The sequence below is a fragment of the Phyllobates terribilis genome, unplaced genomic scaffold (genome assembly GCF_046119375.1).
Source record: "Phyllobates terribilis strain yellow unplaced genomic scaffold, ASM4611937v1 Scaffold_11__3_contigs__length_659146591, whole genome shotgun sequence".
NCBI classification, from domain to species: domain Eukaryota; kingdom Metazoa; phylum Chordata; class Amphibia; order Anura; family Dendrobatidae; genus Phyllobates; species Phyllobates terribilis.
In genome coordinates, this window is record NW_027362771.1 from 487774167 (window position 1) to 487915825 (window position 141659).

The 141659-nt window shown below is 44.3% G+C and overlaps 1 protein-coding gene across 2 annotated transcripts; it reads left to right on the plus strand.

Annotated features, from left to right (window-relative positions):
- The first annotated feature begins 33250 nt into the window (after nt 1–33250).
- Nucleotides 33251–105275, plus strand: FRMD5 (FERM domain containing 5). Of its 2 annotated transcripts, XM_073653509.1 has the most exons (14): nt 33251–33446; nt 61542–61646; nt 66658–66700; nt 76268–76346; nt 87730–87827; nt 88406–88529; nt 89573–89660; nt 89768–89856; nt 93945–94008; nt 95012–95103; nt 95543–95617; nt 97040–97108; nt 97203–97309; nt 103796–105275. In XM_073653509.1, the coding sequence occupies exons 1-14, from the start codon at nt 33342–33344 to the stop codon at nt 104341–104343; spliced, it is 1686 nt and encodes a 561-aa protein (XP_073509610.1). In that variant the 5' UTR covers nt 33251–33341; the 3' UTR covers nt 104344–105275. The 2 variants fall into 2 exon arrangements, with proteins under 2 accessions (XP_073509610.1, XP_073509611.1); XM_073653510.1 differs by lacking the exons at nt 33251–33446; nt 61542–61646; nt 66658–66700; ... (1 more) ...; nt 87730–87827; nt 89768–89856 and having other exon boundaries at nt 88407–88529.
- The last annotated feature ends 36384 nt before the right edge of the window (nt 105276–141659 follow it).

A 141659-nucleotide genomic window follows, 5' to 3' on the forward strand; every position in this document is an offset into this window, starting at 1 on the left:
TGTATGTTATAGCGTGTGTAATCCGAGTATGCAATATTTTCCTCACATGCATGGCGTATGCCATCTTATGCAATGCGTTTTTAACATAATCTTTTTCATGCTGTAAATAATCTATGTAAATCAAAGCTAATTTACAAAACTAATAAAGCAAATACTCCTCTACATTACTAACAGCAGGGCTTGATGACAGCTGTGATTTTTGACAACCCCCAACTACCATTACCCCGATTTCCACCGCACCAGGGCAATCAGGAAGATCCTGGCAAATGCGCCAATTCTGGGGCGGCTGAGATCTGGTATTTTTAGACTGGGAATGGCCCAATAACCAGGGACCTTCCCAGCCTGATAATATAAAGCTGCAGCTATCTGCTTTTCCTTTGCTGGTTATCAAAAATAGGGGAGACCCCACATCATTTTTTTAGATTATTTATTAGATTAAACAAAGCTAAACACTCTTTAGTTCCACATGAAAGGCACTAAAGGGTCCAAGTTTATTATATGTAGGGGGCTTGTGACATTATATATCTACAGGATATTTATCCATTTGTCTATGATCTAAAAAGGCATGCAGCACTCCAAAGGTTTTTGTTGAAAAAATATGGACTTTATTAGTAACTGAAACGTCGCCACACCGGTCTAATAAAGTCCATTTTTTTTCAACAAAAACCTTTGGAGTGCTGCATGCCTTTTTAATATCATATTACTGATACAAATGGATATTTGTTTGGGGGCCTTGCACCCGAGACTCTGAATGTATGGTGCTGTTCCAATCTTGTTTGCTATATCTATCTGTCTATCTATATCTATATATCTATTGTATTTTGACGGTTCTAGCTGTGAATTAACTGTACTCGGCTGATGAAACTTCATGGTTCCTTTGAGATGTGTGTGTAAAAATTGGAGGCATACGCATGGTCCATGTGCTGTCTGATTTTTTTCTCATATCCATAGACTTGCATTGGCGAGTCCCGTCCGATATATACGCGGCCATACGCAGCATTCTGCGACTTCTTCCTCAGTCCCATTAGAGCTGAGGAAAAACTCGCAGATGAGAGCTGACTCATTGAATAACTTTGGTGCGAGTGCAATGCGATGTTTTCTCGCATTGCACTCGTCCGATTTATATGCCAGTGTGAGCAAGCCCTTAGGGCAAGTGTAGACGGCCATAGATTCTCTCATCTGAGAGAATTGGGTCAATTATACAAATGACAGTCTGGTTAAACTCTGATCAGAGTGTGAGCATAGTGTGCTCTGATTCTCTCACATGAGGACAAGATAGGGGGGAAAAAATTCTCCATCTTCTCCATTCTGTCATTCCCGGAAATCAAACTGAACTCAGATTTCATTCGAGTGCAGTCTAATGGTTTCCACGCACTCATTGACTTCCATGGCTCAGTGCGATCAGAATATCTGATCAAACTGGGGCATGCCGCGATTTTTTGCCTGGGTTATCTCGGTCCGAGGAAAAAATCTGACACAGCCCCATAGAATAACATTGGTCCGTGTATGGCGCCCCTGAGGATTCAGTCGCCACAGAGGTACTGCACCTCACCCAGAGATGTGGTATCTCCTTCTCTCAGGTAAGGAGGGAGTGCTGCCCGGAACCCCAACACCTGCATTCAACACTACACTGCTCCAGGCCGGCTGGAGGGGCAACAAGCATGTGGGCAGCTGCTGAGCCCAGACCCTGGCTGGAGTGGGGAGAACCAAAGGCAGGGGGAACCAGTAGTGGGTGTGGGTGGAGGAAGCAGTTTAGTGGAGCACCATGGTAGTAGGTATATAATGGGAAGCCATTTTAGTAGAGCGGGAGTTGAGTTGAGTTCAGAAGGACAGTCAGGGAGCAGATGCTCTTTAGGAGCTCTGCTCCAGAAGTAGGGTCTAGTCCTAGAGGCCCAGGTCGGGAGCAGAGGAGTAAGCTCCGTTCTAAGAAGGGATCCTAGGGGGTACGGCGAGTGCAGGACGGCACCCATACGCCCCGCATCTGTCAGAAGACAGAGGGATCGTAGGCCGCAAGAACGGGACCGGCCCCTGGTCCAGCCGTGTTACTCCAGGTCTCGGCTGGGAAAACCGGAGGCTTCTGGCTTATATAGTCAGTTGCCGAAGCCTCATTCTAATCCCCGTGAGGGTCAAGCACGTCTGTGAACTTCGACGGCCAGGAGGGACTTCAGAGCACACGAGCGAGATTGAGAATGGGAAGCGCAGGGCAGGAGGGAGAAAGACCAGCGTGAAGACGGTCTAGCTAGGAACACAAGAAAGTGGGGTTCTGTCAGGTACTCCTAATATACCTGAGGAAGTGCTGAACCCCTGCCTGGTGAACGCAGCGCGACGTGGGAGGCCGACAACATAGGCCCGGCTGTCGAGTACCCCGCGGCCCCGGGGGCGCGTCACATGTGTAATACATCGGAGCGCAGGGCAGAGGCCCTCCAGTGCGCTGGGCATGGGTTGGATCCTCTGTGGTCTCTGTCACATGGTTGGTGGTAGTAGTGCCTGATGCCTGGCGCTGCAGAGGCACAATAGTTAGGACACACGGCTGTGGGTATGCGGGGATTAAACGCCGTTTCTTACGGTTCCCCCTGATATGTGCGTGATGTAAATGCAGAGAGAGACGGGAGAGTCAGGAGGCAGATGAAACTTTACAAACAGATGGAACTTTGACTTGTAAACACAGCAAAGAAGGATCCCAGCCATAGATGGTACAACATAACATGTGCAGATGACAAGGTTCCTCAGACTGGCGTTTAGTGACAGATTCAGGAAACAGCAGATATGAGGTGTGATAAACAGCAAGTGTGAACATAGCCTATTATGTTCTCCAAAGTGACAGGATGGAGTCTACTTCTATAGTCCTGCCCATCGTTATTGGCACCCATGAAGTTTAAGTACATAATGTGGAATATCTCCTGGAAAAAGTGAATCCAGTGAAACAGTTTTTTTTGTATAGAGCACTCGTGTTAACCCCTTAACGGCTGCCGATACGCCTTTTCACTGCGGCAGTTAAGTGTGCCCGCGGTTACAATGATTTCTTTCTTTCTTTTTCTGATATACATGTCAAAGGAGAGAGAAATGATGCCCCCTGAGACCACATGATACCTCCGACATTGCCTGGATCTCCTGATCTGTCCCCCGGGCCTCCTTCATCTTCCTGGAAAAAAGAAATGGCGGAAGCATGCGCAGTGCACCCGCCGAGATCTGCCGATACCCGGCAACAATAGGGAATTTTCCCTATTGGTTCCTTTTGATCACTGTAATAGACCCTATCACAGTGATCAAAAGCAAAAAAACAGTGAATCAAATCCCCCTTTGTCAGCCCCTTAGTTAGATAAAAATGATAAAATATTTTTTTTCCATTCTCAGTTAGGATTAGGGTTATGTTGGAGATAGAGTTGGGGTTAGGGTTGGGCTAGGATTAGGGTTGTGTTCGGGTTGGGATTTTTTCAAAAGTAAAGAAAAAAATTATGACAATGTGACGACTAGTGCTGAAAGCAAGTGCTCATTACTTGAGTTTGAGTTTGCATCGGGTGCTCGGGTATGCACCAAGTATCACAGGTGATCGAGTGACATGCTCGAGTTCCCACCCCATAAGTTTTTGTCGGCTGTTATACTGCAAGAAAAAAACACTCGAAGATTGCCTGCTATACACGAGCGATCCCCGCATGTTTTTTTTTGGGTGTCTAACAGCTGCAAAACGTGCGGGGTGAAGACTCGAGCATGTCACTCGAGCATCCGCGATACAGGGTGCATACCCGAGCACCCGATGCAAACTAAAGTAGTGAGCACTTGTGCTCAATACTAATGACGACTTATTCAATATATTATCAAATTCTGTGTTGTACCTGTGGGTTCAAAATGTTCACTATTCCCCTTGATAAAATCCTTAAGGGATATAGTTTTAAAAATGGGGTCACTTGTGGATGATTTCCACTGTTTAGGCGCATCATGGGCTCCCCAAACGCGACATGGCGCCCGCTCTCGATTCCAGACAATTGTGTTCAAAAAATCACACTGTGCTCCTTCCCTTCTGAGCCCTGCCGTGCGCCCAAACTGTGTTTTTTCCCCACATATGGGGTATCGGCATATGCAGGAGAAATTGCACAACAATTTTTGGGGTCCATTTTCTCTTGTTGCCCTTGCAAAAATTAAAAAATTGGGGTCTGAATTAAATTTTTTGTGAAAAAGCTAAATGTTCATTTTTTCCTTCCACATTGTTTCAGTTCCTGTGAAGCACGAGAAGGGTTAATAAACTTCTTGACTGTGGTTTTGAGCACCTTGAGGGATGCAGTTTTTAGAATGGTGTCACTTTTGGGTATTTTCTGTCATATAGACCCCTCAAAGTCACTTCAAATGTAATGTGGTCCCTAAAAAAAAATGGTTTTGTAAATTTAGTTGGAAAAATGAGAAATGTTGAAGAAAGTTTTTGGAAAACATTAAAAAAGAAAACATAAATAAAAAAATATACAAATAGCCTCTTCAGAGAGAAAGAGGACATCAACTATAGTGCCAGCTAGTGGTGGTAGCAATCTTAAGGGCTCGCTCACACTAGCGGAGAGCATCCGATGATTGTCTCATGCGAGAGAATAGGATGCTATAGCAAATGACCCTTGGCTCAAACTCTACTGCGACCGTGAGCTGAGGGTTATTTTACTGCGATCTGACTCTTTCTCATGCCATACGGCCATCAGTACGGCATCCGATTTTTACTGATACATTACAATTCTGTAGCATAGGAATCTGTAAATGGTCCCGTAAAAGATTAATAGCTGCTGAGTAAAAAACGGATTGTATACGGACAGCACGCGGATGACAAGTGAGAAAAAATCATCCCACTCTCCTGGATGAAAATGGGACCAATTTTTCTTATATGCAAGTATGAGCGAACCCTACATCTGAGAAAAAATACGCAGCTCTGCACTGCCTCATTGAATAACATTAGTCCGAGTGCAATCCAATTCTCTATCAGATTGCACTCCTTCGATTTATACGCCTTAGCCCCTTCACAACCTTGGGACTTTCCGTTTTTTCTTCCCCTTCTTCTCAGAGCCATAACTTTTTTATTTTTCCGTCAATACGACCGTATGAGGGGTTTTTTTTGGCAGGACGAGTTGTATTTTTGAATGACACCATTGATTTTTCCAATACGCTATATGGTAAACGGAAAAAAAAATGCGATGAAATTGCAAAAAAAGTGCAATTCCACAATTGTTTTTTGGATTTTTTATTTACTATGTTCACTAAATGCTAAAACTCACCAGGCAATATGATTCTCCATTACAAGTTTGCAGATACAAAACATGTATGGGTTCTTTTTTATTTAAGTGGTGAAAAATTTTTTTTTTTTAATTAAAGCTTTCATAGGTATATTTGGGGTACACTTTTATTTTTAATACCTTTTTGAGAGGTAGATGAATGAAAAACACAATTTTTAAAAGAAAGACAAATTGAACATAATTGGTAATGCTGCATCTGTAAGGCTGTGTGCCCACGATGAGCTTTTGGTGAGTTTTTGACGCTGCATGTTTTCATCGCGTCAAAAATGCAGTGTCTTAAATTTACTGCAAATTGGATGGGATGTATAGAAATCTCACGCCCACAGCGCTTTATTTTTGCTCAGCATAAACTGACCTGCGGTGCATGTTTCAAATCCGCAGCATGTCAATTTCTCTTGTGGATACGCTGAGTTTTTGTGTACGGATTTTTCCCATAGACTTGCATTAGATGCAGAAATTCCACAGGTAAAGAACGTGCATGTGTTTTTAGTGCGTTCCCGTGACGGAAACACATCAAAAACGCATGTAATCTGCACTTGACTATAGCAATACAGTTTTGTCAAAGCCAAATACCAGGAAGTATTCAAAACAAAGCTGCTTTATTTAAAACATGACATACCAACAAGAGACGCAGCGTCAAAAACGCGATAAAAATGCAAGTATCCTAATTTTCTTAATAGGTGCAGAAAATGTAGAGCATCAAAAATTCACAAAAAGCTCATTGTGGAACATAGCCTTAGGGGGTAAAAGCAAGACAAGTTTGCAAAAAAATACAGCTTCTTTCCAGGGCTGTGGAGTCGGAGTTGGAGTCATGGAGTCGGAGTCGATGTCATGGAAATTGAGGAGTCAGAGTAGGACGTTTGGCTTACTGACTCCATAGCCCTGCTTCTTTCACTTTTGGTGGATTTACACCTCGCTATCCTAGTAGAACCTTTGATGCATACCCAGCAGGTGATGGCTGAGTATTACAGCCAGGACCTGCCGCTAACCATCCCGGGTGGAGCGGTGCTCTGCCTGTGATTATTAGCCTGTTAAATGCCGCTCTCAATCTCTTAGAGTGATATTTAACACAGATTGGCATGCGTGCGCGTCATTCTCTCCGCCCATTGGCGTGTCTGTGACGTGCTGTTGCATCGCTGTATATAGCACAAGTGATCGAACAATCACATCGTCAAGTCCCCTAAGGGGACTAACAATAACAGTGAAAAGTAAAGAAAAACATTAAAAAAAAGCTTAAAAGTTCAAATCACCTCCTTTTCCCCCATTGAAAATAAAGATATTAAAAAGAATTTAAAACATATACAAATGTGGTATCTCCACGTTCAAAAAAGTCCAACGTATAAAAATATGAGAACAATTAGCCCTATCCAATCGGAAAACACCGTAAAAAAAAAAAATCAAGAACGCCAAAATTAAGTTTTTTTTTTGTTGCTGCAATTCCACAAAAAATGCTGTAACAAGGGATAAAAAAGTCACATCTATCCCAAAATGGTACCAATAAAAACAATCTCACTCTGCAAAAAATAAGCCCTCACACAGCTCCATCGGCCCAAAAATGAAAATGTTACGGGTCTCAGAAAATGACGACACAACCCTAAAAAATTTTTTTTGCAAACATCTCATTTTTTTTCACAACTAAAACAATAATAAAACTGGACATGCTTGGTAGCGTCGTAATTGTATTGGTGAGAAGAAGCATTTTGCAAGATCGTTTTTACCACAAAATGCACACCGTAAAAACAATTCCCAAAAAACAATGTCAAAATTGCATTTTTTTCCATGAGTTCACCGCACTTGGAATCCTTTTCCCTTTTTCCAGTGCACTAGTACAACTCGTCCAGCAAAAAAAAACAAGCCCTCATATGTCTATGTGGACTGAAAAATAAAAGAGTTATGGCTCTGGGAAGAAGAGGAGGAAAATACGGAAACGCAAAAACGGAAATTGGTCGCGGCCTGAAGGGGTTAATCAATTTAAAAAGCACAGCGACACGTGGCCACCAAGGTTCTCAGCCGCATCCCGTAAGTCTGGCCATACACTTAAAGGGGTTATCCACTGGCTAGGTGATAACTTGTTGATTGTGGGGGTCCAACCGCTTGGACCTGCACTGATCGGCAGAACAGGACACTTTTATTTGTAGCGGCAGAACGCATGAATGACCTGCGCCCCATGCATTCCCTATTGGGCTGCACTCTTCTTTTTCCTTAGAGAATGAATGGAGCGGTGGTCAGGTATTCAACCTGCCACACCTTTTTGTAATGGGAATAAAAGTTCCCCATCCGTGATAAAAATTCCCAAATCTGCCGATCGGTGTTGGCTTTGGTGGTGGGACATCCACCGGTCATCATGTTATCACCTAAACAGCAGATGGGTGATAATTTGTTTTAAATGCACAACACCTTTAAGTGTAAGTGGTTCGTACACTTTAAGAGCTGAACATTTGTAAGAGATGTGCGTCTGTGGTCTGAGAACTATACGATGTATTCCCTTTAGGCAAGTTATAAGCTGAAGATTCCTTTTATATCACGCTGTCGACAAAAATGTTCTGCGCGCTCTGGCTGTCTATGGAGCAGGCTGTCCCTTCCCGGTGATGTGCAGACTCATTGATTTGACTGGTGGGGTTCTTGATGTCACCTTGTCCTTGAAGCATGTGCTGTCACACTGGATGTTACTGTGGAAATGTGAGGACAAGTGTAAAGTAGGACAATAGCATTACAACATCGGTCCCGGCTGTACCCAACGATCTTCTAGCTGAACGAGACTCTTCGCTTTTCCCAGAAGGCACCTGGAATATGCAAATTGCCCTCTTCAAGCTTCAATCCCTGGTTTGGCGATGCTTTCCAAGCAGCTGGTCCCGGCTGTACCCAACGATCTTCTAGCTGAAGGAGACTCTTCGCTTTTCCCAGAAGGCACCTGGAATATGCAAATTGCCCTCTTCAAGCTTCAATCCCTGGTTTGGAGATGCTTTCCAAGCAGCTGGTCCCGGCTGTACCCAACGATCTTCTAGCTGAACGAGACTCTTCGCTTTTCCCAGAAGGCACCTGGAATATGCAAATTGCCCTCTTCAAGCTTCAATCCCTGGTTTGGCGATGCTTTCCCAGCAGCTGGTCCCGGCTGTACCCAACGATCTTCTAGCTGAAGGAGACTCTTCGCTTTTCCCAGAAGGCACCTGGAATATGCAAATTGCCCTCTTCAAGCTTCAATCCCTGCTTTGGCGATGCTTTCCAAGCAGCTGGTCCCGGCTGTACCCAACGATCTTCTAGCTGAAGGAGACTCTTCGCTTTTCCCAGAAGGCACCTGGAATATGCAAATTGCCCTCTTCAAGCTTCAATCCCTGGTTTGGCGATGCTTTCCAAGCAGCTGGTCCCGGCTGTACCCAACGATCTTCTAGCTGAAGGAGACTCTTCGCTTTTCCCAGAAGGCACCTGGAATATGCAAATTGCCCTCTTCAAGCTTCAATCCCTGGTTTGGCGATGCTTTCCCAGCAGCTGGTCCCGGCTGTACCCAACGATCTTCTAGCTGAACGAGACTCTTCGCTTTTCCCAGAAGGCACCTGGAATATGCAAATTGCCCTCTTCAAGCTTCAATCCCTGCTTTGGCGATGCTTTCCAAGCAGCTGGTCCCGGCTGTACCCAACGATCTTCTAGCTGAAGGAGACTCTTCGCTTTTCCCAGAAGGCACCTGGAATATGCAAATTGCCCTCTTCAAGCTTCAATCCCTGGTTTGGCGATGCTTTCCAAGCAGCTGGTCCCGGCTGTACCCAACGATCTTCTAGCTGAAGGAGACTCTTCGCTTTTCCCAGAAGGCACCTGGAATATGCAAATTGCCCTCTTCAAGCTTCAATCCCTGGTTTGGCGATGCTTTCCAAGCAGCTGGTCCCAGCTGTACCCAATGATCTTCTAGCTGAAGGAGACTCTTCACTTTTCCCAGAAGGCACCTGGAATATGCAAATTGCCCTCTTCAAGCTTCAATCCCTGGTTTGGCGATGCTTTCCAAGCAGCTGGTCCCGGCTGTACCCAACGATCTTCTAGCTGAAGGAGACTCTTCGCTTTTCCCAGAAGGCACCTGGAATATGCAAATTGCCCTCTTCAAGCTTCAATCCCTTAAAGAAAACTAAATAAACATATATCTAAAAAGAGTATTGGATATTTTAAGAAAATTTTAATAGGTTAGAGTAGGGCCCGGCCAGAAGAGTCTACCTTATCGTGGTGGCGGCTTTAAAAATCTTTTAAAGCTGATGGCTATGTATGTGGCGCCGTCACATGGCCGAACGTCAGGAGAACGTGGTGGCAGCGACGTGGACGAGCGCCAGGATTCTGCAGGGATCGCATGGGGGTAAGTATAACAAGTTTTATTTTTTTAAAATACAATTAATTAACCAGGAGTTGGGGGTATCAGAGATGCACATGGGGGGGATGAGAGATGCACTTGGGGGGGATTAGAGATGCGCATGGGGGGGGGGTGAGAGATGCACATGGGGGGGTGAGAGATGCACATGGGGGGGTGAGAGATGCACATGGGGGGGATGAGAGATGCACATGGGGTGGATGAGAGATGCACATGGGGGGGATGAGAGATGCACATGGGGGGGATGAGAGATGCACATGGGGGGGGTGAGAGATGCACATGGGGGGGATGAGAGATGCACATGGGGGGATGTGAGATGCACATGGGAGGGATGAGAGATGCACATGGGGGGATGAGAGATGCACATGGGAGGGATGAGAGATGCACATGGGGGGGATGAGAGATGCACATGGGGGGATGAGAGATGCACATGGGGGAGATGAGAGATGCACATGGGGGGGATGAGAGATGCACATGGGGGGGGATGAGAGATGCACGGGGGGGATGAGAGATGCACGGGGGGATGAGAGATGCACGGGGGGGTGAGAGATGCACGGGGGGAATGAGAGATGCACGGGGGGGTGAGCTGCACATGGGATGAGAGATGCACGGGGAGGATGAGAGATGCATGGGGGGATGAGAGATGCACGGGGGGGTGAGAGATGCACGGGGGGGTGAGAGATGCACGGGGGGGTGAGAGATGCACGGGGGGATGAGAGATGCACGGGGGGGTGAGAGATGCACGGGGGGATGAGAGATGCACGGGGGGGATGAGAGATGCACGGGGGGGATGAGAGATGCACGGGGGTGGATGAGAGATGCACGGGGGGGATGAGAGATGCACGGGGGGGATGAGAGATGCACGGGGGGGATGAAAGATGCACGGGGGGGTGAGCTGCACATGGGATGAGAGCTGCACATGGGGGGGATGAGAGCTGCACATGGGGGGGTTATGTTTACATAACTTTGTTGCCTTATGAAGGGCAGGGGGGGCCCCCAAAAATTTCTTGCACAGGGGCCCACTACAGTCTGTGTCCGCCCCTGCCTTTTCTCTGATTGTTCCTCACCTGGTTTTGGCTCCTGAGAAAAAATACTGACGGAATACTGACCAAATACTGACAGTGAGGCAGTGGCCTAAGTCTCTTTTCTTAAAATTACTTATATTGGAATTGATGCACCGCCCCATATAGTAAGACAGTAGCGCACACAGACAGAAGAGGCTCCCCATACAAGAACAGTATATGGGCCCTCTGCAGTCCAATATCTCATCATAAAGCAATATTCCGCCTGCTTTGGAGATGGAAATGGGCCCACTAACCAATGATATGTCTGCCCCTGTAGTGTGAGCCGGCCAAGCTGTAGAGCGGTCGCATGGACCGGAAGAGAGGAGGCGAGGAGGGCTGGAAGACTGCGATAGATAGGTATTTCAATAATCTACATTCAGGGTTAAGGGAAAAATGTACTGAGATCTGTTCTTTAATGTGAGGACAATATACAAGTTGGCAATTCTTGATTTACAAAAAGTCATGTCCCATGATATTTAAAATGAAAGAAACAAAAAAAATGTTCCTTTAAAACGTGAGCATCTCTGCTATGTGGCTAAATAGGTCAGACGGACCACGCATAGCTCCGCTGAGCACAGCTGAAGGGTCCTGTGCCTGTGAAAGACCAGGGGGCACAGCAGGAGTGTGGAGGGAACTGTGACGACCACTGAGACAGATTGTTGGAGATGACTACATGCTGCTGAAGGTTCCACCATTAATGACTGTTACTGAAGGTATCCGCCATGTGTGATATGGCTTTCTTCCTGGAGAAGAGGGTTTTACACTTAGTCAATCACACTTTGTATGATCATAAGGTTATATTCACACTAAGCGTTCTTGCTGCATTTTTCTTTGCAGGCAAAACCTGTTCTCTAGGCAGTAAAAATGCTGCATTTAAAATGTCCATTTTGTATGTTTTTGTTGGACTTTTTTTTTTGCAGTGTTTTTTTTTTTTCACAGATCACATGTATGCTTTGTCTACAGTGTATGTTTAATAAAGTTAGTTTTATTCACTAAAAATGCATCAAAGAAAGCCACGAAAACACAGCAAAACGTTTGCTGCTTTTTTTTGCAATATTTTTTCACATTTTCATTGCTTTCGATGTGTGAAAAACTGCATCAAAAATGCTGAAAGAGTTAACATGTTGCAGATTTAAAGAACGCTGCAGTTCTCAAATTTAGTCAAAAAAAAAAAAAAACAAGCGCGTGCATGAGATTTCTGAAGTCGCATAGCTTTTTGCTGGTACTGTAAAAAGTAGCTTTTAATTTGAAAAAAAAAAAAAAACTGCAAAAACGCTACATGTGAACATGGTCTAAGACTGACTGTGATTACGTGCCCTTATTGTGAGAGATTTTAAATATTTTGTCCTGTAGCTGACTTGCTTCAATGTAGCGAAATTCATAGTAAACTTGTTCAGTTTGCTTGTATCTGAATTCTATGTCCAATTCTTATGATTCCATGTGGCAGGGCCTAATAGTCTGGAGTCACACAATCATATAAAAAATCGCTCAGATCTTCAGCCCGAGAGTTGTCCGAGTGAAATTTGTATGTTATAGCGTGTGTAATCCGAGTATGCAATATTTTCCTCACATGCATGGCGTATGCCATCTTATGCAATGCGTTTTTAACATAATCTTTTTCATGCTGTAAATAATCTATGTAAATCAAAGCTAATTTACAAAACTAATAAAGCAAATACTCCTCTACATTACTAACAGCAGGGCTTGATGACAGCTGTGATTTTTGACAACCCCCAACTACCATTACCCCGATTTCCACCGCACCAGGGCAATCAGGAAGATCCTGGCAAATGCGCCAATTCTGGGGCGGCTGAGATCTGGTATTTTTAGACTGGGAATGGCCCAATAACCAGGGACCTTCCCAGCCTGATAATATAAAGCTGCAGCTATCTGCTTTTCCTTTGCTGGTTATCAAAAATAGGGGAGACCCCACATCATTTTTTTAGATTATTTATTAGATTAAACAAAGCTAAACACTCTTTAGTTCCACATGAAAGGCACTAAAGGGTCCAAGTTTATTATATGTAGGGGGCTTGTGACATTATATATCTACAGGATATTTATCCATTTGTCTATGATCTAAAAAGGCATGCAGCACTCCAAAGGTTTTTGTTGAAAAAATATGGACTTTATTAGTAACTGAAACGTCGCCACACCGGTCTAATAAAGTCCATTTTTTTTCAACAAAAACCTTTGGAGTGCTGCATGCCTTTTTAATATCATATTACTGATACAAATGGATATTTGTTTGGGGGCCTTGCACCCGAGACTCTGAATGTATGGTGCTGTTCCAATCTTGTTTGCTATATCTATCTGTCTATCTATATCTATATATCTATTGTATTTTGACGGTTCTAGCTGTGAATTAACTGTACTCGGCTGATGAAACTTCATGGTTCCTTTGAGATGTGTGTGTAAAAATTGGAGGCATACGCATGGTCCATGTGCTGTCTGATTTTTTTCTCATATCCATAGACTTGCATTGGCGAGTCCCGTCCGATATATACGCGGCCATACGCAGCATTCTGCGACTTCTTCCTCAGTCCCATTAGAGCTGAGGAAAAACTCGCAGATGAGAGCTGACTCATTGAATAACTTTGGTGCGAGTGCAATGCGATGTTTTCTCGCATTGCACTCGTCCGATTTATATGCCAGTGTGAGCAAGCCCTTAGGGCAAGTGTAGACGGCCATAGATTCTCTCATCTGAGAGAATTGGGTCAATTATACAAATGACAGTCTGGTTAAACTCTGATCAGAGTGTGAGCATAGTGTGCTCTGATTCTCTCACATGAGGACAAGATAGGGGGGAAAAAATTCTCCATCTTCTCCATTCTGTCATTCCCGGAAATCAAACTGAACTCAGATTTCATTCGAGTGCAGTCTAATGGTTTCCACGCACTCATTGACTTCCATGGCTCAGTGCGATCAGAATATCTGATCAAACTGGGGCATGCCGCGATTTTTTGCCTGGGTTATCTCGGTCCGAGGAAAAAATCTGACACAGCCCCATAGAATAACATTGGTCCGTGTATGGCGCCCCTGAGGATTCAGTCGCCACAGAGGTACTGCACCTCACCCAGAGATGTGGTATCTCCTTCTCTCAGGTAAGGAGGGAGTGCTGCCCGGAACCCCAACACCTGCATTCAACACTACACTGCTCCAGGCCGGCTGGAGGGGCAACAAGCATGTGGGCAGCTGCTGAGCCCAGACCCTGGCTGGAGTGGGGAGAACCAAAGGCAGGGGGAACCAGTAGTGGGTGTGGGTGGAGGAAGCAGTTTAGTGGAGCACCATGGTAGTAGGTATATAATGGGAAGCCATTTTAGTAGAGCGGGAGTTGAGTTGAGTTCAGAAGGACAGTCAGGGAGCAGATGCTCTTTAGGAGCTCTGCTCCAGAAGTAGGGCCTAGTCCTAGAGGCCCAGGTCGGGAGCAGAGGAGTAAGCTCCGTTCTAAGAAGGGATCCTAGGGGGTACGGCGAGTGCAGGACGGCACCCATACGCCCCGCATCTGTCAGAAGACAGAGGGATCGTAGGCCGCAAGAACGGGACCGGCCCCTGGTCCAGCCGTGTTACTCCAGGTCTCGGCTGGGAAAACCGGAGGCTTCTGGCTTATATAGTCAGTTGCCGAAGCCTCATTCTAATCCCCGTGAGGGTCAAGCACGTCTGTGAACTTCGACGGCCAGGAGGGACTTCAGAGCACACGAGCGAGATTGAGAATGGGAAGCGCAGGGCAGGAGGGAGAAAGACCAGCGTGAAGACGGTCTAGCTAGGAACACAAGAAAGTGGGGTTCTGTCAGGTACTCCTAATATACCTGAGGAAGTGCTGAACCCCTGCCTGGTGAACGCAGCGCGACGTGGGAGGCCGACAACATAGGCCCGGCTGTCGAGTACCCCGCGGCCCCGGGGGCGCGTCACATGTGTAATACATCGGAGCGCAGGGCAGAGGCCCTCCAGTGCGCTGGGCATGGGTTGGATCCTCTGTGGTCTCTGTCACATGGTTGGTGGTAGTAGTGCCTGATGCCTGGCGCTGCAGAGGCACAATAGTTAGGACACACGGCTGTGGGTATGCGGGGATTAAACGCCGTTTCTTACGGTTCCCCCTGATATGTGCGTGATGTAAATGCAGAGAGAGACGGGAGAGTCAGGAGGCAGATGAAACTTTACAAACAGATGGAACTTTGACTTGTAAACACAGCAAAGAAGGATCCCAGCCATAGATGGTACAACATAACATGTGCAGATGACAAGGTTCCTCAGACTGGCGTTTAGTGACAGATTCAGGAAACAGCAGATATGAGGTGTGATAAACAGCAAGTGTGAACATAGCCTATTATGTTCTCCAAAGTGACAGGATGGAGTCTACTTCTATAGTCCTGCCCATCGTTATTGGCACCCATGAAGTTTAAGTACATAATGTGGAATATCTCCTGGAAAAAGTGAATCCAGTGAAACAGTTTTTTTTGTATAGAGCACTCGTGTTAACCCCTTAACGGCTGCCGATACGCCTTTTCACTGCGGCAGTTAAGTGTGCCCGCGGTTACAATGATTTCTTTCTTTCTTTTTCTGATATACATGTCAAAGGAGAGAGAAATGATGCCCCCTGAGACCACATGATACCTCCGACATTGCCTGGATCTCCTGATCTGTCCCCCGGGCCTCCTTCATCTTCCTGGAAAAAAGAAATGGCGGAAGCATGCGCAGTGCACCCGCCGAGATCTGCCGATACCCGGCAACAATAGGGAATTTTCCCTATTGGTTCCTTTTGATCACTGTAATAGACCCTATCACAGTGATCAAAAGCAAAAAAACAGTGAATCAAATCCCCCTTTGTCAGCCCCTTAGTTAGATAAAAATGATAAAATATTTTTTTTCCATTCTCAGTTAGGATTAGGGTTATGTTGGAGATAGAGTTGGGGTTAGGGTTGGGCTAGGATTAGGGTTGTGTTCGGGTTGGGATTTTTTCAAAAGTAAAGAAAAAAATTATGACAATGTGACGACTAGTGCTGAAAGCAAGTGCTCATTACTTGAGTTTGAGTTTGCATCGGGTGCTCGGGTATGCACCAAGTATCACAGGTGATCGAGTGACATGCTCGAGTTCCCACCCCATAAGTTTTTGTCGGCTGTTATACTGCAAGAAAAAAACACTCGAAGATTGCCTGCTATACACGAGCGATCCCCGCATGTTTTTTTTTGGGTGTCTAACAGCTGCAAAACGTGCGGGGTGAAGACTCGAGCATGTCACTCGAGCATCCGCGATACAGGGTGCATACCCGAGCACCCGATGCAAACTAAAGTAGTGAGCACTTGTGCTCAATACTAATGACGACTTATTCAATATATTATCAAATTCTGTGTTGTACCTGTGGGTTCAAAATGTTCACTATTCCCCTTGATAAAATCCTTAAGGGATATAGTTTTAAAAATGGGGTCACTTGTGGATGATTTCCACTGTTTAGGCGCATCATGGGCTCCCCAAACGCGACATGGCGCCCGCTCTCGATTCCAGACAATTGTGTTCAAAAAATCACACTGTGCTCCTTCCCTTCTGAGCCCTGCCGTGCGCCCAAACTGTGTTTTTTCCCCACATATGGGGTATCGGCATATGCAGGAGAAATTGCACAACAATTTTTGGGGTCCATTTTCTCTTGTTGCCCTTGCAAAAATTAAAAAATTGGGGTCTGAATTAAATTTTTTGTGAAAAAGCTAAATGTTCATTTTTTCCTTCCACATTGTTTCAGTTCCTGTGAAGCACGAGAAGGGTTAATAAACTTCTTGACTGTGGTTTTGAGCACCTTGAGGGATGCAGTTTTTAGAATGGTGTCACTTTTGGGTATTTTCTGTCATATAGACCCCTCAAAGTCACTTCAAATGTAATGTGGTCCCTAAAAAAAAATGGTTTTGTAAATTTAGTTGGAAAAATGAGAAATGTTGAAGAAAGTTTTTGGAAAACATTAAAAAAGAAAACATAAATAAAAAAATATACAAATAGCCTCTTCAGAGAGAAAGAGGACATCAACTATAGTGCCAGCTAGTGGTGGTAGCAATCTTAAGGGCTCGCTCACACTAGCGGAGAGCATCCGATGATTGTCTCATGCGAGAGAATAGGATGCTATAGCAAATGACCCTTGGCTCAAACTCTACTGCGACCGTGAGCTGAGGGTTATTTTACTGCGATCTGACTCTTTCTCATGCCATACGGCCATCAGTACGGCATCCGATTTTTACTGATACATTACAATTCTGTAGCATAGGAATCTGTAAATGGTCCCGTAAAAGATTAATAGCTGCTGAGTAAAAAACGGATTGTATACGGACAGCACGCGGATGACAAGTGAGAAAAAATCATCCCACTCTCCTGGATGAAAATGGGACCAATTTTTCTTATATGCAAGTATGAGCGAACCCTACATCTGAGAAAAAATACGCAGCTCTGCACTGCCTCATTGAATAACATTAGTCCGAGTGCAATCCAATTCTCTATCAGATTGCACTCCTTCGATTTATACGCCTTAGCCCCTTCACAACCTTGGGACTTTCCGTTTTTTCTTCCCCTTCTTCTCAGAGCCATAACTTTTTTATTTTTCCGTCAATACGACCGTATGAGGGGTTTTTTTTGGCAGGACGAGTTGTATTTTTGAATGACACCATTGATTTTTCCAATACGCTATATGGTAAACGGAAAAAAAAATGCGATGAAATTGCAAAAAAAGTGCAATTCCACAATTGTTTTTTGGATTTTTTATTTACTATGTTCACTAAATGCTAAAACTCACCAGGCAATATGATTCTCCATTACAAGTTTGCAGATACAAAACATGTATGGGTTCTTTTTTATTTAAGTGGTGAAAAATTTTTTTTTTTTAATTAAAGCTTTCATAGGTATATTTGGGGTACACTTTTATTTTTAATACCTTTTTGAGAGGTAGATGAATGAAAAACACAATTTTTAAAAGAAAGACAAATTGAACATAATTGGTAATGCTGCATCTGTAAGGCTGTGTGCCCACGATGAGCTTTTGGTGAGTTTTTGACGCTGCATGTTTTCATCGCGTCAAAAATGCAGTGTCTTAAATTTACTGCAAATTGGATGGGATGTATAGAAATCTCACGCCCACAGCGCTTTATTTTTGCTCAGCATAAACTGACCTGCGGTGCATGTTTCAAATCCGCAGCATGTCAATTTCTCTTGTGGATACGCTGAGTTTTTGTGTACGGATTTTTCCCATAGACTTGCATTAGATGCAGAAATTCCACAGGTAAAGAACGTGCATGTGTTTTTAGTGCGTTCCCGTGACGGAAACACATCAAAAACGCATGTAATCTGCACTTGACTATAGCAATACAGTTTTGTCAAAGCCAAATACCAGGAAGTATTCAAAACAAAGCTGCTTTATTTAAAACATGACATACCAACAAGAGACGCAGCGTCAAAAACGCGATAAAAATGCAAGTATCCTAATTTTCTTAATAGGTGCAGAAAATGTAGAGCATCAAAAATTCACAAAAAGCTCATTGTGGAACATAGCCTTAGGGGGTAAAAGCAAGACAAGTTTGCAAAAAAATACAGCTTCTTTCCAGGGCTGTGGAGTCGGAGTTGGAGTCATGGAGTCGGAGTCGATGTCATGGAAATTGAGGAGTCAGAGTAGGACGTTTGGCTTACTGACTCCATAGCCCTGCTTCTTTCACTTTTGGTGGATTTACACCTCGCTATCCTAGTAGAACCTTTGATGCATACCCAGCAGGTGATGGCTGAGTATTACAGCCAGGACCTGCCGCTAACCATCCCGGGTGGAGCGGTGCTCTGCCTGTGATTATTAGCCTGTTAAATGCCGCTCTCAATCTCTTAGAGTGATATTTAACACAGATTGGCATGCGTGCGCGTCATTCTCTCCGCCCATTGGCGTGTCTGTGACGTGCTGTTGCATCGCTGTATATAGCACAAGTGATCGAACAATCACATCGTCAAGTCCCCTAAGGGGACTAACAATAACAGTGAAAAGTAAAGAAAAACATTAAAAAAAAGCTTAAAAGTTCAAATCACCTCCTTTTCCCCCATTGAAAATAAAGATATTAAAAAGAATTTAAAACATATACAAATGTGGTATCTCCACGTTCAAAAAAGTCCAACGTATAAAAATATGAGAACAATTAGCCCTATCCAATCGGAAAACACCGTAAAAAAAAAAAATCAAGAACGCCAAAATTAAGTTTTTTTTTTGTTGCTGCAATTCCACAAAAAATGCTGTAACAAGGGATAAAAAAGTCACATCTATCCCAAAATGGTACCAATAAAAACAATCTCACTCTGCAAAAAATAAGCCCTCACACAGCTCCATCGGCCCAAAAATGAAAATGTTACGGGTCTCAGAAAATGACGACACAACCCTAAAAAATTTTTTTTGCAAACATCTCATTTTTTTTCACAACTAAAACAATAATAAAACTGGACATGCTTGGTAGCGTCGTAATTGTATTGGTGAGAAGAAGCATTTTGCAAGATCGTTTTTACCACAAAATGCACACCGTAAAAACAATTCCCAAAAAACAATGTCAAAATTGCATTTTTTTCCATGAGTTCACCGCACTTGGAATCCTTTTCCCTTTTTCCAGTGCACTAGTACAACTCGTCCAGCAAAAAAAAACAAGCCCTCATATGTCTATGTGGACTGAAAAATAAAAGAGTTATGGCTCTGGGAAGAAGAGGAGGAAAATACGGAAACGCAAAAACGGAAATTGGTCGCGGCCTGAAGGGGTTAATCAATTTAAAAAGCACAGCGACACGTGGCCACCAAGGTTCTCAGCCGCATCCCGTAAGTCTGGCCATACACTTAAAGGGGTTATCCACTGGCTAGGTGATAACTTGTTGATTGTGGGGGTCCAACCGCTTGGACCTGCACTGATCGGCAGAACAGGACACTTTTATTTGTAGCGGCAGAATGCATGAATGACCTGCGCCCCATGCATTCCCTATTGGGCTGCACTCTTCTTTTTCCTTAGAGAATGAATGGAGCGGTGGTCAGGTAATTCAACCTGCCACACCTTTTTGTAATGGGAATAAAAGTTCCCCATCCGTGATAAAAATTCCCAAATCTGCCGATCGGTGTTGGCTTTGGTGGTGGGACATCCACCGGTCATCATGTTATCACCTAAACAGCAGATGGGTGATAATTTGTTTTAAATGCACAACACCTTTAAGTGTAAGTGGTTCGTACACTTTAAGAGCTGAACATTTGTAAGAGATGTGCGTCTGTGGTCTGAGAACTATACGATGTATTCCCTTTAGGCAAGTTATAAGCTGAAGATTCCTTTTATATCACGCTGTCGACAAAAATGTTCTGCGCGCTCTGGCTGTCTATGGAGCAGGCTGTCCCTTCCCGGTGATGTGCAGACTCATTGATTTGACTGGTGGGGTTCTTGATGTCACCTTGTCCTTGAAGCATGTGCTGTCACACTGGATGTTACTGTGGAAATGTGAGGACAAGTGTAAAGTAGGACAATAGCATTACAACATCGGCAGAATCATGGGGTGATGACTCTTGAAACCAATCCTTCTCTAGTCTTTTTTTTTTTCTACTGTGACCATAGAATCATATTTAATCCTTCCATCAAAATGGCCATAAAAGGGCTTCTTCTTTATACGTGATAAGTAATATTAGTTCTTTTTTGTTGTTCCTTTGATTATGACATGACATCTTCACTTCATTCTGTGGGACAGTACACATATAGCGATGACAAAGTTATATAGATTTTTTGTTTTGCTACTTTTACACAACAAAATCCCTTTAAAAATATTTGTGTGGCCATGTTCTCAGAAACATAACTTTTGTATTTTTCAATGGAGCTGTATGAGGGCTTTTTTTTTTAATTAAAGTTTTCATTGGAACATTTCGGGTACATTTTTATTTTATTTTTAATACATTTTTGGGAGGTGGATGAATAAAAAACGCCATTTTTACGGTGTTCACTGACTGGATTAAAGAGAGCCTGTCATGTCAAAAAATTATGTTAACTTGCAGATATGGCAGATCAGTGCTGAGTCGGCTGTCAGTCAGTGCCGGGCGCGGTCATGTACTGAGTGGTGACTAAAGCCGTGCCGGCCACTCCTTTATGTCTGAAAGCCCAAGGCTGCTGGGAGAAAAAAAGTCCATTTCCTCCCGGTAGCGGTGCTCTCAGTGTGACTTTTAGTACCTGGCCTTTGATAACGCTATTAACCGCACATGTGCAGGTTATTAACGTTTGGGGACATGCCAGGTTCCCTTTAAATAAAATTATATTTTTATAGGCCAGGTTGTTATTGACGAGGCGATACCAATTGTTATAGACTTAGTAGGGCACATGAACCTGGTTAAGTCCAATTGCTCATAAAATACACTACAATACTTCTGTATTGAGAAACTATAGAAATGAGCCGGAATATATGTTGATCTAAGTGCAATGTAGGTGCACATTCACACTATGGCCATTTAACCCCTTAACTACCTTGGACGTATAGGTATAGGATCGAGGAATCGCGATCCACCCGCGGCTGTTAACATGTTAAATGCTGCTGTCAAATTCAGACAGCGACATTTAACATGGCCGCGCGGAAGCGCGTCACATCCACGCCCATCAGTGCACCCATCACATGTTTGGTATCGCTGCGTTCAGAATCTCCCAGTCAATATAAAAACAGAATTAATCCGATCGGTAAATGGCGTAACAAGAAAAAAAAGCAAAACGCCTGAATTACGTTTTTTTTGGTTGCCGCAACATTGCAATAAGATGCAATAACAGGTGATCAAAACATCGTATGTATCTGAAAATGGTATCAATAAAAACGTCAACTTGGCGTACAAAAAATAAGCCCTCACTTAGCCCCAGATCCCAAAAAATGGAGGCGCTATGGGTCTCGGAAAATGGCGCCAATTTTTTTTTTGTTTTACAAACTTTGGATTTTTTTTCACTACTTACAGTATATAAAACAGGACCTATACATGTTTGATATCTACAAACTCATAATGACCTGGAGAATCATAATGGCAGGTCAGTTTTAGCATTTAGTGAACATGGTAAAAAAACCAAACATTTGTGGAATTGCACTTTTTTGCAATTTCACTGCACTTGAAATTTGTTTCCTGTTTTCCAGTACACAATATGGTAAAATCAATGGTGTCATTCAAAATTACAACTCGTCCCAACAAAAAAGAAGCCCTCACATGGCCAAAATGACAGAAAAATAAAAAAGTTATGGCTCTGGGAAGAAAGGGATCAAAAAACGAAAACACAAAAACGGAAAAACCCAAGGTGGTGAAGGGGTTAACAGACAAAACCTAAGCTAAAAACAAAATGAGCAAATTCCCTGTAATAAGTAAGTGAATAGTAATGCTACATGTAAATAACATAGGGTACTTAACACTTTTTTTGATAAAAAAGTATAAACGCCATCTCATCACGACAAGGTGTACATAGTCATAATTAGTGATGAGCGAGCACTAAAATGCTCGGGTGCTCGATGTTCGGGTCGAGCACATTGGAATACTCGGGTGCTCGACCTGAGCAACGAGCCCAATGTAATTCTATGAGAAACTTGAGCATTTTTCAAGCGGCTCCCCCCGGCGGTCTGCAGAGGGCCTAAAAATTGCCCAAATCGATGGGAACAGTGCTCAAATGACATGGGACAGCATGGGGAAGACCCCTGGAAGCATTTCTGACTCCCAGGTCACTTCTGTCAACAACGTTGTCAGAGGTATTACGCCACTTTTACTGACTCACAATAAAACATACCAAAATGAAACCAAAATGGATTTTCCTGGGAAATATGTTAAGGAACATCCTTTCCAGGGTAATGACTTGTATATAAAGCAAAATAAATAACCAAAAACAAAAATACTCCTCCACACCTTGGGCTATGTTCACGCATAGCGTTTTTGATGCGTTTTTTCACTTTTGCATTGCTTTCAACCGTGACAAATACATTCACCAGGAAATGTCATTTTAACATTTTACAACCTTATCTGGCCATGTGGTGTGTGAGATATCATCAGACACATTGTGTTTCATTTATGAAGGAGGGACTCTGAAAGTCACAAAGCCTATTTTTATAGGGCCATCAGGCGGCCTTTACTATTCTTAAAGGGCCAGCAGTCGGCCCTCACTATTCTTAGAGAGCCATCAGCCAGCTATGTTTTATTGTGACCATTACTAAAGAGTGGGTCTCCTATACTGTTATTGTGTATGTAGTGAGTGCCAGGGCTGCCCAAAATTTGGACGCACCCCAATACCACTTAGAAATTTTGGATGCACCCCAATACCCCTTTGAAGAGACTTAGAGGAGGGGCTCCTGAAAACAATGTTCCCATTATTAGGAAGTAGGTCTCCCATAGTGTTGACCTATGCAATGAATGCAAGGATTGCCAAAAATTTGGAGGCACTCCAATGCCCCTTGGAAGAGACGGGGAGGAGGGCCTCATAAAAAAATGTTCCCATTAGAAAGGAGCGGGCCTCCTATACTTGTAATGCCCATGCACTAAGTGTATGGGCTGACAAACATTTACCCCTGGGGGGTATACATGAACATACTTTATAAATTATTTTTTACAGGCATCATAAACACCCTTTAAAAAAATTATATGTGTGTTGCATCACGGACCACGGTCACCCTGGTGATATGGTGGTGGAGGATGAGGAGAAGGAGGAGGACAAGAGCAAATAGCAAAAGTCAGGAAGCATATACCCATGTCTGGGTGTGAAAAGGTGCATGGGAATACACCTCCCAAGAAAAAAACACTGGATTTGAGTTTATGTTACGCTGCTATATCATTGTATAAGAGTCAGCATTTTCAGTTGACAGGCGGATGCGCTAATCAGTTATAATTCCACCAACGGCACTAAAAACCCGCTCTGATAAAACGCTGGTGGCAGGGCAGGCCAGGACCTCCAAGGCATAGAGAGCCAGTTCATTCCACGTATCCAGCTTGGATACCCAATAATTATAAGGCACAGAGGAATCACGGAGGACGTTGGTACGGTCGGCAAGGTACTACCTCAGCATCTTCCCAAACTTTGCACTCCTTGTGAGAGTACCCCACGCCTCTGGGCCTGTGCGATGCGAGGGGCTTAGAAAACTCTCACAGAACCTTGACAGTGTTCCCCTGCCTCTGCTGGATTGAAGTTGTGTCTCTTTCGCCTGTACTCCTTGGTTGTCCAACGAACTGTGACCTCTGCCGCCAGCGTTTTCAGATGGGAATTTTTTTAATAGTTCCGCAACAAGGGCCTTCTGGTACTGCCCCATTTTGGTAGACCTGTCCGCCTCAGGAATAAGAGATATAAAGTTCTCCTTGTAGCGTGGGTCTAGAATTGTCACCAACCAGTAATGACTGTCACCCAAAATTTTGAGAACGTGAGGGTCATGGGAAAGGCAGCGTAACATAAACTCAGCCATGCATGCCAGACTACTAACAGGCAAGACTTCCGTGTCCTCACTAAGAGGATGACTGACCATGCTCTCCTCCTCCTCCTCCTCTCTTTCGTCTGGCCATCTACACTGAACAGATGGTATGACAGCTGTGCAGGTAGTATCGTCTATAGTGCATGTAACTAGCTCATGTCCTTCCTCCTCCTCCTCCTCCTTTCTCATGGTCACCCAATCCACGTTGGGATGAGATGAGGGTGGGCTCGGTGTAATCACCCTGTATGGTTCCTTGCTCCATCTCATCGTGCTCCGCCTGCAATGCATCCTCTTTAATTGAGAGCAGAGAGCGTTTCAGAAGACAGAGAAGCGGGATGGTGACGCAAATTATGGCGCCATTGCCGCTCACCATCTTGGTGGAGTCCTCAAAGTTTTGGAGGATGGTACATATGTCTGACATCCATGTCCACTCCAGAGGTCTTGTTGATGCTGGTACTCAACAACTGCCCTCTTCTGCTCACAAATCCTTCCCAACATCTGCAGTGTAGAGTTCCAATGCGTGGGGACATCACACACCAGTCTGTAAGCCGGAAGCTGGAAACGCTGCTGAAACATGGCAAGGGCGGTGGAAGTTGTAGGTGACTTTCTAAAATGGGCACACAGGCGGCATACTTTAACAAACAGATCCGGCAGCTCCGGGTAGGATTTGAGAAACCGCTGAACCACGAGGTTAAGCGCATGGGCCAGGCATCATACGTGTGTGAGCTTGCCTCGCCTCAGAGCCGCCACCAGGTTCCGGCCATTGTCACACACGACCATGCCTGGCTGTAGGTTCAGCGGTGTGAGCCACAGAGCTGCCTGCTCTTTTAGAGCTGTCCACAACTCTTCAGCATTGTGCGGTTTGTCTCCTAAGCATATTAGCTTCAGCACAGCCTGTTGCCGCTTGGAGGAGGCAGTGCTGCAGTGCTTCCAGCTTGTGACTGATGTGGTCATTTCGGAGATGGAGGAGGAGGCTGAGGAGGATGAGGTGCAGGAGCTGTAGACCGTGGGGGCAACCCTGATTGACCTAAGGCCCGCAATCCTTGGCGTCGGGAAGACGAGTTCCGTCCCAAGGTCCGACTGGGTCCCGGCTTCCACTATGTTAACCCAGTGTGCCGTCAGCGAGATGTACCGTCCCTGCCCACAAGCACTTGTCCACGTGTCCGTGGTTAGGTGGACTTTCCTGGTAACTGCGTTGTTGAGGTCACGGCTAATGTTTTGGGACACGTGCTTGTGTAATGCGGGGACGGAACACCGGGAGAAATAGTGGCGGCTGGGGACTGAGTACCGAGGGATGGCCGCCGCCATCAGGTTGCGGAATGCTTCCGTCTCCATGAGCCTAAAAGGCAACATTTCGAGCGCAAGCAGTCGTGAAATGAGAGAATTTAGTAGTGCGGCCTGTGAGGCGTTGGCTTCATATTTGCGCTTGCGTTCTAAGGACTGGGGTATGGGCAACTGAACGCTGCGCTGGGAAAAGGACATGGACGTGCTTCCTGATGCTGCTACTTGAGAGTGTGCAATGACAGGTGCAGGGCAGGAGGCATCTTCGCATGCACCATGGACAGGGAATTGGCTTGCATGCACAACAGCGGAAGAAGCAATGGTGCCACCCGCAGATACTATTCCTGGACCCTGGGGTTCAGCCCACAAAGTCGGGTGCTTTGCTGCCATGTGCCTGATCATGCTAGTGGTGGTCAGGCTGGTCGTTTTGCCACCCCTGCTGATGCTGGCCTGGCAGGTGGTGCAAATGGCCTTTTTGCGGTTATCGGCAGAGTCTTTAAAAAACAACCAGACTCGGGAAGACCTAACAGTTGTACTGGCTACTTCCTTTGTGTTGGTGTTACACACTGCTTCTTCCTGCCTGTTGGGGTGCTCTACCTCCCTCCCCCTGTGAAATGCTGTCCTCGCTCTGCATGTCCTCCTGCCAGGTTGGGTCAGTTACTATATCATCCACCACCTCGTCTTCCACTTCCGCACCCTGGTCCTCCTCCTGACTTTCTGGCAATTGTGTCTCATCATAGTCCACCTCTTGTGACACTTTCCCACCTTCATGTGACCGTGGCTGCTCAAATATTTTGGCATCACTACATGCGATCTCCTCTTGCCCCCCTTCAAGTGAACCGGGCGAGAGTTCCGAATCTATAAATGAAAAAGTGAACAGCTCTTCAGAGTGTCCAAGTGTGGGATCAGTTGTCTCCGGGCACTCGGCATGGTGGGAGGAAGGAGGATCAGGGTGAGGAATATGCGGTCCAGACTCACGGCTACTGAGACTTGACCGTGTGGAAGACAGGGTGGTGGTGGTGGCTAAGTGACTGGAAGCATTATCCGCTATGCAACCAACAACCTTTTGACACTGCTCTGGGTTCAATAGTGGTGTGCTGCGGTCTCCTAGGAATTGGGACAGGAAGGTTCGGCGAGAAGATGTGGGTGTTTTTGTGGCACAATTTCAGCTTGCCCACGGCCTTGTCCTCGGCCTCTGCATGCACCATTACCATCACGTCCAGTTCCCCGTCCCTTGCCACATGCATTGCCCATTTTAAATGGAGGACAGTATCTTCCACGCTCACTACAAATGACTGAGTGTGGAGCGAACTTATATGTGATCCGTGTGACGGAGAAAACAGAGTTTTAAATACCTGACCTGTAGGTAAGTAGTTTGAACAGCAAACCGGTGTCAAAAACTTCGCTGACACGGTGAAAAAAAATTGGAATGGAGACCAAAAATGGCAGTATTTTCTGAAAACGTATATGTGATCCGTGTGACGGAGAAAACACAGTTTTAACTAGCTGGATTTCTAGCGCTGTAATATGGAAAGGACCTGGCTGTATTTTGCAGTGCCAACAAGCAAATGGTGCAGTAAAACTGTGTTCTCTGGATTGCTTTTTAAGCAAATAATGAGGATTAAGATCCAAAAAAAAGCATTCCTGGCCCCTGAGACCTGGGCCTTTGCATAGAAATATCTAACAACAGCAAAATTGGAATGGAGCCTCTTGTGCTATATGCACTGCAGTCTGCTATATACACTGCCTGCCTATATACCCTGCCTGCCTATATACCCTGCCTGCCTGATATCTCTGCAGATGGATTAGTTAGTCCTCAAAAGGACTGTTTGTTAAGATGGATATGTGTAATGTACGGGTTTTCTCCCTACACTACCTAATACACAAGCAAATCTCTCCCTGACGCAGCAGCACCTCTCCCTACTCTGCCTGATTCCGGAGTGACTGTGACAAGCACAGTGGCGCCAGGTCTGATATAGACCTGATGACGCTGTGCAACCAGCCTATCATTGTAATGCCACAACCACCATGGCTGCGGCATTACAATGAGTGGCAGGCAATCCCTGCATGTTGATTGGCGCTCTAAAGAGCGCCAAACATGCACGGAGGGGACCCGAGCATCCGCCCAAGTACTCGGCGAGCTCCGAACATCTCGAGTACTGAGATGCTCAGGCGAGTACCGAGTACTTGTAAGTATGCACGCTCATCACTAGTCTTAACTCTTGTAGTTCATCTCACTATGTGTCAGCAGACATCAAAACAGATGAGGACAGAGCAGGACCCAGACCTGACTGTTCAGACACCTGCTTGTGCTAAGCTATATAAACAAACTGCAAAGCCCAAAAAAAGGGGTAGCCACACCACTGTTTGTACAAAGTACAAAAAACTGAAGCAAAACCATAGAAATAAGCCATAATATATGCTGGTATAAGTGCAATGTGTAGGTGTACATTTACACTGCTGCCATTTAACAGACAAAACCTAAGATAAAAACAAAATAAGCAAATACCCTGTAATAATTGTAAATGAGATAGGGTACTTAGAGTGAGAACAAGAGTTATGGGCCGTCCCCATTGGGTCACCTTGTCGCGGTGGGATGGCTTTTATGCTTTTTTGAACAAAACAGTGTTAACTAAGTCCCCTATGTTATCCATATGTACTATTACTATTTAATTACTATTTATTTACTTACTGAAGGGTATTTGTTCATTTTGTTATTATCTTAGGCTTTGTATGTACACTTACATTGCACTTATACCAACATATATTCCGACTCATTTCTTTTGTTTTGCTTTAATTTTTTTGTACTTTGTACAAACAGGGGTGTGGTAGAGCAAAGTATTGTAATGCACATGAGCCGGCTTTACTTCCAGGTTATCGGCGCTCTTTGGCCTCTCCTGGCACATGCCCATTAAAGGACTTTGCACATGATGTGTCCTACGTCATATGGATGACGAAGGACACGTCATCCACATGAAGCATGCATAAAGACGGCGATTGTAACGAGTGAGGAGGCGCTAAAGCAAGACCAGAGATGCCCATCGGACTGGACCGCACCGTATAGGGGTATAATAAAAGGTATTTTTGGGATCTGCAAAAGAGATTGGGACTTGCATACAGCTTACTAAAGTATTGTAAAAGAGGCCTTAAATGTGGTTGTCACACTTTATATTGGGAAAACCTGGTGACAGGTTCCCTTTTATGACCTTTAATATTAATGGTCTTTACATACTATGATATCTGAACAGTTGCTGTATCTTGGTGGTGACTCCAGATGGCTGGAACTACATTTATTTTACAGGTTTGACAACTTCAGTAATATACCGTAATAGTCTGAGATCCAGTTTTCATTTCAATATCCCAGCTTACATTTATATTTCATGATAGAATTATTACTTATTCATTATTTACTCAAACGGTCACTGTCTTTCCAACAAACTTTGCATAAATCAGTACAAGCAGTTATAAGAAACTTTGTGACATCATTTATTAGAAATCTGCTACTTTCTTACTTTAGAACCACTTCTCCTCCTCCTCCTCCTGCCTCTTGAACTCATCGTTTATTCTGAAAAACAGCTCAAGACAGACTGTCAATTAACAGAGTGATCAGATTACAGCTACCTATTAAAGTCTATGGAGAGGTGAGGAAGATAGAAAGGAGAGTAAGGGAGAGATGCACACATATGTCACTGTTGCTTTCTAGTAAGCGTTTTATTTCACCCAGTGCTGGATTCACAGACCACTACTCACTACTGCTGTACGATGTCTTCCATGTTGCTTTTGCTGCTAAGCATGTGCTACAAAGATATAGAACAGTAGCAATCCCTCATGTTTGTGTGTCTTGACATCATAACATCTAAGGAGACATCATAACATCTAGTCTCCAGCCACAAGCTCCTAGACCACTGAAGATTAAAGATAGAACAGGCAGAGGATGGAAAATAGAAGATAAAAAATGACATAAAAGCTAGGAATTGTTATTCCTCATGTTCACATAAATGACAGCTTATTCTGAACATTCACCTGAAATGACAGATACACTTTATCAGTGACTCAACATTCTCAAACACGATCTGTACCGTATTGTTTAATTCCTGAATAAAATGAGATGATGGCTTATATTTAGCTTCAAACTAGTTTCACTGTTTTTAAAAGGGCTGTCTCAGCTTCATAAAAGGGTAAAATTGCAAAGAACTGGTAGAAGCAAAAGGATTTTTAATTTAGTGTTTATGGCTCCAGTCTATCAGCGCAGGTTGGTCTCCTAGGAAAGGAGCGCAGTGCTTACAGGCATTTTGCTATACCGCTTGTAAGCGCTGCCCTGTAGGGGGTCAGATCACTGGATGCAGTCAGCTACAGTGCCCCTGTAACTCCTCTGGTGCTGCAGAGGCAATGCTGGGTTATATAGCAGCATGGAGACTGCACAGTTTGGGCGGGTTGTGCAACCATGCCGCTGATCTGAACTGTCAATCAATCAGCAGAGCATCACGTTGGCAGGCTTAGGCAGACAAGTTGAGAACAACCCTTTAATGCATTTAGTAAGCCAATGAAAAGTTAAAGGTATTGTCGCTTTTTCTGGAAAAGGGTAGATCTTGTTTTTTCTAGCTTATACAACCCTTTTAACATATATTCCTTTTAATAGATATTGAGATGATGTAGATTTCACATTCAGGACGCATCATCCACTATGATGCAGTTTTTATAAGTAAAAACTGGGAATGGATCCAAAAAAGGAGAAGTATGCAGCTTTTAATTACTTATCCTCCACTATTGATTATGGCTTAAAAAATAATGGAAAAATCTGTACTGTACTGTGAGCTGTCTCCCATCTTCATTGCTTGGGTCGGGACTGATTTACATGTATAGGCATATTACCTGAAATATCGGTGCAATACAAGAAGCCACAAGGGCCACATCAGGGGAGGACATACTTATGCAGCCGCACAGGCCCAAATGGTAAGGGGGCCCGCTTTTACCTCCAATGCAGGTGGAAAAGTGCATTATAATGAGATATTGGACTGCAAAGGGCCCATATATTCTTGTACAGGGGCTCTCGTATTCCTGTGTCCGTTCCTATGCCACGTGTATATTTTTATCCACATCCACAAGGGATAGTGCTGGGATAAAAAGGTGGCAGCGCAGGGGATCCGTGTCAGACTATCAGCGCTGCCTACCTGAATCTGCCCCGCACTCCCGCCCTTTGTAAGTTGTAATTCGTCACGGCTATTGGGGTAAGTCATCCAGGTAATGGATGGAAAAAGGTTTGATGGTTAACAGGTTTGAATGTATTGGGCTAAGCTGCGTTTGGTAAGTTCTATGGTTATGGATTTATAGATGATTTCATGAAACTAATTTTATATTATGGTTGTATTTTTAATTTTATTAAAGGCCATGGCCAATATTTATCCACCAATTTAATGTGTCGGGTGTTTTTTTTTTATTTTGTGTGGTTAATAATTTATATTGTGTTATGTAATGCCATGACTGGCGCAGCGGTTGAGCGTCTGACCTGCCATGCCATTATGTAATGGGAATAAAATTTCTCCGTCGGCAATAAAATTAAACTTTCTGCCAATTATCGTGGATCACAGCAGTTGGACTCCCACCAATCAGCAAGTTATCGCCTATCATATGGAGAGTGATAAATTGTTCTTTTCACTGGCCAACCCTTAATCTTTGTCCTAGAAGAGGCGATCCCCTAACACTGGAGGACGTACTCTTGGCAGAAGTGATCTGTAGTAGATTACTACTAAAGCAAGAGAGTATCACACTCTATTCTTTATGAGCTGCACAGTACACACATATTCTTCTATATACAGGAGACGTCGGAGAGATTTTTTATAGCAGGCGTTCTATACCAGTGCTGGTGGTTTTACACAGCAGGCACCTGCCTGTAATTGCTGAGAACGGAGCCAGCTCTGCTCGCAGCAGTCTAGACCTTTAAATGCCGTCAGAGCCAGATTTACACATTTCTACTCCCTAGTCCAAAGCAAATAATTCTGCACCCCCTCCCCAACCCTCATAAAGTTGATTAGAAATGTATTGATTCGAAAGATATCATGCTCGCTGAAATCAACTTCAGCATCCGTACCGAGTCTCATCAGAATGAAGTTTCCTGGGAATTGAACGATTTTCATCACACTCATATACTTTCTTTTCAGAAATGTTGAGAGCTTTTTCCTCATATAAATCAAACTGAACTTTACTAGTGATTGGAGAACTTCGACAACTTCCAAAACATCAATTTCCACATCCTTGTTCACTTGGTGTAATCTGAGCAGCACCGTTCCCCAAACCTGTGCCATGACCGCTGCTTCAATCCTTGGCAGCTTGATGAGTACACCTCCAGCTGCTGCTCGGGTTCCTGATTTTTGGGTTTCATCACTTTTGAGGTATTTTAGAGCATGTATGAAGGCAGTATATATATAGAACGCAAGCGATATGAGCGCAATGAATCACTATTGTAACACTTTAACACATGTTTTTTACTGGGTGTGAGAGAGAAATAGCAAATGCTTTTTGCCTGTGACTGAGCAAGACAAGTGCCGCTGTAGAGATGGGCAACGTAAATGTACCCCTCAATGTATTTAATGAAAACACCTGAAGAGATAAACTGGAATATAAGTTGGTGTGCATGCAGCACATAAGCGCATGTTCACACTGGCCACTAAACAGAAAAAAAACAAGATAAAAACATAAAAAGCAAATATCTTGCAGTAAATCAATAAACAGCAGTAGTGGCCTCCCTTTTCTTTGAGCTGGACATTTACAATCATGTAGTTCCCCATGCGTGGGTGTCCATTATCTTGGCTCAGTCCTTCTCAGCCCTTATCCACATGTATGTCACTTGACAAATGGTAAAGTGTTAATCTTAGAGGTTAGGGCCGTCCCGATTAGGGTCACCGTGACGTGGTGGGATGGCTTTTACATTTTTTGGATTAAAATTATGTTAACTAAGCACCCTATATTATTTTCATGCACTATTGCTGTTAATTTACTGCAGGGTATTTGCTTTTTATGTTTTTATCAATTTATTTAATGTATATGGATTTAAGTTTTCTTTTTTTAAAAAAAACATTTTTACGTCGACTTTTCAAAATAATACTGAAAAATTAGTAAATATTTGGTTGTTGTTTCTTCTGTATATGCACCCCCTGACTGCTGCGCCCAAGCCCATGGTCTAGCTCGGCCTCTTGGGAAATCCGTCCCCGGATGCAGTGGTGAACAATGACCATGACAACTAGTGGTTCGATGGTCACCCCCATTGGGACCCTACAAGGTGAATGTGGAAACCCGATGGGTTAGCGTCAGTCGGATCATGTGGCGCTGCGGTGCCCCTGGATCTCCATACCCTCGCCTGCCTCAGGGATGACTTAGTTCTGATTACAGGGGGCAGCATTTCGGCAGGTCTACCCTCCATTCCTGCTTTTTGCCTTCTCCAGTTTAGGGATGAGGTGGGCACCATTTATAGCCCAGATGGTAGCTGTGAAGAAGCCCGTGCATGGGGCAGCACGGCAATAGGGCTGACTTAGTGGAGGTCTCCATGCCAGAACGCAGACCCATATACAGATCGTTTTACTGTAATGCTGCAAACACATGTGGCCTCACAGGTGACTCTTTATACCCGAGCAGTGTGGGTATACAGCGTGTATACGCTGCATGGCCCGGCCTGGCCGCTCCGCCAGCGGCTCCAGCACTGTCACCGTCCTCTCTGGGTACCAGCAATTATTGTAGTGATGATGGGGATGCTGAGCCACGCCCCTTTACCGCCCCTTTCGCCAATTAGCGGAGAGTGCTTCTTTCTTAGGCGATTCTATATTCCTATTGGCTACTTAGCCATCATTCACTTATTCTGCGGTTTTGATTGGTCGGGCAGATTGTAGGGGGCGGGCTGTGTCTGCAGCACAGCCCGGCGGGCGCACTGTGACCCGGAGCGGGTGTGTACCCGTTGTGTGCCCGGTTTCGGGATGATGTTAAGTCGCCTAATGAGCGGAAGCAACCGCAGTCTGGATCTCCCGTGTGTGTGCACCGTGAGGCTGCTGGACGACTCGGAGTATACGTGTAACGTGCAGGTGACAGGAGGGAGCAGGGGGACTGGATGGTGGCGAGGGGGGCACGAAGGACAGGCAGGGCACGGGTGGGCCTGTGTCTGTGCGGGTCACTGTGCAGGTGCCGGGCACACGATGCTGTGTGCACACATGTGCCATGTGTCTGTGCTGCCCACAATCTATTCCTGGCTGCTGCACTCAATCATTACCAGAGAGAGCAGCCCTGGAATGTTGTATCTGTGCACTAAGTACAGGGGGCGCCCTCCAGAACTCCACAGGGGCAGTACCCATCCCGGCCTGCAGGGGGCAGAGAGACACCAGGTCATGGGGGGGGGCAGCACTTCTTGTCTCACCGCAGCCACAAAAGTTCCTTTACCTGTTTTTCTAAATGTCTTATAAGTGTCGCCGCTGCTTTATAATGACGTAAACCTTGGGCGCAACTTCTGTCTGCAGCCGTCAGGGCCCGGAGCCACCATGACACTTACAGGTGGGTGTGCACAGCACTGTGCTTTATGGGGGCTCTCCAGCTTTACATTTTGTAACCCCCTCAGCTTGTTTAGTTGGGAGTCATCAACCCAAGACTCAGACTCTGCAGACAGTGATTGACGCTCCAGACAAGTCATCGCTGTCAGACACCAGTCAGGTAGGCGGGTCATGCAAAATCAGGGGGTGGAGTGTTGCAGAGTCTCTTGGCCACTCCCAGGGTGCACTGAACACCCTCATTAGCATGTTTGATTAAATTTCAATTTCTGCAGAATGGAGGCAGCGATTATAACACTAAGGCCTCTCTCACACCAGCGTATAACACAGCCGCGTGCTATCTGATGTTTTATCGAATCAATGGGGCAATGCAGATCTGCGCTTATTTTATCATGCCGATTCGGCATGCTGTGAGTGGCTCTGATATTCGGATCACGTGCACCCATTCACGTCTGTGGGTGCGTGTGACACATCCAACTGCACTCATATGTCATCTGACTGCAGTCCAATGTACGCTGACAGAGACAATGAAGAAGATGGAGAAATTAAGTCCTCCATCTTCTCCGTACCTGTGGTGCGATTCTCTCATGCGAGAGAACTGGATCACACTCAGATGACAGATTTGATCCGAGTGTCATTAGCATAATTGTCCCGATACTCTCGCATGAGAGAACATATGCTGGTGTGAATGAGCCCTAAAGATGTGATTTGTATACCGGCTATATCCCTACTGACAGTTGGAAAATCCGCCTTACTTGCCCTCTACTCCAGCGCTGGCTCTCTGCCGCTACTCCAGCGCTGGCTCTCTGCCGCTACTCCAGCGCTGGCTCTCTGCCGCTAACTCCAGCGCTGGCTCTCTGCCTGCTACTCCAGCGCTGGCTCTCTGCCTGCTACTCCAGCGCTGGCTCTCTGCCTGCTACTCCAGCGCTGGCTCTCTGCCGCTACTCCAGCGCTCGCTCTCTGCCGCTACCTCCAGCGCTCGCTCTCTGCCGCTAACTCCAGCGCTGGCTCTCTGCCGCTACTCCAGCGCTGGCTCTCTGCCTGCTACTCCAGCGCTGGCTCTCTGCCTGCTACTCCAGCGCTGGCTCTCTGCCGCTACTCCAGCGCTGGCTCTCTGCCGCTAACTCCAGCGCTCGCTCTCTGCCGCTAACTCCAGCGCTGGCTCTCTGCCTGCTACTCCAGCGCTGGCTCTCTGCCTGCTACTCCAGCGCTGGCTCTCTGCCGCTACTCCAGCGCTGGCTCTCTGCCTGCTACTCCAGCGCTGGCTCTCTGCCTGCTACTCCAGCGCTGGCTCTCTGCCGCTACTCCAGTGCTGGCTCTCTGCCGCTACTCCCAGTGACCATTTGCAGACTGCAGCCACGGCATAATAACTACAGTGTACATGAGCGCTGCAGCCAATCACTTGACTTAGCAGCTTGCTGCGTCTTCATTGGATGAGCTGCTGAGCCGAGTAGCACAGTCACATACGCTTTATTCATGATGTCACCGGTGCTGTCTGTACAGTCACCAAGGCCAATGGTGTAAGCCAGCATTGCAGCTTGGTAGGGTAAGTAATGCTGATTTTATTATTTTTAGCTACCGCAAGCCAAGGGGTTAAAGAAATTATAGATGGAAAACCCCCTTAATGGGTTATTCCCAACATATTCATTGGATAGGATTTAACCTTGTAATTGCTTGGTGTCTCTGCACTAGAACCCCCAGCAATCCTGAGATCAGGGCTCTGCAGAATCCTGTCCTGAATGGAGCAGACATGCGCATGCCCGACCTCCACTCCATTCATTGTTTATGGGACTGCTGGAACAAATGAGCGACATAGCTTTCTCTGGCAGTCCCATAGACAGTGATTGGAGGGGAGATCAAGCATGTGCACCTCTGCTATATTCAAGACAAAACTGTGCAGAGCCCTGATCTCAGGATTACTGGGGTCCTAGCTGCTGGAATACAGCAATCATTAAGTTCTCCCCTATCTGATGAAGTGGGGATAATTCAAATTCTGTCTTTAGTATCAACCCTCCTAACCCGTCTATATGCTCATATAGGTCATAGGAAGCTGAATAAAACGACACCTTGATATCTGTGATCCGATGTCTTATTCCAGAGAAATCAACATTTTCTCAATATGTAAATTTGCTCTTAAGAACTATGGGCCGGACACAGATCTCCCTGAGACTCTGCCTCCAGAGATTATTTTAAATGAAAGGGGTATTACCAGTGTGAGACATGTAATGACTGACAGTCCGCTCTCCTGATCTATATGTCTCACAGTGGTTATATCCCAAAGCTCGAGATCTATGCCTGCCCCATAGATCTTAACAGCTCATTTACATATTAAGAAAAATGTGGATTTCTCAGGAATAAGACATTGGATCGCTGATATCATGGTATCATTTTATTTAGCTTGCTATGACCTTTGTGCCCATATAGACGGCTTAGGAGGGCTGATCGTAATGACAGATTCCTTTTAAAGTGGTTTTCCGGTCTAAGAAGAAAACTCCGCCGTCACTCTATTTGCCGGCAATCTGCTGAATCGTGATAGTGTATGGTGCACATAGTATCAAGATCCTCCTCCTATTTCCCATATGGGTGGGCGGACATGTGACCATATGATTATAATTTGCATACTTGCAGCCAGGTGCCGACTAGTCTCATCCGGCGTCTCTCATTTAGGAAATAACCCTTTATTCATTTTATCAATTTACACCTATAAGCATTGCCTTCTTTATTCCTCCAATGTTATTTATGCCAGTGGTTGTCCCTCATTTGTTGTGGTGCCCCCTTTGTCTATGAGTGGGCCCCAGATCAGGAGGTGGTGGATGTGATCTGTAGACTCTCATACTGTGCACGCTCCTCAGTTATGTGAGACCCCTCAGCTTCGGTCACAGATAGGACCCCTATCTGTCTGGAGAGCTGGGCTCTGTTGTGATATAGAGAATGTCACCATTTATTTTTACGGGTGATCCAAAAATTGCCCAGTGTGCCTTCCCTGATATTTTTGGAGCGGTGCATGTGCAATAATTGCCACAAGGGAGTGTTAGAAAAACTAGTATTTTTATTATTCTCTCTTTTTTTCCTTTGTGATACAGTCTGCTTCTTGTTACAGGACGCTTCATCTGCTGGGTCTTCTACTTAAACACTTTATTTGTAGTTATTTATCAGACAAAGGGCCTCTATTTCTGCGATCTGTATGGTCACGCACGGCCGAGTCCGTGATACTCATTGTACATGAGCTGCAGCGTTAGTGTAGCCCCCCGTCCCCTTTAGTCTTCCTGTGCACATCAGACCCCCGGGCACCAGCTGTACAGGGGGTTCCAGCACATTTCTATTCCAGTGAATGAGGCAGCTACTTTCTTTACGTTATACATATGCTAACTGGATCTCCTCCATAAGGGAGAAAGCTCATATTAAATCCGAGACTCCTCCATAAGGAAAAGAAGAGAGTGATCTACAGACAGCTGTAGGCTTCTTGTCCCTCATTAGAATTTGCAGCCTGAGATGTCTCAGGGGGTCATTTGCTCTCATAAGTGATTCCTAAAATTGAACATTATCCCCTATTTATAGGATATATATATGTATAATTAGTGGTCTGACTGTTGGGACCCCTAGCAATTCTGAGAAAAGGACACTGGATCTGGAGAACAGAGCTCCTTGTGAATGGGGATGCACATGCTCGCCCTCTGCTCCATTCATTGTCTACGGGACTGCCAGAAAAGAAGAGTACAGCACTCAGCTATTTCTCACAGTCCCATAGACATGAAGCTGAGGTCGAGCATGTGCATCTTCACTCTACAGAGTCCCTATACTTTGGGCGTCCCAGCAATCAGACTGCCAGTGATTGAAGATAGGGGGTAACTTTGAGTTGTGGGATATTTATTTACAGGGATGCTCCATGGGAAAACAGCAAGCAAAAGTAAGAAAGCTGTCTCATATCAGCGCGGATGAGAATTGCTAAAATCTCCTCATTTTGCTGGTATTATATGATACACAGAGATGTTCTTCCCCCGTATAAACTTACCTGAATTCTAAGAAATGTATTTAGCGGGTGTATGGGCTTCTGTTATGGGATAGATCAGTGAGATACTGATCAGTGCGGCTCTGATTTCTGGGAGAACACTTGGCATTTTCCAGAACTCTCATTCATTTCAATAAAGAGCGATTGTGTATGCATGGCCCAGGGGCCACTGTTAGGCCAGGGGCCGATCAGTGTCCAATCAGAATGTCATAATACACTTTATGCTAATACTCCTCATTCGTCAGTGATTCACAAAGATATCTTCTCATGGTCTTTATATCTGTATTGTCCAGCGACCAAGGATAATTCTCCAGATTGTCAGATCCATTTTCCGGTCAGCGTGATCTGATTTTCACAAGGTTTAGCTTGTCCCCCATTATCGTTCTGCAGTCAGATTGGCAGCCGTATCCGCACCTACGTGGTGACATTTAGATTTTCTATGACAGGAATATATGTACTGTAATGTAAAATGCCTGTATAACAAAGCCTCGTCTGTCATTGTATAGTCAGCAGGTACAAAGTGTTTTAAATCTGCACTCCAGCGACAAATGCAGCGTCCAGAATTATTCATTAGAAAGTCTTGCACGATCCTTTATGAATCACTTCTTATCTGCGCACTAACCAGCAGCCCGAATATTGTCAACCAGCTGAGGGTCAAAGAGTAAAGGCCTCACTAATATTAAAGATGATGTGCCACCAGACTTCTTCTTAATCATTCCTAGGCTAGGATCACATGATTGTATTTTCTCTCATCCAAAAAAATCAGTCAGATTAATGCAATCACACTCTGACCAGCGTGTGATCCGAGTTTCTCAGACGTGGAGAAGATGTAAAAACGAAATGTCGCCATTTTCTCCATTCTGTCAGTCTGTGAATACTGGACTGCACTCAGATGTCATCTGAGTGCGGTGTGATTTTTTTTGACGAACCCATTGACTTGCATAGCTGAGTACGATCTGATTTACGGATGCAAATCCTGCTTGCTGTGATTATTATCCTTTGACAGACTCGGTCCGAGGAAAGAAATCGCACATGTGCACGGCCCCATAGAATAACATTGTTCCGAGTGCGATCTGATGTTTTGTCTGATCACATCGCACTCGGACTGGAAATACAGTCGTCTCCACGAGCCCTAAGAGTAAGCGCTCTAGGTGTAAGAACCTGCCTTTTATGAAGATCTCGGCGACTGTAAAGCTGTTTTCCAGCACTTCTCACTTCTGCATCTGACCCCATCGTGTCCTCCGGCTGCTTCCATCTCTTGTGCGCAGCCAGCAAGTATTGTGCACCTGTCCTATATATAAGAATAGACATGTGCTGTATATCGCTTGTTAAGCACAGTGATGTCAGTCATGGCTGCTGAAAGTCACAGCACATTTGTGTGAAAATCATCTATTTATAACATTTGTTTCCCCCATGTTTTGCAAAGCGCCTGCATACTTCATGGGGCTGTACATGGATTGTCGTAACAACCCAAAAAGCTGTAGCAATAACTTTTTAGATGTGTTGATTACCCGACTCCTGCAATTTGTCGCTCCTTGAATCGCTTACATCAGTTCCTGTCCCCCATAGAGCTCACAATCTAATTTCACTGCTGTATCTTATGCTCATGTACACACTAGGGCTAGGGTTTTCTTTGAGTGATCATGACTCATATAAAATGATGCATTGCAGAATATTGACTATACTGTATGTCTGTCCAGCGGGTGAAAGGAACTCAAATTAATTGACTGGCAAAGTACCTCTACTAAGGCTGTTGACTAGGGATGAGCGGACCCGTGGAAGTTCGGGTTCGATACCAGAATTGTATCCGATACCAGAATTGTATCCGAACTTGAATCTGAACCCCATAAAAATCAATGGGGACCTGAAATTTGGAGCTGGAAAGTTCTCTTTCTCTCTCCTGACTGTAAAACAAACCTCCAGAAGTCCGTATTCAGAGTTCAGAGAATGAACCCCAAACTTTAGTTTGTGTTCGCTCATCTCTAGTTGACCCATGATTGGTGGAAGTAGTCAGTACTTTCCTCTACTCTATAGTCTGTATACTGCCAGATTTTTTTTCTGCCCGTAGAAATGCACTGGAAAAAAAAATTGTAGCAAAAATGCTGTGTGTGAACAAACCCTAAGTGTTTTCATGGCTATTTTTCTACCCTGACATGAATCTTTTGCAAGAGAAACTCTTATGGTTGGCAACTCTTAGTTTTGATCTTAACAAAATTTCCCACTTGTAGGTGACTTTATTTGGTTTTATTATTTTTTTTTAGATTATTTTCACCCCTAGCTTGTCTAGGTGTTAGGTAAAGTTTTCACCATCAGAGACATCTTTTCTCTTTTAGTTTTGATCATCAGAAGTAAGACCCTATCTTAGAAGTAGGAAACAAAGCGAAAGGCCATCTAAACTTCTGCTCTAAGACTCCTTACAAGACGGGGGACCAGAAATGAAGGATCTCCACTCTTAATTATTGTCTTCTTTTTAGCATTATTTTTTAATTGATTTCCTTACCATTTACTGAGTTCCTTATCTCTGTCCATGTCTATAATTATATCAGAATTACCGCCATCTCTCAGCATTGACGGCTCTCGACTATGATCACTTTGTCTTCCGCACAAAACCCTTTTCTCCTTGTGGCGTCTCCAGTGACTGAATGGTGCTTTGTGACTGGTGAATGCTCGGTATTATAGCCAGTATAACATGATAACGGGGACAATGAGCTCTATCAGAGGTTTTTAGCACAATTTGGCTCCACTTCAAAAATATATAATGTCTTGAGTGACTAGTCGGTGTGATCCACAGTTCATTCCACGTATATATCCTTGAGCTTCCTGAGCAATGAGGTTGAATTCCTGAGCCTGAAGTATTCTCTTCCAGCAATGATTTTTCTAAAAATGTTGGATAATTGCTGTGTGATAGACAACAATTCACCACAAGAGCGTTACTGGAGTTGGCGTTAGGATGTCGGCGAATGTGTTGTGCCTTGCAACCAATTTCAAAGGTGCTTGATGGGTTGAGGTGAATGCTTTTTGTAGGACACTTAATTGTTCTTTCATATCAATCTTGATTTTTTTGCTTCAAGCTTTATATCAATAGTGCAGTATTGTCACGCAAGGTAAGGAAAGGAACAAGTGTACAACGACAGGAAGAGGGGGAAGGGAGTCCTACAACTAGGGAAAGGGGGAGTGGAGACCTCTAGGCACATCTAATATCACCCTGAGTACCCTATCGTCCCTATATAGGTTCCGCACCTATCGCCGAGCAGGAAACCTAATCCCTGAATGTCCCTAGAGCTAAGCCCTAGGTAGAGAGGGGATGGGGTGAGCACTAGTCAGGCCACACTGTAACTAAAGACAACAAGGTAAACAAACAAATGGGATACACTTAGCTTGAGAAGACACCAGAGAGATAACGCCAACCATCCTCCAAGGGAAGTCTAGAAGAAACTAGCCGACTTCTAGTACTCCAGGCATGGACAAAGGAACATAGAACTATCACCAGCGACTCTCTGGAAACACTGAGAGTTTTTACCTACCAAGCAAGGGTGTGTCGGTTAGCAGCAGGAGCTGGAGGTCACTTCTGGGTCCTAAAGGAAGAAGGATATCACTACACTACAGAGATGAGAAGAGCCAAAACGGCCGTCTGTCACACTTGAAACACCCGTGACAACTATCAGTTCTTCTCCGTCCAATGGAACTTCCCCAACAACAAATACCAGGGAAAAGAAGGATTAGACATGTTAGATTTCTACATGGCCTGTTTTTTTGCCCTTAAAGGGGTTTTTCCACCAAAGTTATAAATAAATAAATAAAGTTAATTTTAATCAACATTTTAATCAATAGATCTTAGAATAATAAGTTTTACAATTAGATGTGTTTTAAAAAAATGTTCCTGTGCTGAGAAAATCTTATAAATGTGCCCCTGCTGTGTACTGTGTAATGGCTGTGTCTGACCGTACAGGGACATGTTCTGATCATACCACAGCTCCTGGGCAGGGGAGGAAGCAAAAGAGTATACTGACATTACAGCAGGGGGTCACAGCTGATTTTTTTATTCAAGGCAAAACATTGCTTAAAATCAGGCAGGGAAATGTTTTATCTCAAAGAAATAATCAGCTATGATCCCATGCCATCCTGTCTGTAGAATCTTTTGCTTCTTCCCCTGCCCAGTAGCTGTGGTATGATCAGACCATGTTCCTGCACGGTCAGACACAGCCATTACACAGTACACAGCAGGGGCACATTTATAAGATTATCTCAGCACAGGAACATTATTATATCACATCCAATTGTGGAAGTTATTATTCCAAGATCTACTGATTACAGTAAAATGTACTTTGTTCGTGGGGAAAGGTTCTTTACAAATGCAGTGGTATTACAGAATTGAATTGTACATACTATACTGATGGTACAATATTAATATATCCTTATGGAAATCCAATACTGAGCTGATTTATCAGTTTTAGCTGTAATGTTTGGTTTGCGTTGCAATGCTACAGCCATAGTGGTTGATACAGTATCATCTGTATTCGGTGGGTTAGTAAGGAGCGTCACAGCCACACATTCCTCCATAGCGTGTGAATGCATGGGGCGATGAATACCCCTTGATGTCATGAAGTTCACAGGATAAATGTGTGCTTCATATTCCCATTAGGGTGAAGAAGGTAAGAATAAGGGCCGGAAAACATGGCCGTATTTGGGATCCAGATAACAAAGATTCTGCGTATGGCACCTATGGAAATCTACCTGACCATACTGGTCCTCCAAGTGTGTCCGATAGCGTGTGTGTCGGAGGTATTCTCCTCTAGAAGTAGTGTAATAATTTATGGATTTCAAAGTTTGGCCACATTACTTCTGGAGACGCTTCGTTTTTGCTATTTTTCATCTTTTGTTCCTCGTGGATATGACTGCAGTTATTCCATATATTGGCGGTGTATTGCCATTGTATGCCCGCTGCCAGTCGGCAGGCACTTTCATCCTCACCTCTGGGTGTACACGGAGGGAAAACTAGCAGAATGACTACTGTACACTGCAGTGGGGGCTCTCGGGAGCTGGGGGGCTGTGTGCTGACTGATCCAGTAATCCAACCAGACACAATGGATCCAACTAGGGGTGCAGTGTGAGGGATCCCTGCTGATCCTCCATTTTTCAGCCAATCAGAACTGTACAGAGAGCGTGCAGAGATGCTGATTGGATGCCAGCTGGAGTACATGCAGGGATTCCCTCACAGGGAGCTGCATAAAATATGATTACTAATGAGATCCAATGCATATTTATAGTCCTGGCAAAGTGGGTCAAAATGAGCTAACAATGCAGTGTACAGCCCCGGGGATATCCTGAGCTTGTTTTTGGTACGTCTGATCAAAACAAGTCCGCGTAGTAAATCTGAGGATCCGTTCACCTGGGACTGGTAAGACATCAAATACTCATGAGCGACGGGTTACCTGAGCTAAGATAATAAATTCTGAATCAAGAACCAATGAATTTCTTATGACATGCATCGCATAGCTTCTGTATAAGGGGCTCTCGTATTTAGTCACCAGATTTAACATTTCAGGCTAACTTTTTCATAAATTAGGCCCCATGTGCAGAGTCGTGATCCGCAACACACAGATCCTGGCACCTATAGAGGCACCATACCAAGATGAAATGTTAAAGGACTTATACAATTCTTAAAATTGGATGGCTTTTCCAACGGATAGGACCATCCACATTAAATTGTTTGGGGTCCAACTCTAGGCACCCGCTATATTGAAGAAGCTGCAGCTCCTGATACCACCATTCCATTTTCATTGTGTACATCATTCCGTACTACACGCTGCCGTCATTTTATTAGAGCTGTGCTTAGTTTTGCAGTTTTTTTCTATGCACTTAATGTAATATTGATGTCCCACGCTGAGTATAGGCTAGCATTTTTTAAGAACTGGGTGACTCTTTTTTTACGAGTCTATTTATACGCAGAAGCTTCTGTGAATCCTGTTCATCTGAATTTGGCTTGTAGAAAACCATCTACTTCCCATCAACACAGCCCCAGTCAGATGCATGGACCTGATTCAGGAGGCCATATTATTGGATAGGGGATAACTTGCTGATTGCTGAGGTCCAACAGCAGGGACCCCCAGTAATCTCGAGATCAGGCTCTGAAACCCTGATGACTGGGCTCTGCAGGCTGTCCTGAATGAAGGGCAGGTGCACATTCACAGTCTGTGCAACATTCATTGTCTATGAGGCTGCTCTAAATAGGCGAGTGCAGTGCTCAGCAGTCCCATAGACAATGAATGGGACGGAGGACACGTATGTGCTCCAATCAGGACCGGGCTGCTGAACCCAGGCTTCAGGCTTCCAGAGTTCTGCTCTCAGGATCTCTGGAGATCCCAGCGGTCAGACCTCCAGTGATTAGCATTAGCAGAATGGACACGTCCATTCTGAACTGTCCTCCCACCTCTCCTCCTGGTCCCTCTTTGACCGCCTACAATCTGGTTTCCGACCGCAGCATTCTACTGAAACTGCCCTGACTAAAGTCACCAACGCCCTACTAACCGCCAAATCCAAGCGACGCTACTCTGTCCTCCTCCTCCTTTCTAAAACTTAACATGGACAAAACAGAATTCATCATCTTTCCGCCATCTCATTCAACCCCTGCAACTGACCTATCTATCAACGCCAATGGCTGCTCACTCTCCCCAGTCCCTCAAGCTCGCTGCCTTGGGGTAACCCTGGACTCTGAACTCTCCTTCAAACCACATATACAAGCCCTGTCCACTTCCTGCCGACTCCAACTTAAAAATATCTCCCGGATCTGCACATTCCGCAACCATAAATCTGCAAAAACACTAGTGCAAGCCCTCATCATCTCCTGCCTTGACTACTGCAACCTTCTGCTCTGTGGCCTCCCTTCCAACACTCTCGCACCCCTCCAATCTATCCTAAACTCTGCTGCCCGACTAATCCACCTGTCCCCCTGCTATTTCCCGGCTTCTCCTCTCTATCAATCTCTTCCTCTCTATCAGTCTCTGAGCAATGGCTCCCCATTGCTCAGAGACTCCAGTTCAAAACCCTAACCATGGCATACAAAGCCATTCACAACCTGTCTCCTCCATACATCTGTGACCTAGTCTCCTGATACATACCCGCACGTAGCCTCTGACCCTCACAAGATCTCCTTCTCTACTCCCCTCTTATCTCCTTCTCCCACAATCGCATACAAGATTTCTCCCGTGCTTCCCCCCTACTCTGGAACTCTCTAACCCAACATATCAGACTCTCGCCGACCCGTGGAAACCTTCAAAAGGAACCTGAAGCCTACAACCTGCATTAACCATTGCTCCACCATACCGCTCCACGACCAGCCCTACCCTCACCTACTGTATCCTCACCTATCCCTTGTAGATTGTGAGCAGGGTCAGGGTCCTCACTCCTCCTGTACCAGTCGCCATCACGTTTTGTTCAAGATTATTGTAATTGTTTTTGTATTATACCCCTTTTTCACATGTAAAGCGCCATGGAATAAATGGCGCTATAATAATAAATAATTAGGAAGTTATCCACTATCCTATGGTAGTTTAATTTTTTGAGAATATCCTTTTAACATAATAAGAAAGAAGAAAATTCTGCAGTTTACAGGCTGGAAACGGACTGCTGGACTTTTTTTTCTTCTAAGGGTTCGCTCACACTAGCGTATATATCGGACGAGTGCAATGCGAGACAAAAAGGGATTGCACTCAGACCAATGTTATTCAATGAGGCAGTGCAGATCTGCAATTTCACTCCGAAATCTGACGGATATAAGAAAAAAATCGCATGCTATATGAACTATCAAAGTGGTGTCCAATTTTTACCGATATACAGTGGGTATGGAAAGTATTCAGACCCCTTTAAATTTTTCACTCTTTGTTTCATTGCAGCCATTTGGTAAATTCTAAAAAGTTAATTTTTTTTCTCAGTAAAGTGCACTCTGCGCCCCATCTTGACTGAAAAAAAAAAACAGAAATGTAGACATTTTTGCAAATTTATTAAAAAAGAAAAACAAATATCACATGGTCATAAGTATTCAGACCCTTTTCTCAAACACTCATATTTAAGTCACATGCTGTCCATTTCCTTGTGATCCTCCTTTAGATGGTTCTACTCCTTCATTGGAGTCCAGATGTGTTTAATTAAACTGATAGGACTTTATTTGGAAAGGCACACACCTGTCTATATAAGACCTCACAGCTCACAGTGCATGTCAGACCAAATGAGAATCATGAGCTCAAAGGAACTGCCCAAGGAACTCAGAGACAGAATTGTGGCAAGACACAGATCTGGCCAAGGTAACAAAAGAATTTCTGCATTATTCAAGGTTCCTAAGAGCACAGTGGCCTCCATAATCCTTAAATGGAAGAAGTTTGTGACCACCAGAAATCTTCCTAAGGCTGTGTGCCCACGATGCGTTTTTAATGTGTTTCTGCAGCATTTTTGCAGCTGCAGAAACGCATTAAAAACGCATGGTAGAAGGGCAGCAATGTTCCCCAATGATAATCTGCATGTGCTGTGCACAAGCTGCGTAAATTTCCGCTGCGGATTATCATTGCGGAAAAAAACGCCGCCATTGACTTGCATTAGACCGCATGGATTACGCATCACTGTATATGTAGATGCGTAATCCAAGCATTCTAATGTGCGAATGGTAGCCGGGTGTAGAGGAGAGGAGAGTCTCATCCACACCCAAGTATCATTAAAAAATCTGTAAAAAAAAGAATAAAATAAAAAATAAATGTATATTTACCTTTTGGCGGCCCGCGCAGCGCTCCTCCTTGCTTCCCGGCACTTTGCAGTGGATTGAAGGACCTGCGCTGACGTCAGAGTCATGTGACGGGTCACGCGAAGCTGACGTCGGCAGGTCTTTCAATCCACTGCTGCCGGCAGCCGGGACCGAGCGAAACAAGCCAGCGCGGGCCATCGGAGGGTAAGTATATATTTATTTTTTTATTTTTAACCACTCTCTCGGGTCACACTATATAAATCCATGCAGTTTGCATGGATTTATATAATGTGACCTAGTTGTCAACAAGCACTTTCCAAGTGATGCTAATCGCTTGGAAAGCGCTTGTCAATCCGCATGCGGAAATGTCAGTGAATAACGCTACATTTCCGCATGTCCCTGGCAGGAAAACGCATGTACAATCCGCATGCGTTTTTTTCTGCCAGGGAGATGCAGAAACGCTCAGGAAAAAATCCTGAGCATTTCTGCATCGTGGGCACATAGCCTAAACCTGGCTGTTCAGCCAAACTGAGCAATCGTGGGAGAAGAGCCTTGGTGACAGAGGTAAAGAAGAACCCCAAGATCACTGTGGCTGAGCTCCAGAGATGATCCAGATGGGGATGGGAGAAAGTTCCACAAAGTCAACTATGACTGCAGCCCTCCACCAGTCGGGCCTTTATGGCAGAGTGGCCCTACAGAAGCCTCTCCTCAGTGCAAGACATATGAAAGCCGTCATAGAGTTTGCTCAAAAACACATGAAGGACTCCCAGACTATGAGAAATAAGATTCTATGGTCTGATGAGACGAAGATAGAACTTTTTGGTGAGAATTCTAAGCGGTATGTGTGGAGAAAAGCAGGCACTGCTCATCTCCTGCCCAATACAATCCCAACAGTGAAACGTGGTGGCAGCATCATGCTATGGGGGTGTTTTTCAGCTGCAGGGACAGGACGACTGGTTGCAATTGAAGGAAACATGAATGCGGCAAAGTACAGAGATATCCTGATGAAAATCTCTTCCAGAGTGCTCTGGACCTCAGACTTGGTTGAAGGTTCACCTTCCAACAAGATAATGACTCTAAGCACACAGCTAAAATAACAAAGGAGTGGCTTTAGAACAACTCTGTGACCATTCTTGACAGGCCCAGCCTGAGCCCTGATCTAAACCCAATCGAGCATCTCTGGAGAGACCTGAAAATGGCTGTCCACCAACGTTCACCATCCAACCTGATGGAACTGGAGAGGATCTGCAAGGAAGAATGGCAGAGGATCCCCAAATCCAGGTGTGAAAAACTTGTTGCATTATTCCCAAGAAGACTCATGGCTGTACTAGCTCAAAAGGGTGCTTCTACTCAATACTGAGCAAAGGGGCTGAATACTTATGACTTTTTTAATATATTTGTAAAAAATTCTACATTTCTGTTTTTTTCAGTCAAGATGGGGTGCAGAGTGCACTTTAATGAGAAAAAAAATAACTTTTTTGAATTTACCAAATGGCTGCAATGAAACAAAGAGTGAAAAATGTAAAGGGGTCTGAATACTTTCCGTACCCACTGTATTCCAATTCTGTAGCATAGGAATTGTAAATGGTCCTGTAAAAGATTAATAGCTGCTGAGAAAAAAACGGATTGTATACGGACAGCACACGGATGACAAGTGAGAAAAGATCGTCCCACTTTCCTGGATAAAAATGGGACCGATTTTTTTTTTATATGCAAGTGTGAGCGAGGCCTTATACTGCTACACACCTGTGACAAGGGAGAATGGACTGACTGCACATGCGGTGAGCTGGCTGTAATCTGCTACTAGGGGCTCGCTCAGACTATGGTATAGCATCCGATGATTGTCTCATGCGAGAGAATACTCTGCTGCGAGCGTGATCCAAGTGTCATTTTCCTGTGATCCAATTCTCGGATCACGGGTGTGGAGATGATGGAGGACTTAATTTCTCCATCTTCTCCATTGTGGGAGTCGTCATATATCGGACTGCACTCGGATGCCATCCTAGTGCTGTCTGATGTTTTGCATGCACCCATATGGGTGTGCGCCGTCCGATATAAGCTGCCAATCACAGCATGCAGCAATTTTTTTTCTCATGCCGACTTGGCACTGCACCATAGTATAACATTGGAGCGAGTGCCATCTGATGAAACATCAGATAACAGTCATCCGAGTTACATGGTGGCTACTCGCCACCATAAGGCGGGGTTCACACTGGCGTTCAGTCTTGTTTCATTCTTTTCTGTTATAGAAACAGAAAAACCAAAACTCTTGCAAAAATCTTGTCTCATAATTGACACAAAATACCAGATAGACCACATAGACAATTATAGGATCCCTCTGATTTCTGTTTTTTTTCAATGGCTCATTTTATGCAACCGTATTTTTGGTCTCAGCGCTGTCTGCAACCAAAGACAGAGCGCACGGACAACACTAGAACCAATGTTATTGACTGGGGCAAGGCAGATGAGCCATATTTTTGTTCACTGACCGAATCTGTGTGTGAAAAACATTGCAGCAGGCACAAGTTTCTTCTTTGTGTCAGATGAGACTTGCTCATTCAAGTCTGTGGGTACACAAAAAAATCAGATGTCACAGTATAGTCTCTGTATTTTCTGAATACATTGCAATTCATAAACATAGAAAGCTGTAAATTGTCTTGTAAGGCCACATTCACACATTGAGTGTTTGGTCAGTATTTTACCTCAGTATTTGTAAGTCAAGACCAGGAGTGGAACAAACAGAGGAAAAGTATAATAGAAACACATCACCACTTCTGGATTTTTCACCCATTGCTGGCTTTGGCTTACAAATACTGAGGTAAAATACTGACCAAATACTCAACATGTAAACGTGGCCTTATACATAGCCTTTTCTCTTGTGAATTTGGGGGTTGGCGAGTGTGAAGACAGAGGAGGTATGCAGTGATTTTCGGAGCGCGGCTGGCATTTGCTTGTGCGTTATCACAAGAATTAGTCAGGGTGAATTCTATTAGGAGCCGTGCGAGGGAAGGAGGGGAATCTGTAGATGGAACAGGCCGAGAGAGACTCCAGTAAACCAGAGCTCAGGGAATAAAGAAATTAAATGGCTTGATGAGAAATCTGTGTTCTTTCATCAGACACTTTCTTTTTGTGCGACGTCTCTGGGGGTACGTGCTAAAGCAAATGCTATTTTAAAGGGTAAATATGCTCGAAAAATGAAGATATAGCTGGCGTACTTCTGCCGAAGCTCAGAGTCGCTGCGATCACTATCACCTCATTACATGTTTTAGCTAATAGTATATTACACATAATACGGCACGTAGATCTGGCGCATAAGGAAATTAGTTACAGGATTTAGACATTGTCCTATATCCAGGATGATGGCACTATGTGGATTTCTAGTATGTATAGGACTAGGTTCAGTATGGCGGATCGAGGGCTCATTCATATAGCCTTAGTAAAAATCTGTGTTGTGCTGATCTTTATGGTGCCCATAGTCTGCTCCGGCCGCCTCAGATTGTACCTCCATGAATGATTTTATATGTAAGAAACTGTAAAAAAAAATCCCTAACAATGGAAGTTCCTACAAGGAATTTTTGACACTGCGTAATTTTACTGCTCAAAAAATGCAGCGTCTTTTTCACCCATTGAATGCACTGAAAAAACACAGGCAAAAAAACACGGCTGCGGTTTCTGCCAAGAGATGCAGAAACGTTGCAGAAATTTCTGCAATCAAATACTCAACGTGTGAACATAGCCTTAAAAGACCAGCAAATCCTGAAAGGAAAAATACTGATCATGTGCACAGCACTTCAGGATTCTCATTGACTTTGCTGGCATAAGGATTCCCTAGCATTTTGGGCCAATTCCGCACGGAAAAAACTCAGCAAAAACGCACCGTGTGCACACAGCCTTACAGTTCCAGCAAAGTGGATGGGATTTATAGAACCTTCACTATCAAATTTGGTTCCGACACATTCAGAGAGCATCCCCTTTGCCTTGGGTGCTGGTGACATGCATGAAGAAGGCTGTCTGTGATGCTGAGTTTATTTGCTAAGTCTGCACCCTTCTTTGTGCAACAGCCATAAAGGAGAAGGAGGCTGGCTTAGTTAATGAACTGAGCCAGACAGCCAACCTCTTCCTCACACAGGAGGGTGGGCTAAGGCCCTTGCATGTATTGGAACAGGGGTGCAAGTGAAGTTGTATCAACTGCAAGAGGGGGTCTGTTATTGGGACATCAGTGTTTTTTTTATATTAAAGTATATTAGTAAATTCAATCAATTTCTATTTGCAAAAGAGTTAAATAACTTCTTGGGTCCCCAAACAATCCCATTTTGCAGACCACAAAATGTCAAACGTGGACAATTTTAAGCGTAATTTCAGAGTTTGTGACTGCACAAGAAATGTATAGCCGTAGGAAGGGTGAACTGCTTGTCAGGTATACATAGACTCCCTTTACGCCACTTTCAGATAATTATAACGCGCACCTCCCCTGGTTCTTCTTAACCGGATTCATATCATCAAAGGACCCTCTATTGATCTAAGTCAGGAGGTCCTTGCACTGCGGTCATAAGACAGACACTAAAAGGTAGCACCCTAAGGTCTCAAATGACCATTGTGTAAAAACAAAAACAAAATAAAAAACACATAAAATTGTAAACAATATTAAAAAAATAGTGTTTAAAATGAGTAAAAGAGGTGAGCATATGTCAAAGTGACCATAGCTAAAAGGGGAACTACTATAAAGCTTTATTTTAGTGAACATTTTTTTTTTTTTACCTTTTTAGCCCTTAAACATCAAAGAGAGAAAAGCATCTATAAGAAAGTACAGTAACAAAGCTTCAAGCATCATCAGAAAGATATAACATCTATGTGGATATCCTAACAGAAGTTAAATAAAGGAGTCTGGTCACTAACAAGGGAAGATGCTCTTTTACTGAAGTGGTTAATCTAAATATATAACTTAGATTTTTGTCTTCATAAATGGAGAAAAATTCCCCAAACGTTATGTTGAGAGCTTGATGGTAATATGACGGGTGTTCTAAAATCACAGCGGAAAAAAAAGTGTTTTCATGAATTTCAATTCCTTACCTTGTACATTTAGCAGTAAAACACCCTAGAAGTGGAATCACTACACATCCATAGTGTGTGGCCCCTATGGAGAGCTAGCCCCTGACCTAGGAGCCCTGATAGCGAACGCTGTAGGTGAATACCGCCGAGCCACCGACGGCACATCAGCTCTCTCCACGCTCCCATTTCCCTGCTAAGAGATTATAGTCCACTCAAGCACACAATAAGATCAGAGCCGCTCAATTAACCCAGGGCCTGCGAGCCCCATGCCTGGAAATGATAGGGAGAGCGAAGCTAGGCCTAGAAAGAAAGGATTTTTTTTTCACCGTTTTCCACAATCAAGGATATTGTTTCTTAAAATTAATTCACTACCAGTATAAGTTGTGTGAACGATCATTGCTTCATGGAGATTCTACCTAGTAACGTTGCCTTGCAGCCATCTGCTTTGAGATTGCAATCTGTAGGGGGGATACACCAGTCTAAAACAAACCTTTCATTATTGAAATGCACCACATTTTTAACAGATGCCTGCCATTTAACAAAGTGTCGAGAAACAGAAAAAAGTCTCAAATTATTGTGCAAAAATAGTGTGCCCCAAAATTTGTGAATATATGTATGTAAGTATGGGCCCTAATAAATGTTCTCTTATAGGCTTCTGAAAGCTGGATACACACGTTAGGTTGAAGTTAGATAAAACTGCCTGTATCAGCAAAATCACTTCTCCATCCCCCCCATGTCTGAAATTGGGGGAAGGAATGACCTGTTGGGTTTCACCATGTCTGCTCCTTTGACACAGCCAAGGTTGTCTGGCAGCAACTTATTCCCCTCTTCCCAATCAAATATACATTAATCAGTCATAACATGAAGACCATCTGCCTAATATTGTGTAGGTGTACATCATCAAAGCAAAGAGTCCCCAAGACCACCCTATTTGGCACCAAGACATTAACAGCATATCCTTTACTAGCAATTGTGAGGTGCAGCCTCCATGGATCTCACTTGTTCCAGTACATCCCAAGATGATCCATCAGATGTAGATTTGGGGAATTTGAAGGCCCAGTCATCACTGTGAACCTTCTCAGAAACCATTTCTGATTGTGACAGGGGCATTACCCTGCTGAAAAAGCCACAGCCACAAGTGAATATTGTTACAATGAAGAAGGGAAGCACTTGGTAGGCATAAGTCTTTAGGAAAGCGGTATGTGGAAATAACATCCACATGAATGTCAGGAGTCAGGGTTTTCCAGCAGAACATTGCCCAAAGAGTCACACCACCTCCGCTGGTTGGTCTTTCCATTATGCATCCTGTTACCAGGGCTGTGGAGTCGGTAAGCCAAACCTGCGACTCCGACTCCTCAATTTCCCTTACACCAACTCCGACTCCGACTCCAACTCCGACTCCCACATATATTGCTTATATTTAAATAGATAGATAGATAGATAAAGTCATAGAGGGATGGATAGATAGATAGTGGGATAGATGGAGGAATAGATAGATTAATAGAGGGATGGATAGGTAAATAGAGAGATGGAGAGATGGATAGATACAGGGATGGATGGATAAATATATGGATAGATAGATGATAGATAGTCATATGCATGGATAGATGAAAGGATGGATAGATACATAAGATAGATAAAGTCATAGATAGATAGATGGAGGGATGGATAGATAGATGGAGGGATGGATAGATAGTGGGATAGATGGAGAAATAGATAGATTAATAGAGGGATGGATAGATGGAGAGATAGATAGATACAGGGATGGATGGATGGATGGATAAATATATGGATAGATAGATGATAGATAGCCATATGGATGGATAGCTGGAGGGATAGCTGGAGGGATAGATGAAAGGATGGATAGATAGAGGGATAAATGAAAGGATAGATGAACGGATAGATGGAGGGATAGATAGATGGATAGATAGAGGGATGGATAGATAGATGAATACATGGAGGGATAGATAGAGTGTGATAGACAGATGACAGCTACAGACAGCAAATAGTACATTGCACATATAGTTCACACATTGTACAGAGAGCACATAATAATCACCTACAATATTAGCATTAGTTACCTTCCTGTGACAGAGATGAGCAGTAGTACTTTCACTTTCTCCAGCTCGGGGCCCAGGAATCAGATCCTGTGCAGGGCAGGCACCCCTCCCCCTCCTCTCTCTGGTGAAGACGGCAGAAGACAGGACAGAGGAGGGGAGACTGCCCCCTGCAGCCGGTGCAGGACGGGAGCACTGCAGCATACAAGTGAGTTTTGATAGGTGCGTGCTCCTGCTTCTAGGGGGGGGGGGGGCAGCTGCCCCCCCTGCCCCTTGCTGGCTACAGCCATGATTCACACAGAGCCTTTTTGCTGATCCGTTTTTTGCAGTAAAATGCAGTGACTCTGGGCATCCCAGCAAAGTCAATGCGTTTCAAGTTATGACATTCAGACACATCGTTTTGTGAGGATCCATTTTTGGGCTCAAAAACGGATCCTCACAAAGAATGAGCATGTCAGTTTGTGCGGTTTTTTCTAATCTGCTTTTGCTATTGAAAACATTATCTATGAGCTCAAAAAACTTTCAGGTGATGCGGTTTTTTAAAAAGCTGATCTGCTTTTGTAGCTGAAAAACGTATCCTCAAAAAACGCAGCAAAAACGCTGTGTGCGAATGTAGCCTTAGATCAGGAATAGAACAGCCATTTATAGGACATTTCATAACTTTCCCAAATTCCTATGAAAAAATATTCAGCACATTCTGCATTAAACTACTGTACACAATTTATTATACACTGCTCAAAAAATAAAGGGAACACTTAAACAACAGAATATAACTCAAAGTAAATCAAACTTCTGTGAAATCAAACGGTCCACTTAGGAAGCAACACTGATTGACAATCAATTTCACATGCTGTTGTGCAAATGGAATAGACAATAGATGGAAATTATTGGCAATTATCAAGACACCCTCAATAAATGAGTATTTCTGCAGGTGGGGACCACACACCACATCTCAGTACCAATGCTTTCTGGCTGATGTTTTGGTCACTTTTGAATGTTGGTTGTGCTTTCACACTCGTGGTAGCATGAGACGGACTCTACAACCCACAGAAGTTGCTCAGGTAGTGCAGCTCATCCAGGATGGCACATCAATGCGAGCTGTGGCAAGAAGGTTTGCTGTGTCTGTCAACGTAGTGTCCAGAGGCTGGAGGCACTACCAGGAGACAGGCCAGTACACCAGGAGACGTGGAGGGGGCCTTAGGAGGGCAACAACCCAGCAGCAGGACCGCTACCTCCGCCTTTGTGCAAGGAGAAACAGGAGGAGCATTGCCAGAGCCCTGCAAAATGACCTCCAGCAGGCCACAAATGTGCATGTGTCTGCACAAACGGTTAGAAACCGACTCCATGAGGGTGGTATGAGGGCCCGACGTCCACAGATGGGGGTTGTGCTCACAGCCCAACACCGTGCAGGATGCTTGCCATTTGCCATAGGACACCAGGATTGGCAAAGTCGCCACTGGTGCCCTGTGCTCTTCACAGATGAAAGCAGGTTCACACTGAGCACATGTGACAGACGTGACAGAGTCTGGAGACTCCGTGGAGAGCGATCTGCTGCCTGCAACATACTTCAGCATGACCGGTTTGGCAGTGGGTCAGTAATGGTGTGGGGTGGCATTTCTTTGGAGGGCCGCACAGCCCTCCATGTGCTCTCCAGAGGTAGCCTGACTGCCATTAGGTACCGAGATGAGATCCTCAGACCCCTTGTGAGACCATATGCTGGCGCGGTTGGCCCTGGGTTCCTCCTAATGCAGGACAATGCCAGACCTCATGTGGCTGGAGTGTGTCAGCAGTTCCTGCAAGATGAAGGCATTGAAGCTATGGACAGGCCCGCCCGTTCCCCAGACCTGAATCCGATTGAGCACATCTGGGACATCATGTCTTGCTCCATCCACCAACGTCACGTTGCACCACAGACTGTCCAGGAGTTAGCGGATGCTTTAGTCCAGGTCTGGGAGGAGATCCCACAGGAGACCATCCGCAACCTCATCAGGAGCATGCCCAGTCGTTGTAGGGAGGTCATACAGGCACGTGGAGGCCACACACAATACTGAGCCTCATTTTGACTTGTTTTAAGGACATTACATCAAAGTTGGATCAGCCTGTAGTGTGTTTTTCCACTTTAATTTTGGGGGTGACTCCAAATCCAGGCCTCCATTGGTTAACAAATTTGATTTCCATTGATGATTTTTGTGTGATTTTGTTGTCAGCACATTCAACTTTGTACAGAACCAAGTATTCAATGAGAATATTTCATTCATTCAGATCTAGGATGTGTTATTTGAGTGTTCCCTTTATTTTTTTGAGCAGTGTATATTTTAGGAGTCGGAGTCGGTCCATTTTATACCGACTCCGACTCCACCAAAATGAGCACCGACTCCGACTCCACGACTCCGACTCCACAACCCTGCCTGTTACCATCTCTTCCTCTTCTAAGCATCTAAGCAATGTAAACACACACAATGAAAAAGAGAACACAAGACCAGCTTCTGTTGCGCCATGGTTTATCTTTTACCTTCAGATGCCCATCATAGGTGCTGTTTGCGGTGGACAAGGTTCAGCATGGCCAGTCTGACCAGTCTAGAGCTACGTAACATCCATCATTTTCATTAATCTGTGCTACAGTAGTTCTTCTGCTGTTTCAGACTAGACAGATTGCCCTTTTTTCTCCATTGCCATCAATGAGCCTTGGGCACCCTTGAGGTACAGCCTCAATGGATCTCACTTGTTCCAATACATCCCAAAATGGTCCATCAGATTGAGATTTGGGGAATGTGAAGGCCAAGTCATCACTGTAAACTTTGTAATGTCCCTCAAACCATTTCTGATTGTAACAAGGTCATTACCCTGCTGAAAAAGCCACTACCACTCAAGGGTGCCCAAGTTGTCTTTCATTAGCTCTAGCCCAGTTGCCGAGCCATTACAAATTGGCCTTTGTCATAGTCGCTCAGATCCTTGCTCTTGACCATTTTTTTTCTTCTTCCAACACAAGAGCTGACTGTTCTCTTATATATCTCACCGTTTCTCAGGTCCCTTTGTCACATGATGTGATTGTTATTCTCACCTGTCAGTGGTTTACCTGCTACGGCTGATGGGTGCATACACACGTTCACCGTTAATGCACCACTGTTTACCACCGATGTATTTGTTATACCGTTTATATACTTTGTTCCTCTCCTTTGGTGTGCATCATGGGGCAAAACACATTATCTGGGCCATTTGGGATAAATGAATGAGACGGGGTGGGATGGAGGTAGTGACTCTATGCAATAATACATGCCTTACTGCATCCATGAAAAGCCTATTGGTCATCCTTTTAGGACTGTAAGGTCGCCTGTTAGTGGCATCTGCTTGCTCATTTAGGAGATCAGTATGTATATATATATATAATTTCAGATAGAAATGCTATTTAAGGATTATGCTCAGTCATGGCCTTTGTAGCTAATAGGGGGCTCCACCGATGATTCTGGGGGCCCAGTTTTGTAATCCCGCTATTAGCCTGGTTGGTCCTAGGTTGCCTTTGCAGAGATACTTAGCTTTCTGGTATTTCTAGAAGCAATTCATTAGCTGCGGCTCCTGAGTATATATAAAGGCCACAAGATGAATTAGAAGTCACAGTTTACACATAACAAGCAATAAATGAGGAGCTCCCCGGATGTGAGTGATCTCCAGTAATGGAGTCTCTCGCGGGGTGAGATACTTGTGTCCTGCCTCATATTTTCCTCTTGCATTATTTTTCATTACTGGCATAATCCTCCAGAGCTTTAGAAGACATGTTTTAGCAGGAGCGTACTTAGTATTAGCCACAGTAGGCCATTGCCAGGGGGAGATAAAGGCTTCCCCTGCACAGAACATTTGTCAGGGTGGATTTATCTTTTTCTTTTTTTTCTGCAGAAACAAAAATATAAAGTGTGAGAAAATCAGCTAATGTGTGATAGGGTTATACCTATCCTGATATGAAAGGAGAGAAATGCACATAGCTGCAGTATATACATACATGCAAGTAACCGCAGTATATCAATAAACACACATACTTACATACCCACATACTGTATATACACATAGTAGCAGTGTAGACATACATACACATAGCAGTATATACATGCACTCACATCGCAAAAATAGATGCATATACACAAATACATACAGTGGCATGTAATGTTGATGATTATAGTCAACTTTTAACAGAAATAAACACTTGAGATAGATCACTCTGTTTGTAATGACTCTATATAATATATGAGGTTCACTTTTTGTATTGAAGAGCTGAAATAAATAAACTTTTTGATGATATTCTAATTTAGTGAGATGCACCTGTATATACATACACACATTCACTATGTAAGTTATCTATAGAAAATGACGTATTCTAAAAACGGCTTTGCAATGTTCCATGCACCCAGCGGAGCCTGGTAGCCATGAGTGAATTCATGGCCCCCCTTTACCCAGCTGTCCTTTTAGCACCGTCTGCAAAATACAGAGGCCCAGTGGCTGTCACTGTGCAATAGCAGAGGTTGTAAATGTACCAGAATTCGTTATAAAACAGTAGAATGGTAACTACTGACGATGTGAATTCTCCACAGCTGCAAGAATCGAAATCCCCCTTGACCATATAAGGGATATCACTGCAGGACGTCTTGCTGCTGGGACCCCCAGAGATAAGCTACAATTTGTAGGGCAATTCAGCAACAAGTGCTTAATTCTCCTGCAGCGCCACCACAGGGGATAAAAAGCATTGTACAGCTCACATTCAAATGAAAGATGCTTTTGTGTAGCCCTTTCTGGATGTCTTGCATTTGGGAGCCCGATTTTTATCTCAAGTTGCACTATATGGGCATGTAAAAAATATATATACAGTACAGACCAAAAGTTTGGACACACCTTCTCATTTAAAGATTTTTCTGTATTTTCATGACTATGAAAATTGTACATTCACACTGAAGGCATCGAAACAATGAATTAACACATGTGGAATTATATACTTAACAAAAAAGTGTGAAACAACTGAAAATATGTCTTATATTCTAGGCGTGTCAGACTAGCATTCACCCACTGCTGTGTCCCAGCAATGATAAGCTCCTGGTGATACAACAATCATTGCAAGCAAACAAAACCTTAGGAGCTTGATAAGGGAGGCATCACTGAAATCTGTGTTTTAACCCCTACCTCATGCTGTCTTCAGATTACATAGCAAAACCCTACTGACAGATTCCCTTTAAGGGTGTCTGGCTAAAAATACATATATATACAGTATAGACCAAAAGTTTGGACACACCTTCTCATTTAAAGATTTTTCTGTATTTTCTTGACTAAGAAAATTGTACATTCACAATGAAGGCATCAAAACTATGAATTAACATTATGTGGAATTATATACTTAACAAAAAAGTGTGAAACAACTGAAAATATGTCTTATATTCTAGGTTCTTCAAAGTAGCCACCTTTTGCTTTGATGACTGGTTTGCACACTCTTGGCATTCTCTTGATGAGCTTCAAGAGGTAGTCACCGGAAATGGTCTTCCAACAATCTTGAAGGAGTTCCCAGAGATGCTTAGCACTTGTTGACCCTTTTGCCTTCACTCTGCGGTCCAGCTGACCCCAAACCATCTCGATTGGGTTCAGGTCTGGTGAATGTGGAGGCCAGGTCATTTGGCATAGCACCCCATCACTCTCCTTCTTGGTCAAATAGCCCTTACACAGCCTGGAAGTGTGTTTAGGGTCATTGTCCTGTTGAAAAATAGATGATGGTCCAACTAAACACAAACCGGATGGAATAGCATGCCGCTGCAAGATGCTGTGATAGCCATGCTGGTTCAGTATGCCTTCAATTTTGAATAAATCCCCAACAGTGTCACCAGCAAAGCACCCCCACACCATCACACCTCCTCCTCTATGCTTCACGGTGGGAACCAGGCATGTAGAGTCCATCCATTCACCTTTTCTGCGTCGCACAAAGACACGGTGGTTGGAACCAAAGATCTCAAATTTGGACTCATCAGACCAAAGCACAGATTTCCACTGGTCTAATGTCCATTCCTTGTGTTCTTTAGCCCAAACAAGTCTCTTCTGCTTGATGCCTGTCCTTAGCAGTGGTTTCCTAGCAGCTATTTTACCATGAAGGCCTGCTGCACAAAGTCTCCTCTTAACAGTTGTTGAAGAGATGTGTCTGCTGCTAGAACTCTGTGTGGCATTGACCTGGTCTCTAATCTGAGCTGCTGTTAACCTGCGATTTCTGAGGCTGGTGACTTGGATAAACTTATCCTCAGAAGCAGAGGTGACTCTTGGTCTTCCTTTCCTGGGGCGGTCCTCATGTGAGTCAGTTTCTTTGTAGTGCTTGATGGTTTTTGCAACTGCACTAGGGGACATTTTCAAAGTATGCCCAATTTTTCAGACTGACTGACCTTTATTTCTTAAAGTAATGATGGCCACTCATTTTTCTTTACTTAGCTGCTTTTTTCTTGCCATAATACAAATTCTAACAGTCTATTCAGTAGGACTATCAGCTGTGTATCCACCAGACTTCTGCACAACACAACTGATGGTCCGGCCCCATTTATAAGGCAAGAAATCCCACTTATTAAACCTGACAGGGCACACCTGTGAAGTGAAAACCATTTCCGGTGACTACCTCTTGAAGCTCATCAAGAGAATGCCAAGAGTGTGCAAAGCAGTCATCAAAGCAAAAGGTGGCTACTTTGAAGAACCTAGAATATAAAACATATTTTCAGTTGTTTCACACTTTTTTGTTAAGTATATAATTCCACATAATGTTAATTCATAGTTTTGATGCCTTCATTGTGAATGTACAATTTTCTTAGTCAAGAAAATACAGAAAAATCTTTAAATGAGAAGGTGTGTCCAAACTTTTGGTCTATACTGTATATATATATATTTTTAGCCAGACACCCTTAAAGGGAATCTGTCAGTAGGGTTTTGCTATGTAATCTGAAGACAGCATGAGGTAGGGGTTAAAACACAGATTTCAGTGATGCCTCCCTTATCAAGCTCCTAAGGTTTTGTTTGCTTGCAATGATTGTTGTATCACCAGGAGCTTATCATTGCTGGGACACAGCAGTGGGTGCATGCTAGTCTGACACGCCTCATCTTGTGATAGGTAGCTCACTGTCCATGGACTTTGTACACAGGGAGCCTGGTGGGGGCGGGGTTTGCTTTCTCAGCTCTGCTGTATTCCTTAATCTAAAAGCTCTGATTGTATTACAATCACTGCTGTACCCAGTAAACTAAGTGATACATTGTTGGATTCAGGGTCTCTTTGCCTACATTATGCTGCTCTCAGATGAGGTAGCAAAAATCTGCTGACATTTCCGAACACTATGCTTCATGACATTAATGATAGGTCATAAAATATTGTTTCCTGGGTCTGACTTCTGGATTACCAACCAATTCCTGGCAGTTTTCCTGAACATTGATTTGCAGTATGTGCTCCTGCATCCCATCGCACCTTCACATTTAATTTATCATTCTCTCTGACTCCTATTCTAATGTTATTTAGGGGGTGGTACTCATTCTCGTTGAAGAGATCAAAGAGGTATACTTCTAGGCAGTTCACCATGGGAATAAAGTATGCAAATCAGCTCACCAGAAGGAAGAGTACTATGTTATAATAGCCAAACCAGACTCCCATCTTTGGACTGCTGTTGCGGGCTCTTGCCCCTCATCAGTGCAGAGCAGGATACTGGTTTGCAGGAGATTCCTCTGACGCAGCTCGGGTGGGGGGCCTGCTTCTCATTCAAGACATTTTTATCGCTTACTTAGTATTTTCTCTTGTCTTACAGAGAGATGCAAAGGGCCAGCAGCTGTTTGATCTCCTCTGTCACCACCTGAATCTCCTGGAGAAAGACTACTTTGGAATCCGATATGTAGATCCCGACAAGCAGAGAGTAAGTGAAAGAACAACTAAAAATGACACCAAAAGGCATTAATTACCAATATTCCAATTATGACTCTTATCAATTACCCAATTATTTCCTGATAAATACGGTAGTGATCAGGCATAATTAGAGAATAGACCAGTTAATTGAAGTATAGTTGATATCTTCTCTGACTGTAGTCTTCCATATCAACCACAATGGCTTTAAGTCTCGGCAGCTACAGCTCCCCCCGTCACAACCTGTTTGCCCTTCTGTCATCTCTGTATCTTTAATGCTCCCCATGATGGCCACAATGCCCCTCATAACAGCTACTATGCCCTTCATGCCAGTTACAATGCCACTCTTGCTTGCCATAATGTCCCCATGCCAGCTGCAGTCACCCTTTTTCCATTCGCCCAGCCCGTGCTTACCTGTGCCAGGGGGGATTCTTTCCAGCGTATGACACTCACGCCTGCTCTGTCTACAGGGAGACAGCTGTTTCCTTACTAGTTTTCAATTGTAGTCACATCCCGAGGACAAACTGAAAAAGTGAAAATCATCAGTCCAGAATATGCAGGGCACTGGGCAAAAGACCTTCCTCACATGCCCCCGGTGCTCAGTCCTAGCGATGCCATTAATCCAGAAAAAGGTGGCGTAACTCCTGTTGAAGAGCACCTATCAGTCCATTCATGATGCCCAAACCGCGGGCAGTGTAAAACAGAGCCTGGCTGCATGATTGCAATTAGGTATGTTTTTTCTGAAATGTGTGCACAACGTAGTTTAGAGATCCGCATCGGTCCAGTTGATTGACAGGTCTCTCCCACGTGTGTACATTGGGAGATACGTGTCAATCACATAGAGCAGTGCAGGGAAAAGGCAATGGACTAGTCATATGGACCTCGGATGGATATTCAAACTACATTTCCTGTGAAGCACCAGAGCGTTTCAGTAATGAACATACTATAGGTTGCAGTTGTGCAGTGAGGCTCTGATTCATGCTGCCTGTGGTTTGGACAGCATGAAGCCACTGACAGATTCACTTTAAGCATATAGTCATTGGTTCCTTAAGGCTACGTTCCCACATTGATTATTTGATGTTACAGATTTTCTGCACCTATTAGCTGAATTAGGTTAATTGCATTTTTTATTGCATTTTATAGTGCCTTTTTTACCTGCTTTTTTTTCCATTGCGTTTTTGACGCAGTTATTTTTTGTGTGTCATGCTTTAAAAAAAGCTGCTTTGTTTTTGATACTTCCTTGTATTTGGCTTTGACCAAACTTTATTAATACAGTTATATGTGCATGTGATGCGATATGCTAATGACACTCGGCTCCTGCTCTGCTGCAAGTGTGAGCCAAGTGTCAGTGCTCTGTGCTCCTATCCTTTCACATGAGAGGATCACAGCACAGCTGCTGTGGAGACGGAGAATGTAATTTCTCCATCTCCTCCATTGCCTGTCTCGGTGTATGTTGGACTGCACTGGGATGACATCCGAGTGCAGTCCGATGTTTCACACGTACCTATAGCCTTGTATGGGTGCGCGTGATCCGATTATCGGATGCACTCGCAACATGCTGCGATTTTTTTTCTCATGCCGAATTGCAGATCTGCACTGTCCCATAGTATAAAAACACTGAAAGAGAGAAAAAGCAGCCATGTCCATACACAAATGCACAAAGAGGATGCAGCAGGTCCCCCATGATAAAGGCGGGGGCAGCACAGGTGCAAAATACTGAAAACAACCACTTACTAACCCACCAAACATCCTTGGGGCAGCTGCCTGGTATTCTAATTGCACACAGGCTTGCATAGGGTGTCATTCACACCATTACGTGAGATGCACCTCTATCTATATAACAGCATATTACCAACACCCCTACTGGACTGCCAATACCATATGTGCCCCCACAGGTGCCCCATAGTATAACATTGGGCTGAGAGCTATCCGATAAAACATCAGATAGCACTCGGCCGTGTTACACGCCAGTGTGAGCGAGCCCTAAATCCCTGGATTAAACAATTATCAGGAAGCTAAGAGTTATGTACAAAGTTATGTACAAAGGTTGTATACGCAGTGGATAGAAAATTCTCTGCATTTGTGCATTTTATACTGCAGATTTCTTCCCGGGTTTTGCTCTTTGCAACGCAAAGGATGAAATTTGCTGCTTTTCGGTACAAAATACTCAGCTGTTAAATTCACAGCACTGCGAGAAGATCTTATAGTCCCATAGTCTTACTGCCCATACAGTACAGAAACTCTGCCGAAGCTTCTGTCTTAGACGTAGTTGATGCCACCTTGTTGGTAGTTACAGTCCGGGATATTAAAGGATCATTAGACAGAGCTCTCTGTTGACCTTTGGTATAGTTATACATGGTAATCAGGTCACCCCCTAATCCTCCTTGTCTCCAAACTAAATCATTACAATTGCGCTAATCTTTCCTACACTGACATCCGCACATTCCCTTGATTACTGTGGTCGCCTGCCTGTAAACCCCTCAGGCTCAGCTATGTCCTCCTTACATAAGAAAGACCAAAGCTATGTGTAATATTCCATCTGTGGCCAGACGAGTACGATGAATGGATAAAACGCTGTTCACATCATGTACATCCAGACCTCAGTAGTTGCATTGCATGATCTGATTTGCTTTACGGTACAATTGAGCAGATGTGGCGTCTCCATGTGCCGCTCTGGGCATGAGCAGTGTGCCATTACACCTAGCACTACATACAGTATCTCTTCCACAGGATGGAAAAAAATAGGAGAAAAAACCTGGAAGGAACAAAGAGCGCAATAGGGTCTTATCTGGGTAGATAATATGGAGAAGAATATGCACATCGTTCTCACCTGATCGGGCGTTTCGAAGTAGTTTTGTCCCAGGGCTGTAGAGTCTGAGTCGTGGGGTCAGAGTCGGAGTCCATTATGGTGGAGTTGGAGTCGGTATAAAATGGACCAACTCCAACTTCTAAAATATATAATAAATTGGGTACAGTAGTTCAATGCAGTTTGTGGGGAATATTTTTTCATAAGAATTTGGGAAAGTTATGAAATGTCCTATAAATGTCTGTCCTATTCCTGATCTAAGGGTCTAGACTTTTAGCGGAGATGAATCTGTGCTACAGTAAATTTATCACTTAAACATGAGCCATGTATGAGGGAGTCGGAGACTCCACAGCCCTGTTTTGTCCTGATGAAAAAGTTTGAAACTTCGAAACGCGTTGACCAATAAACCTCAGAAATTGATTCCTGTCTGTTCATCATCCTTCAATGGCAGGAAAGTTTAACCCATTTTGTTTCCAGTGCCTACAAAATGGAAAAAGGCCTGTGCCCGCAGTCATTCTTCCCACATGGAGGCTGCTATTTTAGTGACATTTTTGCCATTTTTTTTTACAAAGACATTGTAGCCAGATATTTGCTGATTGCCAATAGAGAAATATTATAAAATGTGAATCAGGCAGAAACACAATGTCTGGGTGTTGTCACCAGATGTGGTCCTTGGGCAGGTCGAAGCTTGTGCTTTAGGCATTCAGACATCTGTGTTTCACAGCTAGCGCATGTACCTATTATAGCCTAATGGATTGTTCTCATTGCGTACCGATTGCCTGTAAAAAAAAAAAATGGAGACATGTATGTTTTTGATCAGGGATCAAACTCGCCAATTCAAGTCAGTGAAGAAAACAGCACATAGGTGAAATATCATTGGTTATTTATGGACACAAAAAAAATTGTCTGAATATTGGCCCAAGCTCCAAACGTGGAGATTTAGTGTGATCGCTATGGCTGGTGGTGTCTAGACAGCCAGGGATATTATCATTAATCGCTGTCTTCCCTAGACGGCCATGGACACTATTTTTACCCATCAGCCAACCTAAATCACCGGTGATATTAAAAGCAAACAATAAAAAGCACTCTTCACCAGCAGGACCATTAGTCATCATACCCCTAAACTACCCGTCAGGGATATTGTGTGCTGACCTATTGATCGCCAGCAATACCACTTACATTAAAATTACCTCCACACATCACCACACTTGTTATGGGGACTGTTCAATATTGCAACCTCTGGCTGCAGAACCGCAGTAAGCACTGAGCTCCCCAGGGATCTAGAAAGCCGCTCTGTTACACAGGGTCATATTTTCTTTAAAATGTTCATAAGATTGTATGACGAATATCTTCACAATGGCTTGAGCTAAAGGGTAAAAATGAAATAATGCTTGGTGTAATGGTAAAATAATGCTTGGTGTAATGGTAAAATTAATTTTATTAGGTATTCAGGCAATTTGAAGAATGCCATGCTTTGGCCACTAGGGGGCATTCCTGGCCATCTTTGCTTACATCCCAATTATTTCTGGGGTACTTCTCCCAAGTTACTGACAACAGCACATAGTAAATGTAATCACAGTGCCCTCATCCTATCAATGGAAATAATTTGTTAATTTTACAGGATATTTAAAAATGATTTATTTTTGGAAAGACGGGGTTAGATCTCCACATTAAACCTACTTTGCGTAAACCTACATTTTCATCTTGTTGCCTAAAGTTATATTTTAAGGCTTAAAAGAGGTGTTTAGGATTTTGATATTGATGATCTTCCCTAAGGGTAGGGTCACACGGCAAAATGATAAAATCGGTACAAATGCCATCCAGAAAAGTGAGACGATCTTTTTCTCACTTGTCATCCGTGTGCAGTCCGTTTTTTTACAGCAGTTATTAATCATTTACAGTTTCCTGTGTTACAAAATTGCAATGTATCTGTAATAATCGGATGCTTTACTGTGGCTCCATGTAGAATCCATTTTTTTCTCACACCCATAGACTTGAATGGGCGAGTCTGCAGTGGTGCTGCAGTAACTGAGTATTTGCACTTACAATCATACATGTGGCACCACATTGAGAATGCTTTCCTATAATCACAATGTAGTCTTGGCCTAAGTGTTGGTGAGTTGTTTCTTTGATTCAGCAGCATTGTAACCCTGGATGTCCTGACGGAATATTTAAGTTGAAATCAGTACATGACTGTATTCTCTCTTCTTTCTTTTAGCATTGGTTGGAGTTTTCTAAAGGGATTGGCAAACAAATGAGAGGTAAAGTAATACGTGCTCAACCGTTCATGTGAGTCTATATGTCCAGTGCATAAGGTGAGAATATAATATATTCTGTGCTGTCCGGAGGTCGGTGGTTACATAGGGTGAATTGCCTTCCCCAGGTAGACACTTAATGCAAAGCAGCACCGATAGGCTACGGTCGCATGAATATGTTACACGGGCTGTGTATGGACCGCTGTGCCTGACTCAACTACAAGTCTCCTGACTCAAAGGCCAGGGTCACACTAGCGTATAGCATCCGATGCGAGATGCTAATGACACTCGGCTCCTGCTCTGCTGTGAGCAGGAGCCGAGTGTCAGTGCTCTGTTCTCCAATCTTCTCATATCAGAGAATCACAGCAAAGCTACAGAAGAGATGGAGAACGTAATTTCTCCATCTCCTCTGTTGCTGGCGTCTGGGAATCGCACTGCACTCGGGTGATATCTGAGTACAGTGCTATGTTTCACACGCACACATAGACTTATTTGGATGCGTGCGATCCGATTCACGGTGCAATCGCAGCATGATGTGATTGTTTTTGCATGCCAAATCAGCATGAGAAAATAATCGCAGATGTGAGGTGCACCATAGGGTAACACTGGGCAAGCGCATGCTGATTTTTTATAAGATTGCACTCGTCCAAATGCATCACAAGTGGGAGTGAGCCCTAACAACCTCATAGGTAGATTCATAGGTAGACATGATGCTGTCAGTCTGAGCCTGGAGACCAGCAGTCATTCTGCTCACTGCAGTCCACAGTCAGAGTGTATTATATGTTAGTGTAGACGTAGCCTAACACTGAATTTCCTGCTTAATTATAAATTAGATTACTCCATTATCCAGTTTTATTGTCTTATTATCTTAGCAGCGGAACAGTAAAGCCCCCGTCTCACATAGCGAGATCGCTAGCGAGACCGCTGCTGTGTCACGGTTTTGGTGACGCAACAGCGACCTCACCAGCGATGTCGCTATGTGTGACACTTTGCAGCGATCAGGCCCCTGCTGTGAGGTCGCTGATCGCTGCAGAATGTCCTGGACCATTTTTTGGTCGTTGCTCTCCCGCTGGTCAGCACACATCGCTGCGTGTGACCAGCGGGAGCAGCGATCAGGCTGGTAACTATGGTAAACATCGGGTTACTAGGGGCACACGCGCACCTAGTAACCCGTTGTTTATCATGGTTACGAGCCTGCTAAAGTGAGCGGTAACCTCCCGCTCACTGTAGCAGAGTGGTAACCATGATAAACAATGGGTTACTAGGAGCGCGTGTGCCCCTAGTAACCCGATGTTTACCATAGTTACCAGCCTGCTCCTGCTTCAGCAGGCTCGTAACCAGGAGCAGGACATCGTTGAAGATTCTTTCCACGATGTCGCTGCTCCCCTGATCGTTGGTGAGCCTGCCTGTTTGACAGCTCACCAGCGACCACATAGCGACGCAGCAACGATCCCTGACAGGTCGTATCGTTGTCGGGATCGTTGCAGCGTCGCGAAGTGTGACGGGGCCTTATGACCCTCAGCAGACATCAATTCAGCTAAGAAAATAAAGTGCCAGCAGCAGATTGTGAGAGGCATTGGCCTTTCCTGAGAGCTTGTAAAGGTAAGGGAAGGGCGCAGACAGACGGACGTATTTCTCGTGCGTCTGTCTGCAGTGCACGGACTGGCCCGGCACTCCTCCTGACCTGAGGGTGACTGCGTGATGTATTTCTATGCAGGGGTCACACTCAGGTCAGGAGAGCCGACAGTCAGTCTGAGGATTGCGAAGTGATCCTTGCGCAAGAAATACGGCCGTCTGTCTGCTCCCAAATACTTACACATCACAGTATAACTCCAAGTCATGTAAACGTCAAGGCCATCAATCTGTCGAGGTAGGAAGCATAAGACTGCATCCTCGTGTGAACGCAGCCTGAGCAATTGTGAATCAGTCACCTATTTTAGTGCAGACAGCAAGACAGTCCCCAAAAAAGGAATGGTTCTGAAGGTGGTGGCCACAGACGATTGATCTGTGCTTATCCTTTCTGGCTGATTCTTCTCTGGTTTTTGGTAGTGTCCTTGCAGAATGGCATCAGCCCAGGGCCAGTATCTGCTCCTTTTTGGGTGGAGGAACAGGAGGAGCGCTGCCAAATGACTACTGATGTGCACTCTTCTGCCAAACTGTCAGAAAGAGACTCCATGATGGAGGCAAGAGGGCACGACTATAGTGGGACCTGTGCTCACAGCCCAGCATTGTGCACCTCGATCAACACCAGAACTGTCAGGTCCGCCATTAGCACCCCGAATGCTTCACAGATGAGGGCAGGTTCCCCTTAGCACATGCGGCAGACAGGAGTCTGGAGACGCTGTGGGATCATTATGCTGCCTACAGCATCATTTAGTATGACTGATTTGGCGCTGGCTCCGTCATGGTCCATGGAAACATTTCCTTGGAAAGTCGCATTATACCCGATGGTCCCCAGACTACTGTTAGCTACCAGGATGAAATCCTCAGAGCCATTATCACTTTGTTCAGGACAATGCCCATACCCTTGTCCAACTGTTTAAGACATACCACAGAAGAGTCCTCATTATCTCACAAAAGGTATACCACCACTATGGGAAGACTCATGGACAATTAGTAAAGGGGCATCGTAAACACAACTACAGGAAGAAGAGAAGAAAAGTAGCGACATAAAGCCCATAAACATTTGTTGATATAAAAAAAAATATATACCTTTATTAAACATATCTTAAATAAAAAACAATTCAATCGCATAAGGAGTATTTGACACCAATGACCATGTACAGAGAAAAACGGATGTATCAAACATCCAGCCCTTTTGGTATATCAATACAGTCGATGATTAAATTTACATGCTCCAATCCATACTACCACTCAAGTATTCCCACCAGTCTAGGGCAGTTTGTAAGCCATATATGATTAAATATGTTGTATATAGAGTATATAGCTACCTTAAATACAGGGAGCCGGGAACGTACCAATGGCTGGATGATGTACATCTGCCCCAACGCGCGTTTCGGCGAACCATCGTCAGGGGGCATATGGTAGTGTCAGTGTCATCCTTTTAAATGTCCCCACACCAATCACCACGTGCACAAAACTGGATATCCATGTTCTGATCAATCTGTTTGAGGACCTTTGATGACGCATACCGCGTCATGACGGGCAGGGCGGCCCGCGGTGTCGGCATCACGTGGCTCCCGCGTCACGATCAGCTGACCATGGTGCAGGTCCTCATGATGAGATGCTAAAAGCCGGGGGATGCACCGCAGGCATGACGCGCATGCGTACTTCGGCGCTCAAGGCAAAATACTAGGAGCTGATCATACAGAATGGAAGCGGGAGACTATGAATATACCGTACATATCCCACCAGGAATTAGAATAACCAAACTATGGATCAGCCAAAAGGTCTGATCTTTATATCTACGAATAATATCAGTTCTGAAAAAAATACACTACTATATGCATATATTGTGACAGATATAAAGGGTACACATTTTAACAATTATACAATTTTTCACAATAAGTATTAGTCACGTATTTCACATATAAAAATCTTTTTCACACTAGAGGTGCATAACATTTATAGTTGAAACTCCCACACAGTATGCTGCCATCATTTCCATATTCTAGATGTCACAATTTCCGATCCTAAAGCACTGATTCTTCACAATCGATTAGGCATTTGGCCCTATTAGATAAATGTAGATGTAGATATCTTCTTTATGCTTAGGATACGTGACGTTCATAATGGCAGCTCCCGCAAAGTATATATGGAGATGATGAAATAATAATGACATCCGTAACAGATCATGATCAGACACGTGGATAGACGTGTGAACATCTAGGAATGATTAAAATAAAATACATAAATAAAATCACTTAAAACCAAGCTATGCACATGTATTCCTAGCCGGTGATCATAGAAATGGGACAAAACTCAAATGTTCGTTGAGGCCCTTAGGATAAACAGTATCCAAGGTCCAAATCCAACGAGTTTCTAATTTAGCCAAACGTTGGCTTACCTTTCCACCTCTTATGGTACCAACGAGTTGGTCTATTCCTCTAAGCATAAAGAAGATATCTACATTAGTGTTGAGCGAGTATGTTCTATTAACCCTTTCGCCGAGTATGCTCAGGCCGAGCTCCGAGTATTTACAGCTGCTCGGTGATATGGTTGAATCGCTCCCGTGTGCATGATTTGCAACTGTTTGACAGTTTTATTACATGTGAGGAATGATTGTTTCTTTTGCATTCCTCACATGTAATAAAGCTGTTGTCCTAAGCTCAATAATCTTTGGACAGAGTTTAGAAACCTTATTAAAAACCTCACTAGCTTCCGAATTTCCCTTAATCCACAATTGGTTCTTCTGCTGCTAGGTATAGATACTTTCACCAACAATCTAAGCCACATAATTTGTCACATTTTAATAACTACTAAATTGTTGATAGCTTCACGTTGGAAACAAGTTGAAGTTCCAACCATAGCAGATGTAATAGACAGAGTTTCTATCCACAATAACTATGAATACAATATAACCCTTAGACAGAAGAGGACTTGAATAAATATAAATTTAAATGGGATATTTGGTCGCAAAACTTTATGCCAAACTTAATTTCTTGACTCTCCATTAACATTGTGAAACTACGATTTTTGAATTCTGATTCAATAACGGTGTATTTATATCATTTTGTTTAATTCACTAACTGAATGTAGTTCCGAAACTTAGGCTATGATACTCTTTGTAAGAATTCGGGATGTTAAAAGTAATGTATTACCCTTTTGGTTAACCAATTTGTATGATTATGTTGTAAGTTCCTTTTATGTTGTCTGTTTTTCCCCTTTCCCCAATTTTATGTTCTTTCCTTGTAAATCTGTGATTAAAACATATTGCATAGATATATCTGTATTATATGATAATAACTCACATATGTTATATCTACAATTACCACTCTGTATAATATAATACATAAAGTATTTACAGTTTTGTTAATTGAAAACTTAATAAAAATATTTTAAAACATGTAATAAAGCTGTCAAACAGTTGCAAATCATGCACACGGGAGCGATTCAAACGTATCACCGAGCAGCTGTAAATACTCGGAGCTCGGCCCGAGCATACTCGGACAGAACATACTAGCTCAACCCTAATCTACATGTATCTAATAGGGCCAAATGCCTAATCGATTGTGAAGAATCAGTGCTTTAGGATCGGAAATTGTGACATCTAGAATATGGAAATGATGGCAGCATACTGTGTGGGAGTTTCAACTATAAATGTTATGCACCTCTAGTGTGAAAAAGATTTTTATATGTGAAATACGTGACTAATACTTATTGTGAAAAATTGTATAATTGTTAAAATTTGTACTCTTTGTATCTGTCACAATATATGCATATAGTAGTGTATTTTTTCAGAATTGATATTATTCGTAGATATAAAGATCAGACCTTTTGGCTGATCCATAGTTTGGTTATTCTAATTCCTGGTGGGATATGTACGGTATATTCATAGTCTCCCGCTTCCATTCTGTATGATCAGCTCCTAGTATTTTGCCTTGAGCGCCGAAGTACGCATGCGCGTCATGCCTGCGGTGCATCCCCCGGCTTTCGGCATCTCATCATGAGGACCTGCACCAGGGTCAACTGATCGTAACGCGGGAGCCACGTGATGCCGACGCCACGGGCCACTTTGCCCGTCATGACGCGGTATGCGTCATCAAAGGTCCTCAAACAGATTGATCAGAACATGGATATCCAGTTTTGTGCATGTGATGATTGGTGTGGGGACATTTAAAAGGATGACACTGACACTACCATATGCCCCCTGACGAAGGTTCGCCGAAACACGCGTTGGGGCGGATGTACACCATCCAGCCGTTGGTACGCTCCCGGCTCCCTGCATTTAAGGTAGCTATATACTCTATATACAACATATTTAATCATATATGGCTTACAAACTGCCCTAGACTAGTGGGAATACTTGAGTGGTAGTATGGATTGGAGCATGTAAATTTAATCATCGACTGTATTGATATACCAAAAGGGCTGGATGTTTGATACGTCCGTTTTTCTCTGTACATGGTCATTGGTGTCAGATACTCCTTATGCATTTGAATTGTTTTTTATTTAAAATATGTTTAATAAAGGTATATATATTTTTTTACATCAAAAAATGTTTATGGGCTTTATGTCGCTACTTTTCTTCTCTTATTCCCCTTGTCCAACTGTGCAGACTGTTCCTGGATGATGAAGGCATTGGTGCCATTGACTGGCCCTCTCCCAGACCTGAATCCAGTTAAGAACCTCTGGGACATTTTATATCACTACATCCGACACCACCAAGTATCACCACAGACTGGTCAGGACCTCAGTGATGCCCTGATCCAAGTCTGAGCAGATCCCCAGGATCACATCCGTCTTCTCATCAGGAGCATGGCCAGACGTCCAGCTTTCCAGGACGTGGGACCAAGCACAGGGCTGAGGCACATTATCAACTGAATGTTGGATTCGCCTGTGATTTCAATTTTTTTTGGTGGTGGTGGGGTGATTTGGAATCCAGCTCTAAGTTGGTTGATAATTTTGCTCTCTTCACCGTTGATACGTCACTTTGTTCGCAACCAATTAAATAAATTATAGATTAAACTTGAATCTTTTGTTCACCGAGGTCAGATGTCTGGTTTAAGTGTACCCTTATTTTTTTTTACATTTTTGACCACTATATTATGTTCTTGGAGAGATCTGAACCATGTGCTGGATCATTGGCAGTGAAAGACAGTGAATTCACATGTGGCAAATTCAACAGTAACCGTCGTTTTAATTTCTATTTCATAAATCAATAGTGAAAATAAAATAAGCAACTTTGTAGTATATCTTATCAGAGAAATCTGCTTCTGTCTCCTTTTGGTCCAATCTTTCATTCTCAATTTATAGGTAAAACCTGTATTCAGTGAAGACAGATTTCCCCATTACTGAGATAGGAGATGCCAGTTAGTGTTTCTAAGATTCTATGGAGAGGAGGAGCTAGAGGCCGACATTGACATTCTGCTGAAAATTCTCCTGAACTTCACCATGTAACAGTCATTTCCTGTGAACTTACAGCGGAATGTCTCTGTCTGCCTCCATCTCTTTCCCCGTCCCTTCTCCATAGAATTTTATAAACACCAACTGGCATCTCCTATCTAACTACTGGAAAAAGGTGTCACTAAATACAGATTTTACCAGTAAAATAAGAGTGAAGGAGGAGAAAGAAGCAGATTTCTCTGATAAGATATATTACAAAGTTGCTTATTTTCATATGTACTATTGATTTATGAAATAAATATTAAAACAACAGTCACTTTTTCCCTACATGTTTCACTTAGATTTGTGCAGGTAAAATGTGCAGCCAGTTCAAGTGTCAGGAATATGGATGAGCCTTTGCTAATCTCATCCACATGCTGCAGACATTTTCTGTTCAGAAAAAAGATCATGTTTGGATTTTCACATCCATGGCAGGCTTATTCTGTTGCAGTAAGGTTGGGGACACTTCCCAAGGGAATACTGAAATTTAATTTTTTTGTGTTGTTTCCATTAAAGTCCCCAGGACACATTAGATAATTCATCCAAACTCAACTTATGGATGGACTGTCCATCTATCCAATGTATATGGGGGCCTGCTGAGTCTCTCCCGACAGGTGATATCGGGGAAGAGAAGGATCCGGTCTGCTGAATTTCGAAGCGTTTGTTCTGTGCAGAGATAAGTCTCTGACCGAGGAGTCTGGCAGCGGATCTCATAGAAAGCACAGGATCACTTGGCCGAGCCGAGCGTTCCTGTGTATGGGGGAGAGATACTGTAAAATAGCTAAACTATTGTTTGTCTGACTGCTGTCTAATGTGTATGGGGGCCTTAAAGGGAATGGGTAGTTAGAAAATATCCTATTATCAAAATTAGGTTTTTGTGTTACATGTATTTACTTTTGGCAATCTTTTTTTTAATATCACTATCTATTAAAAAAAAATTGTAATCTTGCAATCTTCACACTTGCCACTAGAACTATTTTAGATTTATAATTCCTGTTCTTTCATGAAGAGTTTTCAGCAGGCTCCTTATCATCAGAGGCAGGATTACAATGATAGGTAACAGTAACCCCTCTATACACAGCTGATTATTATTATTCTTATTATTTATTATTTTAGCGCCATTTATTCCATGGCGCTTTACATGTGAAAAAGGGGTATAATACAAGAACAATTACAACATTGAACACAATGTGACAGCGACTGGTACAGGAGGAGCGAGGACCCTGCCCGCGAGGGCTCACAATCTACAAGGGATGGGTGAGGATACAGTAGGTGAGGGTAGAGCTGGTCGTGCAGCGGTATGGTGAAGCGGTGGTTACTGCAGGTTGTATGCTTGTCGGAAGAGGTGGGTCTTCAGGTTTCTTTTGAAGGTTTCCACGGTAGGCGAGAGTCTGATACGTTGGGGTAGAGATTTCCAGAGTAAGGGGGATGCACGGGAGAAATCTTTTATATGATTGTGGGAAGAGGAGATAAGAGGAGAGTAGAGAAGGAGATCTTGTGAGGATCGGAGGTTGCATGCAGGTAAGTACCGGGAGACTAGGTCACAGATATATGGGGGAGACAGGTTGTGAATGGCTTTGTATGCCATGGTTAGGGTTTTGAACTGGGGTCTCTGAGCAATGGGGAGCCAGTGAAGAGATTGACAGAGAGGAGAGGCCGGGGAATAGCGGGGGGACAGGTTGATTAGTCGAGCAGCAGAGTTTAGGATAGATTGGAGGGGTGCGAGAGTGTTAGAGGGGAGGCCACAGAGCAGTAGTCAAGGCGGGAGATGATGAGGGCGTGCACTAGTGTTTTTGCAGATTCATGGTTGAGGAATGTGCGGATCCGGGAGATATTTTTGAGTTGGAGTCGGCAGGAAGTGGAAAGGGCTTGGATATGTGGTTTGAAGGAGAGTTCAGAGTCCAGGGTTACCCCAAGGCAGCGAGCTTGAGGGACTGGGGAGAGTGGGCAGCCATTGACGTTGATAGATAGGTCAGTTGGGGGGGGGATGAATGAGATGGCGGAAAGCTGATGACACAAGATCCACAAATCACAATAGGCGATGTCACAGCTGACCCTGCTCCCCTCCCTTCTTAATTACATTTGCACACGCTCATTACATGTTTCAGTACAAAACATAAGGTCAGAGTCTGTTCATTGCTGCTAATGTACATGTAGATTTCCTCAAACAACAGGAAGCATGAGTCTAAAAAATCCCCAATGTCCAACGGGAAAAGAACAAGATTTATTTTCTTTTATTTTTAATAATATGGAGAAAAAAAAATGCAATTTTTTAAAATAAATGTACAACAAAAAAAGGATTTAAACAATAGGTCGTTTTCCGATGAGACATCCCTTTACGAAGCCGTTTCCTTGTCTTCATTGATCTGTATACGTATGTCTATGCTTGTGCACGTGTTGATGTTTTAGCTGAAATGTGTAGCTGTATGTATTGCTGCAGATGGTAAATCTATTTGCTGAAAGAGGCAGTCAGATTGTATTACTAATCTCCGTATGTTTCACCTCCAGCTCGTCCTCCCTTTATTCTCTGCTTTCGGGTGAAGTTTTATCCTCCAGATCCAGCAGCTCTGAAGGAAGAAATTACCAGGTGAGTGACATGCGTCTGTCTATCACCCAGTTTTATGTTAGTGCAGACGTTTAAAGGGAATCTGTTTTGAGGTTTTTGTTCATCTGAAAGCTGCATAATGCAAAGATAGAGACTGATTCCAGTAATATGTCGCTTTCTGGGCTGCTTGCTATAGTTTTATCAGCAGGAGATTATCACTAGAGGACTAGTAAATCTGCTACTGTGTAGTCCTCCATGTTCCTGAGCTCTGTATAACTCCACCCCCACCACTGATAGGCACAATGTACACAGGAAGCTGCCAATCAGTGATGTGGGTGGGGTTATACAGAGCTCAGTATTCAGAGAACTGCTAGATCTGCCACAGAGAAAACCGTGATTTTATCCAAACGGCAGCAAGCAGCCCAGTAAGTGACACATCGCTGGAATCAGGGTCTCTGCCCCTACATTATGCGGCTCTCAGATGGGGCAGCAAAAACCTGCTGACAGATTCCCTTTAAGACTTTCCAGCCTATGATTTTCCTGTCTTACCTGCCACCAAAACTATTCTTTATCAGTAGACACTGTATACGGTGATGACTGCAAATTCCACTAAAGAAACAGCAAAGTCTGATTACATTTGTCATTCACACTGCAGCATTAATTCAATTGTGCAGATTTTGAGGCTCAGCTCCAGCTATTAGGAAAATGCTTCTATAGCGGTTCACTTATATACTTGTATCAGGAGATGGGCTCCTTCTAGACTGAGCTTGCAGCTGCCACAGTACAATATTCCTGCCTCTGTCAGCAGTGATTTATGGCCACCTGTAGTTTCCGAATAAGACTCCTACTACTGTCCCAAAGTTTACTGGAAAGGGTAGCTGAACTTTAAATGACCTTTCTCTTTTACACAGGCCACTAAAACTAAAGTGGCCAGCTTATAAAAGACAAGAACTGACGCCGGCCACACATATTTATAGAAATGTTCCTGGATGGTGTCACAACTGAACACACGTGAGATGCGGTAGTAATGATGGGGCAATTTCCAGTCAGTCATTCTATTAAAGAAGAATATAAAACCAAAAAGTGAGCCAGAACATATGTTGATAGGTGTGCATTCACACAGAACCTAAAATAAAAACAAAATTAGCAAATACCCTGTAGTAAGTAAATAAATAGTAATAGTGCTTGTAAATAACATAGGGTACTTTAGTTAACACTATTTTGATAAAAAAAAGTGTAAAAGCCATCCGACCGTGACAAGGTGACCCAATCGGGACTATACCTGACTCTTTTAGTTCACTTCGTTATGTGGCAGCAGTCAGGACCCGGTCCTGCTCTGCGCTTGTCTATTTGGAAGTCTGCGGACACATAGTGAGTTGAACTACAAGAGTCGGGTACCGTCCCAATTGGGTCACCTTGTCGCGGTTGAATGGCTTTTGCTTTGTTTGATCAAAATATTAACTAAGTACCCTATGTTATTTACATGCACTATTACTATTCATTTACTTATTACAGTGTATTTGCTCATTTTGTTTTCATCTTAGGTTCTAAAGAAAAAAACAGTCAGTCTCCTTGCAAAAAAACTGCAAAGTGTGAACTAGACCTTGTATTTTTTCTCGCCCAAGAAAATTGCTCCGATTATGCTAATCACACTCTGATCAGACTCTGTGTGCTCCGATTTTCTCCAATGAGGAGAAGATGGTAAATAAATTTCTCCATCTTCTCCATTTTGTCGGTCCGTGAAAATCAACCCGCACTCAAATGTTATCTGTGTGCGGTCCGATCTTTTCCACAGATTTATTGACTTGCATGGCCGAGTGCCATGTGATTTATGGATGTAAATCATGTTTGCTGCGATTTTTGTTTCCTCGGATGGACTCGGTACAAGGAAAAAATCAGAGACATGTGCACGGCCCCATAAAATAACATTGGTCCTAGTGAGAGAAGATGTTTTGTCGGATTGCACTCGGACCGAAAATATGGTCGGCTGCACGAGCCTTAAGGGCAGATTTACACGAGCGTATAAAAAAATCATTCAGAGTTTCATCCAGAAGAGTGGGACGAATGTTTTCTCACTTGTCATCCAGGTGCAGTTCAGTTTCTATGGCAGCTGTCAAAGAAGTTGTCCAGTACTTTATATTACCCCCCCAACGTATCCCCCCTGGGGCCCCTAAGGATTTTTGTAAATACCTTACGTTGCTGTTTCTGCCTGTGAGCGGCGCTATCCTTGGCTGCTAACAGGCATCACGTAACCCCGCGCTGACCTCACGACAAGTGAGGCGTGACTCAGCGCTGGGGTCCCCGCTGTGGCTGCTGGGTTGTGGGTGGGGTTACCCCCCGCATCACACCCAGCATCCACCGTGCGCTTTCCCAATGAATGGGGAGAGGCAGAGCGCGCGGTGGATGCCGGATGTGATGCGGGGGGGTAACCCTGCCCACAGCCTGGCATCCACCGTGGAATGTAGAAGACAGAGACCCCCGGCTGCTGCCAGCACTTGTCGTGACGTCAGCGGATGTCAGAGCCGCTCACAGGCAGTATCTGCAACGTAATTTAATTACAAAAATCCTTAGGGGCCCCGGGGGGATACATTGGGGGAGTAATATAAAGTACTGGACAACTACCTGTAATCATTTACAGTTTCCTGTGTTACAGAATTACAATGTATCCGTAAAAATTGGAAGCTTTACTGTGACTTCGTATGGCATTTTTTCTGTACACCCATAGCCTTGAATGGGTGAGTCTCATCCGACACACAGTAGAAATTCATGCATGCTGCAATTTTTATAACTCATAAATTCGGGCAGTGATAAGAATCACTCATCTGCACTGCCCCATTGAAAATGTATGGCTATACTGTATATTTTGGTGCAGTTTTTTTTTTTATCAGATCATTTTTCTTGAAAACCCCAAATACAAATTTTCCATTTTCAATTATAATGTGTGACATAATAATTCCATATTATAACACAGACAAAACATCACAACTTGAATTCCCTAGCCTTGCCTTATCTCAAATCCCAACATTCCAGAGAGAACTATCTCCGTTTTTACAGCAGTTCTAGAATAAAGGAGAGACGGGGGAAATGAGGGCTAACAATTAGGGAATAACATTGATATTCTATCAAGGACTCCATATCTTTTCAAATTTGCGAAATGAGTTGCATTTAAGATAGACTCCTCTTTCCAACCAGATTATATAATTTATCTTTCGCTTTAGCTCTCCAATAGATGGAGATTGTGTGTCCAACCAGTGAAATGCAAGAAGCTTATGTGCTTGAAATAGGATACGAGAGATACCTATGTATAGGAGCGAGTCTGGATCTCTTCCATCTTCAAATAATCCCAATATACATATACAGGGATCTGTTAATAATATCACTCCATACACCCTCTCTATCAAGGAGATAAGTTTGTTCCAAACTGCGCCCATCTGTCTACACTCCCACATCATGTGCATCAGTTGTGCCTCATCAATCCCACACTAAGGGCATTTTGTATCATGGCGATATAATATCTTGTGTAAAAAAGTTTGGAATTTTGTATACTCTGTGAATTAAATATAGTTGACAGAGCCTTTGGGCCTCACAGGATGATAGTTTGGGAACTGTTTCTAAAATCTCTCTCCATTGCTCCATTACTATAGGACCAACATCTGCCTCCCATTTAAAATGAGCTGTCAGTGGGTGATTATCCAGTTGGGATGACCATAGATACTTATACAGTGGGGAAAATAAGTATTTGATACACTGCCGATTTTTCAAGTTTTGCCATCTACAAAGGTCTGTAATTGTTTTATCGTAGGTACACTTCAACTGTAAGAGACGGAATCTAAAAAGAAAATCCAGAAAATCACATTGTATGATTTTTACATAATTAATTTGCATTTTATTGCATTAAATAAGTATTTAATACAATAGAAAACAGAGCTTAATATTTGGTACAGAAACCTTTGTTTGAAATTACAGAGGTCAGATGTTTCCTGTAGTTTTTGACCAAGTTTGCACACACTGCAGGAGGGATTTTGGCCCACTTCTCCATACAGATCTTCTCCTGATCTTTCAGGTTTTGGAGCTGTAACTGGGCAACATTGAGTTTCAGCTCCCTCCAAAGATTTTCTATTGGGTTCAGGTCTGGAGACTGGATAGGCCACTCCAGGGCCTTGAAATTCTTCTTACGAAGCCACTCCTTAGTTGCCTTGGCTGTGTGTTTAGGGTCATTGTCATGCTGGAAGACCCAGCCACGACCAATCTTTAATGCTCTTACTGAAGGAAGGAGGTTGTTGGCCAAAATCCCGCGATACATGACCCCATCCATCCTCCCTTCAATACGGTGCAAGCGTCCTGTCCCCTTTGCAGAAAAGCACCCCCAAAGTATGATGTTTCCCCCACCATGCTTCATGATTGGAACGGTGTTCTTGGGGTTGTACTCATCCTTCTTCTTCCTCCAAACATGGCGAGTGGAGTTGATACCAAAAAGTTCTATTTTGATCTCATCTGACCACATGGTCTTCTCACATTCTTCCTCTGGATCATCCAGATGGTCATTGGCAAACTTGAAACAGGCCTGGACATGTGCTGGTGTGAGCAGGGGGACCTTGCGTGCCCTGAGGGGTTTTATAGCATGACGGCATAGTGTGTTACTAACGGTAATGTTTGAGACTGTGGACCCAGCTCTCTTCAGGTCATGACCAGGTCCTCTCATGTAGTTCTGGGCTGATTCCTGACCTTTCTCAGAATCATCCTTACCCCCCGAGGCGAGATCTTGCATGGAGCCCCAGACTGAGGAAGATTGACAGTCATTCTGTGTTTCTTCCATTTTCTAATAATTATCATTATTATTATTATTTATTACTATCGTTCCATTAATTCCATGGTGCTTTACTTGTGAAAAAGGTGTATACATAGCAAACAACAAGTACAATAATTTGAACAAAACCGAGTGACCGACTGGTACAGGAGGAGAGAGGACCCTGCCCGCGAGGGCTCACAGTCTACAAGGGATGGGTGAGGATACAGTAGGTGAGGGTACAGCTGGTCGTGCAGTGGTATGGTGGAGTGAGGGTTACTGCAGGATGTAGGCTTGTCGGAAGAGGTAGGTCGTTAGGTTCCTTTTGAAGGTTTTCACGGTAGGCGATAGTCTGATATGTTGGGGTAGAGAGTTCCAGAGTAGGGGAGATTCACGGGAGAAATCTTGTATGTGATTGTGGGAAGAGGAGATAAGAGGAGAGTAGAGAAGGAGATCTTGTGAGGATCGGAGGTTGCGTGCAGGTAAGTACCGGGAGACTAGGTCACAGATATATGGAGGAGACAGGGGGTGGATGGCTTTGTATGCCAAGGTTAGGTTCATGAACTTGAGTCTCTGGGCAATGGGCAGCCAGTGCAGGGATTGACAGAGGGGAGAGGCTGGGGAATAGCGGGTGACAAGTGGATTAGTCGGGCAGCAGAGTTTAGGATAGATTTGAGGGGTGCGAGAGTGTTAGAAGGGAGGCCACAGAGCAGGAGGTTGCAGTAGTCGAAGCAGGAGATGATGAGAGCGTGCACTAGTGTTTTTGCAGATTTATGGTTGAGAGTTGGAGTCAGCAGGAAGTGGAAAGGGCTTGGATATGTGGTTTGAAGGAGAGATCAGAGCCAAGGATTACCCCGAGGCAGCGAGCTTGCGGGACTGGGGAGAGAGAGCAGCCATTGACTTTGATGGATAGATCAGTTGAGGGGGTTGAGTGACATGGTGGAAATATGATGAATTCGGTTTTATTCATATTAAGTTTTAGAAATCTAACAGAGAAGAAAGATGAAATAGCGGACAGACATTTTGGGATTCTGGTTAGTAGGGAGGTGATATCAGGTCCAGAGAGGTAGATCTGTGTGTCATCAGCGTAGAGGTGATACTGAAAGCTGTGAGACTCAATGAGTTGTCCCAGGCCAAAGGTGTAGATGGAGAAGAGCAGGGATCCGAGAACTGAACCTTGGGGGACACTGACAGATAGGGGGTGAGATGAGGAGGTGGTGTATGAGGGAGAGACGCTGAAAGTCCAGTCTGTTAGGTATGAGGAGATCCAAGATAGGGCCAAGTCTGTGATGCCAAGAGATGAGAGAGTCTGTAGTAAGAGGGAATGGTCCACTTTGTCGATTTCAGATGACAGTTCCAGGAGGAGGAGGACAGAGTAGTGTAGCTTGGATTTGGCGGTTAGTAGGTCATTGGTGACTTTAGTCAGGGCAGTTTCAGTGGAATGGTGCAGTCGGAAGCCAGATTGTAAGCGGTCAAAGAGGGAGCAGGAGGAGAGCTGGGAGGACAGCTGAAGATAGAAGTGTTGTTCCAATAGTTTTAAGGCATATGGGAGAAGTGATATGGGCCACAGCTAGATAGAGAGGATGGGTCAAGAGAGGGCTTTTTGAGGATGGGTGTGATCGAGGCATGTTTGAAGCATGAGGGGACGACACCAGTTGTTAGTGATAGGTTGAAGAGGTGGGTTATGGTTGGGATGAAGACTGCGGTAATGTTTGGGATGAAGTGGGACATAATTGAGCCAACACTTGTTGCCTTCTCACCAAGCTGCTTGCCTATTGTCCTGTAGGCCATCCCAGCCTTGTGTAGGTCTACAATTTTGTCCCTTGTGTCCTTAGACAGCTCTTTGGTCTTGGCCATGGTGGAGAGGCTGGAGTGTGATTGATTGAGTGTGTGGACAGGTGTCTTTTATACAGGTAACAGGGTCAAACAGGTGCAATTAATACAAGTAATGAGTGCAGAGTAGGAGGGCTTCTTAAAGAAAAACTAACAGGTTTGTGAGAGCCACAATTCTTGCTGGTTGGTAGGTTATCAATTACTTATTTCATGCAATAAAATGCAATGTAATTATTTAAAAATCATACAATGTGATTTTCTGGATTTTTTTTAAGATTCTGTCTCTCACATTGAAGTGTACCTACGATAAAAATTACAGACCTCTCCATTCTTTGTAGGTGGGAAAACCTGCAAAATTGGTAGTGCATCAAATACTTATTTTTCCCACTGTATATAGTGGAGATTAAACCTTTTGTATGGCATATATACAGTAAGTAATAGTATTTATTAGGGGATGATGTTGTATGCTGAGGTTTATCGGACCTGATTGAGCTGAGAGAGAATGTCTAATTTGTAGTATTTTGGTAAAAAATGCTACGTTAAATTCCTATTGAAGCTGTTGAAAGCTGTTAAGAACAGTTTGTAGATAGCTGTTCTATCGCACAGATCACTTTTTTGCTCCCAATCAGAAAAACCCTTTATCTTTGACTCTTCGCCCAGAGTGGGATTACGCCATAGTGATGTGTATTTAGTGTATCCCTTAATACCCATAAGTTTTTTTCCCCTGTCCCACACTTTATATACTACCACCAATGTGGGAGTAAGAGGATCCCTCCAGGAGAAATCTCAGTCTCTTGAATACACAAAGGTGAGGCCCATTTCACATTCTGTAAAAGAAGCGCACTCGTCTTGCCCATGTTATCTCTATTTCCCCATCCATGGAGGTGTTGTAGGTGGGATGCACCCCTGGCGTGGCCATACAGCTCGGTGCACCTTTCCACCTACTTGTTTTCCTTCTGTCTTCTCCTCCCTCTTGCTTGATTGACAGCTCAGGCTTTACACGAGCCACAGAAGGATGGAGATTGATGGAAAACAGGTAGGTGATGCCTGTGCTTGCTTTGAACAGGTGTTTTGAGCCGACAGACTCCCGTTAAGAGCACACTACTATTTTTTAAAAAGGGAATATGTTTTATATAATTATCAGGACTGGACAGTACTTACATTGGTACAACGTTTTTGGCTTAGGATCTTTTGGCAAAAGCCCAGCAGCATCAATCAACTGTTATGATCAATGGAAAGTACAAATGGCTGAACTTTTCAGGTGCAGCGGCCACGTGCTGGGGACTCTACGTATTGCATGGGTGACTGTAACACCTGTTCATGCTGAGTCCTCCTGATCTTTGCACTTCTTTCTCTGGCTAATAGATCATATGGGCAGGGGTCTCTTCCATAGTATAGTAAGAAAGAAACACTTGATAGACAAAATTCTGCCCATTATTCTACCCCTGGCCCTTACTACGACCATTTAACAGCGCCAAAGTTCGGGTTCCCATTGACTTCTATGGGGTTCGGGTTCAAGTTCGGGTAGAGTTTTGATATCCAAACTGAACTTTGGGCTACAGTTTGCTCAAACCTGACGAACTGGAACATCCACGGGTCCGCTCATCCCTACTCATGGACACGGCGATATTGTGTAGCAGTTGCCCGTGATTCAGGCTGATTGTAGGACAGGAACACGCTCCAACCTTACTGTTTCTCTGTAGGTAAAATGAGTCACAAACAACCTTGGAAACTATCACATAAAAAAAAAAATCGGTTATGTCAAATTGTGACTTTTTTCATCCTGAGTGAATATTGAGGTTGTCATTTTATATCCAAAACCCGTCAGATTCCTACCCTGCAAGAACAAAATCTACTCATTTATATGGCGCCATTAATTCCACAGCGCTTTACAGACATTATCGGCACTGTCCCCATTGGAGTTCACAATCTACATTCCCTATCAGTATGTCTTTGGAATGTGGGAGGAAACCGGAGAACCTGGAGGAAACCCACACAAACACGGGGAGAACATACAAACTTCTTGCAGATGTTGTCCTTGGTGGGATTTGAACCCAGGACCCCAGTGTTGCAGAGCATTAGTGCAGAGCATTACAGCATTCTGTGGGCTGCACTGAGCTCAGTGGTTAGTAAAGGATAGAAAAGAAAATGGAGGTACATAGGAAACATATTCCGTCTCTCTTTTATTAATCCAGCCCAGGTTTTGACTTTAAAAACTGCATGAAAACAGCACATGTTTACGCATCCCAACACTGTGGTTCTGTGCTGCATTGTACCACTCTCCTAATAAGGTGCATAACAGGATCCTTCTCTGTATCTGCGACTTCCTTAGACTTGAGTCGCTGCCATGTATCAGTTCACTTGTGTCTTAATCTTTCCATCTTATATCTCACTACCCAACAAATCCTTTGCTCATTACGCCGGTGTCTCATTACCCTCTGGGATGTTTGGAGCCGGCTGCCAAACATGTGAAAGTGATGTAATCTCTAAAAGGTGTTCACTGCGCGTAAACCGTGCCGCCTGGAATTGTTCTACAACTGTTACGTTATCCGCTGACTTCTGACAAGTGCCAGGAATCGTTCAGCGATGTAGAAGTTATAAATTAAGAATGAATCTGCAGTTTGGAGCCACATACAAGGATATATTAGGAAACCGTATAACTGGCCAATCCCTAATATAAGCTTATCGTTGGCATCATGCCCTTTGCAAGTGGGAACATCCCAGTAATAATCCAGCAGAGAAATCACTGGTCATGAGCGAATCTCAGCAGTAGTAGTGCACGGACGAGATACAGGCGGCCAGAATGTGAAGAGCATTGTTGCAGAATGGAAAGTCCAGTAGCCCGCCAGCCTTAGTATTAAGCCCCCCATAAACATTAGAAAAATGTTGCCCGAACCTGCTGATGCCACTAATGTGTATGGATGCACCGACCGACTGATTGTTGGAGATGTTGATCGGTTCTGTCCAATTTCGGACTTCTGATCACATTGTTCTTTTTGAAATAAGCCACTGGCAGACATGTTTGTTGGTGGCTTTCTCTTAGAGAACAGAGGACTGCTCAGCCGAACGAGGGCGTCTGTGTATGGGAGAACCGGCCAATGTGGCTATCTGCCAAACGATTGGCCAAAAGCAATCTAATGGGTATAGTGGGCTTTGTGCCGGGTTGACATGGCCGTATTAAATATATGTGCCTGTCACGTCTACAAATCATGGACTTGATTGGCTCCTTGTGGAGCTCCATGTGCTCATCTACATTGCAGACAGGTGCAGGAGCTGCCTCCTAGTCTATACATGTCTGGTCCATAAAACAGACCAGACTAGGTCAGGCTGCGAAACCCTTTATGTTTCCCAAAATCCATGAAAATGAAGAAAATCCACATAAAAATTAAAGCCTCGTGCAGATTTTCAAATCTGTACCATGCTGATCCTTGTGCGGATTTTCACAGTAGATTTCACCCTGTGCAACGCATTGTAATTCCTACCATAAAATCCACATTTTTACTCATGTGGATTCTGCTTCAGATTTTCTTTGAATATTTTCTGCTCCCTGTAAACATTTCCAAGGGTTCACAGAACTAGTGAATATTTCCTGAGCTCTCCTCTTGGTCAGCTTGACAACCCGAGTCAATAGGTGTCATAAATCAGGAATCTCTCACAGTAAATATATGGCTTGCAAAATAGAAGAGAATATGTGACTGTGATGGGTCGGGATAGGATGCTGAGACTTAAGAATAGAAATTAGTCATGTATATGAACGGTCGCATTGTTCTATTGTTATGGGATGGACACAACGCGATTTGGTCGCATATTAGCAGGTAGATGGATGATCACTGCCGGTATTCTTCTTCTCCCTCTGCGAAGATGGTGCTAACCTTACTGGGGAGTGGAGGATATAGAAGAAGATGGTCAGCAGTGCTGGAGATCAATGAATACCAGAAGATTGGTGCAGAGATGCAGGAGAGCCCATGTTGGTTAGGGTTAGTTCTTTATATTATTACCATGCATCTCCAACAGAAACAACGCGCTTCAGGGATCCATTACTCCTTTCTCAAGTTCTCTGAAGCACAGCTTTCCAGCACTAGCCGCCATCTTCTGTAGCTTAGTAAATATAGATAGTGACTATGCACGGCAGGATATTAAGAAGGATTTGTGACAGGAAGAAGGTGAATCTGCTAGATGGATCTAAGTAGAGGAGCACATATGGTTAATGAAGCAACTGATTCACAACTGCTTGCAGGTATCACAATTGGGAAGCACAAATTCTGGTGTTTGACCCATGGTAATCAGAGACTTTCATGGCCTCCGAAGTATCAACAACAATACTTTTAAGGCCACGTTCACACGTTCAGTATTTGATCTGTATTTTACCTCAGTATTTGTAAGCCAAAACCAGGTGAGGAACAATCAGAGGAAAATAAAAACAAGTGCACCAATTCTGTGTTTTTCACCCATTCCTGGTTTTGGCTTACAAATACTGAGGTAAAAAACTCACCAAATACTGAACGTGTGAACGTGGCCTAATGGGAGAGTTTGTAACGCTGTTATCTGTCTTTTTTTGAGCTCCTCTCAGCTGATTTATTATCATGGATTATATCAAAGTTTAATTCTGAAGGGAAACAAAGAGCCTATAAAAGTCAAACGGTGCAACATTTTTAATGAAACCAAATAACAAAAATGATTTTTAGCCCAAATACATGCATTTATGTACAAAAAATAAAGTAAAATGTCCCCATTAGATATTTCTCCCATCTTTGCTGTGATGTGACTTTTGTGCACACTAATGATGTAGGTGATTGATTCTTCCAGGTATCTGGTTTTCCTACAAGTGAAGAGGGATTTATACCATGGCCGGCTCCTCTGTAAGACCTCTGATGCCGCTCTGCTGGCAGCGTACATACTGCAGGGTATGTTCTGTTATCAGATTGTTCCTGTGTTCTTATGGCTTTGTTCACACTGACTCCTTGATTTCCTGTTTTACTGGAACCATGACAGATACGATCATTCATCACGATCAGAAACCTCACAGATCCATTATGATTTATGGGATGGATCTGTGTTTTTCTCCATACATTTATAATGGATCCATCAAGTTTCTATTTTTTTTCCTGTATACATTATTGGAGCATGTTACACTATTGTGACCATCAAAACAGGTGCTGACCTGTGTGAACAGAGCCTTACTTAGGCTAAGTTCCAGCTGGATGATGGAGTCTGCAATGTAGATGTGATTACAGCCTGATGTAGCTTGTTAAGGCTGTGTTCACACTCAAGTTTTCTGTTTTCGACGGACACCAACAACTCCCAGCAAAACCAACTGATTTATAATTGCGGTCTGTCTTGTTCCGCTGTGGTGTCCTCCACTTTTATGCTTCATATATGATCGCCTGACAGAAGTGTGAACAGAGCCTTTAAATCTCATTGTCTTAGATTGTAACCTTAGGAAAGTGATTTTTCTCTCATTAATCTTCTGTCCCTCTACCAGCTGAAATTGGGGATTATGACCCTGGGAAGCATCCAGAGGGTTATAGTTCCAAGTTCCAGTTCCTCCCCAAACACTCAGAAAAGCTGGAGAGACGGATTGCTGAGATTCACCGGCATGAACTCAGGTGAGGTTCTTGTTCACACAAAGCAGTTCTGTGAAATTTTTTGCTGGTGTTTTTTTTTTGGTTGCCACTTTTTTAAACTAATTCATGTTTAAAAAAACAACAACACAAAATCAAAACTTATATGTGAGACGTTTGTCTATTAATTACTCCCAGTAGAAGGAATCCCTATAGCAGGTTTCCTACAGAGGATATGAAACCGTCAGGACATTTTCTTTTACTTAAATACATATATTTTGAGCTAAAATTAATTTTTTTTGCAGTTAGGTTTAATTAAGAAACTTTTACAGCCTCTTTGTTTCTGGCACATTGCTGGCAGCAGAATGAGTTAACTGTGAATCTGTCAGTGAACTAGTTCTTTCAGGAGAGTTTGTAACATTTTTATTTGTATTTTTCTGAGCTCTTCTCACCTAATTTAAGACCATGTCATCCTTCAGCTTTCCTTTCATGTGGTCTGTGGTCAGAATTAGCTCACTGACAGATTCTCTGTTAACTGATTCTTCAGCCAGGAATGTGCAGGGAAACAAACAGCCTTAAAAGCCAAATGGTGCAAACATTTATAATGCTATCCAATAGCAAGATTCATTTTTAGCTCTAAATACAAGCATTTAATTAAAAAAAAATGTCCTCAGGGGGTGACTGGTTTAAAGAAATAAAAAAAAATGAAAAAAAAAATTTTCAAATACCCTTTAAGTGAATACTGGGCATCAACCATTAGTCCTAGCAGTCAGCGACCATAAAGAGTTTCTCTGTTTCTGTTCTTGTAGGACCTGACGTGTCTGTGATTTACATGGACTGTCGAGATTTAAATTGCCACCTTGTAATGCCTCATTTTCCCTGTGGAGGCGCTGCAGGGAAATTGTGCCATTGCTGCTTGGTTGCCTTCAAATTACAGTATAGCTGATCATTTTGCTTGGGGCTCTCAATTGTAAAGAACCTGATGGAGATGCAGAGTTCCTCTTTACTTCATGTTTTTCTTGTGCAAGTGCAGAGACGTTGTTCTCGAGCGCTCACCGTGTCATGGCTGTCTCTGCTCTCCCTTGTAGTGGCCTGTTACCTGCTCAAGCAGAGCTGTGTTTTCTGAGGAAAGCTCAGACTCTGGAGACATATGGCGTGGATCCTCATCCGTGTAAGGTACCTCATACCCCAATTGTTGTCTCTGTGCCGCCTCCGCCTTCTTCTCCCTGGCTTCCACTTTTTCTTCCCCTGTCCTTTCTATTCTCTGTCTCCCTATCTTTCAGGATGTCTCTGGGAACTCTGCATTTCTGGCCTTTACTCCTTTCGGCTTTATCGTGTTGCAGGGAAATAAGAGGGTTCACTTTATAAAATGGTGAGTCTAGAAGAACGCTATCGCCTCCTGTATTTTTGTATTGCGGGACAAGTTGTACTTTTGAATGACACCATTCGATCTACCACATAACGTACTGGAAACCAGGAAAAAAATTCTAAGTGTGTTGAAATTGCAAAAAAAGTGCAATTCCACAATAGTTTTTCATTTTTTTTATTTATCATGTTCACTATATGGTAAAAGTGACCTGGCAATATGATTCTCCAGGTCAGTACGAGTACGTAGATAACAAAGATGTAAAGTTGTTGTTTTTTTTATTTAAGTAGTGAAAAAAAATTCAGAGATTTATAAAAAATAAAATTTTTGCTTTTGTTGCCATTTTCTGAGACTTGTAACATTTTTATTTTTTGGGATCTGGGGTTGTGTGAGGGGTTATTTTTTGCACCCTGAGCTGATGTTTTTACTGACAGCATTTTGGGGGTACATACAATGTTTTGATCACCCTTTATTGCAATGTTGCGGTGGCCAAAACCCCAGAATTTTTGCTTGTTGATATTTTTTTTCATTACTCCATTTACCAATCTGATTAGTTTAATTTATTTTAGATTTTGATAAATTTAACATTTGCGAACACAGCGATACCAAATATGTGTTTTTTATTGTTTTATTTTTAATGGGGCAAAAGGGAAGTGATTTAAACTTCTTGTGTTTTTTTTTTTTTTTTTACAGTATTTAATAATCCCCTTAGGGGACTTGAAGCTTCGATCGTCTGATCGCTTGTGCTTTACATAGCAGTGCATCAGCAAACTATACACTGTATAGTGAAAATCACGATCTCCTATGAACGCCGGCTAAATGCTGACTATCACTTGAGGACTGTCATAACAAGCGCAGAGGTCTTCAGCAGACCTCCGGCTGTCATGGCAATACATCGGCACCCCACAATCATGTCACGAACATGCCGATATTTCACAGCACCTCACAATGTAGAGGGTAAATTTACAGGCAATATCAGATATTACAAATTAAGACATCATTTTAAACAAGAGGAGTGAGGGCCCTGCTCCCAATGCTGTCGCTTAATATACAAGTACAGAATAAACAAAGGTCGGGAATTTTGTTTTGTTACTGATGACGGACGACCACGTCCTTCTGTGTAGTAGGATCTGTATGTCGCTTCTGGTTCGGCAGCGTGTTTTCCCCATACTGCAGCCGCCGTCTTGTAAGTAGGTCAGATTTGCTTGTTGCGGCTGAGAGCGGGGACTAGTGACTTTATCCAGGGGGCTCCCAGTTTGCGTCTCGTCCTGTAACCTGTTCTGCAGTGTGTCTCGTCATCATCCGTGTCTGTGTTCTCCGCTCACTCTTAGGGTCCGGCTACCAGTTGTGCGGTTTCCAACTCAGCCCAAGTAGAGCCGAGTATGTGCTCATAACATTCCTAGATTTTGTATATCTTATTACCAGAAATCACTCTATTGTAATTATGCTGATTTTTACATGTGATGTGTTGTACTAGAATATAATTGCATCTCATCTACTCCATCGTCCATCACCGTCCATGACTCCGATCAGTAAATGGATCACCAGCATTGCTAGTTGCACTCAGTGAAATAGAAATAATAGAGAATTCCTTACTGTAATAAAAGTGTTTGTCCAGTCAGTAAATTCTCAATATTGAGAGCAATTTGCTGCTATTAGCCTTGTAAACTCCCCCATACAAAATAAGATGAAAGTTGGCCCAATCTGCCGATTTTGGTGGAAATGGGCAATCATCTGATCTGTAGGAGAGCTTCCTGACTCATCTCCCTTGATGATATTATGAGAGAAGGGTCCGGCTATTGGAATTTCAGTTTGGTGGGTGGTGAGGGGGGATAAACCACGGCCAGAGAAATTGATCAGCATCTTTCTCTTTTCTCTCCATTGACCATGCATGCTCATCAGAGTTGAGCGCTCATGTGTGGGGGAAAGATGGGAGAGACATCTGTCTGGTGAACCTTCGGCTATCGGCTATGTAATGTTTATAACTAGTTTTCTGTTCTGCGTGCCAGTGCATTGCTCTTGGCACCTCTACTTTTTTTAGATTGGCATTCGTTGTATAGGTATTATAGAACATCTTATTGGTGTCTACTCATTAGTGATATTTTATTCCCTTAAATTATTAAACCTTGAGTAAGGACACATTCTGACATCCATACAAATCAGTCCGAGATTAGACCGCAATGCACGGACTGGCTGCGGTTCTCCCACTTCATAGACATATTGTATATGAAGCTGTCACGCTCGAGTCGGGAAACCCGCGGCCAGTCCGTGCATTGCGGTCCAATCTTGGACTGATTTGTACAGACGTCTGAACGCGTCCTTATTGTGAGATTCACCCTTTGCAGAGATCTCACAGATGTGTCTACTTAGAGCACAGATCTCTGCATTTTCACAATTATAAGATCTTGAGATAAAATCTTGAGCATGCATGTCTATAATAATGGGGAAATTGGAATAAGCCTGACTCCTGGCAGCAGGAACTAAGGATTGGGCATGGTAAAATCCAACATGTCCAATTCATTCCCCACTAAAAAAATATCTGCAGTCAGCAGGCCCCTGACTTTTTTCTTTCTGCATGGCGAATTAGGGGCCCCATAAACAATCGATAGCTGTTGGACAAATGATGGTTCTGCTGATAATCTCTCCTGACTCCTCCATACACAGGAGCGCTTGCTCTGCCCTACCCTCCTGTGATCCTTATGAGGGAGCCGCTGTTAGACTTATCTTGCCGAAAACAAAAAAGATGGGCAGACAGATTTCAAACATGTCAGGTCCTTATCTCCCCCGACATCGTCTGTCAGGGTGGGGGGAGTCAGTAGGTGCCTATACACATTAGACTGCGACTGAACTCGCTGATATCAGCAGCTTTGGCTGACGTTATTCTAAGTCAGTGTTTCCCAAACTCCAGTCCTCATGGCCTCCAACACGTCATGTCTTCAGGATTTCCTTAGTACTACACAGGTGATGGAATTATTATCAAGGCAGCAGAAACTGCCACAGGTTCTCTCACCTGTAAAGTACTAGGGAAATCCTGAAAACCTGATCTATTGGGGGCCGTGAGGACTGGAGTTTGGGAATCGCTGCTCTAAGGTGTATGGCAGCCTTTAATCTCCAGAATCTCTTTGTAAACTTCATTACTTAATTTCTTTAACGGCGGATAGCTGTCGGCCAATTCTCATTCATCCACAACTATCCCTCCTAACTAGTGATGAGCAAGTATATTCTGTTAACCCTTTTGACGAGCATGCTCGGGTGGTCGCCGAGTATCTTCAGCGTGCTCGGCCGTTATTTTTTAGTCACTCTGTGCGCACGATTTGCGACTGTTTGACAGCTTTAATACGTGATGATTGCCTAAGAAACAGGCATTCCTCACATGTATTAAAGCTGTCAAACAGTCGCAAATCATGCGCACAGAGTGACTAAAAAATAACGGCCGAGCACGCTGAACATACCCGGAAAACCCCCGAGCATGCTCGTAAATCTCGAGTAACGAGCATGCTCGCTCATCACTACTCCTGACTTCCCCAGACAAACGGACCATTGGATCAGTCGAGCGTTCATGTGTTTTCAATAGGGAGAAAGACAATATCAGACTCTGATGGTCTCACAAAAGGATCAGGTGCTTAAATTCACCTTGTGTCTGGGGGTCTCTACATCAGATGGTCGGCAATGCATGAGGGTCATAGGCCACAATGGGAACACTTTGGATTTAGAGTAAAGATTTCAGGGATTACGAGCCATAATTGCGTTTAAAAGATTATATTAATATGGCCCATATCTGAATACAGATACCACCACCGACGAGGACACTGACATTATACAATGCCTAGACATGCTGGTGTATTTTCCTTGTGTAATCGTATTTAGTAATTGGACAAATCTTTCTACCACAATCACAACCCATCGACCTGATCAGCCTCTGTGTGGTCTCGCTTCATAAGCCCCCCATCCTCTGCTGTCACCCGTCCTCTAGTAATGTTCCCCTCTTCGCACCCCCATGCCAGCCTCTTGCACTTGTTCTTGTCTTATGTCCTGTCGTTCCGTTTTTCCTTGTGGAAGTCTTTGTGATTTTTATTTCTTTTTGTTTGTTTCAGGAGTGATGCCACAAAAATGAAATTTGAAGGAAAAACTTTTCATTTATATGTGAGAGAGAAGGAGGTAAAATGTTAATATATACCCTGACAGACTGGTATATACATAAGGACTGGTATATATACTGGGTGACTAGATGATGTGAAAATCTCCATATATTTCTATATATACACTAACTGACTGGAATGTTTATTACACCTGATCATCACTAATTAGGGGCTGTGAGCTAAAGCTATATACGATATATACCTTTACTGAATGACTGATGTGTATACATACAGAATGGGACAGGTATACACACCAACTCAAATTCCAGTATTGCATATGTCCAAAAATTTGGACATACATTATTTTTGGATTTATTCCAGTTAAGAACTGGATCTTTTCATATAGGGTTTTTATCGCTTTTCACCTTTCAAAGCGCTCAAGATTGCACAAGGAAAGTCTCTTTTATGTTGAAAATTTCCAATTTGATGGCGTCACCCTTTCGTTTTCTCATGAAAAACATACTTTCATCAACTCTGGAAAGTATAAAAAGGTGGAGAGCCACAATATATGTTGCTCTTTTCTAAATGTTATTGGTATAACTTATACAATGACTGAATGGGATCGGTTGCAGAATGTTGTCACTTTTGTGTTATATTTTTTTTTTCTACACATTCATTTATTATCACCTTTTATTTCTAAATTACCAGCGTTTTACTCAGCTTTGTACATTATAGAAGAGAGAGGATAAGCTGCAAACTCTACATGAGAAAAATAAAGACGACCCCTTATCACATTGTAGACTTTTTGGCCCTTATTTCTTCAGTACTCCGGGCTCCAGCCTTCATGTGTGCATTACTATTCATTTCTGAGTGTGTGTATTCATCAGTCATATAAGCCCTATATATACCAGTCAGTCAGGATATATATAATGTACATGGGCAACCAACTATCAGATAGCGAGGCTGTCAAATTTTAGGCCCTTCCCTTGTCAGGAGTGACATGATTTGACAGCACTTTATTTGTTCTTGTTGGATCTGTTACATTTAGCCTAAAATTTACATTTCCATGTCTGTCTCTGTAGGAAAAGCGCTTGGTGCTGACGTTCCTGGCCCCCACTCCAGAGGCCTGCAAACACCTGTGGAAATGTGGCGTGGAGAACCAGTCTTTCTACAAGTCAGTCTTCTGCTTTAGGTTATGTGCACACGATCAGGATTTGCTTGCAGAAATTTCTGCAAGGTTCTGCACCTCTTGGCAGCAAAAACACTTCGGAAAATCTGCAGCATTTTTCATGCGTTTTCATGCATTTTTGATGCATTTTTGCCAATGCATTGTATAGGAAAAACGCACAAAGAATGGACATGCTGCTTCTTTAAACACATGAAATTCTGTAATGAAAAATACCGATCATGTGCACAGACCTTACAAAATATCATACAAAATGCTGGCATAAGGCTTGCAATGCGTTTTTGGGGCCAATTCCACGCAGATTTACTCCATCAAAAACACATAAAAAACGCACCGTGTGCACATAGCTTTATACTCCACACATTGTCCTGTATACCCAATGGGTCCTTCTGTTTCCACATCTTCTCACCACTTTCTCTCTCTGCAGACTTGAAAACTCCAACCAGGTCCGCACTGTTTCTAGTAGTAACTTGTTCTTTAAAGGGAGCCGCTTTCGATACAGGTAAGTAAAAGGTGGAAAATGCTTTTTGATTTTTTTTTTTTATTCTAAAACAAGTTGCAAGAATTAGGCTGGGGCTACATGATGACTCTGGCCACGACACATATTACATGACCAAAGTTCATGCTACACAGCAGGGCAAAGCAAGTTAATGGGTCTCATTGCAACCCCGAGGGTAGTGACGGCAACCAGCAAGTTGCAAAATATCCGAAATGCTTGGACTTTTTGTGACGTGTTGCATCTGCAGTACCCTTGGTGTCGCAGTGTGACCCCATTCACTTTTGTTGCACTGCAATGTAGCAGTGACACCTAGCCAACTTTAGCAGCGTGATACATGTTGTTAAAGTCACTGTGTAGCCCCAGCCTTATTCTCACTGAAGAGGATCACCCACTATTTCCCCAGGAAAATGTGCTACTGATCATTTATCAATGCCGACGCCCTCATACGCATCAATGGACCCTAAAGTTAAAGGAGTATTCCCATCTCCAAGATCCTATCCCAATATGTAGTAGGTGTAACAATAATAATATTAGCAAATACCTCCAATTAGAAATGTAGTATAGTTTTTCTGATTCGCTATGTCTCTTTCCTCATGTTCTGGGCATTGCAGGACCTTAGGTATCCATGGTTACGACCACTAGCAACTAGCTAACTAACTCACTATATTAGTGGCCGTAACCATGTATGCCTATGGTCCTGCAATGACTGCACAGGGGGTAAGAGACATTTTGAATCAGAAGAACTATACTACATTTCTAATTGGATGTATTTGCTAATATTATTATTATTATTATTACACCTACTACATATTGGGATAAGATCTTGGAGATGGGAATACCCCTTTAAGTTCCCACTATGAATTTTTGGGGAGTTTCTCAGTCTGCGTATTTTCGCTGCACAGAAAATGCAGCGTCTTACTGTTCCAGCAAAGAGGATGGGATTTATAAAAAATCTCGTGCCCACTTTGCTTTTTTTTTCCACTGCGTAAACTGACCTGCGGCACGTGTTTTACATCTGCAATGCATGTGCATTTTTAGTGCCTTTCCACTGCTTGTAATCCACACATAACTGTATCAATAAAGTTTTGTCAAAGCCATATACCAGGAAGTATCAAAATCAAAGCAGCTTTATTTATAACATGACATACTAAAAAGAGACAAAAATTGCAATATCAAAATCGTTATAAAACACAATAATGAAAAATGCAAGTCACCTAATTTAGCCAATTGGTGCAGAAAATCTGCAATATCAAAAACTTATTGTGGAAAGTAGCTTTACGGAAGGGTGTATAGGGGTCATTCAGCCACATAAGCTCTGTTCCAATTTTTCATAGTGATTCTAACTCTAGAATATTTGTCTTCCCCCTCCCCGGTTGTATGTAGCATTCTTGTTTTCCACTTCCAAATCTTAATATATTTCCCTAGTGGTCGAGTTGCTAAAGAAGTAATGGAATCAAGTGCCAAAATCAAGAGGGAACCTCCTGAAATTCACAGGTACATACTATTTACCAAAACTCAATTGTTCCTTCCCAATTGCTTACAGTGTTCCTTAAAGGGGATGACATATTCTGTCTTGTTTGTGGTGCAGAGCGGGAATGGTGCCGAGCCGTAGTTGTCCCACAATTAGTCATGGACTGAGGTTAAGTAGTGTTCCCCGGACACGGAGACGTGCTGTTCATATATCCATCATGGAGGGTAGGTATCGCTTTAAATGTTTTTCAGGCACAAATCTACACATAATGTTTATTTTTTTGTTATTTAGATTAAAGGCTATCATTAGATCATCATGAGGAGAACATAATTTTACCTCTGTACAAGTCACTAGTGCGACCACACTTAGAATACTGTGTACAGTTCTGGTCTCCGGTGTATAAGAAAGACATAGCTGAACTAGAGAGGGTGCAGAGAAGAGCGACCAAGGTTATTAGAGGACTGGGTGGTCTGCAATACCAAGACAGGTTATTACACTTGGGGTTATTTACTGTGGAAAAAAGAAGGCTTAGGGGTGATCTTATTACTATGTACAAGTATATGAGGGGACAGTACAAAGACCTTTCTACTGATCTTTTTACTCTGAGGCCTGAGACGGGGACAAGGGGGCATCTTCTACGTCTGGAGGAAAGAAGGTTTAATCATAATCACAGACGCGGATTCTTTACTGTAAGAGCAGTGAGACTATGGAACTCTCTGCCGCATGATGTTGTAATGAGTAATTTGCTGCTAAGATTTAAGAAGGGCATGGATGCCTTTCTTGAAAAGTATAATATTACAGGTTATATATACTAGATTCCTTGATAGGGCGTTGATCCAGGGAACTAGTCTGATTGCCGTATGGAGTCAGGAAGGAACTTTTTCCCCAATGTGGAGCTTAGTGTTTGCCACATGGTTTTTTTTTTGCCTTCCTCTGGATCAACATGTTAGGCTATGGGTTGAACTAGATGGACTTAGTTTTTAAGGTTGAAGGAAGACTATGTTAATAAATGAGTTTCCAAAAAGTTACGGTACAGCAGGAATGTACTCACCTGTTCTGTGCCGCTCTGCCCTGGTAATGCCTGTCCGCTCTGCAGTGATGCCCAGTGGTTATGTCACTCGGCTGTGACACTTTCATGTGCAGCACATGACTGCCGAGACAAGTAACATACATAGTAACATAGTTTTAAGGTTGAAGGAAGACTAAGTCCATCCTTGGTTGCTCTTCTCTGCACCCTCTCTAATTCAGCTATGTCTTCCTTATACACCGGAGACCAGAACTGTACACAGTATTCTAAGTGTGGTCGCACTAGTGACTTGTATAGAGGTAAAATTATGTTCTCCTCATGAGCATCTATGCCTCTTTTAATGCATCCCATTATTTTATTTGCCTTTGCAGCAGCAGCAGCCTGACACTGGCCACTAAACGTGAGCTTGTTGTCCACCAATACACCCAGGTCTTTTTCAGTTACAGTTTTGCCCAGTGTTTTACAATTAAGCATATAATTATACATTTTATTTCCTCTGCCCAAATGCATTACCTTACATTTATCCCCATTAAAGCTCATTTGCCATTTATCAGCCCAAGCTTCTAGTTTACATACAGTGCCTACAAGTAGTATTCAACCCCCTGCAGATTTAGCTGGTTGACACATGCGGAATTAACTTGGCATTGTGACATTTGTACTGTAGATCAGCCTGGAAGTGGGAAATGCACTGCAGCAAATTTTTTTTTTTTTTTTTAAAACGTAAAAAGTTAATTCAGAGTGTCATTTATTATTCAACCCCTCAAACCACAAGAATTCAGTTTGGTCCCCCTAAAGTATTAAGAAGTAGTTCAGGCACCAAGAATAATGAGCTTCACATGTGTGGATTAAAGATCTCTTTTGCCAGCCTTTTCTGACTATTTAAGACCCTCCCCAAACTTGTGAACAGCACTCAGACATGGTCAACATGGGAAAGACAAAGGAGCATTCCAAGGCCATCAGAGACAAGATCGTGGAGGGTCACAAGGCTGGCAAGGGGTTCAAAACCCTTTCCAAGGAGTTGGGCCTACCTGTCTCCACTGTTGGGAGCATCATCCGTAAGTGGAAGGCTTATGGAACTACTGTTAGCCTTCTACGGCCAGGACAGCCTTTGAAAGTGTCCTCCCGTGCCGAGGCCAGGCTTGTCCAAAGAGTCAAGGCTAACCCAAGGACAACAAGGAAGGAGCTCCGGGAAGATCTCATGGCAGTGGGGACATTGGTTTCAGTCAATACCATAAGTAACGTACTCCATCGCAATGGTCTCCGTTCCAGACGAGCCCGTAAGGTACCTTTACTTTCAAAGCGTCATGTCAAGGCTCGTCTACAGTTTGCTCATGATCACTTGGAGGACTCTGAGACAGACTGGTTCAAGGTTCTATGGTCTGATGAGACCAAGATCGAGATCTTTGGTGCCAACCACACACGTGACGTTTGGAGACTGGATGGCACTGCATACGACCCCAAGAATACCATCCCTACAGTCAAGCATGGTGGTGGCAGCATCATGCTGTGGGGCTGTTTCTCTGCCAAGGGGCCTGGCCATCTGGTCCGCATCCATGGGAAGATGGATAGCACGGCCTACCTGGAGATTTTGGCCAAGAACCTCCGCTCCTCCATCAAGGATCTTAAGATGGGTCGTAATTTCATCTTCCAACAAGACAACGACCCAAAGCACACAGCCAAGAAAACCAAGGCCTGGTTCAATAGGGAAAAAGTCAAGGTGTTGGAGTGGCCTAGTCAGTCTCCTGACCTTAACCCAATTGAAAACTTGTGGAAGGTGCTCAAGAATAAAGTCCACATGAGACACCCAAAGAACCTAGATAACTTGGAGAAGATCTGCATGGAGGAGTGGGCCAAGATAACTCCACAGACCTGTGCCGGCCTGATCAGGTCTTATAAAAGACGATTATTAGCTGTAATTGCAAACAAGGGTTATTCCACAAAATATTAAACATAGGGGTTGTATAATAATTGACCCACACTTTTATGTTTAAAATTTAATAAAATTCAACTGAGCAACATAACTTTTTGGTTTGTAAGATTTATGCTTCTGTTCATAAAACCTACTCTCGTTTGCAGTTTGAAGGCTCTAACTTATTTGCATCTTATCAAACTTGCTAAATCTGCAGGGGGTTGAATACTACTTGTAGGCACTGTAGATCCTCCTGTAGTATAAAATTGTCTTTCTCTGTATTGATTACCCTGCAGACTTTAGTGTCATCTGCAAATATTGAAATATTACTCTGTATACCCCCTACAAGGTCATTAATAAATGTTAAAAAGAAGGGGGCCCAATACTGACCCCTGTGGTACCCCACTGTTAACTGAGACCCAGTCTGAGTGTTTTCCATTAATAACCACCCTTTGTTTCCTATCACTGAGCCAATTCTTAACCCACATACATATATTTTCCCCTATCCCCATTGTTCTCATTTTATGTATCGACCTTTTGTGTGGAACCGTATCATGGTTCTCGTCTAGCCATGTCTCAGATATCCCCACCATGTCATAATTATTTTCCAACAAAATTAATTCTAATTCCTCCATTTTGTTGGTGTGTCTTCTGGCATTAGTGTACATGCATTTTATGTATCTCTCTGTACCTCTATTCCTTCTTACTTTATTGACTGTTCTAACCCCACCCCCAGTTTCTTTATTTGTGCCCAGGTCACTATCTGCACTATCTTTCCCACCTATAAAATGAATACCCTCCCCCCCCAATCCCTAGTTTAAACACTCCTCCAACCTTCTAGCCATTTTCTCCCCCAGCACAGCTGCACCCTCCCCATTGAGGTGCAGCCGGTCCCTAGCATAGAGTCTGTAGCCAACTCTCTAGGAACCCAAATCCCTCCTTCCTACACCAGTTCTTGAGCCACTTATTTATCTCCCTAATCTCCCGTTGCCTCTCTGGCGTGGCACGTGGTACAGGTAGTATTTCAGAGAATACCACCTTGGAGGTCCTTGCTTTAAGCTTGCTGCCTAATTCCCTGAAATCATCTTTACCTTCTACCTACCTCTAACTTTGTCATTTGTGCCAATGTGCACCATGACTGCTGGGTCCTCACCTGCCCCTCCCAGTAATCTGTCAACTCGGTCTGAGATCTGCCGAACAACTTATTGGGGTGTGCCAGATCAGGACTAGCCTCCCTGGCACTCTTCCCTCTACCCCCCCCCCCCTTCTAGCTGTCACCCAGCTAGCTGCCTCACTGTCCTGCAGCTCCCTACTACCACCCTCCCCCTCATCTACCCCAGTGAGCAGATGCTCAGTGAGCAGCAGACTCCTTTCCATATTGTCAATGGATCTCTGTGTTGCCAGCTGCTCATTTAGATCCAGTACCTGGGCTTTTAAACGCACAACGTGCACACATCTCGCACAGCAGTATGCAACCCCGACCAGCTGTTCAAGGATTGCATACATGTGGCAAGATGTACACTGGATAGCATTGCCAATAATGGAGCTCATTTCCTAATGGGGGTTGCACTAGACAGAAATGTTAGGTAAAAAGAAATGTAAAGAATTAATAAAATACAGACAGCAATTCAGTCTAAATTCTTCCCTTCCAAACTCCCTGAATCCTAAGTCACTGAACAACAAGTCACACACTTACTTCCGTTTGCACTTACGCTCCGGTCACACTCAGCTCATTCACAGTGTTTGGCTGCAGCCGTCATGTGACCGATCGATGTGACGCCATTGCTCCAGTGCTGGCAGGAGCCGAGGGCTATTGAACAGGGAAATAATGGTTCTTTTATTACTTTAGATCAATTCATTTTCTTGGGCAAATTTTTAAAAATTCCAGACAACCTCTTCCCTGTTATAGGACATTCCATGATATGGATTTTTTTTATATCAGTTTGTTATTTTATTTTACATTTGTATGCACTTGTGGATTTTGCTAGAGATCAGCTGGTATTCCACAATGAGGGGCTCTCTGTTTGCGATTTTGACTTCCCCACAGAAAACCCACAGTAAATAGCAACACAAGTGAGCTTACCCTTAGGCCACATTCCCACAATGAGCTTCTGGTGGGTTTTTTACGCTGTGTGTTCTCGAAAAAATTGCAAGTAACCGGTTTTACTTAATGGGTGCAGAAATGGTGCAACATGGAAAACTCACCTAAACCTCAAGCTCATAGTGGGAACACAACTTCTTTTTCAGACAGATTCTGCTTGGAATCTGCTGCAAAATCAGCACAAAAAAAGAACATAATGCCTTGCAATGTAAAAACCACATTGTTCTGCACATGTTCAGTGTTTTGTTACTTCTTCTAACTGCTTGAGGATTCGGAAACCGTGAAGCAGTTAGAAGGAGTAGTGTGCTCATTCTTCAGTCTCCTGTTAGTTATAGTTTAAATTACAGAAAAAAGCACTCGCAAAACCAACATGGAAACTGCCTGCCATTGCTGGCTTTTTTCTGAAGCAGCATCCCCTAGGAAAACCTAAGCGTCTTAAAGACTTCATGTGCACATACCCTACCACAATGTAAAAAACTACAATGTAGCTGAACTAGTCGCCTTACACCACATGGTGAATGGGGCACATCCATACTAGTACCTACACCCATCACTGGGGGAGCATAATAATGCTTAGTGTATCTAAGTGAGTCCTTTATTAGTTTTTATTGATTTCCTACTATTGCATGAATGTCTGTGTATATGGCACTATTTCTTCAGTATATTCCACAATACATCTTAGTGGAGCATTGGGTGCTAAGTATGAGGACGTTCTGTTTGCATCCATCATTCCCATATTATGCTTAGTGTATTTTCGAGGTTGGTGTACAGATATATCCATCAGTACAATAGGAACAGCAACTTGCCAAGGTTCACACACTGCAGTTCAGAAACCCTGTGCAGAATAACTACCTGAATACTGAAGGGTTAACTCACATAGAAATCCTCTCCATGTGGATGAGGACATGAGTCTGGGAAGTCGGACCGTGTCTGTAAGGAGCTGCCGTGCCATGGGGGAGTGGTATATGACAGCTGGGGCAAGGGGTCTCCTGATTCTGCTCAGTAGTAAATATACTGGTTCCCAAAATAGCGTCCAGGAGCCAGAAGCTTCACCTTGTATGTCAGAGCATAGGGAGAGGGGAGGTGGGGTGACACAGTCCGGAGATGAGGAGAGCCAGACGCCGAGAGGGAAGAGAAAGAGAAGGTTATAGAAAGTGTCTAGAAAGAGGGGCAGGCAAGTGCGGGTGATCAGGGCGAGACGTGCGGGTAGGAACATACGTGAAAGTGGTAATAGGAAGTGAGTGCGACTAGATATAAGGGCTATCCTCCATTCATCATGGTGAAGTGTCTCATCCGTATCAAAACCAAAGTGAACGTTCACCTGCGTATGATCAATCACTGTTACCGCGATGTGAAGATTCGGGTGCTGAGTCTGGGGCCTCGGCTTTTGGGTAGAGCATTGGGGGCATTGCCCCTCTTCCCAGCTCTTACTGCAGCCATCCCTGTGTTCACTACACCACCTGCAACATCGAGAGAAAAGGGGATTTCAGAGGAAGCAGGAGGGCTCCCAGCACCACATGTGCCAGCTGCGAATGTGAGGGAAACTGGAATAAAAGGTAAATATACCAGTGTGGATCCTGGCTGTATCCCGATCCTTTATTGTGCTCATTCATGTGTGGTCTGTTGTGCGTGTCTACATTATTGTCTTTCTCTAAGTGTCGCTGTTCCCCCAGGTCTGGAGTCTCTACGTGACAGTGCCCACTCCACTCCGGTTCGTTCTTCTGACAACCTTGATGCTTTATCTCCTTGCTCCTCCCGGGAGACGGTGATCAGCGACGAGGCATACACTCCGTGTTCCAGCATCCTTCCTACTCCCGTGTCTGATTCCAACCTTGAGCTATCAATTGGGCAGCAGGTGAATGGTACAACCTGTACAACCCAGAACGAGGAGAGTGACCTGGCTGCTCCCAGCATTACTGACCTGGAGATACCCCCGCCGGCTCTGCCCGGCCCAGAGCGAGCAAGTCAAAGGGAACCTGAACAAGAACAGGCAAATAAGTTTCTACAAAGTGTTCTGCGGCTGCTTGCAGTCACTCTGTGTCTTCTGTTGGCATTACTGTTGTTGCTGGTTATATTGGCAGAGTCTGACCTGGAATTAGCATTTTTGAGGGACATCAGGTTGACCCCTGAATTCCAGCAGTTTCATTATCAATACTTCTGTCCTCTGCGCCGATGGGTATCATGCAAACTTCATCCTCTCATTCGCCTCATTGACTCCTGATGTCACATGCAGTGGCCCTCATTGACTGTGTGGAGTGATGTCTTCCAGTGTCCTCCCCTTCTCACCCCTGTCTTGTCTCACAGACCCTTCATAATACAAAGGTTGTCAGAATAAACCTTTGCTTAGGGTTGTCCAGTGTGAATGGATGGATGACGATGAGAGAGGTGGAGGGTACCCCGAGACATTGCATGGGGCTTCTGTAGCCACTTTCAGCTGTGTAATCTCACACCCATGGATCCTAAATATGGGTCAGGCAGGATTACATTTCCTCCACTCGATGAGTCAGACTAAGGTTTCTAGCCACATGCAGCAGCCCGGCCAGCGGCCAGGAATGGACACTTGATAGCAGATGTGCTGCAGGCTGTCAATACCTTACTTACTTCTGAATTACAATTTCCAGTGTGACCCAAGCGGTTAATGTAAAGATAAAAGTGGTCAGGAGTAGGAACATTGGGGGGAAATTTATTAACAAAGCGCCCAAACCTGTCTAACATATCTTCAAGATGAGCCACATTTATCACACATTATGCGCCATGGTGAAAGATTTGGCCCAGTTTTTGCTTGTCTCGTAATTCCATTCACTGGCTTGTTCCACTGCCTGGTCCTCCGTGACAGCCGGTCTTTACTTCTGTGCCCAACATCATGGGCACCTCTGATGGCGTGACACACATCACGAGGTCGTGTGAGGCAACGTCATGATGAAGTCGGTCCTAGTAAGCGCGAGAGGTTCCCTGGATGCCAAGTCGATCATGCTGGGCGCACAAGTGAAGTCCAGCTGCCACTGGACGCCTGACCTGGGCGGCCTGAATCAGATTGCTCATCTTTATCTACTTTCATGCTGTGACTATATTAATGTATCAGCCCCACAGGTTATTCGGGTCCTAGTAACAGTAGGACCCCTACCTAAGGCAAGTGTAAGGCCACAGCCCCACTATCAGTATTTGATCAGTATTTTTTCTCAGGAGTGGGTGATAAATGCAGAATTGGTGACTTGTTTCTATTATACCTTTTCTCTGATTGTTCCTCACCTGGTTTTGGCTCCCACTCATGAGAAAAAATACTGACTGAATACTGACCAGATACTGATAGTGGGGCCGTGGCCTTACAGTAAAAGGTATTTAGGGTTCCAATGGCTACATGACATTATCATGTCAGATCGGCACAGGAAGACCCACAACGGAGGTACCTGTCAATCACTGGTTTGCTATGGTTTTCTGTGGATTATTTCCCCTTAGCTTTGATCCCAGCTCACACTGTATCAGCCTGCATTGTGCGGACCCAGGTACAATTAGTGATAGCATAAAACTAATGAAATTCCCTGATCTAGCTCTGTCTAGTGTAAGTAAAAGCAAGTGCCTGGTTAGTAGCAGGTCACAGCACCTATTTACACCATATCTTACATGATCATGAGCTGTAGAGATTCGTCAGCATTGTTTAAATGTAGGGTCCAATAAACGGCCATTAAATAGCATGCAGCTGTCACTGTGTCCACTACCTATTGACAGTGGAAACTTCTTGCTGGGATCAGGGTTTTTAAATTTGTTTTAATAGTGACATCTGGAGGTTAAATGTAGGTACCGCACCCGAAAAATGAATTAAGTTATATAAAATAGGTAAAACCATTTTTATAATATAGTTTCTGTAAAAAAAAAACAACAACAACCTTTGTTGCATTATAATTAAACCCAGGAAATCACTTTTTTTTCATATCAGATTGCACTAAAATGATTGAAAGCCATGTGTGGACTTATGTTTAACGTGTCTGATTTCTCCTAGGGTTTACTCACCCTTCATGGTCCTGTTGAATTCTTTTGCAGTGATTACATCAAAATCATTTTGCTGCAATTTAATAAAAAAATTGCAGTCAAACCCACAACATGACCATGACTTGAATATATCCCAAAGATTACTTTATAGACGCAATATATGTTCCCATGCTATGATAAGAATCCATAGCAGGATCCTTCAATAATAAAAACACATATTCGTGTAGGTTTTGCCCCACATTCCACCAAATTTAACAGTGGGCAAAATCTCCCGTGATATGCCTATGAAATGGGTCACAGACAATGGACGCTGCAAATTATAATTGGCTGGGTGTGAATGGGGCTTAGAAACACTCGGTCACTTCAATTTCTCCCTACAGTCGCTGTGGATATAACATTATCCTGCAGTGTGTGATTAGAACTTTAGTGTATGTGCACACAGAGTGTTTTTTTTGAGGCGGTCGAAAACTGTTTTTCAATCGAAAACTGGTTCAGAAAATGATCTTTTTTGGTAGGAGTTTTTGAAGAAAGAGTTTCTTGAAGGATTTTTGAAGATTTTTATTTTTTTCAGCCTCTCAATTAGACAGTACCTGATTTGGAGACATTTCCTTAAGGATCTTAGTTAAAGAAGTGACATAAAAGCAGATTTCTTTTCACCAGGAACTTTTAAAAACCTCTTTAGATAAAAAACAAAATGCTAAAAAAAACTCCCCATAACGAACAGCAAAGTGGATTTCCCATAGAATGAATATATACACTATATAAGTGTGTATAAAATTATATATATATATACACATATACATACACATATACATACACACACACATACAAACATGTATACAATGTGTGAAGAGTTTTTCATGCTAAGTAGTTTTTGAGGAATATTTTGGAGAGGATCTGCTGTCAAAAACTGCTTCCTCGTGCCTGTTTTCACCGAAAATAGGAAAAGTTCACAAAATAAATCATATAATGGAAAAGGCAGTGTTATCGTAGGAAATAAGGCTCACACTAACATGAATAGAAACCTAAAACTGCAGGTGCATTCCCCCAGTTTTATTGGGCACAATCCCACTACATCAGATGTGACCTATCTCCACCACATTAATCTCACATATGACAGGCTCTCTGTACGGTGTGTGGGACGATGACCATCTGCATTGATAGGACTATAATATGCGCCTTCCTTTTCCTGGCGAGTATGGACTGCACACTATACTGGCTTGCCCAGATGGCTTTGTAATAAAAAAACTGAGATGTGACATATTGCTCTCACCCAGAATCCTAGTAGGAATACAGCACCCTCTATTTGTAAAGTCACACTCCAGGGACGGCAGCTGAAGAATGGCGCCCTATAGTAATGAGCTATATGAAAACAGTACTAGAAGGTGATTGTACTGGAGGGACCTCGCAAAATGCAGCAGAAAGTCCAGATAAAAAGAGAATTATATCAAACACAGGCTGGACACACATCTGCCTGAGATGGTTTAGTGAATCCTGCATTGAGCAGGGGGTTGGACACGATGACCCTGGAGGTCCCCTCCAACTCTACCATTCTATGATTCTAACCGCGAGTCCTAGAAAGTGATTGTTAGCTGGTTTTATTGGGTATTAGGAGGAGGTAAGAGCTCTGTATTATATCTAGCAATTAGGAAGTGGGAATTCTGTGACATCTGCATATAATGAGATCGATCTCTGCTTGATGTCTGGAAGTAACACTCTATACCCCAATATCTTACTACATAATAGAGGTTAAACTCTTATGTCCTGATGTCTGTGTATTAAGGGGAAGGTGAGAGCTCTATGTCCTGATGCCTGTGTATTAGGGGGTAGGTGAGAGCTCTATGTCCTGATGTCTGTGTATTAGGGGGTAGGTGAGAGCTCTATGTCCTGATGTCTGTGTATTAGGAGGTGAGTGCTTTATATCCGCAGGTCTATGTAGTAGGAGAAGGTAAGAGCTCTGTGCCTTGTCTGTGTGGGAGAGAACAGCTCAGTTACCCGAGTTTTAGTATATTAGAAGTTAAAACTCCTACATACTGAATTGTTCTGAATATCATTGAGCTTATACATTGGTTTCTTATATAGGAACGGGCAGATCTATTAGTTGGGATTTTGCAGTATGTGTTATTTTGATCTATTTTGGTAGTGAAGCAGGCGTATGCACTTGTGGAGTGATCGCTTCCTATCAGAAGGCTGCGGTATATGCTCTGTCCCAGCCATGTGTATTATCATTTCCTTCCCTGGTCCTAAGAAATGTGACCGAGTGCTCCATTATAAACTGAAATATGGGGCACCAAAGACTATAGACTTGTTTAGATTCTCTCAGCCCAGTGGTCATGTATACTGCCGGACCGGAAGAATTACTCTGTATAGATGCGTATTGACCCATTGAGTGGCTGTTTAACAGGTGCACAAGCCTTGGAGCTGTCCATAGTAGAATGACTGCCGTGTTGTTTTCTCCCCACAACCCTAGTTGTTATATGTTGTGCTTCGTAGCCTGTGTCATCATTAATGGACCTTCTACCCATTCCCTGCAAGTGTGGGGAACTATTTGCCTCCAAACATATTATTGTACCTTACTTTTCTATCGCAGAGACTGTTTCAAGGTTATATTTTAAGAAAATAGTATTATTTTGTTATCAAAATTATCTTTACTTTTTTTAATTGCTTTTTAGAATTTGTTTTGTCGGCGTGCTACGTGTAAAAAATAAAAAGTAGAATTATAGTTAATTTATAGTCACATAGCAACTTTATGGCAAAAATAAAAAAATATCAAGGCAGCTCGGAGAGGAAAGTGCTTCAAAATACACAAGGCAGGATGCAACGTGTAGGATGGGTTGGTGTGAACAACTAGAGGGGTGTACTTAAATCAATGTACAAAAGAAGTTGAGATCATATCTCCTGAGAGTTTGCGAAAACTAAAGAAAATCTCCAGTTCATCATGTAAGGAAAACATACGTATAAGGGAAAATATGTGGCTATTACTTTACAGGCATTATCTGGTCAGTGTACGCCACTGCTCAGCACCGTTAATTAACTGTCTGATTTTATTGCCCTAATATCAAGGGCGACTTATTAAGTTGTTATCAGTGGAAACTAGTGTTGAGCGAGTATGTATCATTAACTCTTTCGGCGAGCACACTCGGGTGTTCGCTGAGTATTTTGGCGTGCTCGGCGTTTCATTCGCTGTCGCCGCGCCTGCAAGTGTCACGGCTGTTAGACATGCAGAGTTAATGATATATACTCGCTCAACACTAGTGGAAACATATTTGATGACTGGAGCTCTTCTTTTAGGTTACATTGAATTGGAGAACAAGACTCCCAATAATGTCTCTAGACTAGTAGTGTTCATACTAATTTGTAGTGAACAGGTTTAAAGCTAAACAGACATAAAGGTAGCGGTACACCTTCGATAGCTGGCGGCCAAAAGTTACTCCTCCCCTCCTCCTCCATGCTTGACCGAGCATCAATGTGTTTGGGGAATAAGCGGCAGCCAGAGTTGTCCATGAAAACAAAAGATGGGGTATCTAGAAATCCTACATGCCTGACTCTCTTCCCCAGTATTTGCCACTTGGGGCTAGGACACTCCGATACACATTAGTCAGCCGGTCCTGCAAGAATCGGTGGCTTTCCCCTACATCCGTCTAAGGTGTATGGCCGCTTTTAGATACCATCCTGAGGCATTTCCTCGAGCAGCTGGCATCTCTGCATGCTTCGCTTAGTAATGAATGCAGGTGCACGCAAAGCTGTAAAGGCTTCTGCCATCCACGCTGAAGAGGCCAAGCTTGGACTATGCAAAACAAGTCACGAGTTCAGGCAAAGTGCTCATGTCTTTTATCATTGTACAGAATTGATTGCATATTAATGTGCCAATGTCTCATAAAATTGTGAAGTGTTGTGTACGTTGTGGTTTGGAATTGTTCCGTCAATGGAATCCGTCATGAAGACCAGCACCTTTTAATATGGCTTCGCTCAGCACCCGCCCCTGCTCAAATAATGAAACATCGCCAACTCCGCGAAGTGTGGTGCTTTGTGTAACTATTCCTAGATATTCTCCTGTAGAATCAATGTCTTTAGAGGAGAGAATCAGATGGAAAGTGCACAATATTATTGTCACATTCTTACAAAGCTGCCAGAAGAACCTCTCTGACATCTGAGGCATATGGAAGCACAGCAGGGTGCCAGAAGGTTTACAGTTCTGTAGATCTTGGAAGTTGCAGCACAGCCATTGGCATGGGGCCTAAGGCTTGTTACACAGAATACGGCCACATTTTAGGCTACAACACTCAGATCTCGGAAGTTCTAATAAACCATTTTAGATCAACATAGAGGCCTGTGGTTCTGGGTATTGCACAGCAGACATTAGTGTGCGGCTATGATACAACTTTGTAAAACCAAGCCTTCTATCTCCTCACTGGCACGTCCGGGTAATATTTTATTATCGTGGCTAATAGTTCTCTAATTGGCAGATACTATATTCGGTAGATGTCCTGATATGTTCCGTTTAAAAAAGAGATAAAACATTTTTTGTTACTCGAAGGAAGCTTTTAAGTGACTTAGGAAACAAAGCCACAGATAAGAGGAGCCATTTTCTATTCCATGTGCTTAGTTATCATTCCAGTTCGTCGTATTTCTCTTCATGCATAGCTGGTATCTATGCAGCAAAATGAGCAATCTCATCTGTGCCAATACAACGCTGACGGATAGGCATGTAGTGGTAGAAAAGTCATATCCATGGTCTGTTAAAATAATTCTATGCAGTTTACTTTCTAGAACGAGATCTAGAAACATTTGATTTGTATTCTGGTGCTGGGTTGCTTTCTGACTGTATCGAGCATATTAAAAAGCTGCCATACAGAGCACTTCCCATGGCTGTCATTTTGGCATAGAGAAGTCATTATGTGTTTTTCTCATATTTGCCCGTTTCCTGTTCTGCGCACATATAGTGTGGTCGAGCATGAGACTGTAGACCGCATGATGTATTTGCCGGGGAAACATACTGCAACTGTGAATCTTAAGGCTTCATAGACGAAAAATGACATCCTTGTGCCAATTCCAAGTCATGTTCTCCACAGCGCCCTCCCACGTAGTATGGAGGAGACGTGCATAATAGTCCTGGTGGTGGACAGTATTTTTAAATAATAAAAACAACATTGTAAACTGCTTGGCCTCTGTGGTTTATTTCTTCTCTGTTGGGCATCATCAGACAGCAGAGATAATGTGGTGACAAGGTGTCTTTGCACAGAGCAGACAGCGTCTCACTACTTCAGCTGCTGTTACAAGACTCCCAGTATGCATTCAGCGCTCCGCAGCCTTTGGAGAAACCACAGGTTGGTGATCACTTTATATTTTTTCTGGATAGTGCAGACAGGGCCGGCTCCAGGTTTTTCTGGGCCCCGGGCGAAAGAGTCTCAGTGGGCCCCTTTAACACATACCACGATTCATGATGCAGAGATACGGCGGAGAAATATAAATATTTATATATATATTATAGTACAATGCAAAGATTTCACTTCTTACATTACATGAGCGATATCTATTGTAAATTCCACAATAGCTCAGAAACCGGTGAATCGCTCCACACAGAATACTGTCCCCCATATAAGGCTCCATACAGAATACTGGCCCCCATATAACGCTTCATACGGAATACTGGCCCCCATATAAGGCCCCATACGGAATACTGGCCCCCATATAAGGCCCCATAAGGAATACTGGCCCCCATATAAGGCTCCATGCAGAATACTGACCCCCATATAAGGCTCCATACGGAATACTGGCCCCCATATAAGGCTCCATACGGAATACTGCCCCCCATATAAGGCTCAATACGGAATACTGGCCCCCATATAAGGCTCCATACGGAATACTGGCCCCCATATGGAATACTGGCCCCCATATAAGGCTCCATACGGAATACTGGCCTCCATATAAGGCTCCATACGGAATACTGGCCCCCATATAAGGCTCCATACAGAATACTGGCCCCCATATAAGGCTCCATACAGAATACTGGCCCCCATATAACGCTCCATACAGGATACTGGTCCCCTTATAAAGCTCCATACAGGATACTGGCCCCCATATAAAGCTCCATACAGGATACTGGTCCCCTTATAAAACTCCATACAGGATACTGGCCCCCATATAACGCTCCATACAGGATACCGGTCCCCTTATAATGCTCCATACAGGCTACTGGCCCCCATATAATGCTGCATGCAGGCTGTTACCCCCCACATAATGCCCCATACAGGCTGTCCCCCCCCTTATAATGCTCCATGCAGGCTGTTACCCCCCACATAATGCCCCATACAGCCCCCCCCCCCCCCTTTTAATGCTCCATGCAGGCTGTTACCCCCCACATAATGCCCCATACAGGCTGCCCCCCCCCCTTATAATGCTCCATGCAGGCTGATCCCCCCCCCCCACATAATGCCCCATACAGGCCCCCCCCCTTTTAATGCTCCATGCAGGCTGTTACCCCCCACATAATGCCCCATACAGGCTGCCCCCCCCCTTTATAATGCCCCATGCAGGCTGTTCCCCACCTTATAATGCCCCATGCAGGCTGTCACCCCTCCTCTTTATACTGCCCCATGCCTCCATACATTAAAAAAAAAAAAATACTCACCTCCCTTCTCACCTGCTGCCCGCTGCTCGGGTCCGAACTCCATCGTTGTCGGTGTCTTCCCGCTCAGCGCTCCCTGTGACGGCGCAGGGGAGGGCGCGGTGTAAAGACGTCACCGCGCCCTCTGACCTGAGATGTCACAGGGAGCGCAGAGCAGGAAGACAGCTGATCTGCGGAGGCACGGGGAGAGGTAAGTATCCGCCTGCCGGGGCCCTGAGCAAGCGGCGGAGAAGGGCGGGCGCTGACACCGCTCTCCTCCGCCCATAGCCCGGCGGGGTGCGCGACCGCCAGTGGGCCCCTCTGCCTACTCAGGGCCCCGGCATTTGCCCGGGTGCTGACGCCGGCCCTGAGTGCAGATGTGTAGTACTTTAGGCTGCTCCTCTGTTCAGCTCATCCTACAGTGTAATCCTAATATTGCTTTGGTTTTATTACGGACACCAGGATGGCTGCACTATTGGCAGGTATTGTGCTCTGGTCTTATTCATTGGAATACGACACGAACACGATACCTGTTGATTGTGCCTGCATCCGGCAGGTATCGGCTTATGCAAGGAGACTATAGAAGCAAGCAAAAAGTGGAAAAAAAATGGTTTTAAAAATATTAAAAAAATATAAAAGTTTAAATCACCCCCCTTTCGTCCCATTCAAAATAAAATTTAAAAAAAAAAACACATACACATATTTGGTATCGCCACGTTCAGAATCGCCTGATCTATCAATATAAAAAAAGAATTAATCCGATCGGTAAACGGCGTAATGAGGAAAAAATTCTAAACGACAGAATTATGTTTTTTGGTCGCCGCAAAATTGCAATAAAATGCTGTAACGGGTGATAAAAACATCGAATCCACCCCAAAATGGTATTAATAAAAACTTCAGCTCGGCGCGCAAAAAATAAGCCCTCACCCGGCCCCAGATCCCGAAAAATGGAGACGCTACGGGTCTTGGAAAATGGTGCCATTTTTTTAAAAAAAAAATTTTTTTAGCAAACTTTGGAATTTTTTTTCACCACTTAAATAAAAAAGAACCTATACATGTTTGGTGTCTACGAACTCGTAATGACATGGAGAATAATAATGGCAGGTCAGTTTTAGCATTCAGTGAAGGTGGAAAAAAAAAAAAAGAAAAAAACTTCTGTGGTATTGCACTTTTTTTGCAATTTCACTTCACTTGGAATTTTTTTCCCGTACACAATATGGTAAAACCAGTAATGTCATTCAAAAGTACAACTTGTCCTGCAAAAAATAAGCCCCCACACGGCCATATTGACCAAAAAATAAAAATGCTATGGCTCTGGGAACAAGGGGAGCAAAAAACGAAAATGCAAAAACTGAAAATCCCAGTATTGCGAAAGGGTTAAAAAACTCCTGTGTTGCTTTCGCAGTATGTTTTGGGTCATTGTCCATCTGTACTGTGAAGCGCCGTCCAATCAACCTTGCTGTATTTAGTTGAATCTGAGCAGAAAGTATCTTCCTGTACACTTCAGAATTCATCCGGCTGCTTCTGTCCTCAGTCACATCATCAAACACAAGTGACCCAGTGCCATTGGAAGCCATGCATGCCCATGCCATCACACTGCCTCCACCATGTTATACAGAGGATGTGGTGTGTATTGGACCATGAGCCGTTCCAAGCCTTCTCCATACTTTCTTCCCATTATTCTGGTACAGGTTGATCGTAGTTTCATGTGTCCAAAAAATACTTTTCCAGAAGTAACCTGGCTTTCTTAGATTTTTTTTGTCAAAGTCTAATCTGACCTTTCTATTTTTAAGGCTGATTAATGGTTTCATTTATTCTTATGAAGTCTTCTCTTTATGGTATACTTAGATACTGAAACACCTCCTTCCTGGAGAGTATTCTTCTCTGGGTGGATGTTGTGACAGGGTTTTTCTTCACCATGGAAAGGATTCTGCGATGATCCACTAGTGTTGTCTTCTGTGGACGTCCAGGCCTTTTTGAGTTACCAAGCTCACCAATATGTTCTATTTTTATGCAGAATGTACCAAACTGTTGATTTAGCCACCCGTAACATTTCTGCTCTCTCTGATGGATTTTTCCTTCTGCCTAATGATGTTCTGTTTCTCTTCCATTGAGAGCTCCTTTGACTGCATGTTGCGAGTTCACAGCAACAGCATCCAAATGCAAATGCCACACCTAGAATCAGCTCCAGACCTTTTACCTGCTTAATTGATGCTGGATTAAAGAGAGAAAAGCCTATTTAGCCCATTTGTCCACTACTTTATATGAATCCCCCAATGTATCCCCCCAGGGCCCAGAAATGTTTTTGTAAATACCTTGCGGTACCTTTTCTGCCTCTGACTGGCACTATCGCTGGCCGCTCAGAGACATCACGTGACCCGTCACTGATGTCACGTCAAGTGAGGCGTGACGTGCTCCCCGCGGTGGACACTGGGCTGTGGGCGAGGTTACCCCATGCGTCACATCCAGCATCCACCGCACGTTTTCCCAATGACTGAGGAGAGAGAGAGCGCGCGGTGGATGCCGGGTGTGACGCGCGGGGTAACCCCGCCCCCAACCCAGCAGCCACCGGCGGAACGCGGAAGAGGGACCCTCGGCTGCAGCCTGGACTTGTCGTGACGTCAGCGGATGTCAGAGCCGGCTGCAGCCGGGGGTCACGTGATGCCTGTGAGCGACCAGTGATCGCGCCGCTCACAGGCAGAAAAGGCACCACAAGATATTTAGAGAAACACTTATGGGCCCTGGGGGAATAGATTGGGAATCACCAGCTCCTCCTCACTATGCTCCGCACTATTGGCCTCAAGGTCACTGTTCTCTCCTGGTTCTCCTCCTATCTCTCTGACCGCTCCTTCTCTGTGTCTTTTGCCGGCTCCTCCTCCTCCCTACTTCCCCTTACTGTCGGGGTTCCTCAAGGATCAGTCCTAGGCCCCCTTCTTTTCTCCTTATACACCGCTCCTATTGGACAAACAATCAGTAGATTCGGTTTTCAGTACCATCTCTATGCTGATGACACCCAATTATACACCTCTGCTCCGGACATCACCCCTGCATTACTACAAAAGACCAGTGATTGTCTTTCTGCTGTGTCTAACATTATGTCCTCCCTCTACCTAAAACTGAATCTGTCAAAAACTGAACTACTCGTCTTTCCTCCCTCCACTAACCTACCTGTGCCAGATATTGCCATTTCCGTTTGTGGCTCAACCATTACTCCCCAGCAACAAGCCCCTGTCTTGGGGTCATTTTTGATTCAGATCTTTCCTTCACTCCTCTCATCAAATCACTCGCTCGTTCATGTCATCGGCAAAAACTCTTACTGTAACTCTTATTCATTCTCGTCTTGACTATTGCAACGCTCTACTAATCGGTCTACCTCTTACTAAACTCTCCCATCTCCAATCCGTCCTTAACGCAGCAGCCAGGATCATATTCCTCGCCAACCGCTACACCGATGCCTCTTCCCTGTGCCAGTCATTGCATTGGTTGCCCATCCAATATAGAGTTCAATTTAAACTTATCACGCTTACCCACAAAGCGCTCCATGCTTCAGTACCCCCCTACATCTCCTCCCTTGTCTCAGTCTACCACCCTACCCGTGCCCTCCGTTCTGCCAATGACTTAAAACTAAAATCCTCCATAATCCGAACTTCCCACTCCCGTCTCCAAGATTTCTCGCGTGCTGCGCCAATTCTCTGGAATGCACTACCCAGGACAGTTCGATTAATTCCCAATACCCACAGTTTCAAGCGAACCCTAAAAACACATTTCTTTAGACTGGCGTATCACCTAAACACACTCTGTCCATCCCAGCTTTCCCCCATATTAAAATCTTCTTCAACTTTGGGTTCAAACCAACCATGCACATAATAGCCTCTGTCAGGACTGTACACATACTGGCTGGCGACCAGTCCATGTATTATTATTTATCCTATTCAGTATATCAAGGCTGCATTATACAATATATGTATTTTTACCTTTTGTGTCTCCCCCATTTCCTCATAGACTGTAAGCTTGTGAGCAGAGCCCTCACTCCTTTCGATATGAGATATGCTTATTCTGTATTGTCTGTATATGTCCCCCCTAACATTTGTAAAGTGCTGCGGAATATGTGGCGCTATAAAAATAAAAACTATTATTATTATTATTATTGGGGGATCATATAAAGTAGTGGACAACCCCTTTAAAGAACTTTTGAGATAATTGTCCAATTATTTTTGGTCCCTTGAAAATGAGGCAACTACATATTAAAGAGCTGTAATTCATAAATCCTTACCCCAATTAGGATGTGGATATCCTAAAATTAGAGCCGAGAGTCTGCACTTTAAGCCAATATTGATTATATAACTGTATCTTGAATATGTTTTGGTAAACTGCTGAAATGCCAGCACCTGTGTCATTGTCAAAATATTTCGGTACCTAACTGTATAATCATATATTATCTGGCAATTCAGGGTCTGCACAGAGCGTGCTGTACTAATTTGTATTTTGGGTCATCTTCTAAATGAGCACTGCACAGTATTGCTCTGCTGGAAAAACTATCTCTTTCAGAACACAGCATGTCAGAGCGCATGTATTTAAGTTGTTAATTTTGAAGAAAAAAGAAAGGTGATAAAAATATAAGGCAAAATATGAAAAAAATAAAAAGGTACAATCTGGACTCATGAATATACAGTACAGACCAAAAGTTTGGACACACCTCATTTAAAGATCTTTCTGTATTTTCATGACTTTGAAAATTGTACATTCACACTGAAGGCATCAAAACTATGAATTAATACATGTGGAATTATATACTTAACAAAAAGGTGTGAAACAACTGAAAATATGTCTTATAGTCTAGGTTCTTCAAAGTAGTCACCTTTTGCTTTGATGACTGCTTTGCACACTCTTGGCATTCTCTTGATGAGCTTCCAGAGGTAGTCACCGGAAATGGTTTTCACTTCACGGGTGTGCCCTGTCAGGTTTAATAAGTGGGATTTCTTGCCTTATAAATGGGGTTGGGACCATCAGTTGTGTTGTGCAGAAGTCGGTGGATACACAGCTGATAGTCCTACTGAATAGACTGTTAGCTGCTTCTTTCTTGCCATAATACAAATTCTAAGTAAAGAAAAACGAGTGGCCATCATTACTTTAAGAAATGAATGTCAGTCAGTCCGAAAAATTGGGCAAACTTTGAATGTGTCCCCAAGTGCAGTTGCAAAAACCATCAAGCGCTACAAAGAAACTGGCTCACATGAGGACCGCCCCAGGAAAGGAAGACCAAGAGTCACCTCTGCTTCTGAGGATAAGTTTATCTGAGTCACCAGCCTCAGAAATCGCAGGTTAACTGCAGCTCAGATTAGAGACCAGGTCAATGTCACACAAAGTTCTAGCAGCAGACACATCTCTTCAACAACTGTTAAGAGGAGACTTTGTGCAGCAGGCCTTCATGGTAAAATAGCTCCTAGGAAACCACTGCTAAGGACAGGCAACAAGCAGAAGAGACTTGTTTGGGCTAAAGAACACAAGGAATGGACATTAGACCAGTGGAAATCTGTGCTTTGGTCTGATGAGTCCAAATTTGAGATCTTTGGTTCCAACCACCGTGTCTTTGTGCGACGCAGAAAGGGTGAACGGATGGACTCTACATGCCTGGTTTCCACCGTGAAGCATGGAGGAGGAGGTGTGATGGTGTGGGGGTGCTTTGCTGGTGACAGTGTTGGGGATTTATTCAAAATTGAAGGCATACTGAACCAGCATGGCTACCATCTTGCAGCAGCATGCTATTCCATCCGGTTTGCGTTTAGTTGGACCATCATTTATTTTTCAACAGGACAATGACCCCAAACACACCTCCAGGCTGTGTAAGGGCTATTTGACCAAGAAGGAGAGTGATGGGGTGCTACGCCAGATGACCTGGCCTCTACAGTCACCAGACCTGAACCCAATCGAGATGGTATGGGGTGAGCTGGACCGCAGAGTGAAGGCAAAAGGGCCAACAAGTGCTAAGTATCTCTGGGAACTCCTTCAAGATTGTTGGAAGACCATTTCCGGTGACTACCACTTGAAGCTCATCAAGAGAATGCCAAGAGTGTGCAAAGCAGTCATCAAAGCAAAAGGTGGCTACTTTGAGGAACCTAGAATATAAGACATATTTTCAATTGTTTCACACTTTTTTGTTAAGTATATAATTCCACATGTGTTAATTCATAGTTTTGATGCCTTCAGTGTGAATGTACAATTTTCATAGTCATGAAAATACAGAAAAATCTTAAAATGAGACGGTGTGTCCAAAACTTTTGGTCTGTACTGTATCTGTGGGAATCTGCATGCCTCCTACAAGCCTGGAATATTTCCAGTGAACTATGGTATGACGCCATGGTATTAGCACTGCCCCCAGTAGCGAAGCCATCCCCAGTTTCCTTCTCAGGAATTTTATTTGGTAGACTGAGTGGCTGCCCAAATACATTAGTTTCTCACAAAGGAGCTGAAGATAGAGTGGCAGTAGGTGAAAGTTTCTCCAGCCTCTTAGATATCAGAGGGTGAACGGCAGCACATTGGCTCAGTGGTTAGCACTGAAGCCTTGCAGCGCTGGGATCCTGGGTTCAAATCCAGCAAGGACAACATCTGCAAGGATTTTGTATGTTCTCCCGTGTTTGCATGGGTTTCCACCTCAGTAAAAAAAAGCAGCCATAGAGTGTCCAGGAATCTTCCCACACACTTCTCTAAGCCAAGACTGCGTCCGGCAGCGTTGCACGGTCCCACCAGAGAATCCTCGGGTGGGCCCTGGCTTCTCCATCAGGAGAGTTCATGATAGCGCAAACTTTGTAGCAGCTATGGGGCTCTTGAGCGGTGGAGAAAGTTGAGCCCTCAGAATCAAATCCTCTGGTGGGCCCAATGTTTTTCAGGCTGAAACTGCTTCTCAGTGGGAGTTGTATTTCACCACAGCCATATTCTTTAGCTCGGTGAAAAGACTGGCATAGAGGGAAACCGTATCTACTCCGGCTGTCATTTCTCCATCACAACAAGGTTACGCTCATTGTCACACACGACCATGCCTGGCTGTATGTTCAGCAGTGAGAGCCACAGATCAGGCTGCTGTATTATAGCTTTCAACAATTCTGCAGCGGTGAGCGGTTTGTCACCTAAGCATTAAGAATGTTATCTTCAGCACAGCCTGTTGCCGCTTGGCCAAGGCAGTGCTGTAGTGCTTTCAGCTTTTGACTGATGTGGTCATTTCGGAGATGGAGACCGAACTGGAGGAGGAGGTGAGGGGCTGAACAATGTGATTACATTGAGGTTACATTGGCGAGTCTGATTTTTCTACTAAACAAAAGATCCTATTGTGTTTTTATTTTTTTTTTCTACGTTATTTTTTAAGAGAAATGCAGTCACCGGGAAATGTCATTTTAACCCATTACTTGCCAAATTAGCAATTTTCAAATTTTTTTGGACCTATTGGACCCAATTAGAAACTCTTAGTTGCTAGAAGCAAAAAATTAGGCGTCCCCAAAAAAGGACATTAGTAGATAATGGGTTAACCATATCTGGCCATGTGGTGTATGACATATCATCAGACACATCCTGTTTCATTTATCATGAAGGGACTCTGAAAGTCATAAAGCCTATTTTTATAGGGTCATCAGGCGGCCCTTACTATTCTTAAAGGGCCAGTCGTCTGCCCTCGTTATTGTTAGAGAGCCATCAGCTGGCTATGATTTGTTGTTCCCATTATTAACGAGTGGGTCTCCTATACTGTTATTGCGTATGCAGTGACTGCAAGGGCTGCCAAAAATTTGGACGCAACCCAATACCCCTTTGAAGAAACATAGAGGAGGGTCTCAGTAAAAAAAATGTTCCCATTATAAAGAAGCGGGTCTCCTACAGCAGTAATGCCCATGCTGTGACTGGAAGGGCTGCCAAAATTTGGGAAAAACCCCACTAACAATTTAAAGACAGAGCTGGGCCACAGTAAAGACATGTTCCCATTAGAAAGGAGAAGGCCTGCTATACAGTTAAAGGGTATACAGTGAATGCAATGGTTGCCAAAACTTTGGAGGAAACCAATGTTCCTTGCAAGAGACATAGAGGTCGGATGTCCTCCTGCAAAAAATGCTCCCATTATTAGGAAGTGTCCCCCATACTGTTTGCCTATGCAGTGAAGCAACGGTGCCAAAAATTTGGAGGAACTCCAATGTCCCTTGCAAGAGACGTAGATATGTTGATATAGTATAAATGGTGGAGATATGGTGGTGGAGGATGAGGATGCGGAGAAGGATAAGAGCAAATAGACAAAATCAGGAGGCGTATACCCATGTCTGGGTGTGAAGACAGAGGTGCATGGGAATAGAGTTAGACCTCCCCAAAAAAAGGACACTGTATTTGAGTTTATGTTACGCTGCTATCATTCGGTGGTGTTGAGAAGTCTGGCCCAATCCAGCCCTTGATCATTTTTATAAGAGTCATCCTGTCAGCATTTTCAGTTGACAGGCGGATGCGCCTATTGGTTATAATTCCACCAGCGGCACAAAAACCCGCTCTGACAAACGCTAGCAGCAGGGCAGGCCAGGACCTCCAAAGCGTAGAGAGCCAGTTCATGTCACGTGTCCAGCTTGGATACACAATAATTATAAGACACAGAAGAATCACGGAGGACGTTGGTACGGTCGGCAAGGTACTCCCTCACCATCTTCCGAAACTTTGCACTCCTTGTGAGAGTACGCTGTGCTTCAGGGCCTGTGCAATGGGAGTGTTTGAGAAAACTGTCCCAGAACCTTGACCGTGTTCCCCTGCCTCTGCTGGATTGCATTTGTGGCTCTCTTGCCTGTACTCCTTGGTTGTCCAACGAAGTGTGCCCTCTGCCGCCAGCGTTTTCAGATGGGAATTTTTTTTAATAATTCTGCAACAAGGGCCTTCTCGTACTGCACCATTTTATTAGGCCTGTCCCGCAAGGGAATAAGAGACAGAAAATTCTCCCTTTAGAGTGGGTCTACAAGCGTCACCAACCAGTAATGACTGTCACCCAAAATTTGGACAACGCGAGGGTCACGGGAAAGGCAGCGTAACAAACTCAGCCATGTGTGCCAGACTGCAAAGAAGCAGGACTTCAGTGTCCTCACCAAGAGGACAACTGACCATGCTCTCCTCAGGCCATCCACGCTGAACAGACGGTATGACAGTTGTGCAGGTAGTACCATCTATAGCGCAGGAAACTAGCTTCTGTTCTTCCTTCTCCTTATTGTCACCCAATCCACGCTGGGATGAGTTGAGGCTGGGCTGTGTGTAATCACCCGTATGGTTCCTTGCTCCATCTCATCGTGCACCGCCTGCAGTTCATCCTCTTTATTTGTGAGAAGAGCGTTTCAGAAGACAGAGAAGTGGGATGGTGACGCTAATTATGGCGTCATCGCCGCTCACCATCTTGGTGGAGTCCTCAAAGTTTTGGAGGATGGTACAGATGTCTGACATCCATGTCCACTCCTGAGGTTTTATGTGAGGAGTCTGCCCTGAATACCGACGGCCTTGTTGATGCTGAAAGTCAACAACTGCCCTCTTCTGCTCACAAATCCTTCCCAACATCTGCAATGTAGAGTTCCATCGTGTGGGGACATCGCAGATCAGTCGGTGAGCTGTAAGCTGAAAATGCTGCTAAAGCACGGCAAGGGCGGCGGAAGCTGTAGCGGACTTTCTAAAATGGGCACACAGGTAGCATACTTTTACAAGCAGATTTGGGTAGGTTTTGAGAAATTGCTGAACCACGGGGTTAAGCACATGGGCCAGGCCTGGTACGTTGTGTAAGCTCGCCTCGCCTCAGAGCTGCTACCAGATTCTGGCCATTGTCACACATGACAATGCCTGGCTGTAGGGTCAGCCACAGATATGCCTGCTCTTTCAGAGCTGTCCATAACTCTTCAGCATTGTGTTATTTTTCACCTAAGCATATTAGCTTCAGCACAGCATGTTGCTGCTTGGCCGAGGCAGTGCTGCAGTGCTTCCAGCTTGCGACTGATGTGGTCATTTCGGAGATGGATGCTGAAGAGGAGGAGGTGCAAGAGCTGTAGAATGTGGGAGCAACCCTGATTGACCCAGGTCCCGCAATCCTCGGCGTCCGGAGGACGTGTTCCGTCCCAATGTCCGACTGGGTTCCGGCTTTCACTATATTAACCCAGTGTGCCGTCAGCGAGATGTATCGTCCCAGCCCAAAAGCACTTGTTCACGTGTCCATGGTTAGGTGGACTTTCCCAGTAACTGTTGTTGAGGGCACGTCTAATATTTTGGGACACGTACTTGTGTAATGTGGGGACGGCGCACCGGGAGAAATAGTGGCGGCTGGGGACCGAGTACCGAGGGATGGCCACCGCCATCAGGTTGCAGAAAGCTTCTGTCTCCACAAGCCTAAAAGGCAACATTTCAAGCGCAAGCATTCGAGAAATGTGTGAATTTAGTAGTGTGGCCTGTGGGGCGTTGGCTGCGTATTTGCACTTGCGTTCCAAGGACTGGGGTAGGGACAACTGAACACTACGCTGTGACAAGGACGTGCTTGCTGATGGTGCTAGTTGAGAGTGTTCAATGACAGGTGCAGGGCAGGAGGCATCTTGGCATGCGCCATGGTCAGGAGATTGGCGTGCACGCACAACAGCGGAAGAAGCAGTGGTGTCACTCGCAGACACTGTTGCTGGACCTTGGGGTTTGGCCCACTTAGTCTGGTGCTTTGCTGCCACGTGCCTCATCATGCTGGTGGTGGTCAGGCTCCTAGTTTTGCTACCCCTGCTGATGCTGGCCTGGCAGGTGGTGCAAATGGCCTTTTTGGGGTTATCGGCAGAGTCTTTAAAAAACAACCAGACTCGGAAAGACCTAATAGTTGTACTGGCAACTTCCTTCGTGTTGGTGTTACGGGGAACAGTTGCCTGCCTTCTGCCTGCTGCCACCGCACTACATCTTCCTGACTGTTGGGGTGCTCTGCCTCCCTCCCCCCTGTGTGCTGCTCTCCTCGCTCTGCATGTCCTCCTGCCAGGTTGGGTCAGTTACTATATCATCCACCAAATAATCTTCCACTTCCACACCCTGGTCCTCCTCCTGACTTTCTGGCAATTGTGTCTCATCATCGTCCACCTCTTGTGACACTTTCCCACCGTCGCCTTCGTGTGACCGTGACTGTTCAAATATTTGGGCATTGCTACATGCGATCTCCTCTCGCGCTTCAAGTGGACCGGGCGAGAGGCCGAATCTATAAATGGAAAAGTGAACAACTCTTCAGGGTGTCCAAGTGTGGGATTAGTTGTCTCTGGGCACTCGGCCTGGTGGGAGGAAGGAGGTTCAGGGTGAGGAATATGCGGGCCAGACTCACAGCCACTAAGACTTGACCGTGTGGAAGTCAGGGTATAGGTGGGGTGGCCAAGTAACTGGAAGCATGATCTGCTATTCAACCAATAACGGTGCTCTGAGGTCCCCTATTAATTGGGACATGAAGGTCGAGCGACAAGATGTGGGTGTTTGTTGTGGCACAATTTCACCTTGCCCATGGCCACGTCCTCTGCATGCACCATCACGTCCACTGACCCGTCCTTTGCCAAGCACCTTGCCCATTTTAAATAGAGGACAATATTTGCCACGTTCACGAGAAATGGCTGATTCTGGAACGCAGTTATATGTGATACGTCTGACAGAACCACTATTTTAAATAACAGGCCTGTAATTTACTAATACTATTCTACACGGAGAAGTAGTGTGAATAGCTTCACAGACACACTGCAACGGAATGAAAATTGAAGACAAGTATGATTTTTGAAGTCTTTTCGGAAATATGTCTGAGAGAACCACGGCTTTAAATTGTAGGCCTGTAATTTACTAATATTATTCTACAAGGAGACCTAGTGTGGATTTTTATCGCTGCAATATGGAACAGATCTGGTTTTATTCTGCAGTGAGCAGAAAAATGGTGTACTCTGGATTGCTTTTTAAGCAAATACTAAATACCAACATAAAAGAAAATTTCCTTGGCCCCAGATATCTGGGGCTATGTCTAGAAATATCTGTAATTATTACAGCAGCAGTAGCAGACAGGACGTTCAATGGACCCTCTTGTGCAGTATCATACACTGCAGTCTGCCACATACACTGCCTGCCTGCCTAGCACTGATTATATGCAGCTGGATTAGTCCTCAGAAGGACTAAGTTCAGATGAATATAGAATGATGTGTTGTGGAATACCTATACCAAGTATAAACAAGCAAGCTCTCCCTGCCGCAGCAGCAGCTTTCCCTATGCTGCCTGATTCCGGGGTAGACTGTGACGAGCATGGGGGCGCCCGGTCTTATATACACCTGATGACGCTGTGCGGCCAGCCAATCACTGTAATGCCCACAACCAACAAGGCTATGGCATTACAGTGTGTGGCAGGCAATCCCTGCATGTTCACTGGTTCTCTAAAGAGTGCTAAACATGCAGGTAGGGGACCCAAGTTCCTGCCGAGCAACCCGGAAATACTCGCAGAGCACCGTGATACTCTGGCGAGTACTGAGCGCGCTCGCTCATCACTAATACTCACGCATAGATTTATTTTTGGTGAGCAGATCACTTCTAGATGACATTGTACTCTAGTCCATAGGCCTCATTACATGGTAGGATCATGCCTTGTTAATGTTACATGTGGAGGAGAGACACTCATCCCCTCCCACTTATCTTTGGAAAGTTAATTTGTATATTTTTTCTCCACAAAACGTACAGTACCTTCAAAATGATTTACAAGAATTTTTTCAAATTAACGCCAAATCAGTGGATAGCCCTTTTCCCCTATGGAATTCACACAAGGCATACATGCGAGGGATTTTTATTAAACTAGGCAATAAAATTAAACAAGAAAGGGATAAAAAATGAAATCCTCTCTGAAATCCAGAATCTAGAAGTCTTAAACATTCAATAGAGAACGAGCTAGTAAACTATGTAATCTTCAAATTGAGATAAAATGTATAAATATGAGAAAAATCTTCAAAAAATAAAAGCATATTATTCTCAAGACAATAAGGCAGGGAAATTATTAGCGAATAGACTAAAATCCAGAGAAATTAAAGCAAAAATCCCCGCTCTCAAAAATGGCCCTCAACAACAGAAGTTATACAGCCCTAAAAATATTTCCAACAAGTGTAAGGAATATTATTCCTTACTTTATAACTTACCTTCTGCCCCTGACCATACTCCTCCCAGTTTGTTGGACATTGAGTCCTTCCTATCTAATCTTAGTCTTCCTTCTCTGTCTAAGGATCAATTGGAGCAGTTGTGTGCCCCCCTTACTAATGCATAAATAAAGAAAAACATCTTATTTTTACCATATAAGGAGCCGGGCCCTGACGATTTTTCAAATATGTATTATAAAGTCTTTATAGATCAGTTAACCCCATATCCGACAGAGACCCTTCAGTATGCGGTATCTCAGGGTTCATTTCTTATAGAGATGTTATCCGCCACAATAATAACATTACCAAAACATAGCAAGCAGCTGGACATCCCAAAAAATTGTAGATCCATATCCTTATTAAATACCGACCTTAAGATCTACGGTAAAAGCTTAGCGACACGCCTAGCTCCTATTCTCCCATCATTATCATTGGATCAAACTGGCTTTATAAAAGGGAGACAAGCGGCAGATAACACAAGGAGGGTCATAGACTTTATTGATGTCATAAATAGGAGGGCTCCGGCAGTCCTGGTGGCTTTGGATGCCGAGAAGGCGTTTGACCGGGTCATTCACCTTCTCTGTGTTGGGTCGAATTGGGCTCGGGGGCTCAATACTAAATGCCAATAAAGCCCTTTACTGTACACCTTCAGCAACAGTTTACGTTAATGGCGCCTTATCGGAAGAATTTTTAATAACAAACGGAATAAGAGGGAAGCCACCTGTACCCCCTGGTGTTTGTGCTCACTATTGAACCTTTGGCACAGGCCATTGGGCAAAATGAAAGAATAAAGGGAGTGGAGATTTCTGGAAGTTCACATAGTATCTCATTATATGCTGATGACAAGATTTTAACCTTAGAGCCTGAGACTTCACTTGGGGAAGCCCTATAGACAATCAAACATTTCGGAAACAAGTCACACTATAAAGTAAATGAAAACAAATCAGAGATTCTGCGTTTAAGTACCCCAGTTGAGGTTCTATTACATCTACAAAAGAATGTTCCTCTTGATTGGAGTCAGGACCAAATTACATATTTAGGAACGTCAATAACTATATCTACATCAACCTTATACAACCCCTGGCAAAAATTATGGAATCACCGGGCTCGAAGGATGTTCATTCAGTTGTTTAAAAAAGCAGATCACAGACATGGCACAAAACTAAAGTCATTTCAAATGCTAACTTTATGGCTTTAAGAAATACTAAAAGAAATCAAGATAAAAAAATGTGGTACTCAGTAAGAGTAATTTTTTTCAGACCAAGCAGAGGGAAAAAAAAATTATGGAATCATGAAAAACACACACACAAAAGAACACTCCAATACATCACTAGTATTTTGTTGCACCACCTCTGGCTTTAAATAACAGCTTGCAGTCTCTGAGGCATGGACTTAATGAGTGACAAACAGTACTCTTCATCAATCTGGCTCCAACTTTATCTGATTGCTGTTGCCAGATCAGATTTGCAGGTTGGAGCCTTGTCATGGACCATTTTCTTCAACTTCCATCAAAGATTTTCAATCGGATTGAGATCCGGACTATTTGCAGGCCATGACATTGACCTTATGTGTCTTCTTTCAAGGAATGTTTTTGCTCTATGGCAGGATGCATTATCATCTTGAAAAATGATGTGATCATCCCCAAACATCCTTTCAATTGATGGGATAAGAAAACTGCCCAAAATATCAATGTAAACTTGGGCATTTATTGAAGATTTAATGACAGCCATCTCCCCAGTGCCTTTACCGGACATGCAGCCCCATATCATCAATGACTGTGGAAATTTGCATGTTCTCTTCATGCAGTCATCTTTATAAATCTCATTGGAACGGCACCAAGCAAAAGATCCAGCATCATCACCTTGCCCAATGCAGATTCGCGAGTCATCACTGAATATGACTTTCATCCACAGTCCACGATTGCTTTTCCTTAACCCATTGTAACCTTGTTTTTTCTGTTTAGATGTTAATGATGGCTTATGTTTTAGCTTTTCTGTATGTAAATCCCATTTCCTTTAGGTGGTCTCTTACAGTTTGGTCACAGACATTGACTCCATTTTCCTCCCATTCGTTCCTCATTTGTTTTGTTGTGCATTTCCTGTTTTGGAGACATATTGCTTTAAGTTTCCGGTCTTGACGCTTTGATGTCTTCCTTGGTCTACCAGTATGTTTGCCTTTAACAACCTTCCCATGTTGTTTGTATTTGGTTCAGATTTTAGACAGTTGACTGAACAACCAACATCTTTTGCAACATTGCGTGATGATTTACCTTCTTTTACGAGTTTGATAATCCTCTCCTTTGTTTCAATTGACATCTCTCGTGTTGGAGCCATGATTCATGTCAGTCCACTTGGCGCTACAGCTCTCCAAGGTGTCATCACTCCTTTTTAGATGCAGACTAACGAGCAGATCTAATTTTATGCAGGTGTTAGTTTTGGAAATGAAAATTTACAGGGCGATTCCATAATTTTTTCCTCAAAATTGAGTGATTCCATAATTTTTTCCCTCTGCTTGGTCTGAAAAAATGTACCCTTACCGAGTACCACATTTTTAATCTTGATTTCTTTTAGAGTTTCTTAAAGCCCTAAAGTTGCCATTTGAAATGACTTTAGTTTTGTGCCATGTCTGTGATCTCCTTTTTTTCAACAACATTAAACAACTGAATGAACATCCTTCGAGCCCGGTGATTCCATAATTTTTGCCAGGGGTTGTTTAAATCAAATTATCTTCCTTTATTACAGACTCTAGAATCTGACCTAAATAAAATAGGCCAATACAAGGTTTCATGGGTGGGACATGTTGCGGCCTTTCAGATGTTCTCACTACCCAAATTATTATGCATGTTTCGCACTGTTCCAATTTCCCTCCCAAAATCTTTTTTCCACCAGGTAACACAGAATCTTAAACACTTTTGTAAGGAGGAACAAAAGATCTCGCTTATCTAATCACCTCATGAAAAGACCTAAGAAATTTAGGGGGCTCAACCTCCTTAATATCCAAGATTAGTATCTAGCAACCCAATTAGATCAAGTTAGAGTGACTCACCCAGGGGAAGGGGATGACTCGGTACCCGGGCCTTTAGCCTGGCCTTAGGGATGTCGCGGTGGTCGGCTCCCGGGCCCGTACCCTGGGGTCTCTTCTTAAAAGGGTGGATATTTGTTAATTTTATAAAAGTTCGTGACGCCACCTGTGGCTTCTGGTGAGGATCACCAGCGCTGCGCAGTCCACTGAGGCCGGTGATAAGGCCGCTCGATGGTATAGCTCCCCACAGGTGGAGCTAGGCCTCAGGGCAGCGTACGGAAAGGGGAATGCAGGACAGGCGAGACCCAGCCGGGTCAGAGCAAGAACAGGGACAGACACGATAGTCACTTCAGTACCTTTTACTGATGGAAATTCAGGCACGTCCCGGAGCACTGTAGGGTGAAGGGTGCATATCAGGATCCTCCCCAATGAGCAGGTGCTGGGCCTCCAGTTTCTTGCCTCTGCGTAGTAAGTTTCTGACCTGCCTGGAGCTAGGCCTAACTTTGTCTATGTCCTGTGCTGGCTGACCTTGTGGTAGGGCCTTTTCTTGGAGTACACGCTCCCGGTATGCGGGGCCTAAGCGTCTCCCGGCTCTGTTACGTATCAGCTCTCTAGCGATCCTGAGACCTCTAGTTCTCCAGGGATTCCGGTTATGCCTTACTGGGTCATAGAGATCCTGGTAAGCTTCGGACCCGGTGTCCGGTAAATTCTTCGGGGTGAGCAAGTTAAGCTCCTCTGCCCCCCCCATGTACTAACTCTCCACTCGCCTTCGGCCTACTCGGGCCCTCACTAGGCTATAAACGCTAATGGCAGCTTGCCACGCTTCACCGATCTTATGGCGCCGGCACACCCAAAGTACACTACTCTGAGCTACACTGAGTCTTGGTCTGGATAAGCTCCACTGCAGGCTAGCAATTGCAGGAGCTGGAACAGGCTTTTGTCCTCTGAGGTAACTCTACTCAGACTGTACTGGACTCCCTGCTAAACCAAACTGAGCTAGACTCCAGACTAACTGCTGCCTGGCTCCACCTTCCCTATTTATCTCCCTAACGGGCTCCCTCTGGTGGTCGGAGGAGGAAGGTGGAGATGTGTGAATGTTTATGGGGGCCTCTTGTGGAGGATTCCATCAATGCACTCTTCTAGGATCTGTGATACCAAGCGCAGCTGAGCGTCACAAGAGCATGGTGGAATGGGATTGTAATTGGGTTCAAATTGAATCACAATGTGCGGCCTTCAAAAATCTAAAAGATCTCTTTAGTGCGTCTTTGATTGCTCCAACTAATAAGATAGATGCTCTTCCTCTGATGGTTTCATCCATCTCAAGCTGGAAAGCATTCCATAAAAAAAGGTTCTAATGCCTCAACCCGTTATGTCCATAACTAGAGATGAGTGGTGTTCGACTAGAACAGTTCGCCAATCTCAAATTTGAGCTGTTTTGGGCGGTGTTCGACGAACGCGAACGATTTGCAAAAAATTCGGCTGTTCGAGGTTATGTTCGTGCACCAAAAGCGTGTCCTGCATGTCTGGCGCTATTTAGAGCACCAATCATGCAGGGATTATCTGCCACTCACTGTAATGCCACAGCCATGGTGGTTGTGGCATTACAGTGGTTGCCCAAAATCGATGGGAACAGTGCTCACAGTGAAACATGAAAAGCCAGCAATTCAGCAGCGGCATACACCGGTACCCGAAAATTTAGAACAGAAAGAATAGAGCATCACACATAGATTAGATAGATAGAAATATGTCAGTCACATGTAACGGGTCTGGGAGGTGGAACCTCTGAGCTGCAATACAAAGGGGAAGTCATTGTAAGGAAGCGGGTGACTCCCAGGGAAGGCAAGCAGGTAGTCACAGCAAGTGACGGGGACAGTCTCTGGGTAAGCAGGCAGGTGGTCATGGCAAGTGACGGGGACAGTCTCTGGGTAGACAGGCAGGTGGTCACGGCAAGTGACGGGGACAGTCTCTGGGTAGACAGGCAGGTGGTCACGGCAAGTGACGGGGACAGTCTCTGGGTAGACAGGCAGGTGGTCACGGCAAGTGACGGGGCAGATAGACACGGCAGGTGCTTTCGGGTAAGCAGGTGGATAAACTCAGCGGGTGCTGGCAGGTGCTTCCAGGTAGCAGACAGGTGACAGGCAGGAAACAGGCTGGACTAGTCAGGCTAGCGGAGGGACCTGAGGGCTGGAGCAGAGGTGAAGACACAGTGCGACAACTGTTGCTCGGGCACCTCCATTTTGGAGGAGGTGCCTTAAATGCGGGACGTCCTCTGGCCATCGGCCGGGGACTTTTTAGGAAGACGCGCACAGTCCCTTTAAGAGGGGGGGGGGGTGGGGGGGAGTGCACGCGCGCGCCCTAAGCACTCTGCTGGAGGAGGGAAGCGCGCCGGCCACAGCAGGGAACGGAGCGCAGGGAGAAGCCGCACCAGGAGCCGGGGGGGCGAGAGAGAGAAGCGCTGGAGGGACCCACGTGAGGAGCGCGGAGGTGAGAGGGACGGCGTCCCTGCCTAGCAGAGGGCAGGGACGCCGATGCTACAGTACCCCCCCCTTTATGCCCCCTCTTCTTTAGGCCAGAAAGAAATTTATCAAGGAGGAGCGGGGCATGGATGTTCTCCCGGGGCTCCCACGTTCTCTCCTCAGGACCAAACCCCTTCCAATCCACTAGAAAAAAGGTCTTTCCTTTTACCCTCTTGGTGGCCAGAATGCTCTCTACCTCAAACTCGTTTTCAGCGGAAACCGGAGCAGGAGGCGTACCTGAAGACTTGGAAAAAGAGTTAAGTGCCACAGGTTTGAGGAGAGATACATGGAAGGAGTTGGGGATCCGCAAGTTGGCCGGGAGTTTCAATTTATAGGCCACCGGGTTGATTTGCTTGATAACTTCCAGTGGGCCGATGAACCGGGGCCCTAACTTGTAGGAAGGAATCTTGAGCCGGACATATTTGGACGAGAGCCAGACTTTATCTCCAGGACGGAATTGGGGCGGATCCAGACGTCTCTTGTCAGCCTGTCTCTTTATCCGCTCGGAGGACTGAAGAAGTGCAGATCTGGTACTCTCCCAAATGGTGGAGAATTCGCTAACAAGAGATTCCGCGGACGAGTTGTCCACCGAGGCGGAGACGGGAAACGGGATCCGGGGATGTTGGCCGTAGACTGTAAAAAACGGGGATTTGGAAGAGGTTTCGCTCTCATGAGTATTGTAGGAGAATTCGGCCCACGGTAAAAGATCCACCCAATCGGAATGGTGGGCATTAAAATGCCGGAGGTAACTGGTTAAGATTTGGCTGATCCGCTCTACTTGACCATTGGACTGTGGGTGATAAGCAGAAGAGAAGTCCAAGGTGACCCCCAGCAGTTTACACGTGGCTCTCCAGAAGCGAGAGGTGAACTGAACCCCTCGATCGGACACGATGTGGAGAGGAAGACCATGGAGACGGAAAATATGATGAATAAAGTCCTTAGCCAACTCAGATGCAGATGGAAGACCCGGCAGGGGAATGAAGTGAGCCATTTTAGAGGAGCGATCAGCGACCACCCAAATGACCGTACAACCGACAGGGAGATCCGTTATAAAGTCCATGGCTATATGCTGCCATGGGGCAGCAGGTACGGGAAGAGGCAGAAGGCGGCCGGCTGGCAGATGTCTAGGAACCTTGTTACGGGCGCAGGACGCACAGGCCGAGACAAAGTCTTTTACCTCCTTGCGCAGGGTAGGCCACCAGTAATGCCGGGCAATAAGCTGGAGGGTCTTCTTTTGGCCAGCATGGCCGGCTAGCTTAGACGAATGTCCCCAGTGCAGAACCTTCTCACGATCAGGTACTGTCACGAACGTCTTACCGGGTGGAAGATGATTCAGATCCAAGGGAGCCACCTGCATTACCTTGGCGGGGTCGATGATGTGCTTAGGCTCCTCCTCTAGATCGGAGAACAGAAAGGATCGGGACAAGGCATCGGCTTTGATATTCTTGTCTGCCGGGCGGAAATGAAGAATGAAATCAAAGCGGGGGAAGAACAAGGACCACCGGGCCTGGCGCGGGTTAAGTCTTTGGGCACTCTGGAGGTAAGCCAAGTTTTTGTGGTCTGTATAAATTACCGGGTGAAGAGCCCCCTCGAGCAGGTAACGCCACTCCTCCAGTGCCAATTTAGCGGCTAAGAATTCTCGGTCTCCTATAGAATAATTGCGCTCAGACGAGGAGAAGAGCTTGGAGAAGAAGCCGCAGGTTACCATTCTCCCGGATGGCGACTTTTGGGTGAGCACCGCTCCGGCTCCAGAGGAGGAAGCATCTACTTCTAAGAAGGATTGTTTGTTGTAGTCCGGACGGTGCAGCACAGAAGCGGAGGAGAAAGCTTGTTTCAAAGAAAGGAAGGCCTCTTCAGCCTCGGGCGGCCATTCTTTGGGACTAGCACCCTTACGGGTGAGCACGGAGATAGGAGCAGTCCGGGAAGAGAAGTGCGGAATGAAGAGGCGGTAGTAATTGGCGAAGCCCAGGAACCGCTGAATAGCCTTCAACCCCTCCGGTCGGGGCCACTTCAGGATGGCAGAAAGTTTCTCAGGATCCATTCGTAGGCCGGTCTGGGAGATGACGTACCCCTGAAATGGAAGCGAGGTCTGCTCAAGGAGGCACTTCTCAAATTTTGCATAGAGGTGGTTCTGCCTGAGCCCGAGCAGGACCTGACGAACGTCCCTCCGGTGTGTGGGAAGATCCGGAGAGAAGATCAAGATGTCGTCCAGGTACACCACCATGCAGGAGTAGAGAAGGTCACGGAAGATGTCATTGACCAACTGTTGAAAGACGGCGGGAGCATTACAGAGGCCGAAGGGCATTACGAGGTATTCATAGTGGCCATCCCGGGTGTTGAATGCCGTCTTCCATTCATCCCCCCGGCGGATACGGACCAGGTTATACGCCCCACAGAGATCCAGCTTGGTGAAGATTCTGGCACCCCTCAGACGGTCAAATAATTCAGGAATGAGCGGCAGGGGGTATTTATTCTTCACCGTGATCTGGTTAAGACCTCTATAGTCTATACAGGGACGGAGTGAGCCATCCTTTTTAACGAAGAAGCCTGCTCCCGCCGGGGAGGTAGATTTCCGGATAAATCCCCGGGCCAGATTTTCCTCGATATATTCAGATATGGCCCGGGTCTCGGCAGCGTACAACGGGTAAATACGCCCACGGGGTGGAGTAGCGCCGGGTACCAGGTCGATTGGGCAATCGTATGGTCTATGGGGGGGGGGGGGGGGGGGGTAATGTCTCTGCTTCTTTCTTGTTGAAAACATCAGCATAAGACCAATAAGGAACCGGTAGGCCGGGTAGATTGGCTGGAGTAGGATGAGCAGGACGAATAGGAACTAAACAAGTCTTATGACAGTCCTGCCCCCAGCAAAGGACTTCTCCGGTCTGCCAATTCAGCACGGGTGCATGTCTCTGGAGCCAAGGAAGGCCTAACAAAATGGAGTGAGAGAGTCCAGGTAGAACATGGAAGAAGATCCTCTCAGAGTGCAGCATTCCCACCTGCAGAGTTATGGGTTCGGTGAGGAGTTGGATGGTTAGCGGTAAGAGCCCTCCATCCACGGAGGCGACAGATAAGGGTTCAGCCAAAAGTTTAGTGGGAATGCGGTATTTCTCTACCAGGGACTGGGAAATGAGGTTTCCGGCAGCTCCAGAATCGAGTTGAGCTAGTTCAAAGTAGCGGTTCTCCCCCGCAGATGATAGAGACCGACAGCATCAGAGATGGAGAGGGTTTACTCTTGTCTAGGACGACCGCTCCGAGCGATCCTAGACACTGGCGTTTCCCGGCCTCTCCGGGCAGGAACGGATCCGGTGCTCCTTACTGCCACAGTAGAAACAGCTCCCCTCGGCACGGCGTGACTCTTGACGGGTTTTGACCATCTTGGTCTGGTAGGCCTGCATGGACTCTGGCGAGTGCACCCGGGGAGTTACAGAGGAAGAGACGGGTCTCTGGAAAGTGGGAGCAAGGCGGGGAAACTTCCTCTCACGGGTGACCTCTTTGGTACGCTCCTGGAACCAGATGTCAATCCGGGTGGCAAGTGTTACTAAGTCATCCAGGGAGGTTGGAATGTCCCGACCGGCGAGCTCATCTTTAATCCGGCCGGATAGGCCTTCCCAGAAGACGGACACCAGGGCCTCGTTATCCCAGGCAAGCTCGGAAGCAAGGGTACGGAACCGTATGGCATATTGGCCCACGATGAGACTCCCTTGACGGAGGCGTAGCAGAGAGGAGGCGGATGAGGTCTTTCGTCCTGGTTCGTCGAAGCCTTTCCGGAAAGCCGTGAGAAAGGCTGGCAGGTTGGACACCAGGGGTCTCCTTTCTTCCATAGGGGATTTAGCCAAGCCAGTGCCTCCCCAGTGAGATGGGACATGATGAAGGCCACTTTGGCCCGGTCGGTGGTGAATTGGTGTGCCAAAAGTTCGAAGTGCAGGGTGCACTGGTTAATGAAGCCTCGTGCCAGACCGGGGTCTCCACCAAAACGAGGCGGGGCGGATAGGCAGGGACCGGGAAGGGATGCCATGGTATTGATGGGCAGTGACGCTGCCGGGGTAGGAGTCGTGTGACTGGAAGCAGGTCCCGATGAGGCAGTGTGTCCAGGCGGGAGTTAACATTACGCAGGTGGCTCAGGATGGACTCCTGTTGGGACCTCTGACGGGAAAGTTCATGGCATAGGTCCGAGAGCGAGGGAGCTTGGGTGCCACCGGGTTCCATGGCCCGAGCAAACTGTAACGGGTCCGGGAGGTGGAACCTCTGAGCTGCAATACAAAGGGGAAGTCCTTGTAAGGAAGCGGGTGACTCCCAGGGAAGGCAAGCAGGTAGTCACGGCAAGTGACGGGGACAGTCTCTGGGTAGACAGGCAGGTGGTCACGGCAAGTGACGGGGACAGTCTCTGGGTAGACAGGCAGGTGGTCACGGCAAGTGACGGGGACAGTCTCTGGGTAGACAGGCAGGTGGTCACGGCAAGTGACGGGGACAGTCTCTGGGTAGACAGGCAGGTACCTTCAACCCAGCAGGCAGATACACGGCAGGTACTGGCAGGTGCTTCCGGGTAAGCAGGTGGATAGCCGCGGCAGGTGCTGGCGGGCGCTTCCGGATAAGCAGGTGGATAGCCGCGGCAGGTGCTGGCGGGCGCTTCCGGATAAGCAGGTAGATAAACTCAGCGGGTGCTGGCAGGTGCTTCCAGGAAAGCAGGAAGATAGACTCAGCGGGTGCGGGCAGGTGCTTCCAGGTACCAGACAGATGACAGGCAGGAAACAGGCTGGACTAGTCAGGCTAGCGGAGGGACCTGAGGGCTGGAGCAGAGGTGAAGACACAGTGCGACAACTGTTGCTCGGTCACCTCCATTTTGGAGGAGGTGCCTTAAATGTGGGAAGTCCTCTGGCCATTGGCCAGGGACTTTTTAGGAAGACGCGCGGTCCCTTTAAGGGGGGGGTGGGGGGTGGAGTGCGCGCGCCCTAAGCACTCTGGTGGAGGAGGGACGCGCGCCGGCCACAGCAGGGAACGGAGCGCAGGGAGAAGCCGCGCCAGGAGTTGGGGGGCGAGAGAGAGAAGCGCTGGAGGGACTTGTGTGAGGAGCGCGGAGGTAAGAGGGACGGCGTCCCTGCCTGGCAGAGGGCAGGGACGCCAATGCTACGTCACATATATAAGAAGTACAGTGACAGTGTTGGTTACTGTACTTGTCATTTATTGTTAAAGGATTTATTAAAAAAAAATAGTGTTTTCATGCACCGTCTCTTTAAAAAAGCCGGCCGACAATTTAGAATAGAAAGAATAGAGCATCACACATAGATTAGATATATATGTGACTGACATGTTTCTATGTAAGAAGTACAGTGATAGTGTTGGTTACTGTACTTGTCATTTAGTGTTAAAATAAAGGATTTATTTTAAAAAAAATTGGCGTGGGGTTCCCCGTAATTTTAGTCTCTAGCGGAGGTTAAGCAGACGGCTGGGGCAGATGTTTGAAGCCTGGGAAGGGGGTAATAGCCACGGAGCTTCCCAAGCTACTAATATCAGCCCCCAGCTTGAATAACTAGCCTTTACTAGCTATTAAAATGGGAGACACCCAAAAAAATGACGTGGGGTCCCCTTTATTTTAATAGCTAGCAAAGGCTAGGCAGACAGCTGGGGGCTGATATTAATAGCCCAGGAAGGGTGCCATGAATATTGGCCCCCTCCCAGGCTAGAAACACCAGCAGTCAGCTGCCCCAGAAATGGCGCATCCACAGGATGCGCCAATTCTGGCACTGAGGCTCGCTCTTCCCACTGCCCTGTAGCGGTGGCAGTGGTGTAATAGGGCTGGGGTTGATGTCAGCTTATATTGCCAGCTGACATCAAGCCCAGGATAGTAATGGAGAGGCGTCTATAAGACACCCCCATGACTAACCCCATAGTCAAAGTTAAAAAAATGCCCACAAACACTCAGAATAAAGTCCTTTAATTGAAATAAAGACACAATTCTTTATTGTTCTAAATTAAACCATACTTACCATCACGCCCATTCCAGCTGAAGCCAAGGTCTTCTGCAATAAAAGTAAAATAATAAACCAACATCATCCTTACCTTTCCATGGTTACCACGACGGCTCCAGCTCTGCTACATTCACATGACAGGCTGGATCGCAGCCGAAAGCTGCCATCCAGCTTGCCATGCAGCAGACACTGAGAAGCGCAGGCATGCTTGCGCTCCTCAGTGTCTGGCTGTGACAGCATAAAGATGAGCCGAGGTCATGTCCAATGAAAGCTCACCTCATGCACGTCACTGACAGCGTGGGAGAATTCTCCTGCGCTCAGCTCTTGAGCAGAATTCTCCCACACTGGGATGGCATTGAGATGACAGGCTGGATCGCAGCTGAACACTGCCATCCAGCTTGTCATCCTTCAGAAACACTGCAGAGCGCAAGCTGGCCCTAACCCCTTTATTACCCAGTGAGCCAGCGCACCAGGGGCCTGGATGAGTTGGCCAGCTTGGCATTATCAGCTGGCCCTAAGCTGGTGTTTCTAGCCTGGGAGGGGGCCAATATTCATGGCACCCTTCCTGGGCTATTAATATCAGCCCCCAGCTGTCTGCCTAGCTTTTGCTAGCTATTAAAATAGGGGGGACCCCACATCATTCTTTTTGGGGTCCCCCATTTTAACAGCTAGTAAAGGCTAGGTATTCAGCTGGGGGCTGATATTAGCAGCCTGGGAAGCTCCGTGGGTATTACCCCCTTTCCCAGGCTTCAAACATCTGCCCCAGCCATCTGCTTAACCTCCGCTAGAGACTACAATTACGGGGAACAATTTTTTTTTTTTAATAAATCCTTTATTTTAACACTAAATGACAAGTACAGTAATCAACACTATCACTGTACTTCTTATATATGTGACTGACATGTTTCTATGTATCTAATCTATGTGTGCTGCTCTATTCTTTGTTCTAAATTGTCGGGTACCGGTGTATGCCGCTGCTGAATTGCCGGCCGGCTTTTTTAAAGAGAGTGTCTTCTGAGCAGTTTGTAAGCTTTTGGACACCTTTGAAGGTGTTTTCTATGTGGTTCTGTGTGTTTTTGTTTGCCTGCCATTGGTTTTAACGGTGTTCTAAGGTGTTCGACGAACCGAACCCGAACACTACGGGGGTGGCTCAACACTATCCATAACTCCATTAGAAACCTTAGAACTCTTAATACCAGATCTTAATATTAAAGACTGGATTAAACAAGGCATTGTACTAGTGAAAGATTTGTATGAAAGTCATAACCTCCTCTCTTTTGCTTTACATTCTCATTTCAAAATTCCCAATAAAGAGTTCTACAAATATCTCCAAATTCGGCACGCACTACATCATTTTCCGATCTCACTGGAAATGGTTAACTCAGGATTAATATTGATTTTTTAAAATGTTTCATCCAATAAAGGGGGCCTAAAACCTATATATAATTTAATAGACATGAAAAACATTTTTATAACGTCAACTCCCTTTTCATCGTGGTAAAAAGAATTGAATAAGACAGTCTTGAGTAATGAATGGACAGACTCACTAGTTTTTGCAGCTCATCTTCAAAGGTGCCTCTTATCTTGAGTCCTATATGAAAACAGTTTTAAGATGGTATTACACCCCATTGAGGCATCACTCTCTGTTCCCCTCCTCTACTCAACTCTGTTGGCGCAATTGTGGCCAAAAAGGGTCTTTATTCCACACATTTTGAAGCTGTCCAGTAATCACTTCCACCTGGCCGTTTACTTTTCACCTGATCTCTTCTCTACTCCCCCAAAAAATAAAACCATCTCCTTTTTTTTACCATTGGAGGGAATAGAATGTATATCTAAAAAAAAGTAATGCTAGAGTAATTGCCTCACATATTCTTCTAGCCACAAAAACAGGGATTACAAGATATTGGAAATCCCAAGTATTCCTGCCAAAGAAGAGATAATACAATCAATAAATAAAATTTGTGTTTTTGAAAAAATTATAGCACACAAAAATAAGTTACAAGTTTTCAATGTTAATTGGAAGGTTTGGTTGAATCATACAAAAAATATTGTTCTAATTCAATAGTAGTCATTAATGAATGTAATCCTTGAAATCTGTTGAAACCAGCCCTGTATGAGCTGTTGAGTTTTGATTTCTGTAGGTTTAATTCCTATGTAGACTTCAATATTTGTCAGTCTAAAGAATTGTATACACTGTTTGTTATTTTCTTAAAACCAAATAAAAAGATATTGTTTTAAAAAAAAAAAAAAAAAAGGTCTGGGCGACCACACCGTCTCCTTATTATATGAACTATACCAAGAAGGTCAAACAGCTACACGGGATTTTCTTTTGTTTTTCTCAAAATGGGAGGGAGAACTGCGGAGACCTTTAATCACCAGAGGATAGATTGAAAATCCTCCTATACACATTCAGGTCATCGCTATGCTCGGTGTCGCAGGAGAGGAGTTATAAGATCCTATCATGGTGGTATATGTAGAATAGGCGTCTCTGCCTCCTGCCGGGCAGAGACGCCGTTCCCCTCACCAACATGGACCTGGTCCGGCATCTCCCGGCTCCCGTCCTGCAGCTACTGAGGCGCGCACTGTGCGCAGCTTCCCAGGCACTGTGCTTAGGGCGCGCGCTCCCTCCCTCTTAAAGGGGCCATGCGCGCCGTCCTAAAATGTCCCCGGCCAATATGGAGGTGCCTGTGCAAGGTTGTTGTTCTGTGTGCCAACACTTGCTTCAGCCCTCACGTCCCGCTGCCTGTCAGTCCTGCTCGCCAGTCTGTCTACAGTACAGCCCGCCACGCCTCTTGAAAAAGCACCCGCGATAAGCGAGTCGAGGCTGTCCTCCACGACAGACACCTGCCCTCCTGTGGTCCTCTTTCTACATGTCACACTATCCTGGGGTGAGTCACCATTGTCCTGTCAATGAGATGCACTATGGCAGCTGACTAATATAACAGGACTGTGATAGACGGGATCCCCATATACTTTATGTTATACTGATATGTCCATGTATACCACCTCTTCCTGCCCTGGTCTTTCTTTCTCTTTTGCCCCTATTGCTTTCTCATTTATACTTAGTATTTATTGTATTCCTTCCATTTTAGGAGGATTTGTGTGTACCATTTGTAGGTTTCAGGCCATTTATGTATTTTTTTGAATAGATTTATATTACCTTCTCTTGGGCTAAAGATTAAGTGGGGTTTTTGATCTGCATGTCTGCACTTTACATTAAGTACTCTGTCATTAATATATGGAGTTTTATAACAATTATTAAAGTTTTTTCATGCCAATATACTCGTTTCTCCTCCTGTTTATATATACTTTGTTCGAGTTGGCAACACGGATATGGGGTGTGAGTTGTATCTCCTCCACACCGCTTTTCCGTGAATCTCAATATGTGGGCTGGTGTGTTTCTCAGTACAGCCCGCCAGCCTGGAAGCAGCTGCAAGTTACCTGCCATGCCCGCCAGCCAGCTTACCTGAAGCACCTGCCAGTTACCTGTCGAGCCTGCCTACCTAGAGCACCTGTCTGGCTATCCGCCGAACCCGCCTGCTATCTACCCGGACCACCCGTTAGGCTTCCAGCCGTGCTCATACGCTGTATCGGTCAGTTCCTGCCATCTGACCCGTGGGAGTCACCTGCTCTCACACAAGGTCGGTCCCAGAGTGGCACCTGGTCCCCCTGCTCGGTCCCTCTCTGGTTCACGGAGTTGATTGAGCCACCGTGCGACCTTGGTCAGGCCGAGTAGGTACTTAGTCACGCCCCTCTGATCCCTCCTTGCACCGAAGTAAAGTGATTCCACCACCTGGCCTCGTAACCATATAGATGTCCCTCCATGTTCCCCAAAACTCCAGACACCTGCTGGAGATGTTTGGAAGATGTAGGCTCGTATACACACATTTGGTGGACATGCCCGCCTATTAAGAAATTGTGGTTGGCAATATTTGAACTATACAATAAAAGCTCTATACACAATATCCAACCCACAATGGAGCTAGCCTTGTTACCTTTGAGTGACATCTCGATATCTAGATTTAAGAAGGGACTCCTCCGGCACTTCCTGACCGCTACTAGAAACCTGATTCCCAGGTATTGGAAACAAGAAAAATCGCCACCATGCTCTGAATTCGTATCTGAACTCAATAATATTGATAGAATGAAGCAATTGATAGGCCAGGTTGTCGGAAACTCTGATAAGATCTATAATACTTGGGCCCCACGGTTTGCGTTTAGGGAAACACCGGACTTAGATACATGTTTAACCGGACAATAATCTATACTTCAAAAGGAGAATGCCTAAC

What these genes read in the sequence shown, in the direction of transcription:
- FRMD5 (XM_073653509.1), top strand. Translation starts at nt 33,342, where the DNA reads ATGATGTTAAGTCGCCTAATGAGCGGAAGCAACCGCAGTCTGGATCTC. An exon ending in AGTATACGTGTAACGTGCAG is followed by an intron (nt 33,447 to 61,541) that starts GTGACAGGAGGG and finishes CTTGTCTTACAG; the next exon opens with AGAGATGCAAAGGGCCAGCA. An exon ending in CTGAAGGAAGAAATTACCAG is followed by an intron (nt 76,347 to 87,729) that starts GTGAGTGACATG and finishes TGATTCTTCCAG; the next exon opens with GTATCTGGTTTTCCTACAAG.